The sequence below is a fragment of the Camelina sativa genome, chromosome 20 (genome assembly GCF_030686135.1).
Source record: "Camelina sativa cultivar CO46 ecotype springtype chromosome 20, ASM3068613v1".
Taxonomy (NCBI): Eukaryota; Viridiplantae; Streptophyta; class Magnoliopsida; order Brassicales; family Brassicaceae; genus Camelina; species Camelina sativa.
In genome coordinates, this window is record NC_141899.1 from 25,727,981 (window position 1) to 25,872,159 (window position 144,179).

At 37.0% G+C, this 144,179-nt stretch overlaps 9 protein-coding genes, 2 long non-coding RNA genes, 1 other non-coding gene and 5 pseudogenes across 14 annotated transcripts; 12 read left to right on the forward strand and 5 right to left on the reverse strand.

Annotated features, from left to right (window-relative positions):
* Positions 1-4,728: 4,728 nt before the first annotated feature.
* LOC147919356 (uncharacterized) lies at positions 4,729-22,626 on the reverse strand. Its single transcript, XM_087503940.1, has 9 exons — positions 22,402-22,626; positions 22,189-22,285; positions 9,014-9,161; positions 8,825-8,917; positions 8,630-8,717; positions 6,437-8,100; positions 6,318-6,327; positions 6,029-6,139; positions 4,729-5,085 (listed from the first exon to the last, which is right to left on the reverse strand). The coding sequence occupies exons 1-9, from the start codon at positions 22,624-22,626 to the stop codon at positions 4,729-4,731; spliced, it is 2,793 nt and encodes a 930-aa protein (XP_087360066.1).
* A 589-nt stretch (positions 22,627-23,215) lies between these two features.
* On the forward strand, positions 23,216-24,815 carry LOC104771304 (uncharacterized). 2 transcript variants are annotated; one of them, XR_764785.3, is made up of 4 exons: positions 23,281-23,807; positions 23,892-24,021; positions 24,090-24,214; positions 24,405-24,815. It is a non-coding gene; the product is annotated as an uncharacterized LOC104771304 (long non-coding RNA). The 2 variants fall into 2 exon arrangements; XR_764784.3 differs by lacking the exon at positions 24,405-24,815 and having other exon boundaries at positions 23,216-23,807; positions 24,090-24,343.
* Positions 24,816-26,227: 1,412 nt separating this feature from the next.
* On the forward strand, positions 26,228-28,706 carry LOC104771305 (uncharacterized). Its single transcript, XM_010495810.3, has 4 exons — positions 26,228-27,327; positions 27,441-27,635; positions 27,917-28,098; positions 28,196-28,706. The coding sequence occupies exons 1-4, from the start codon at positions 27,039-27,041 to the stop codon at positions 28,520-28,522; spliced, it is 993 nt and encodes a 330-aa protein (XP_010494112.2). The 5' UTR covers positions 26,228-27,038; the 3' UTR covers positions 28,523-28,706.
* On the reverse strand, positions 26,798-28,285 carry LOC147919357 (uncharacterized). Its single transcript, XR_015592505.1, has 2 exons — positions 28,151-28,285; positions 26,798-27,726 (listed from the first exon to the last, which is right to left on the reverse strand). It is a non-coding gene; the product is annotated as an uncharacterized LOC147919357 (long non-coding RNA).
* A 483-nt stretch (positions 28,707-29,189) lies between the features above and the next one.
* LOC104771306 (GDP-mannose 3,5-epimerase) lies at positions 29,190-31,520 on the reverse strand. Of its 2 annotated transcripts, none has more exons than XM_010495812.2 (7): positions 31,299-31,520; positions 30,561-30,971; positions 30,386-30,482; positions 30,169-30,298; positions 29,942-30,074; positions 29,644-29,851; positions 29,190-29,552 (listed from the first exon to the last, which is right to left on the reverse strand). In XM_010495812.2, exons 2-7 carry the CDS (start codon positions 30,968-30,970, stop codon positions 29,397-29,399), a joined length of 1,134 nt encoding a protein of 377 aa, XP_010494114.1. In that variant the 5' UTR covers position 30,971; positions 31,299-31,520; the 3' UTR covers positions 29,190-29,396. The 2 variants fall into 2 exon arrangements, with proteins under 2 accessions (XP_010494114.1, XP_010494113.1); XM_010495811.2 differs by having other exon boundaries at positions 29,644-29,866; positions 31,299-31,481.
* Positions 31,521-31,756: 236 nt separating this feature from the next.
* Positions 31,757-37,323, forward strand: LOC147919358 (uncharacterized; annotated as a pseudogene).
* A 1,259-nt stretch (positions 37,324-38,582) lies between these two features.
* LOC104772695 (uncharacterized) lies at positions 38,583-54,146 on the forward strand (annotated as a pseudogene).
* On the forward strand, positions 47,595-47,701 carry LOC147919359 (small nucleolar RNA R71). Its single transcript, XR_015594310.1, has one exon. It is a non-coding gene; the product is annotated as a small nucleolar RNA R71 (small nucleolar RNA).
* A 1,911-nt stretch (positions 54,147-56,057) lies between the features above and the next one.
* Positions 56,058-57,778, forward strand: LOC147919360 (uncharacterized). Its single transcript, XM_087506466.1, has 5 exons — positions 56,058-56,251; positions 56,329-56,367; positions 56,455-56,754; positions 56,862-57,250; positions 57,344-57,778. Exons 3-5 carry the CDS (start codon positions 56,551-56,553, stop codon positions 57,459-57,461), a joined length of 711 nt encoding a protein of 236 aa, XP_087362592.1. The 5' UTR covers positions 56,058-56,251; positions 56,329-56,367; positions 56,455-56,550; the 3' UTR covers positions 57,462-57,778.
* A 7,042-nt stretch (positions 57,779-64,820) lies between these two features.
* Positions 64,821-68,551, forward strand: LOC147919361 (uncharacterized). The gene is made up of 5 exons (XM_087503941.1): positions 64,821-64,974; positions 65,095-65,826; positions 65,911-66,005; positions 67,448-67,631; positions 67,791-68,551. Exons 1-5 carry the CDS (start codon positions 64,821-64,823, stop codon positions 68,549-68,551), a joined length of 1,926 nt encoding a protein of 641 aa, XP_087360067.1.
* A 9,901-nt stretch (positions 68,552-78,452) lies between these two features.
* Positions 78,453-79,946, reverse strand: LOC104772696 (serine/threonine-protein phosphatase PP1 isozyme 5 pseudogene; annotated as a pseudogene).
* A 2,340-nt stretch (positions 79,947-82,286) lies between these two features.
* LOC147919362 (uncharacterized) lies at positions 82,287-83,532 on the forward strand. The gene is made up of 6 exons (XM_087503942.1): positions 82,287-82,421; positions 82,523-82,789; positions 82,911-82,993; positions 83,098-83,243; positions 83,311-83,395; positions 83,481-83,532. The coding sequence occupies exons 1-6, from the start codon at positions 82,287-82,289 to the stop codon at positions 83,530-83,532; spliced, it is 768 nt and encodes a 255-aa protein (XP_087360068.1).
* An 11,832-nt stretch (positions 83,533-95,364) lies between these two features.
* On the forward strand, positions 95,365-98,766 carry LOC147919363 (uncharacterized; annotated as a pseudogene).
* Positions 98,767-98,906: 140 nt separating this feature from the next.
* Positions 98,907-99,416, forward strand: LOC147919364 (uncharacterized). The gene has a single exon (XM_087504944.1). The coding sequence runs from the start codon at positions 98,907-98,909 to the stop codon at positions 99,414-99,416; it is 510 nt and encodes a 169-aa protein (XP_087361070.1).
* Positions 99,417-109,654: 10,238 nt separating this feature from the next.
* On the forward strand, positions 109,655-113,895 carry LOC104771310 (serine/threonine protein phosphatase 2A regulatory subunit B''beta). Its single transcript, XM_010495813.3, has 12 exons — positions 109,655-110,174; positions 110,663-110,899; positions 111,006-111,111; positions 111,194-111,293; positions 111,452-111,557; positions 111,665-111,755; positions 112,079-112,220; positions 112,318-112,465; positions 112,629-112,738; positions 112,824-112,980; positions 113,148-113,273; positions 113,359-113,895. The coding sequence occupies exons 1-12, from the start codon at positions 110,022-110,024 to the stop codon at positions 113,500-113,502; spliced, it is 1,620 nt and encodes a 539-aa protein (XP_010494115.2). The 5' UTR covers positions 109,655-110,021; the 3' UTR covers positions 113,503-113,895.
* Positions 113,896-120,114: 6,219 nt separating this feature from the next.
* Positions 120,115-122,262, reverse strand: LOC104772697 (uncharacterized; annotated as a pseudogene).
* A 7,702-nt stretch (positions 122,263-129,964) lies between these two features.
* Positions 129,965-131,814, forward strand: LOC147919365 (uncharacterized). The gene is made up of 5 exons (XM_087503943.1): positions 129,965-130,239; positions 130,314-130,419; positions 131,116-131,307; positions 131,368-131,530; positions 131,651-131,814. Exons 1-5 carry the CDS (start codon positions 129,965-129,967, stop codon positions 131,812-131,814), a joined length of 900 nt encoding a protein of 299 aa, XP_087360069.1.
* The last annotated feature ends 12,365 nt before the right edge of the window (positions 131,815-144,179 follow it).

The window sequence follows — 144,179 nt, forward strand, 5'->3', positions numbered from 1 at the left end:
GGGAGGTCCTACACAATTAAAGTAAATACAAGTTAATGATATATTGATTAGAGAGAAAACAGAAACATACCTCCCAATAAGACAACTTGAAAAATATAGACATTTTCTTCCATCTGGATAACTCCTCGTCTTTTTCCTCTTCCTCAGACTCAGTGTCATCAGACTCATCAGACGAGGATGACTCAGTAGCAGCAGTCTGCTTTCTCTTCTTCCCACTCTCTTTCTTGTTCCCAAAATTATTTTTGAAATTTTTTCCTGCCCTTCCTCACATATTCAGCTTTTCCGTCAAACCAAGTCTTTTTCCCCCAATAACTGTGTGTTGGTGATAGACCTTTGCGATGGCACATATAGACATGTTTCCTACTATTACTCAACCACATACTGTCAGTGTCTTTTCCACATAAAGGACAACCATCTTACCTTTACCTTTGCATCCAACAAGATTTCCATATGCAGGGAAATCACTGATAGTCCATAAGAGCATTGCTTTTAGTGTGAAAGTGCTCTTACTAAAAGCATCATAAGCTATCTCTCCTTTACTCCACAAATGGTTTAGATCCTCTATTAGAGGTTCTAAGTAAACATCAATGCTATTACCAGGTTGCTGCGGCCCAGGAATCAATAAGCTAAGCATGATGTTCTCCTTCTTCATACATAGTCAGGAGCCATATTATAATTCACTAGCAAAACTGGCCAACTACTGTATCTGCTGTTCTTCATGTTGAAAGGGTTAAATCCATCAGTCGAAAGTCCCAGACGGATGTTCCTTGGTTCAGCAGCAAACGCAGGGTATTTGGCATTCATCTGATCCCATGTAACAGAATCTACAGGGTGACGCAGTTTTCCATCACTACTCTTGTTCGAAAAATGCCACTGTAGGTCCTTGGAAAGTTGCTCAGACCTATACATCCTCTTCAGGCGCGGTATAATTGGAAAGTACCTTAAAACTTTCTGGGGGACACCTTTCTTTATCTGACTAGTGTGCATGTTTACCTTCCATCTTGACGCCTTGCACTTAGGACAATTGTCAAGCTTCTTCAATTTCTTCCTGAATAGACAACAGTCATTAACACAAGCATGAATCTTCTGATAACCCATATCAAAAGACTTGAGAAACTTCTTCACTTCATACATTGATGTATGTAGAACATTCTCCTCCGGTAACATGTCTGGCAAAGTCCCTAGAAGATCGTTGAAGTTTTTGTCTGACCAGCCATTTTGCGTCTTGATTCTATACAGTGAAATAATGGCTGATAATTTGCTATGATTTGCACACGTAGGGTATAAAGGAGTTTCAGCATCTGCTAGTTTTGCAAGGAACTCTTCCTCTTTCTTGTCATCCGCCTCACCCTCAGCATCATCCACTAATTGACCCTGAGCAGCTAACTCTTCATCTAAGTATTCAGCAGCTCTGTATAACCCTAAAACCTCTTTATTCCACTGACTAACATTGCTGTCTACTGAAACCACTTCTCCATGATGATACCACTCCCTCTGTATCTTGTAAGCCTCATCCATTCCCTTACTTACTAGGTGATCTACTACTACACTGCCTAAATGTCGATCATGGGAATATTACCAACTGATCAGATCCTCCTATAGCATCAGTAACCTCTTTAACAAAATTTAAAGCACCAATCTCATAAGCAGGATCAGTCCTTCAGTACATGCCATTGAAAACAAAACAAACTAAATTAGACATGTACAAATTAACAACTTACCATATAATTTATTTATGAAAAAAGTAATTACCTGCATAGATGAACCCATCTCTTCTCCACCATTTTATATGCTACCCTTATTGAGAACCGTCCATTCAGTAATTAAAACCAACATGATTCAGGCAGAAACATAGTACATGTGCAATCCACAAAACAATCAAATTCACAATAAAGTTTTGTCTAACTAAATACAAAACTTATCAAGCTCTAAAGGGGGACTAACCTATTCAAATTGGGTGAAATCCAGAAAGAAATTCCTCCAAACCGCGAGTACCAAAACCTGCAAATAGAGAACCTAAATTACTGACAAATCTCGATATAAGACAGATCTAAACTTCAAATCTCTAAATAATACAGAACCCTAACTATGGAATCTCTAAATAAAACAGATATAAACTTGAAATCAGAAGAACCCTAATTGAGAAAACACTGAATCAAAAAATCTAATGAAACAAACCGACTGAAATGCGATTCGTCAGCGGAGAAGATTGTTAACAGAGGAGCTTCGTCGGCGGATAAGATCTCACTGACAAAGGAGCTTCGTCGGCAAAGAAGATTGTGGAGATTTTCCGGTGAACTGGGGTAAGATGGACCATCGTCGACTCGTTGGCGGAGAGCTCAAAGAAGTGAGAGATGAAGTGAGACTAAAGGGTTTTTTTTTCATTCTATGTTTTAACTAAAATTTTATTAAGTCTCGCGGGTGGAGAGGGAAAAGAGTCACTTTTACTAAAATTTTACTATGTCTTTGGTGGAAATACTGATTTTTGGTTCGCGCTTACATATTTTAATATTTGGCGTTTTAAAAGTGCCATTATAGAGCTCCATTTTAAAAAATTTATTAACGATAACACTTACGAAAATTGCGCTATGCTTTTCTGCTATCAATGCCCATATTTCTTATAGTACAAGTTGAGAAATAGCCAGGGATCTAACATAAACTATGTATATCCAAAAAAAACTCTAGGTCAATGGAGTCTTCGAACAAAGAGATTGACCAATGACCATAGGAAGTATTTCTCACATAACAAGAAAATAGATAGAGGTAACCTCGATTTTGGAGATTTGGGCAGTAAAACTTGGGATGCTTGCAGACCGAAAGTAGATTTTGGGTTCATCCATACAGATCCTACAGATACTGTGAGAGACCCAGGTGATTGAAAAGCACGGTGGCTGCCTGAAGAGAGTGAAAGGAGCTTCAACTTCTCTGTTGAAAGCATGCACGGTTCTACCAAGTTCAACAGGTGATTTGTGTGTCAGGCGGGAGTCGAGTAACGAAGAAGATTTGTATCTTTGAAGAAATCATCGTTATCCCTCGGCGCCGTCTCCGTCTCGCAAGACTCAGGTGGCAAAGAAGAAGAGGGTTCTACAAAGACGACATACATTCCAGATCGAAAGTTGAAAGGGAAGTTGGACTTTGGTGCCGCCGACAGAGAGGCTGAGACATAGAATCAAGGAGAGGATCTAGCCAAACTCTGACTCCTTTAGAAACAGATGCTAAACAAGCTTTTACTGCGATTTGGGTTAATTAAGAAGGGTTGGAAACGATTCAAAAGGGGAAACAAAAATGGGAAAAAATGAGACTTTGCTCTAAGATAGTACATGGAGCTAGAAAGAGGGTTAAGGGACGGGATTTCCCGACGCCGGTAGTCAGAAACCCCACCGGCGTCAGAAGATGGTGGTGGTAGTGGTGTCTCGATATTCATGTCTAGGAGAGAAATTAGGGCGAACTTCTATCCACCAAATTCGTCATATAATATATAACATAGGCCATATATGTTAACTTTACTCCAAGATGAGCCAAATTAAGAGATTACATAAAGTAAGCATAGAGAAACTTATCAAATATGGACTGAGCTCCCTCCCTTGGAGAGCAAGCAGTATGTTTTATCAATCTGCAAAAATCATCATCATCCATTAGAATCATAACAAACATGCAATAAGAAAATGTAGAATCTCAACTCTGGATAGAAACAAACAAAACAAATTGCTTCGATTAGCCAAAACAAACAAAACAAATTGCTTCGATTAGTCAAACATGAAACATACATAAAACTAATGATAAGTAGCTTAAAATTAATCAAAATCATCTAAACTGCTTCAGATCTACAGACTACGATAAATATAGGAAAAAGATGCTTAGCTACATGAAATATGGGAGAATGCATGATAACACATGCCAAGTATACTATTGTATAATTAACTACACGAATTATATGTATTACATGACCACATGCATGAACTATATGACATTATGCGGTCAACACCATAAACATATAATCTAGTACATCGGTTGACTAACTCCGGCTCAGACCGACGTTGACTTTGGCGTTGACCAACACTGACAAAAAAAAATATTTTAAATTTTAAAAAATTAAAATTAAAAATAATAAATTATTATACTAAATAAATTATGGTTTTTCATGATTCATATTTTTTATATATCTCTAATATATTCATTCTTATAATTAGTCACTAGTATTTTTCAACCTAAAGTAAATAGTTAAATAAAAATCATTTATAATTATTTTCAAGATAGAAAAATTCATTTATAATTATTTTCAAGATAGAGAATCATTTATAATTATTTTCAAGGTATATATATATATATATATATATATATATATATATATATATATCTCTGATAATCAGATTATTTAAATACTACAAAATCAATAAAATCAAATTCAACTACTTTCATTAGAAAATAATATGCAAAAGATTGAGTATATCACTCTTTACTCTAAATTTTGCATGGTAAATGTTATACAAAATTTTAGATACTCTTTACTTTAAAATTTACATACTCAAAATAACATATAAACAACAACAATAAAATTCACAACATTTACTTTTAATATATAAAAGATAAAAATACAAAAAAATTCATTTTAGCAAATTTGATTTAAGGGTATGTTTGCAAAAAGGTATAGAATAAGAGTATTTTTGCAAATGCCTTTATATTATATCTCTTTTTTTTTTATCAAAGAGATGTTTTTATATTAAGATACTAAAGCCCAATACAAGAGGATATCAAAGCGTTTCTAGCAAGCCCATCGGCCAATTGGTTCGACTCTCTGGAAATAAAAGTGAAATTGCAACTACAGAAATTCCTTGAAAGAACGGAGATATCATGGAGAATCCTGTGAAGATCCTTGTGTTGGAGCTTCAAATTAACAGCCTTGACTAGCAATTGCGAATCTGAGGCGAAAGATTGATGGGTGAAATCCAATTCGATTGCAACTTCAATCGCGGTTAAAGTTGCCAACGCTTCGACCATCATGGAAGAACGGACTTCAATGACTATGCACAAGCCCTGGAGGATTGTTTGATCTAGATGGTTCCTGAAGTTCCAACCAAGCCCCGCCTTTATATTATATCTTGAAAATAATTATTAGTGATTTTTATTTAACTATTAGTTTAGCTTTAAAATTGAAAATTAACTAAATATAAGAATATTAATTTAATTTTTAGAATTTTTTTTTAAATGTTTGGATTCACTATTTTACATTTAGGATATAGTTTTGAGGAGTTAGGATTTAGTATTTGGAGTTTAAGGCTTAGAATTTAGTTATTTTATATATAGAAAAGGAGTATTTTTGAAAATGGACAACATAAAAGGGTATTTTTGAAAAATGATATAGGGAAAGAGGTATTTTTGTAAATCCTCCAAGAATGAATACATTAAAAATATATATAAAATATTTAGATATTGAATATAATATTTTTAATTAATAAAAACCATAAATGATTAAATGTAGTAATTTCATAGTTTTTATTTTTAATTTTAGAATTTTTTTTCTGTCAACGCCGGAGTCAACACCAATCTTCACCGGAATTAATCAATCAGTGTAGCAGATTGTATGTTTATGATGTTGACCACATGACGTCATATAGTTCATACATGTGACCATGTAATATATATACTTCGTGTAGTTGAGTATACATAGGGTTGTAAATTGGTCTGTCCATGTCCAAATGGGCATGTCCATTTGGACACATACAATTTATGGTCATTTATGGTCAAGGCCCAAATACACCCACACCCAAATATGTCCGAACCAAATAGGACCATGACCAATTGGTCTGTCCATTGGTTGCAGATTGAAGCAAAATTCATAATCTCATAAACTCATAATTATAAAGCTAAAGATTTATAAACTCATAATTATAAAGCTAAAGGTTTATAAATTCATAATCTCATAATCTCATAAACTCATAATACACTCATAATCTCATAATACACTCATAAGTCATAATCTCATAAACTCATAAAATCATAAATTCATAATACAGTAATACACTAGTACTCGATAGCTGAAGTAATCACTGGCTTTTTCTTCCCTCCATCTGATCTCCCCCTCATCTCCAATCAGGCAATCACTAATACCAAGAGTTTCTACGAAAACAAACATAAGATCCTGATCAATGATATTAACAAATCGACAATCTATAAAGACAATATCGACAAGTTATAAAAAGTACCTTCTAAAGTTCTAAGTAACTCTGATCCTCTTTCTTACATCTTCTCCTTCCTCCCCTTCTTCTTCTCTTTCTTCTCCTTCTTCTTCTTTTTCTTCTTCATCTTCCTCAAGAAACTCGGATCCACCTATCAAATGAAAACATAACAAAACTATCACTGAACCATCACTTCAATCATAGATAACAAAACAAAATCAAGTTATAAGAGTTAGTATACTTACTAATTTCCTCAAAACCTCTTAACCAATTTCTTGCACAGATAAGTGCTTGCACATTGGATGGAAGTAGACGGTTCCTGTACTTGTTTATAAACTCCATACAGCTTTTCTATCTTCTTGCGGATGTGATCAACCTTAGACTTGCTAGTTGATGGATCTAAAGTGCTAAAGCAGTATTCTAAACAAGTCAAATTCAACCTTGGATCCAAAACAACAGCAATCACAAGTATATCACTGTAGTCTTTCCAATATTTGTCAAACTTCAGCTTCATGGTATCCACCATTTCACAAATGGTCTCATCCTCAGATGTTGCATGAACTCTAAGCCAACTTTCAATTTTCCAAACTTGCATAAAGTACAGATTCGTTGTAGAATATTTAGAGCCTGAAAGAATTTTTGTTATTTCATCAAATGGCCTCAAGAACTCGCATATAATCTCTGCTCTAGACCACTCCAATTCAGACGGAAACCACTTATAACTCGGCTCTACTTCAGCAAGATTACACAGCACATCTTTAAACTGGATCGCTCTAGACAACATTAGATGGATTGAGTTCCAACGTGTTCTCATGTCCATAACAAGACCAGCTTTAGTATGAATCCCAACAGTTTCAACACACCCTTGGAACATCTGTTCTCGAGACTCTAAAATCCTCACAAACTTGACACTTTCCCTAATTTTATCTAAAGCTTTCTCTATCAGATCTAACCCATCTTGATCTATAAGATTCAAAATATGAGCTACACACCTTACATGAAAAAACTCTCCACCACAGACCAAATCCTTTCTAAGTTGCCTTTTTACAACTCCTTGCATATTATCATTCGATGAAGCATTGTCTACAGTAATAAAAAATACTTTCTTATCTAACCCCCAAGCTTTCAACAACTCAATCAACTTCATACCCAATGCAACACCAGAATGTGGTGGAGGAAAAGCACAAAAAGATATTATTTTGGCTTGCAAGTTCCAATTTGCATCAATGTAATGTGCAGTTAAACACATATAACCTTCCACGGTTATAGCTCTCCACAAATCAGTTGTAAAACAAACTCTACCCGGAATTTCACTCAAAATCTGCTTAAGTTTTTTTTTCTCCTTCTCAAAAATTTTCATAACATCAGCAACTGCAGTATACCTACTCCAAAACTCAATACTCGGATTGACATATGCAAAAGCTTCCCTAATCCTTATATATTCAACAAATGAGTAAGGAAGATCATGCTCTATAATGGCAACAACAATCAACTCACGGAACACCATCATATCAATCTTTCGACTATGAGTACTAGGAGTACTACCAGGAGTTTTGGAACAAGTTTTCATATGCCTAAGCAAAGTAGTTGTTCCATTCTTATCCAGATTCAAGTGATAATTATGCTTGCAGTGGTTGCATATAATATGATATTTATCATCTTTATCTTTCTCTCCAATTATAGTTAAATTTTTCCAACACCTTGAATGTCTACGTTTACCTCTTTTCCCTTGAGCATGAGATGATTCACCCATGAGAGATTCATCGTCCACCGGATTGTTTTCATCTTCCAGTGGATTGTTTTCATCTTCCACCGGATTGTTTTCATCTTCCACCAGATCGTTTTCTTCTTCCAGCATATGTCGATCCCATTCATTATCACTCACGATGTAGTTATCATCACACAAGCTCAGTGTTTTGTCCATCTGTTCAAAAATATACAAACAATGAACATAAAAAAACGTGAGACAATGAACACCTTTAATATTATATACACATTATATTACACATACACATAAACAATGAACTCAAACACATAAAAAGCTCATCAACACAAACACATAACAAGCTCATCATAATTGAATACTGACACTACTTGTAACAGGTTTGTGTAGTGATTATCAAGTCATCATTATCGAATACATACAACTATACAAGCAGCTTGTAACAAGCTCATCAAGTCATCATTATCGAATACATACAACTATACAAGAAGCTTGTAACAAGCTCATCAAGTCATCATTATCGAATACATACAACTATACAAGCAGCTTGTAACAAGCTCATCAAGTCATCATTATCGAATACATACAACTATACAAGCAGCTTGTAACAAGCACACATAACACATAACAAGCTCATCATTATCGAATACAAGCACACATAACACATAACAAACTCATCAAGTCATCATAACAAGCTCATCATAATCGAATACTGACACTACAACAATACCTTGACAGAATTTTGGTCAGGAGCCTTGAAGCAGTGTATCAACCGTGAACCGTAGCAGTGATCAGGACCTGAAACCAATACACACAAACTTGTAAGGAGTGTAACCAAAACAATCAAAAACTCAGAAGTAAAACCACCACAAACCCTTAGTAGAAACTAAACTCAAATCTAAAACCTTTCGAATCAAAATCTGACTAGAGCAAAGTATCAAAATCAAAATCAAATCTGTACGTTTGTGTTAGAGTAAACCCAGAAACTGAAAAATCAAAATCAAACCCAGTATCGAAACTGAAAAACCCACAAACCCAGTAACTAGAGTAAACCCAGAAACTGAAAAATCAAAATCAACTCAAATCTGTACGTTTACAACCCTAGTGTTATTACCTTATACAAATCGAGATGACGATATCACGAGAAGCAGAGCCGCAGAGGAGATGCTTGATGACGATTGACGAGATGAATGATGATTTGAAGTAATCGAAATCGATTATCGCCTGAGAGAGAAACTTAGAATCGATTATCGCCTGAGAGGCTGAGAGTGAAAGAGGAGAAAGAGAGAAGCGGCAAAATGAAAAAAAAAAGTTTCCCTCAAATTGTAAAAACCCTAATTTTTTAGGGTTATTGGATAGCCCATGTCCAAATTAGTTTGGACCATATATCAATGGGCTTATTTGGTTTTAGGCTCATTTGACCGTTTTAAATTTGGTAATGACCAAAAGCCCATGGTTTTAGAGACCAATTGACAACTCTAAGTATACAATAGTATACTTGGTATGTGTGACCATGTATTCACCTATACTTCATGTAGCTAGCTATCTTTTTTCCACAAATATAACGAAACACACATGCCTCTAATCACCTCGATATCAAACCATATGATATCAGTTACCGACAAAAATAATTTGATATAAAGAGTAGAACAATCTCCCGATGTATAACCAAAATAAAATCGCAAAAACCCTAAGGTTCAGGTTCATAATTCGAAGATCTAAGTAAATTTGGAACATATTAGGCTTGAGGCATCTTTTTATGTTATTGTTATGTTCTTTGGACAAATAATACATCCAAGATACAAGATAGAGGAAAAAAAATGTGTTATTTATTAGTACGACGCTCTAACCAACTGACCTAATAGGCCAATTGTCCTATAGGCTCTACTTTTGTTTATAATTTATATTTGTTTAACTATCTCTGCTTCACACTACACCAACTGACCCAGATTGATAACGGCCGTTACTTGTGGTTATGGATGCTTTGATTGTGGAAACTTTTGCTGTAGAAACTTAAACTGTAAAAGGTTTATTTTTTAAAATACGATTGGTAACAAAAACTATAGAAACTGTGACTATTATTTTTATTTTATGTTTTTCATAAATATAAATTTTACTAAGAATAAATTTATGTGGCAACATAATGAATTTATAAAAATAAAGTTTACAAAAATACAAGAAAAAAAACATAAAAACAGCTTTAAAGCAAAATCAAGATTATGCAAAAATTAGTTTTCATAAAAATTAGGGAATCCAGATTTTATTGGTTTTTGTCAATTTTCAAAGAAAAATCAAAATCTATGTTTTACTAGTTTTTCATTTTTGATTGTGACTCGAATTCTTTTTTCTATTTTTCTTTTTAAAATAAAATTTCAAAGTACAATGTATAAAAGTGAGCAGTTAAACTTTATAAGCTTTAAAAAAAAATAAAGTTCTAAAAGCAGGATTGGTAAATTCTTTTCTTTTATGATCCCCTATATATTAATAGAGAAGCACTCTCACAAAAAAACTGAGGTGTCGCGCTTATAGAGCTCTTGTCCTTTTTTAATCAGTGCATTTACTTCTCATTGTTATTTACATAAATATGTCACTGAAATATTATGAGTCAATGTTTTTTGAGAAATACCCTAAAATAGCACTAAACCAAGTTCTATGGACAACTGTAACACATATTTCATAAATTTTCAAAAATAACACTATTTAACACATTAAAATATTTAAAATTAATTTTTAGAATTTTTTTTAGGTTTGGGTTCTCAATTTCATATTTAGGGTATAGTTTTGAGGGGTAGGGTTTAGTTTTTTGAATTTAGGATTTAATTTTGAAAGATTAATTGGTGCTATTTTTGAAATTTTAGAGATGTTGTGCTAAATTTGGAAAAACTTATTTTAGTGTTATTTTTGAGAATCTCCCATGTTTTTTTCTATTAGTTTTTTAAAATGAAAGATTTAATCAACTGTTAAATTCAAAAATATACTTAATTATCATTTTTATAACCTATTTATTTATTAAAGGTAAATTACATTTCACAAACAAGAAAAAAACTATTAATTTAATTCTCACTTTTATGATTTTTCTCATTGTATTTTTAAACTTAGGATTAGTTTAAAGTAATTCAGTTAGTTAAAAATATTGCTTTATCTATTTAATGGTATAGTGATATAGATAATAATGTGAAACATAAAATATGTGAATTTGACTTTTAGAAACACAAAAAGATATCAAAATTTTCTACACCACCTTAAAATTTGTAACATCCGTGAACCGAAATCCCAGTTTAGGGGATTGCATCGGTCGATGCAAGAGGTGCATCGGTCGATGCATGTTCAATTCTCTGCGTTTTGACTTAAGTCAAACGCTGCGTTTTGGTCAGAAGAGAAAGGGAAAACCCTTAGGTCGTGTCTTTTGTCTCATTAGACGCGTGTAGCCGTTTTTGAGAGAAAAGAGAAGGGAGAAAGAGTTCCTGAAAGTTCTTGGTGTTTTCTGGAGATTTGAGGCGTTTCTTGGTGAGATCTGTAGCTGGGATTGTTGTAAGAGCTTCCTAGAAGCGTGTCTTGCTTGTTTGTTGTTCAGATTCGTCTTGGCACAGGTAAGTGCATGACCATGGCTTATCTAAGCTAGAGGAACCTTTAACTTGCTTGTTTGGTGTTGATAGACTTGTTAGATTGTTGGTATGGGCGTTAGGAAGCTTTCTTGTGGCTTGGGAATGAGTTTCTGTGGTTGTAGGAACGAAATCCGGCGAGAAGCTTCGGGGAAATCACGGTGCTTGACGTTGCGTCGATCGATGCATATCATGCATCGGTCGATGCAAGTGCGAGGACGGCGCGTAAAACTCTAGGGTTTTCGTGTTGCGTCGAGCATGCGTCGGTCGATGCAGACTGGGTATCGGTCGATGCAAGTTACACTTGCATCGGTCGATGCAGCTTCTGTGTCGATCGATGCTTCCCCATTTGGCATCGGTCGATGCATGTGTGGTGTCGGTCGATGCTAAGTCCTGGTTTGTTATGGTCGTTTATTGATTGTTGTGTGTTGGTTATTGATACTCTATCGCTTGTGTGTATAGCCCAGTAGATGGGAGGATTGCCTTACTGAGTGTTTATAAAATACTCATGCATTGCAATATGTGTTTGTGGTGCAGGTAAAGGCAAAGTGTGATCGTGGAATCCAGGCAATGAAGAGGAGGATGTTCTAGGGACTCGGTTTTATGTTGTCTGGCTTTGCTAGGTTGCTAGAGTTGAGTCATTAGAACATTGCTAGGTTGCTGGTTCTATGATTTCTGTTATTTGATTATTGGATATTGTTGATGTTCTGGATATTGGTTATTTATATTTATTGGATTATTATTTATTGGATGTTGGTATTGTATTTCCGCTGATGGTTGTGTTTGTGGTTAGGTGGCTAGTGGGTATGGGACCACTAGTTGTAGTTTATTTTATTATATTATATTTATTAATAATTTATTAAAAAAAAAAGAGTCGGTCGTTTCATTTTGGTATCAGAGCCCTTACGGTTCTAGGTTTGGGTTCACTAGGTTTCTGTTGTAGATGTTTGGGATTTGCATGCTTGATTGATTATGTGAGTTAGTCAATTGTGGGTGGCATGGAGTCCTAGAACATCCTCTTCGAGCCGAGTGTGTGATTCCACGGTGAGTTTATGTTTCTGTGTTATAATAGAAATTGTTTGCTTAGCCTTCTGTTCATGGTAGTGCAGATGGTTAGAGAGGATGCTGTGGCTGGTCGAGGTCGTGGACGCGGACGTGGTCGCGGACGTGGTCGTGGTAGGGGCAGAGCCCCAGTGGTTAGTGAGACCGAAGACCAGAGTGTGACAGCTGAGGGTGTTCGTGAGTCGCAGGGTGTTCCGGGGGATTCCGTGAGTGTGGCAGGAGGGGGCGGTGTTGATGCTCCAGTGGCCGGTGATGCTAGGGTCCCGGGTGTGGGGGTCCCGGCGGGTGGAGTCCCTGGTGTTGACGTTGCGGCTTTGCTAGCACAGTTGTTAGAGCGGTTACCACCAGTGGTACCGGCTCAGGCTCAGGTAGTGCCACCAGTGGTGGCGGAGGAGCGGCAGCCAGTGGCTGCGGATGCGGGGGTCCATGCTCGTTATCTCAGCATTTTGACAGAGATGGGTCGGTTGCGTACCGAGCAGTTTTCGGGAGGTGTAGATCCTACTGCTGCGGATGCGTGGAGGACGAGAGTGGAACGTAACTTCCATACTCTGAGATGTCCTGAGGAGTTCTGGGTGGACATAGGGGTCTACTTTTTGAGTGGTGATGCTGAGTTGTGGTGGAGATCTGTGGCTGCTAGGAGGGTGCAGCGGGAGATGACTTGGGCTGACTTCGTTTTGGAGTTCAACCGCAAGTATTTTCCTAGAGAGGCATTGGATCGTTTGGAGGTGCAGTTCCTTCAGTTGTCTCAGGGGACACGGTCAGTGCGGGAGCTGGACTTGGAGTTCAGTCGACTTCTATGTTATGGGGGTCGGGCCATGGAGTCTGAGGAGGCTCAGGTCAGGAGGTTTATGAGGGCTCTACGGGATGATTTGAGAGTTCACTATAGAGGGAGGTATTATGCTACGCGTGCAGAGCTGGTTGAGACTGCAGCAGAGATTGAGGAGGATATCCGGGCACAGTCAGTGTCGGTTACTCCAGCAGTTCAGCCTAGTAAGGCTCAGCAGCAGGGTGGTTCTAGCAGGGGCGGTAGGCATGCTCAGGGAACCAAGAGAAAGTGGGAGGCTACGCAGAAGCCGAGTGGAGCAGGTTGCTTCGGTTGTGGGAGCAGAGATCACAGGGTTGCTAGTTGTCCCAAGAGGAGTGTTCCGTCGACAGGACCACGGGTATGTTATCACTGTAGGGAGACAGGGCACATCAGGCCTTTTTGTCCCAAGTTGCAGCCGGCAGCAGTGGCAGCGTTGCAGCAGGTGCAGCCTGGAGGTCAGCAGGTGGCACGGATTGAGCAGGCGCCACGGGTTTACACGACAGCTGAGACTGGTGGAACCAGTGCCGGGGCGATCACAGGTATATTTTCTGGTACTTTAACTTGGTGAATTTTAGTAGGTTCAGATTGTATATGTTTCCTGTGATAAAGTGTTAGGTTCTCAACACATGAGGTTTGTGTAGGGACCTTGTTGGTGGGCGGGTTTAAGTCCCACGTTATGTTTGATTCTGGAGCTTCGCATAGCTTCATTACTCCAGAGTGTGCAGAGTGTGCGGGGATCAGCGGGGATCCTGGAGAGCGTGCAGGAGTTGTCAGGGTTGCGGGAGGTGAGTTCCTGAGAGTGATTGGACGGGTTAGAGGAATTGATATTCAGATCGCAGGAGAGTCCTGGCCAGCAGATTTGCTTATCAGTCCAGTGGAGCTGTATGACGTTATTCTCGGGATGGATTGGTTGCATCGGTATAGGGTGCATTTGGATTGCCATCGGGGTAGAGTGGAGTTTGAGCGTTCATGAGGGAAGTTGGTATTCCAGGGTATTAGACCGACTTCGGGGAGTCTCGTGATCGAGAAGGGCCGTGAGGCTTATTTGGTTACTATATCTATGCCAGAGTCAGTGGGAAAGTCTACGGTTAGCGGTATTCCGGTAGTGGAGGAGTTTGAGGATGTGTTTCAGTCTTTGCAGGAATTACCACCATCTCGGTCGGATCCTTTCACCATTGAACTAGAACCAGGGACGATGCCGTTATCCAAGGCTCCTTACAGGATGGCTCCAGCAGAGATGGCAGAGCTGAAGAAGCAGCTAGAGGATTTGTTGAGTAAGGGATTCATCCGTCCTAGTGTATCACCGTGGGGAGCGCCAGTGTTGTTTGTGAAGAAGAAGGATGGAAGTTTCAGGTTGTGTATTGATTATCGGGGTTTGAACCGGGTCATTGTGAAGAACAAGTATCCTCTTCCTAGGATCGATGAGTTGTTGGATCAGTTGAGGGGTGCTACTTGGTTCTCCAAGGTAGATCTGGCATCGGGTTATCATCAGATACCGATAGATGAGGCAGATGTGAGGAAGATTGCTTTCAGGACTAGGTATGGGCATTATGAGTTTGTGGTGATGCCTTTTGGACTGACTAATGCACCAGCAGCGTTTATGAGATTGATGAACAGTGTGTTTCAGGAGTTTCTGGATATATCTGTCATCATTTTCATCGACGATATCCTGGTTTATTCTAAGAGTCCTGAGGAGCATGCAGTGCATTTGAGGGCAGTTATCGAGAAGCTGCGGGAGCAGAAGTTGTTTGCTAAGTTGAGCAAGTGTAGTTTTTGGCAGCGTGAGATGGGCTTTCTGGGTCACATTGTTTCTGCAGAGGGGGTTTCTGTAGATCCAGAGAAGATTCAGGCTATCAGGGATTGGCCTAGACCGCAGAATGCCACAGAGATCAGGAGTTTCCTTGGTTTGGCAGGATACTACAGGAGATTTGTGCAGGGGTTTGCAAGCAGAGCACGTCCTATGACTAAGTTGACAGGGAAGGATGTTCCTTTTGTCTGGTCAGAAGAGTGTGAGGAAGGCTTTGCAAGCCTGAAGGAGATGTTGACTACTGCGCCAGTGTTGGCTTTGCCTGAGCAGGGAGAACCCTATGTGGTTTATACAGATGCATCTAGAGTTGGTTTGGGGTGTGTTCTGATGCAGCATGGGAAGCTGATTGCCTATGCTTCTCGGCAGTTGCGGGTGCATGAAGGCAACTATCCTACTCATGACTTGGAGATGGGTGCTGTAGTTTTTGCCCTGAAGATTTGGAGATCTTATCTTTATGGTGCAAAGGTACAGGTGTTTACAGATCATAAGAGCCTGAAGTATATATTCACTCAGCCTGAGCTGAATTTGAGACAGAGGCGGTGGATGGAGCTTGTGGCAGATTATGATTTGGAGATAGCCTATCATCCTGGTAAGGCAAACACGGTTGCAGATGCTCTGAGTCGGAAGAGGGTAGCTTCGGATCAGGAGCAGGAGTTGGAGTCTCTGGTAAGGGAGATTAGTGCTTTGAGCTTGTGTGCTGTTGCACAGGAACCGTTGGGTTTGGAAGCAGTAGATAGAGCAGATCTTCTGAGTAGAGTGCGGTTGGCTCAGGAGAAGGATTTGGGGCTTTTGAATGCCTCTAAGGATGTGGATTCCGAGTATCAGGTCTCAGATAATGGTACTATCTTGGTGCACGGTCGGGTTTCTGTGCCCAAGGATGAGGAGTTGAGACAGGAGATTCTGAGAGAGGCTCATGCGAGCAAGTTATATATTCATCCAGGAGCGACTAAGATGTACCGTGATCTCAAGAGGTACTATCATTGGGTCGGGATGAAGAAGGATGTAGCGAGTTGGGTTTCGAGGTGTGATGTGTGTCAGCTAGTGAAGGCTGAGCATCAGGTTCCTGGCGGGTTACTGAAGAGTTTACCCATTCCTGAGTGGAAGTGGGATATGATCACCATGGATTTTGTGGTAGGATTGCCAGTGTCACGGACTTTTGATGCTATTTGGGTCATTGTGGACTGGTTGACTAAGTCAGCACATTTTCTGGCCATTAAGAAGACTGATGGAGCAGCGGTCTTGACTAAGAAGTATGTGAGGGAGATAGTCAGATTGCATGGGGTGCCAGCGAGCATTGTGTCTGACAGAGATTCCAAGTTCAATTCGGTGTTCTGGAAGGCATTTCAGGCAGAGATGGGCACTAAGGTGCATATGAGTACAGCTTATCATCCCCAGACAGATGGACAGTCTGAGAGGACGATCCAGACGCTGGAGGATTTGCTGAGGATGTGTGTGTTGGATTGGGGTGGCCATTGGGCAGATCACCTGAACCTGGTAGAGTTTGCTTACAACAACAGTTATCAGGCGAGTATTAAGATGGTTCCTTATGAGGCTTTGTATAGGAGGCCATGTCGTACACCATTATGCTGGACTCAGGTGGGGGGAGAGGAGCATGTTTGGTGCTAGTTTTGTTCAGGAGACCTCAGAGAAGATTCGGGTTCTCAAGCTGAACATGAAAGAGGCTCAGGATAGACAAAGGAGTTATGCTGATAGGAGGAGGAGAGATCTTGAGTTTCAGGTAGGAGACAGAGTGTACCTCAAGATGGCCATGTTGCGGGGTCCGAACAGGTCATTGTCAGAGACTAAGTTGAGTCCAAGGTATATGGGTCCATTCAGAGTGATTGAGCGGGTTGGACCAGTAGCATATAGATTGGAGTTACCTGAGGTTATGCGTGCATTCCATAAGGTTTTCCATGTGTCTATGTTGCGGAAGTGTCTCCGTGAGGGTGAGCAGGTGTTGGCTAAGATTCGTGAGGATCTTCAGCCTAACATGACTGTGGAGGCGAGACCAGTGAGGGTTCTCGAGAGGAGGATCAAGGAACTTCGGAAGAAGAAGATTCCTTTGATGAGAGTCCTGTGGGACTGTGATGGTGTTGAGGAGCAGACTTGGGAGCCTGAGGCAAAGATGAAGGCAAGGTTCAAGAAGTGGTATGAGAAGCAAGCCGCGACTTGAGCTTGTTTAGCCTGGTCCCATCTGTAATCCGTGGCTGGAGCGGGAATGGAGTATTCCAGCCCATCTCTCTTGTTACTCGGTCGCTTGGGGTGGTTGGTTGTGCGACTCAGTAACAAGATGAGGTGGTGTTTGGGGTACAAAGTTTCCGTGAGGCGGGGTTGTGAAGAGAAGTTTCCAAAAGTGGAAAGTTTCAAAAAATGGAAAGTGCTAAATATGGAAAGTTTTGCGGGAGTCAGAATTTGTCCATTTTAGCGGTGGGAAGCCTTGGAGGGGCTTTTGTGCCTTTGTGGCGGACTTTCGAGTCAGAGTGCCTGTGTGTGGCGGTCTTGTTAGAAATTGTGTGGCCTTTGTGGCGGACTTTCGAGTCAGAGTGCCTGTGTGTGGCGGTCTTGTTAGACATTGTGTAGCCTTTGTGGCGAGCTTTTAGCCAAATTGTGTGGCCTTTGTGGCGGGCTTTTAGCCATTTGTTGGCCTTTGTGGCGGGCTGTTTAGCCAGAGTGTCTTTGTGACGGTCCTTCGGGACAGATGGTCTTTGTGACGGTCCTTCGGGACAGATGGTCTTTGTGACGGTCCTTCGGGACAGATGGTCTTTGTGACGGTCCTTCGGGACAGATGGTCTTTGTGACGGTCCTTCGGGACAGATGGTCTTTGTGACGGTCCTTTGGGACGAGTGGCCTTGGTGGCGGTCCTTTTTAGGACATTTGTTTGGCCTTGGTGGCGGTCCTCGTGAGGACATTTTGTTGGCCTTTGTGGCGGCCCTTGTGGCGTGTATATGATCCTTGTGTGGTCATGGGGTATCCCGGTGAGGGGATATGTGGTTGGTAGGACATTGAGATGTTTTACGCGAGCCACGGGAAGGAAACCTGGATAGGGATAGGACTCAGACGTGTTCAGAATTGTTTGCTCGCGACTCTTGGGGGACTTAGGTTCTCCTAGTACTGCCATATTCAGAGACTTTGTGGCTTGGGAATATGGTTGGTATATCGACTTCGGATGACGATCCGGGGGCGCGCTGTAGGGCGGCAATCCGAGAGACGAGTTTGGACTTTTCCTTATATCTTTTGGCATGCAGACTTAGGTCTGATGAGGAGCCAATAAAAACTCAAGGTTTAGGCCTATGAGTAAAGGAAGGTCCAAAAAGTCAAGAGCAAATGACGCCTGGAGCGTGAGTCTATCGCCTAGAGGTGACCTTCTGTAGATCAGTCGGAGGAGTGCGGGCCGTGGAGATGGTCGCACAAGAGTCCTTGGCTGATGGTTGTTCGGGATTCGAGGACGAATCCAGTTTGGTGGGGGAGAATTGTAACATCCGTGAACCGAAATCCCGGTTTAGGGGATTGCATCGGTCGATGCAAGAGGTGCATCGGTCGATGCATGTTCAATTCTCTGCGTTTTGACTTAAGTCAAACGCTGCGTTTTGGTCAGAAGAGAAAGGGAAAACCCTTAGGTCGTGTCTTTAGTCTCATTAGACGCGTGTAGCCGTTTTTGAGAGAAAAGAGAAGGGAGAAAGAGTTCCTGAAAGTTCTTGGTGTTTTCTGGAGATTTGAGGCGTTTCTTGGTGAGATCTGTAGCTGGGATTGTTGTAAGAGCTTCCTAGAAGCGTGTCTTGCTTGTTTGTTGTTCAGATTCGTCTTGGCACAGGTAAGTGCATGACCATGGCTTATCTAAGCTAGAGGAACCTTTAACTTGCTTGTTTGGTGTTGATAGACTTGTTAGATTGTTGGTATGGGCGTTAGGAAGCTTTCTTGTGGCTTGGGAATGAGTTTCTGTGGTTGTAGGAACGAAATCCGGCGAGAAGCTTTGGGGAAATCACGGTGCTCGACGTTGCGTCGATCGATGCATATCATGCATCGGTCGATGCAAGTGCGAGCACGGCGCGTAAAACTCTAGGGTTTTCGTGTTGCGTCGAGCATGCGTCGGTCGATGCAGACTGGGTATCGGTCGATGCAAGTTACACTTGCATCGGTCGATGCAGCTTCTGTGTCGATCGATGCTTCCCCATTTGGCATCGGTCGATGCATGTGTGGTGTCGGTCGATGCTAAGTCCTGGTTTGTTATGGTCGTTTATTGATTGTTGTGTGTTGGTTATTGATACTCTATTGCTTGTGTGTATAGCCCAGTAGATGGAAGGATTGCCTTACTGAGTGTTTATAAAATACTCATGCATTGCAATATGTGTTTGTGGTGCAGGTAAAGGCAAAGTGTGATCGTGGAATCCAGGCAATGAAGAGGAGGATGTTTTAGGGACTCGGTTTTATGTTGTCTGGCTTTGCTAGGTTGCTAGAGTTGAGTCATTAGAACATTGCTAGGTTGCTGGTTCTATGATTTCTGTTATTTGATTATTGGATATTGTTGACGTTCTAGATATTGGTTATTTATATTTATTGGATTATTATTTATTGGATGTTGGTATTGTATTTCCGCTGATGGTTGTGTTTGTGGTTAGGTGGCTAGTGGGTATGGGACCACTAGTTGTAGTTTATTTTATTATATTATATTTATTATTTATTTATTATAAAAAAAAGAGTCGGTCGTTTCAAAATTCCTTTTTAAGTTCAAATATTTCACAGGTGAAATGTATTTTACAGAAAATAAACACAAATTTGAATAAACAAAAAAACCTTCACTTACATATTTTGTTTTATACAAACTACAAAGGAATCTTAAATCTCAAATAATAGTTTTACTCATAATATTTTATTTAAATCGATTTATCCTGCACATAATGCGGGTTGGTACCTAGTTTTAAATTAAATTTAAAACTTTTAGAACCTCTCCCAATCGGAGTCCTAATCTCTCACGTCCCCTATATATTAATAGATAAGCATTCACAAGAAAATGCTGATGTGTCATTGTTAGAGAGCTCGAGACACCAATGAATTTATTGCTCTCATTTTTATGGATAATTACATATAATTACCATTGAATGATTAAGGAATATTCCTTTTAAATAATTTAAAAAATCAAACATCTAACAAAATATTTCAATTTTCAAATATATATGAATCGTTCTTATAACATATTTAATTATTAAAATATATAATTATTAGATTGAAAACATTTTTAGAACCAGAAATTATTCACCTATTAAAAATCTGATTACTATCCACATATTTAAAATTCAAAAATTAAATTATCACGATAATAATTAGTATAAGGGATTGACTAATTAAATATTATTGGTATAATATTTCACGGGTGAAACATATTCAAAATAAAAGTAAATTTAAACAAAATAAAAAACTTAGTTATATATTTTGCTTTTACACAAATGAATTTTAGATCCCAGAAAATAATTTTACTCATAACTCTAATTTATTTGTATAGATTTTTTTCTTTCAACTATTGGGCCACAACTAGCCGGCCCATTAACCAAATTCCTACATTCGTAGGAGCCGGGACTCGATCCCGGGTGTGATGGTGCCTTCTACAAATGGACTTACCTCCTGCCACTGCACTAAGGTCACTTCACTTATTTGTATAGATTTATCCTGCATATTGTGTGGGTTGTTACCTAGTTCTCTCGTTAACAGCAAAAAAAAAAATTAAATAAATAACATGTCTTTTCACTCCCGATGGCACCCGACAAAAAAATCAAACAGTATTTCTTCTCCTCCACCACTAGCCTTTATCATCCTTCTCCACCACCATCCTTCCTCATACTCCATCTGTTAGATCTATGATGGCTTTTAGCCCTTTACGTTATCTTCCTCCTATTTGGCTGTCACAATGATGCGTAAACTTTAAAAGAAGAGATCCTGAAGATTTGGGGGTCTTAGCATTTTTTTTTTATCAACCAAACATATAACTAGAAAATGAATCCGAGGTTGGTTGCCCAAACCGGAGGATAAGAGTTTACAAAAGAAGTTTCAGAAATTAAAGAACGTGAAAAACGAGCAAGACAATCAGCCCTCACATTTGACGTACGCGCAATTCTGATGAGCGAGAAGGAAGGGAAAGAAGATATGAGCAAGCTGAATTAATCCAGAAGATTGGAAAAGCCCGGCCATTCGTCATGGGATTGTACCATCGCGACTAACTCAGCACAATCCGTCTCAAAATGTTGACAGTCAAAACCCTCTTGAAGAATAGACTCCATCGCCCAAATCAAAGCTTGTAACTCCGAGTGAAGGGGGGAAGGGCTCCGTCGATGACATCGTGCTCCCAGGGAAATCGTCTTATCCTCACTATCAAAAAACCACCAACCGAGGCCCACAAAAGGATCTGAAGCTTTCCATGACCCATCAACTTGGCACCGGGGTAGAGAATCCCGAGCCTCCAAGGGCAACGAACCCTGAGAATCCGCTGAGAAAGACTTAACTTCATCCCAAAATAATTTATCGATAGCCGCCTGATTAATGACCTAGGATGGCTCAGCCTCTGTCCCCTGGAAATTTTTTTTTATTCCTATCTTTCCAAATCAACCATAAAATCCACGATAAATGAGAACCACAATCCGAAGCCCCCGATTGGGAAGAACTCCTCCAGAAAATAATATCTAAATTCGAATATACAGAATCATAGGGAAAGCCATCTGGTATAAGCGACACCGGAGACAAATCCCATATTCTACGTGATCGAGGGCATGCAAAGAGTGCATGATTGATTGATTCCACCGCCGACTCACAACGTTTACACCTAGTAACACACCATACACCCCGATGAGTGAGCCGCTCCAGTACATGGAGAGTACCAGAAGCAATCTGCCAGAAAAAATGCTGAACCTTAGGGGGAACATCAAGATTCCAAGCCTAAGCCTTAAGCGCCATAAATGTCGGACCAAGTTCAACCTCCTTTATTAGTTCGCGCGCTAACCGATAACCTGTTTTGACAGAGTACCTACCTGATTTAGTGTAATGCCAAATCAAGCGATCGGGTTTGAAAGACTTACTAACGACCATACTCTGAATAATCGGAATATCCTCTGGATCCATGAATTCCTGAAGGATAGGCAAATGCCAATTCTTAGTAATTGGATTAATCAAATGATTTACCATTAAGTTGGGATGTAATAATTCCCTCGACCATTAGCTGGTCTAGGTTGGTGATCCGGTACCCAAGGATCTCTCCGAACCGAGACAATACAACCAGAGCCTATCGCCCACCGTGCCCCTTGTTCCACTAAACCTTTAGTTGAAAAGATACTCCTCCAAGCAAACGAGGGAGAATATGGTTTTTTGGCCTTTAAAGGATGTTGATTCCTAAAATATCTGCTTCTCATCACTTGTGCTATTAATGATGTCGGATACTGAATCAGACGCCAATACTGCTTAGCCAACATCGCGTCATTAAATTGGGGGTCTTAGCGTTTTTTTTTCTGGAGAGAACAGTGGAAAAAAAAGTATATTGGATCTCAATATCCAAGATATCCAAATTTTTTCACAAGTATCTGGATATCCGATCCATTAAGGAACTTTATCTATCAGGCCTTAAACTATTATGTATAATCTTTCTGTATTAAAAAATAATAAATGATGCATTATTGTTAATTACTTTCATTTTCTACTCTTTTTGATATATTTTTTTTTTGTCAAGAAATCAGCTCAAAAGAGTCTTTTTGATATTCATTTAGTTGTTATTTTCTATATTTATCATTTAATTATATGCATATATTGAATTATGTATTGTAAAAAAAGAAATTATTTTTCTTTTTGACATAAGTAAAAACATTAATTAGTTATCTGATTTTGAAAATAAAATATCTATTAAAATCTATATATATAAAGTTACCTTTCCTCACTCCTGGTGCTGCCACATCATCACTCTTATTTTAACAAATATTAATGGGCTAAAAAATTTAACTTTTTAATATATAGACTATTATATTTGGCCTCTTTTAAGATAAAATATTTTCCAACCCATAACTTTTTCGGCCCAATCTACTTCAGAATAGCTAATGATAATTTATTATGTTCCACCCTAATAATCAGCTTCTATCGCTATCGTTCTCCGCCTTATGTCATGATGGTCCGTTTACCTATCTTCTTCTCTACCGTTTATGTCTTTCTCATCTTCACTACTATGGGGTTTCACCATCTCACCTTCATATGCATTCATTGCTATTCCAATAACTTCACTCCTCTATTATGTGCTTTTACTTAGAGTTCGTCGATTAAAATCTTCATTGTAACGGCGAGGATTCCAAATGGTAAGGATTGTTCTTCAATTCCCTTTTATTTAAGTCTTAGCCCACTACTACACCTTCTTATTGTCGTAATTCAGTCATTTGCATATAATACATCATCTCACTAATTCAATTTCTCACTTCCCAATCTGCCAAAAAAATCCATTGTGGCGATCATGGATCCGGCCGAGCAACAATTACTAGGTAGATTGCTCAGTTTCAAGCCTGTACGTAATGTTAAAAATCCGGCCGACTTCTGCCTTCGAAACTTCCATCACGCTGTTAACAGCTTGCATTTGTACCTGAGATCGATGAATCGGGAACCATGTCTTGCGAAGGTCTCTCTTTTCCTCAATTTTCTATATGTTTCTTCATAGTTAATTTGATGATCGTTGATCGTACTGAATTGTTTATTGATCTAGCTATCAAGTATTCTGTGTGATCGAGCTTTGTACTCATGGGGAGGTAGAGACATTATGAGGAAAGTTGTTGTACTGAGTGAGTTCTTGCTTCCATGAAGATATGGATTCTGAAGCTACAAGCACACTTATGGTGAGTCAAATGTGTTATATGTGTTACTGCTTTAGCTGTTTTCTCAGTGCTGAATCTTTTTGCTTCAGGCTGCAGCAGATAAATGTGTGTCGGTTGACCTTCTTTTGTTTGAGAACCAGTCATCTAAGCCCAGGAGAAGACCTCAGATGCTTATCGGATCTTAACAATTGTTCAATTCAAAAAAGCTTTCCTGGTAGTATCCATATTACTAGCTGCTTTTTATATTCTTTTTCATACAAGTAACTAAATCTCTCAGATTTTGATGACTGGTTCCTGCTATTTTAATTATTTGATTCTATTATAATTTATCTTTAAAGAGGTATTGATTCAAGTACAAGGTAATACAAGAATAGTTCTGAAACTGATCTGATCTATGTATTCAGATGGAAAATCACTTCTTAGCCTTGAAAAGAAATGGCTTCAGGAGCTAAAGGATGACACTGAAGAATCACTGCTGGCCAGCAGATGCAGTGTCTGGTGAAGAAGAAGGCACGCCAGCATCTTCTACTGTGCACCTAACCAACGAACTACCAAGAAAAACCCCCCAACCAACGCTGAAACGGAGGGGCAAAAAAACACAGCAAGAAACTAAAAAATCTAACCAAAAAAAGCCCTATACCTAAATAATAAAATCAAAGAAGCTACCCGAGAAAAATCACATCGGAAACACAAATCAACTGTGGAAAAGTTCAATTGCGGTAGCAGAAGTCTATTAGACGAATCTAAAAAAAATTGGCAAAAACAAACAACATTATTTGACTCAGAAAAAAAGAGTATCTGAAAAACGAAAGAAATCCACAGCCGTACACAAAAAAAAAAGAAGAAGTGGGTAACCCACCTTAGGAGGCCAACGACAATATGCTTTTAGACTCCTATGGGCCTAAGTTTAACGATTAAAAGAAAAAGAAAAAAACCAAATATATAGTACAACTAAGAAAACAAACTATAGGAAATAAAATTTGGCAATGTAGACAACAAAACCGAAAAAAAATATATTCATAAAAAAAAAATAAAAAAAGCAAAAACAAACTCTCGCTAGAAAGATATCAAAAAGGTGTTACACAGAGTCAATGTACAAAGTCTACCATGATACTACACTACTTTGGCAGCAATCGGACCAACTATCAACTGCACCGTCAATGACATGGAAAATAGATTCGCACACTGCTACTACTACAAACAAATGCTCAAGTTTGTCTTTTTCATTTAGCCTAAGGAACAACAATATGGTTTACCAATGTTATCAACCTTAAATCAATTCCATAATTCGAAAAAGAAATCTCTATTTTTCTCTTTTTTAAACAATAGCGATGCCTCCAACTGAATTAGAACAAAAGAAACAAGGAACAAACCTGAAAGTATAGCAAGTAAACAAAAAATGGAAAAAAAAAAATCTAAAGTCCGCCGCTTACCATCACATCAAAATCAGAACATAGAAGATCAAAATATGATGAAGAAACTTCCAACAATCGATCTCAAGAAAAAATTCTCCAAGTATTACGACGAACAGGACATAGATATATGCAAAGAGGTCTTTACCTTCAAAATCAAAAAGAGATGTTATGGTAAGCCTTACATAGAAGACAAACAAAGATTCATAAATCAATTAAAAATTTTTGGCAGCACTTCACAAATCCATCACCAAAGACAAAGAAGCAAAGAGATGAACACACCTTTAATAAACTAAAGAGATTCAAAAATACGAATGCCACAATCAGTTAACCGTAACACTAAATTATATGAAAAAGAAAACCGAGCCAACAAAAAAACAACCCGGACTGTATAAAATTACAGCAAGATTAACAAGAAAATTAATTTTTCTCAAAACACAACTCACATCGAATTGAAAAAATCACTCAGAGGACAAACGGGAAAAAAAATTACAACTAAGAACACAAAAACAACTCACAACTTAATTAGGAAATCTAATGAAGCCAACACATTTTCATATAAACAAATTTACAACCTAATTCACATTTACCTTTGACGAAATCCACAGGGAGATAACCAAATATCCCCTACAGATGCGAAGCGAGCAGGGAATCAACTAAATACGCAAACCCCCAAAAAAAAAAGAAAAGAATATTCAAGGGAAGACGATTACGAAAGGGATGACTGAAGAAACGATTAAGAGCATCAAAGACATAAGTTCAATCCTCATACTGTCCTCTAGATCACAAACATTGCTCTTCTCCTATCCATTCATGAGGACATCGAATTTTGAAAAGAACAAATTCATTCCCAACTGAATAACATACAAATAATGATCCAATACACCAACACATTATAAGCTTTACAAAGAAATTAGGCCCGACTAAAACAATCAAAAATAACCCCAAAAAAGAAATGTAAGTTATTGATTTTATTTATTTTTCTTAATAAAATCCAGTACCTTTTTCACTAAAAAAACTAAAACATTGACAAAAAAAACTACTTCAACAGTTTACAAAATACATATGAAAATATTAAATAACAATCCAACCACAAAATGACAAATAATAATAAATTAATCAAAACTAACAACTACAGCCAAACAACAACTTCAACTACATAATGTTATCTTTTAATAATATTTTTTAAAAAAAGCATTAAAAAACGCAGAAGATGATCTCAATTTTAAAAAAATAAACAGCAAACTAAATTATACTTACTGCAAACTCTATTTTTATAAAAAAAACATCCAACAAAACAACATAAGCAACCAAAATCAAATACAAAAACAAACGTAAATATGAATTTACATAACCAAAAAAATAATATACACAACAAAATCCGGAATACATCTTAATCCAATTACCGCGCGTAGCGCGGGTCAATTGCTAGTATATTAAAAAATCATCTTTTATGATAACAATAAAATTCTAAAACATCATCATTTTGTGATAAAAATTACAATAAAAATATGGGAAGCGAGGCAACGTTTTCCCTTGACTACCGTTGACTAAAATAAACGAAACTTTCAAAAACGGTCTTTCTCCTTCACTTCACCAAAATCTCTCTTTCTCGATCTCTTAGAAATGTCGAACACGGGATTAACGATCTTCGACGGTGATGTGCTCAGATCCATCGATCTCAGCCTACCGGAACTCCAACACGGCGTAACCGGAGCTCAGCTTCTCGAAATTTCCGAATCTAAGGTTTCTGAATCTCTCTCGGGACTCTCACTACCGCCAAATCTCAAAGACGCGGCGATCTCTCGAGTCTCCGATGGAGATGACGTCAGTTTCCGACTTACGGAGTTCAATCAACAACAAGCTTCTGAGAAAATCGGAGTTTTCATCTCCGCCGTTGCCGATGCTCTTGGAGGTAATAGGATCAATATAAATTTGATGCATAGATGGATCTGTGTGTGAACGATAGGTTTAGTTTATGGATTTCATTGATGATGCTGATGATACTTTGTTTATGTGATTATGTAGATGCTCCAATTGTGGTGTCGGTTCTTGATGGGAGTATGTTAAAGATGTTTTTGGAGGATGAAGATGATTTTGCAATGTTGGCAGAGAACTTGTTCACTGATTTGGATGAAGAAGATAACGGAAAGATTTGTAAAAGCGAGATACGAAATGCTCTTGTGCATATGGGTGTCGAGATGGGTGTTCCTTCACTCTCAGGTTCTGTTCTTTCTTTTTCAAGTTTCAGTCTTGTTCGTTGTCACGGAATTGTAACCGTTGCGCTAGTCTGTGGATTGATGTTTTGTGAGCCCTGAAATCAACAATTTTGAAATCATTTAAGCAGAAGCTTTCTAGTAGTTAACATATTATTATACTGTGTCATGTATTTCTCTGCTTGTGGTATTTGTGGTTTAGGATTCAATATTCTTCAATAGCTATGTTTCCTTTGGGTCATTTCATTCTCATTGTTGTTTTAACATAGTGGGGATTTTTTGGAACAGAATTTCCCATCTTAGATGATATCATTAAGAAGCATGATGCTGATGGTGATGAAGAACTTGGACAAGCACAATTTGCACAACTATTGCAGCCAGTTCTACAAGGAATAGCAGATGTCCTTCATGAGAAACCAATAACCATTGTCCAGAACGTTGAGATTTTTACTGGATCAAGGCTGCGTAAGGTGGTTAATTCACACTACTTAATAAAATTTAAAGTTTGTAAGGAACACTTACAGAATAAAAGCATGGATCTCTTATTTGATCAATCATTTTTCTCAGATTCTTGCTGACGAGAAGACACTCAAGTGTCTCATAGAGAAAACGATTGTGGAAGTGTCGAACTGGAAAGACAGCCAAGGATGGCCAGATCTTATCAAGACTTTCATAATAAAGAATGGAAAAGAGTTGGGGTTGCCTCCGTTATCTTCAGACAACGAACCAGTGGCTCTTTTGTATACGACAATATTTGCTCAATTGAATAACAGAGACAAACAAACCGCAGATGCTTCAACAGAAGATGGGTTTATGGATGCTCTAAAGGATATACTCAGGAAATTTGCCGATTTACTTGAAACCACACCGGTTTATTCAGCTAACAATCTCTAGAGCAAGCCACTATTCTCTGTAAATTGAGCATTATTGAAGAGAGGGAGAGAGAGCTTTACATGAACGTCCCCGAGACATATTAATGTATATCTGAGAATTTCAGTCACACCCATTATTATCTCTGCCATTTGGATAGGCACATTACAGATTTTAAAGTATAAATGATATATTTATGTTATTATTATCGGAAGTTACAACACGAGTTGGCATGAACCGTTCTAGAGTAAGGATGAAGAGATAACATTCCAATTTCCAATTATTCGGAATTTTAATATATCTGGAAATTGAAATATTAGAATATCCCGGATCAAGAGATATATATACATATATATCTAATACAGTATGTCTTGAGAAATTGGAGTATTAAATTATGTTCAAGAAATCTTTAGATATTTCTAGGTTGTGTGTATCCAGCTTTGAAGAACCAAGAGAAGATAATAACGTGTGACATTATAGGCCGAGGAATGGGGCAAAGAAGTGAAGGGCAGAGAAAGAAAGGTGAGTGATCCTTAAGCCCTAGAGATGTGTAAAGAAAGTGATAAGTTGAAAAAGATATCTCAAACCACTTGTTACATTGGTCCGTGACAGGACCACAACATCAAGTTGACGATGATGATGAACATGAACATCCATACCATGAAAAGGACCACAAGGATAGATAGTAAAATGGACTTAACGATGGAAATTTTTTCAACTAAAAATAAACAAGAAGTGAGGGGTTTACTGCAGAAATAATGAGAGATTAGCAGGAGAGAAAACCCAAATCCAAAACACTTATTTGAATTGCTTTTTTTCAGTAGGAAGCTACCTAAAGCGTATCTAAACATTTTGCTGAACTTAAAAGGCCATATTTTAGCTTGGTAAATCCATCCTTTCACTCTTTTCCATCAGCCGCACGGAGTGAGCCCAACTGAACCGGTGCTTGAGTTCCAACAACCTTTGATGACCCGTAAAGCGTAACGTCGCTTCCTTTTGCTTTCTCTTTCTCGATCTGTTCCTTTATCCAGAAGTAGGTTATTCTAAGCCCCTCCTGTTTAACGATTATGGTCAAAACAAAATCAGCAATCAAAACCCTCATAAAATTCTCTTTGAGATGCTACTTGAGTAAATAATGTCGGTACCTTCAATCTCATATTTGGAGCCCAACCAAGCTTTTCTTTGATGAGATTGTTGTCTGAGTTACGGCCACGGACACCTTCTGGGCCCGGAATGTGGTGAATTGGAAGCTTCTTCTCCTCAAAACTGAGAACCATCTCAGCCATCTCATTCATGCTGACCATCTCATCGCTTCCGATGTTGACTGGCTCACGGAAATCTGATTTTGTCAACCTAAAAAAACAAAAACTGAGTGACAAAATTCAGACAATTATGTGTAACGTAAAAATGTCATCATTTCTAATTTGGAGCTAATGCCCTCACCTGAGTACACCTTCAACGCACTCATCGATGAAGGTAAATGAGCGGGTTTGAAGCCCATCTCCCCACATCTCGAACCTATCAGTGGAGGTGAGAGCCTTTCTGCAGAAAGCAGCAGGAGCCTTCTCCCTTCCGCCTGAATTAACCAATTTGTACAGCAAATATAAATCCCAATGGTACACAATTAATCATTCTCGCAAAGTCTGAAAACAGTTTGTTAGTTTGGTTACCTTTCCATGTTCCAAAAGGACCATAAATGTTATGGAACCTTCCAATGCGGCACTCAATCCCAAAATCTTTGTTGTAATGCTTGCACAACTCCTCCGTTGCAAGTTTCTCCAAACCATAAGCATCTTGAGGCTATATTAACATTAGAAACCAAAGTATATATAGTCAAATAAGAAAGACTCAGAACATATAAACCATATTCATCAGGGTGACACAAACCTCTGCAGGCCAAGCATCTGACTCCTTCAGGCTCACGTTAGTAGTTTCCAGCTGCTTGAACTCGGGATAGATACACGCACTAGAAGCATAGAAGAACCTGAGACACAGAAAAAGTTGTTTATAAAAAAACAAAACACACCAGTAAGCTCGAAAAACCCAAGAAACACAATCAAACCTCTTAATCCCATTGATCCTAGCAGCCTCAATCATGTTGAAACTGATCATAGTGTTGTTATACATGATGACCGAGTGGTTGGACTGGATAAAACCCATACCACCCATATCAGCAGCCAAGTTAAAGACATGATCAACTCCTTGAGTAACCTTGAGACAATTCTCCATAACCCTGAGATCAACAAGGTGGAACTCATCACAGAACATATCTTCAGTCATATGCTCATTCTTCTTCCAGTCAGAAGCAATAACGTAATGCCCTTCGTGCTTCAAACGACGAGCAATGTGAGATGCAATGAAACCTCCAGCACCAGTAATTGATATCTTGAGCTTCTCAGATGGCCAATAAAGCTCTCTCTCAAGCTCCTTGTACGTGTAAGCACCATAGTCAGTTCCATTGGTAGTTCCCATTCTACATCAAAAAAACAAACACAAATCTATCAGAAAACAAATCTGTTCCAGCAAACTAAGTCAACTGAAAAAATTGTACAAGAACAAGATCTCATGCAAGAAGCTTAAGATAATTTGATACAAATCACTGTACAGATCATAAAATTGAGGTAAAACGAACACTGATTCCAGAATTAGCCGCATTGGATTCGACATGATAATTACCCAGATACAAAATTCGAAACGAATTGCTTAGGAATCCGAAATTGAAAAGAAAAGAAAAGAAAAAAAACCCTAGATTACAGGATCAGAGAAATAAGGATTTGGCGAGGAAAAAATGGATCTTTACCTGAGAAGCGAGTTGGAAGAGATAATGTAGAGAGACAAAGAGAGGTAGAAGGGTAAGAGATTTAGGGAGAGAAGAGTTTTGGTATCCTTGTATATATAGAGAGAGAAGGAGACAGGGGAAGATGAAGAGGAAGATGAACAGAGCAGCACCACTCGTTTTTTTTTTTTTTTTCCAACTCCTTTATTAGTATTGTATTGTGTGTGCCTATCTGTGTTTTAGTTTATTTTTTATTTTTTTATTTTAATTAGTAAACTAATAGTAATAATTATCCAAAAATAAAAATAAAAAACTAGTGGAAATTTAGTGTTAAAAAAAAAAAAAACTAGTGGAAATTTAATTTTGCCTAATTGATATTTTAATAGGGATGGGCATTACTTAATCGGTTTAGTTATTGATATGATTTTAGATAGAATAATTATAATATTAAAGAAAAATGTCGCTCTTCTCTGTGGGCGATTTTCTGGGTGACTGCCCTATACAATCACACCTGTTCAATTCTCCGTTTGTTTTTGCGATCCGGAGTGTTTTTTCTGACCATAAGAATCTCTTTTCCTTCGCTGGAGATTCATGTTGGTGGTTTTTTTCTGTCCTACCAATCCGACAGTTTTTTGTCTTCCTGTTTTTGGGGAAGTAACCGCTATCGAAAACCGCCATGGTTGCTCTATATATTCTCTTGCTTCCCTCGTTTTTCCGTTTACCCTCACTCAATTCCATCCCTATACTCTACGATTCTCCAAACAATGAGTGACAATCTTCGAAAGTCTATTCAAGATCTCGATCTTGGAATTGACGATCTCCCGGCAGTTCTTCCACCAGAGTTCACTTCTCGAGCGGCGGCTATCAATCGCTTCACGATTGTGGTAACACCGGTGAACCCTAGAAAACAGAATGTTCGGGCTATCGTCCGTTAGATGCCGCGTATTTGGGGTTTGGCTGATGAATGCGTGGGGCGTTTAATTGATGCCGGTCGGGTCCAATTTCGCTTCCAAACGGAGGAATCGATGAATCTGGTGTTGCGTCGGGGACCGTGGTCTTTTAACGACTGGATGCTATCCACTCACAAGTGGTACCCCAACATCGGTGTGAACGAGATGAACATCATTCCTTTCTGGGTCCATATACAAGGTATTCCTACTCTCTATTTGACGAACGCTATGGCTAGGTGGGTAGGGAAAAAACTAGGCTTTGTTACGGAAGTTGACTATGATGAAAATGTTGCCCAAGTAGGAGCAGTTCGTGTAAGAATAGATTGGAATTTAGAGAACCCTCTGCGGTTTCAAAAGAATATTCAATTCATTGTGGGTGAAAATACGATAATTAAGTATCATTATGAGAAGTTGAGAAACTTCTGTAAGAAATGCGGTTCACTAAAGCATGATGTAAAGGAATGTCCTTTACATTTTGATGCGGGAGATGATACGGATCCAGAGGAGTTTGATGATGATCAAGATGGAGATAACCATGATGGAGATAACCGCTTTGATGGAGAGAATAATATGTCTGAAACTCAGACTCTTGAAACTGTTGATCATGTGACTGTCATTCCAGGACTACATATGCCGCCTCCACCACCACCAAAAATGCATAATGCTAGTCACTCTGTTTCTATTTCTTCTCTACCGAGTCTCTTTGAGGATCCTGACCTAACTGCTAAGCGGATGCGATATCTCCATGCTAAGTATGTTGGAAAAGAGATTCAGAGCCAGAAACAAGGTCACATATTTGAAGAAAACTGTGACAACGCAATGTCTGAGTTTGTCTTCAGCAAATGCAAGCGAGTGAGATTTGAAGGTGAGTTTAATAAGGCAGAAGCGGCTGAGGAGATGGCGGTCCTGTGCCAACTCCGAAAGAAAAGCAAGGCTACGGTATCTGTGGGATCTTGTTCAGTCACCAATGGATTCGACGGAGGCGCGTGGGGCCCGGTACCCCCATTTGATCCAATATGAGAGTCCTTTCCTGGAACTACCAAGGCATAGGCCCTTCACTAACAAAATCTAGATTACGTCGTCTATGTCTTCTTACCAAATGTGATGTTATTTTCCTTTCTGAAACTTTAAACAAGTGTGATGTTTTATCTAGACTTATGTATGATTTAGGATTCTCAAACTTAATAAATGTACCCCCTCAAGGAAGGAGTCGTGGTCTTGCTTTGATGTGGAAAAGTCATGTGTCTCTCACCCTAATTTCAAAAGATGAGAGACTCATTGACACCTCTGTAATAATAAATAATACAAGTTTCCACTTGTCTTGTGTGTATGGTCATCCTTCACAGAGTGAACGCCACCATCTTTGGCATAGACCCAAAGAAATTTCTTTAACACGCTTAGACACTTGGATACTTATAGGGGACTTTAATGAGATAATCTCAAATGAAGAGAAGTTGGGAGGACCAGCTCGGGAGGAGTGGACTTTCAGAGATTTCAGAGAGATGATCTCCATTTGTGATATTTTGGATGTTCGTACTCAAGGTAATAGATTTTCCTGGACGGGAGAGAGACATACATATAGGATCCACTGTTGCCTTGATCGTGCGATGATTAATTCTTCTGGTCGAGCACACTTTCCAAATGCAGAACTTGAATTCCTAGACTATACTGGCTCAGATCATAAACCCATAGTTCTCCATCTAAATGAAAGACGGCCTCAACGTCGAAGAATTTTCCAGTTTGATAAAAGACTCTGTGATTTACCTTCTTTCAACACGGTTGTAAAACAAGGTTGGTCAATGGAGAATGATAACCTAGATATTCCTATAAACCAACGAATATCAAGCTGCAGACAAGCAATGGCTAAACTAAAACATCAATCCTGTCTAAATGCTGAGAGAAGAATTAAAAGCTTACAACAGAAATTAAACTTGGCGATGGAGAGTCTTGATAGAGGAATGCGACAACAAATACCTTTACTTCAGGATCTTCTAACAAAAGCTTATAGCGATGAGGAGAAACATTGGCAACAGAAAAGCCGCAATTAATGGATGGCTGAAGGTGATCGAAATACACAATTTTTTCATGCATCGGCGAAGTCGAGATATGCAAAAAACAATATAATTTCCATCTTGGACGATCAAGGTACTCAATATCGAGGGGATAAAGAGATTAGTGAGCACGCGCAAGAATTTTTTACCAAAGTTTTCTCTAGTAATGATCACCATGTCACACCAGAGGATTTTGCCAACTTCATTCCATCTGTAACCTCTGAGATTAATGCCAGTTTGACAAGGGATTTCAGTGATAGAGAAATATATGATGCAGTGTGCCTTATTGGTGATGATAGAGCCCCTGGTCCTGATGGACTAACTGCTAGATTTTACAAACAATCATGGGACACGGTTGGACAGCATGTAATTCAGGAAGTGAAATCTTTTTTCAGAACAGCAACGATGAAACCAAGTATCAACCATACAAATATCTGTATGATTCCGAAGATAGATAATCCAATAACACTTTCTGACTATCGACCAATTGCCCTATGTAACGTTCTGTATAAGATAATCTCTAAATGCTTGGTTCAACGATTAAAACCTCATCTCAATGGCATTGTTTCTGAATCTCAAGCTGCCTTTATCACGGGACGCATCATACAGGACAATGTGATGATCGCCCATGAATTGATGCATTCACTAAAAACAAGAAAACAAGTTTCACAGACTTACATGGCAGTTAAGACAGACGTAAGTAAGGCATACGATCGTGTCGAATGGAACTTTCTACAAACAACTATGCAGCTTTTTGGTTTCTCAGATCAATGGATCGCTTGGATAATGGCAACTGTTAAGTCAGTAAACTATTCTGTGTTGATAAATGGAGTTCCTTATGGTAATATTCGACCTCAGCGAGGAATAAGGCAGGGTGATCCCCTCTCGCCATATTTATTCATCCTCTGTTCTGACATTCTTAGTCATTTAATCACCTCAAGTGCAAAGGATGGTGATATAAAAGGAATCAAGATAGGCAATGGAGTCCCAAGGATCACACATTTACAGTTCGCGGATGATTCACTATTTTTTTGTCAAGCTAATAGGCGAAATTGTCAAGCGTTAAGAGACGTCTTTGATGTTTATGAATATTATTCAGGTCAGCAGATTAATCCATCGAAATCAACCATCACTTTTGGATCTCGTGTATATGGTGCAACTCAAGACAGATTAAAGAATTTACTAAACATACCAAACCATGGTGGAGGAGGAAAATACTTGGGCCTTCTTGAGCAATTTGGGAAAAAAAAGAAAGAAATGTTCTCCTATATTATTGACAGAGTACGAAGACGAACAGGACATTGGAGTGCAAAATCTTTATCTCCAGCAGGGAAAGAAATTATGATGAAATCAGTTGCTGTTTCTATGCCCGTGTACGCTATGTCATGCTTTAAATTACCAAAAGGGGTTACTTCTGAGATAGAAACACTTCTAATGAATTACTGGTGGGAACGGAAGGCCAATCAAAGAGGAATCCCCTGGATCTCTTGGAACAGACTGAAATACTCAAAGAAAGAAGGGGGTTTAGGATTTAGAGACCTTGAAAAGTTTAAAGATGCTCTGTTGGCCAAACAAGCATGGAGGCTTATAAAATTTCCTAATTCCCTCTTTGCTAGAGTTATGAAAGCACGATATTATTCAGATGGACTACTCTTGGATGCCAAAGATCGAAAGAACCAATCCTATGGATGGTCCTCTTTACTACATGGACTGAATTTGATTAAAAAAGGCACTCGTTTTTTGGTTAGAGATGGTAAAACTATTCGATTGGGTAAAGACAATGTCTTGGAGGGCACACCACCTCGTGAAGTAGGCACGATCGATCCAAATTGTAATATGACTCTGGACGTGTTGATAAAAAAAACCGAGAATTTTCATGAATGGGACAAAGAACAGATAAATAACACCGTAAAGCCGACTGATATTGAAGCTATCAAACAAGTGTACATATCTCAAGTTGAAGTAGAGGAGAAGTTGATTTGGAACTACACTATTTCTCGTGATTATACAGTTAAATCAGGTTATTGGTTCCTTACTCATAATCCGTTTGATCTCGCTCCAGCACCAAATATACCGCATGGCTCGATTAACTTAAAAAACATGATCTGGAAACTAAAAATATTACCAAAAATTAGGCATTTCTTATGGAGAGTCCTTTCTAGAGCTCTACCAACAACTACCCGTCTTCGTACTAGAGGTATGAATATCTCTGCTACTTGCGCAAGATGCAACCGTGAGGATGAAACAATCTTACACGCCCTGTTTACATGTTCTTTTGCACAAATGGTTTGGAGGATGTCAGGCATTTCGACACAACACACCAGCATGATGTTTACAGATGTTGAAGCTTCTATTCAAACGATACTTAATATACAGCCACAGGACGACAACTTTTATGATTCTCTATTGCCTCTCTAGATCTTGTGGCGGATATGGAAAGCTAGGAACTCTTTAGTTTTTGAAGGTTTCCGTGAAGGTCCTACGGTCACGATATTGAAAACTCAATCTGAAACAAAAAAGTGGATTAATAACCCTCTATTCGGAAACAATATTCGAACAAACCCATTACCACATACACTTTCCTGGTCGCCTCCTAGTTCCCCTATGCTGAAATGTAATTTTGATGCGGCTTTTGATGGTTCTACTCATGCTACAACAGGGGGATGGATAATTAGAAATCATCATGGTGACTCTCTAGTTTGGGGAGCATCAAAACTACCATATTCAGGCTCACCTCTAGAAGCAGAAGCTAGAGCTTTGTTACTAGCCCTCAAACATGCTTGGATAAAAGGATATACTAAGATAATCTTTGAAGGAGACTGTGAGACTCTTTCTAAGCTGGTCAATGGACAAGAAGTGAATGCTGCTCTATCCAACTTATTGAGAGATATTCAATTTTGGAGATCAAAATTTCTTTACTGTGATTGCACCTTTATAAGAAGATCATGTAATACAGCTGCTCATTCTTTAGCTAAATTTGGATGTCAAACTGTTGATTATTATGTGGAATCTGTCATCAAGCCTCCTTGGCTTATAACAACTTTGTAATGACTCAGTTTAAATCAATATAATTTCTTTTGCGTAAAAAAAAAAAATCGGTTTAGTTATTTTTGAGTGTGTTTTGGATTTTTTAAAAAAACAAGTTAATTTGAGATAGAATTTTGTTTTGATTTATTTTGGATTCTTGTGATTTTTGGCTCTTGTTTTAAATATTTCTAGGGAAAAACAAATTTATATTTAACTAATTTATTTTTTATTGTGTCTTTTTCAATTATTTTGATAAGTGTTGGCTGAATTTAGGAAATTTGTTATGCTTTGTAGTAAAATATTTTCAAACACCACTTTTAAACTTTGAGATTTTGATATTGTGTGTGTTATAAGTAAGAAAATCCTTGTAATCTCTTAAAATAGTTAATATTTTTTCATATCATTAAATAATTATATTAAAAGTGAAATGAGAGTTTGTCAAATAGACTCATAGCATTATACTAATGCTATGCCTAAAAATCAATAAGCGGGAACTAAAAACACCTGATTCTGCTTTAATTTTATGACCAAGCGCCAGCATTTAGAAAATAAAAATACATTTTGACGGTATATGAACAAAACCATTACATTTCACAGCACTAGGAAAAAAAGACAAAATAAAGAATGCAAAAAAAAAAGAAGACAAAACCTTCGAGTTCTCCGTTGACTCCTTTGCTAGCCATTTCCACGGACTTCTTTGCTCTCCGTCTCCGGAGATTCCATTGCTCGTCATCTCTGTCGAGTTCATCTTCTCCATCTCTCACCATCTTCGTCGATTTTATCTTCTCCATCTCTCACTATCTCCGTCGATTTCTTCCTCTAGATCTCTTGCCATCTCCGTCGATTTCATCTTTTACATCTCTCGCCATCTCCACCGACCCCATTGCTAACCATCTCGATTCGATCTCTCTCACTCCCTTAATTCGCATCAGCTCTCCTCAGATCTGATTTCAATCCAAGATTTTCAAGGTCTTCAGGTGAGTTGAAAGTGAGTCCATAGGTCTTCTGATTTCAATACACAGCAGTGTGTTTCGTTGGTTGTTGTATTTGGACAATAATTACAGCTTCTTGTTAACAGGTGTGGGTTCTCAGATTTCGGGGGAAGAATACAATCACTATAGAGGTTAGACACATCTATCGATTTCTTGGCCTTTTGTATCCTTTTGTAGTTGCAGTGTCTCTGTGATTGAGTGTAGAAAATATGTTTAACTTGTGGTCATTGTTGCTTGTATCCTATACCGTTTGAACTGTGTCAAGGGAAACTAAGATTGTTAAGAAAAATGTTGGATAACGCATGGGTGCATTTATGCAGGTAAGTATAATTGTTAAAAGTGTTTTGTTTATGCATTTGGACTAGTGTTGTGATACTTATGTCTTTTTCTTATACTTTTCTCTTACATGAACTCAAGAGTTGATTCTGCATATGAGAGTGGCGCTCAATGTTTTGTTAAAGCTGTTAGTGCCAAATTAGCAGTTAATGGAAAGATAATTTGTCCATGCGCCGAACGCTGCAATTTAGAGCGCCATACATGCAACGAGGTTGTGTCTCATTTAGTTATAAATGGAATGGATGAGGCTTACAAGAGACGTACTGATTGGTTTCACCATGGAGAAGATAACTTTGTTGGTTTAGTAGAAGGTAAAAATAGAGTGTGGAATGCTGAGATTCTCGGTTTATACGAAGCTGCTAAATGGTCTGATGAAGATTTAGCTTGTAAGGGTTCAGATTTATGTGAGGCTGCTGAGGGTGAGGATAGGCAAGAAGATGAGTTTTTAGCAAAACTTGCAGAAGCTGAAATGCCATTATATCCAACGTGTGTGAATCATAGCAAGCCATCAGCTACAGTTACACTGTTTCGGATTAAAACTCAGAATGGCTGGTCAGACAAGAGCTTCGATGATTTACTGGAAACTTTACCAAAATGTCACCTGAAGACAACATACTGCACATATCAACCTATGACGTCAAGAAGTTTCTGAAATCTTTTGATATGGATATCAAAAGATTCATCCTTGTGTGAACGACTGCTGCTTATTCAGAAAGAAGCTGAAGAAGGTTGATACTTGTCTAAAATGAAAGTCTTCAAGATGGAAGACCAACATGCACACTGGGGAAGTCAAGAAGGGTGTTCCACAGAAGGTTTTAAGGTACTTTCCAATAATCCCTCGTCTGAAAAGGATGTTCAGATCGGAGAAAGTGGCTGCGGATTTGAGATCGCATTTCAATAACAAGAGCACTGACGGGAAATTGCGCCATCCAGTAGACTCAGTGACATGGAAGTCAATGAATGACAAGTATCCTACTTTCGCAGCTGAGAAGAGGAACTTGCGACTTGGGCTCTCTACTGATGGGTTTAATCCCTTCAACATGAAGAACAGCCGATACAATAGTTGGCCTGTGTTGCTGGTTAATTATAACATGGCTCCTGACTTATGTATGAAGGAGGAAAACATCATGCTTAGTTTGTTGATTCCTGGACCGGACCAACCTTGTAATAGTATAGATGTTTACTTAGAACCTCTTGTAGAAGATTTAAATCATTTGTGGTCTAAAGGCAAGATAACTTACGATGCATTTAGTAAAACAACTTTTACATTGAGGGCGATGCTGCTTTGGACCATAAGTGATTTCCCAGCATATGGAAATCTTGTTGGTTGTAAAGTAAAGGGTAAGATGGGTTGTCCTATATGTGGGAAGCACACAGATAGTTTGTGGCTGAGTGATAGTAGGAAGCATGTATATATGTGCCACCGAAAAAGTTTGTCTCCGTTACATAGTTTTCGAGGAAAGAAGAGTTGGTTTGATGGTAAAGCAGAGCATGGAACAAAAGGGAGGATACTCACGGGTAGAAATAATTCCTTACTACTGAGAAAGTACGAGAATGATTTTGTTAATAGAAAAGAGACTGGGAAAAAGAGATCTAGAGCTGCTTGTGACATACCATCTGATAACGAAGATGAATACAGTGCATCTAATGATGTAGAAGAAAACTTAGCAGAAAAAGATGAAGAGGAGTTATCTAGATGGAAGAAAAGATCAATATTCTTCACATTGCCTTATTGGGAGGTATGTAAAAAACTTTTAGAGTTTCCATTGTGATCACTTGTATATGACTTTCAACTGATTGTTCTATTATATGCTTTGTATTGACATGGAGCTCCCGGTAAGACATAACATAGACGTGATGCATGTGGAGAGTCATGTGGCTGCAAGCTTGATTGCCACATTGTTACATTGTGGAAATTCAAAGGATGGATTAAAAGCTAGGAAGGACCTCGAAATTCTTGGTATCAAGAAATATTTGCATCCAAAAGCTCACGGTAAAAGGACACTACTTCCCGCAGGTCCTTGGTCTTTGTCAAAGTCAGAAAAAAAAATATTCTGTAAGCGGCTCTTTGACTTTAAAGGTCCGGATGGCTATTGCTCTAACATATCTACTTGTGTATCATTAGACTAATGTAAAGTGATGGGACTCAAATCTCATGATTACCACGTCCTGATGCAACAACTGCTACCAGTTGCTGTTAGAGGTTTACTACCTAAGGGTCCTAGAATAGCCATTTTCCGCCTATGTGCATTCTTCAAAGTATTGTGCCAAAGAGTGATTGATATGGAGCAACTACAAATAATGGAAATAGAGATTGTGGAGACTCTATGCATGTTTGAAAGATTTTGGCCATCTAGTTTCTTTGACATCATGGTGCACTTGTGTGTGCATCTAGGAAGAGACGCCCGACTAGCTGGTCATGTCAATTTCCGATGGATGTATCTATTTGAGAGGTACTTTTTTTTACTTTAGTTTTATCTTAAGAACTAAATAAGTGAATCTAATTGGACATATTGCTTACCTATTTGGTTTTCATTATAAATAGGTACATGAAAGTATTGAAAGACTATGTTAAAAACCCAGCAAAACCAGAGGGGTGTATAGCTGAGTCCTATCTTGCAGAAGAACGCATGAAGTTATGCTTTGATTTCTTGAAGACGACAACAAATGTAGAAGAAAAAGAGGAGAGGAACACTGATGTGAGCACGAGATCGGTCACTCGGCCATGAACACTCGCATCTCTCGGACACCTCTCGGTCACTTCTCGGCCACCTCTCGGACAACATCCGGACACCTCTCGGCCACTCGTACCACCCGCGGGACAACTTGGGACCGGCCTTCCTAGTGATGTGCGACACCAACCAGTCCCCAAGGATCATCAAGGAGGAGCAAGATAAGTCACCTACTGGGCATTTCAAGCCAAGCTCCAACCTTTACACCAAGGGCTCATGACTAGCATCACCAAAGAAGAGCCTAAGGTGCGACCAGCTTTGGGAAGCTTGATACACGTGTCTTCACCAACAAGCTAGTGTGAAGACATCCCTAAGTCATTAGAAGGAGGTGTACTCTTTTTCCTACTTTGGGTTTGTCCAAAGAGGTTTTAACGAGGAAGCGAACTCTAGTGCATCTCCACTTCGTTCCCGCTTGGCTCATGACTTGGAAACATTCATTGACATTCTTAGGATCCTAGAAAGTGAAGATCCTATCACCCACATCCCACAAATGACGTGGCAACCCTATCTCCTTCCTTCCTTTCTTTTATTTCTTTTGAACTCTCTCTTGACCGTTGAATTGGTCTTTGTTTTCTTTTGCTTTTGCTTTAACTTTATGGCCATGTGTATGGTTTAGATCATGGCCACGTTTTCTAGGGTTAAGTGTTCCCTTATGTAAGCCTCCCTATAAAAAGGCCTAAACCCTCATTGTAAAAGGCAGACTTGAATAGAAAATAATTTCCCAAAGAGTGAATCTTTGTTTCTTGTCTCAACCCTCTCCTTAGCCCAAGTCCGGGACTTGGTTCTTGAGAAACCCTAGGAGATTCACGAACCGGATTCATAATCTCATAGTTCGACCGTATCACGAGCCGAGCCATCTCTCGTGTGTCGTCGCATCGATCCACCCTTCCGTTCATCTCTACCATACGACGTTCAGTCTCGATCGTTCGTTGTGTTCCGCTTCGACTCCATCCTCTCTAGTGAACTAAGGTCAAGTTGCTTACTTGGTTCGATAGCCGCCATCTATCCGACCGTCTGTTGCATCCGATCATCTGTCCGAATCACCGGTCGTCGTCCGTACACAACATCCAGTCTTTCCGTCCATCCTACCCGGAGGTTGCCGAGTCGAGTTTCTCATCGGTCATCCTCCGTCCATCCGTCCCCGAGATTGCCGAGTCGAGTTACTCATCGGCTAATCTCGTCCCGCTTCCGTCCGAACCCACCGTCCCTTCGTCCGTGCCGCATCTGTTGATTTGTCCGCAGCGTCCGACCGTCCGTACGTCCGCAAACCGTGTCCGTGGTTCTGGGGTCACATCAGCTGGTATCAGAGCTAAAAGTTCCTACAAGGTTGTATCTTTCTGAAACTCCAAATCTTTTCCTTCTATCATTAAAGCTTTTATCTTTGTCATTGCGGTTCCTTAGTTTTTTCCTTAGCGTCGCATAGGTCCGTTAGCTTTCGATTTATGCATAGTTCTCTTGTTAGGTCATTTGTTTCTTCGTTTGTTCATTCTGTTTCTGTGTTTGTTCATCGTTGTTCTTGCCTAGAACTCGTTCGATCCATAAAGTAGCGTGTTTGCTTTTTATTTGTGTTGTGGTCCCAAAGTTTTTAGCACGTGTAGTTGCGTTTTGATAGTCTTAGGTTGTCGTGAGCATCATCAACATGCAACGCTTGATTCCACAATGATCAAGCATGGAATCTGATGGGAACGATTCCGAGTTGGGATCATGGTATGACGAAGACCATGGCCTAGACCCAGAGCAAGAGGCCACTGAGGACGAACAGTGGTACGACGAACACCATGGTACTGATCCGGAACAAGAGGCTACCAAGGACGCATCATGGTACGTGATATGCTCAAATTAATCCCTAGAGCTACTCTCTCAAATTAAGAGATCACTGCAGTACTTAGGGGTCGAATTCTACAAGGACTCAAGTCTACACAATAAATTATAGAGTTTTTTTATTATGCTAAACATATTAATTTAAATGGAAATAACAATGCAAAATATTAAATAAACCTGTAAAAATTCAATGGATCAAAAAGCTAGGCCTAGAGAATTTCTCAGGAAATTACAAATTATTAAATCAAGAAATAAATTAGGATTCAAGCAATTAAGAACAAATCTAGAACTCTAAACACTTATGTAAAATAAATCAGTTCTCACTGCAAATATTATCTAAATTTAAAACCTGAAAATCCAAATCTCTTTGTAAAATTCAAGGTTAAACATCAGCTTTATAAACAAGTTTAGAGTGTTCACAAAATCACTAAATCAAATCAATTAATAACCTAGGTATAATCTCATATCAATTTATTTACCTAGGTTATTAATTATAGGTGATCAATCAAGAATTAATATGAAGAACAACCTATGATGAAGATCTAGAAAGATAATGAATCCTAAATAAACAGATCTAACAATTTATAAAAACCCTATGAAAAACCCTGAACCTAACAAGCAAACTACTCAGACATCTTCAATGAAGAACAAAACATAATTCTGCATAACATGCAACAGATATTAAAAGAGTAAAGAAGGAGTTCAAGAATTCTTTTCTACAAAGCAGTTGAGATCTCTCTCTCCAAAAGCTCTCAAAATCTCACAGGGTTTCAGAAAATAAAACTAGAAAATAACTTCATGGTTTGTAAAACCTAAAAATACTATATATATGTCCTAAAACACGTTAGGGACTTGTGTTACAATTATGGAAAACTTTGGGTGAATTTGTAAAACTTCCAAATTGGCTTCTGTCATTGGTTAAACTGGGTGTCGATAGATGCTAAGGCAGTGTCGATCAACACTCCCTCTCTGTTCTAACTCCAAGTTCGTTTCGTCGGGATTAATGCTCCAAAACGATCCAAATGCTCCACTTTGCTCCTTCCATGCCAAAATCTTAGAAAACCTGTAAAGACTCTCAAAGAACCTAAAAACACATCAAAAGACTCTAAAAGACTCCTTATATCATGGTTAAAAACCACAAAAACTATGATATATCAACTCCCCCAGACTTAGCCTTTGCTTGCCCTCAAACAAAACATAAGCTTAGACCTGTGAAAGAGGTTTGAAAACTGGGAACTCACTCAACTGCTGAAGATTCTTATTCGCACTCTTCATTTACTTGACTCAAGAACTTACTTCTTATACTTAACCAGGATAAGCATCAACATTCCTTACTCAAATTCCACAATCCTTTGGAATCTTTGAAATCTCCATTGTCATCTCATTATATAAATTTAAGCAAATATAGGCGAGTTCTTACCTTAGGTGTATTGATCAGTGGCATATGGACTCCCTTCAGGCCAAGACATTCTTCTTACATCTCCTTTCCTCTCCCTTTTCTCACTTCCAAAGAGTTGATTTCTCCCAAATTGTTTTTTTTTTAAAATCAAAGGTGTAAGCGAATACCAGGGTCATCAGTAATTTATCTAACCCTCGCTTCCAAGCTTTGTGTGATCATTTGACTCAAGAGTAGAATAATGACGTCACAGGTAATTTACCTACCTCTCTTAACTGATCAAAATCATCTCATCTTTTATTCTTTTTTTTCTTTAAGCACTGAAGGGAAGAGAGAGGGGAAACATACTTTAAAAAATTGCACTGTCTTGTATGGCCCGAAGAAGAAGTCTAGTCCACTGATTTCCAACCCCAAAGTAAGAGATTAGGTCCGATTAAAATCCTGATAAAAGTTGAGACAACATTAGATCAATCAGATATCCATTGAATAAGGGCTTTCAGGATTGTTGATAAGGCTCATAGTCTTTCTAAGCTTCAGTTCTGAGATCAAGCATAAACAAATAATAATTAGAGTGTTAGCCAAATAAGAAAAATCATTAGTGAAGATCATAACTCCCAAAGACAAAAAGAAATTTTTTGAAAAATTTGACTCAAACTTTATGGTTTTGACTGACACAACTGAAACTCAAAAACAAAAACGTAGTTAGTAACTAACCTCCTCCAGACTTAAACAACACTGTCCCCAGTATTATCAAGCCTAAGATTGGCAAAAGAAAAATAAAATAAATATAAATAAAAATCAAACGAAAAAGAAAAACTTACCAGTGGGTTGCCTCCCACTAAGCGCTTGTTTTCAGTCATTAGCTTGACTTGGCTGGAGCTCAGGCATCCGATGGATCAGAACGTGGCATTGAATGCTTCCAAGAGAATGTCCTCTTCATCCAAGGTGGTGTATAAGCTTTAGGTGCATGAGGTCTGCCAAGGATGTGAGGAACAGGACCAGGGCGGGATTTAGGGATGGGTTTGCTTCTTATGTCCTGCAAAATAATCAACAGAAGAAACAAACGCTCTACGATAATCTCGTGGCTTGGTTAACTGCAAAACAGTTTTTCTATCTTGGAAAGTCTTATTGATGATAAGACGAGGTTTAGGTGCAGAAGAGGTGTACCTTTGCCTTACCTGAGGACTCTGGAGTGTGTGGGGATGTTTTGTTTAGGAACAGGTTTCTGACTTGGAGCATCAACTTTGGACAAGTTTTGTCTTGGTCGTGGAGGGGTGTCGACCGACACTAATGTTGTGTCGATCGACACTGAGCCTGATGCTCGTGTTGCAGCAACTTTCTCAATAGAAAAAGTCTGTCCATCAATAGTAGGAGCTCTCCTCAGCTTATCCATCTCAAAATTCATACTCAAACCATCCACATTTAGTGTTATTTGTCCCTTCTTTACATCAATGATGGCACCAGCTGTAGCCAAGAAAGATCTTCCTAAGATGAGAGGATCTTTAGGCTCTGTATCATACTTCAGCACTACAAAGTCAATGGGAATCATAAAGTTTCCAACCTTAATTGGAATATCCTCTAAAACACCTTCAGGAATTCTTCTAGACCGATCAGCCAAGATAAGAGAAATCTGAGTTGGCTTGAATTCTGTCATCCCAAGTCTCACAGCAACAGAATGTGGCATCAAATTGATGCTAGAGCCAAGATCACAAAGTAAGTGAGCAAATCGTCCTGCTGAGATTGAGCAATCTAACACAAAACTTCCAGGATCTGGTAACTTCTTTGCAATCCTACTCTAGATCACTGCACTCACTTTCTCAGACACTACCACTTCTTGCTTCCTCTCTTTCTTCCTTTGAACAGGCTGGTTAACCAGAATTGCACTAACATCCTTTGTAATTAGTGCTCCTTCCTCAGGGCTCAAACCATTTGATACCATTCTCTTCACATACCGCTTAAGTCCACGAGAAAACTTGACTGCATCAATCAAAGGCATCTCAATCATCACCTTTTTCCATCATTGCCTTGCATCTAGCTTCCTCCATCTACTGCTTGGACTTTCTTGGCTTAGGAAAAGGAATCTTAGGTTGGTATACCCTCTCAACTGCTGGAACCTGAGACTTTGCAGTTTCTGGTTGGGTCCGAGATGAGTGTCGACCGACACCCAGCTGGTGTCGATCGACACCATCATCTAAAGTCGAGAGATTTGTCAAATTCTCACCCTGTTCTGTAGAAGCAATTTCAACAGCATCTTCATCTCTCTCAGATATGGCATTAAAAGCATGCTTGGGGTTTGACTCAGTTCTTCCAGGAAGAAAACCCTCTTGTCATTTGACAGACCCAACAGTCTGAATAACTTGATTCTCTAGCTTCTTGACATGAATGTTCAATGCATCTATCTTCCCATTCAGCTTAGTGTAGACATTGTCAATCATCCCATTGAAAGTCACTGTTAATTGCTCTTGACCTTGAAGAAGCTGCTCAAGCATGGCCTCCATTCTACTCTCAGAAAGTGGAGGCGGAGACTGATAGGATGAGTTCCCATAAGTCCTTGTGAAGTTGCTCCCTTGTTGCTGCTTCTGATAATCCGGTTTGGGAGTGTAGCCTGAAGAGTTCCCACTGTAAGGCCTATAGCCTTGCTGATTACCGAATCTCTGACCTTGATTCCCATAGACAAAGTTGACATCTGCTTCTTCATTCCCTGTCTCAGGTTGTGGCTCAAATTTCTTAACTTCAGCAGCAGAGTGAACTGACTTCTTACCTACAAGAAGATTGTGCACTGAATCAAGCTTGGCATTAACAGAAGCAAGCTGGTTTGCATCAAATCCTCCATGCAGTCTCTTTCTTTCAGCATTGGCTCCCTTAGTGCTATTGCTAGAGGCCAAATTCTCAATCAAAACATCAGCATCTTCTAGAAATTTTGTTTTGAACTTCCCATGACTTGCAGCATCCAAAGCTAACTGATACTTCCAGTCACACACTCTGAAAAAGATACTCAGCAGTTGTACCTTTGAAAAACCATGGTGTGGACAGTCCCTCTGATAAGCTTTGAATCTCACCCAAGCTGCCTTGAAAGCTTCATCTTGTCCTTGCTTGAATGAAGAGATCTTAACTCTCAACTCATCAAACATAGCATCATCATAAAAATAATTAAGGAAAGCCACCTTAATTTGCTGCCAAGATGTCAAAGATCCAGCTGGCAACTGTTTTAACCATTGAGATGCTTCTCCTGCAAGTGAGTATGGGAAGAGCTTGCAGTAGATGTAGTCTTCAGTCACACCATTAGCCTTGATACTGGTCACAAGATCCTCAAAATGCTCAATGTGGTCCAAAGGCTTCTCATTGGGTAGGTTTGAGAAAGGTCTCTGCCCAACCAGCTGGAGGTAAGCAGGCTTCAGCTCACAATCATTCCTTTGGAATGGAGGAGGAACAATTGCAGATCGGTTCTGATAAACAAGGTCAGCTCTGTTGAAGTCAGCAATAGTCTTGATCAAGTCCCGGTCGTTCTCCTGTCTTCGAACCGGGTTATTAACGTGGTTTGCAGCTCCACGTCCGTCTGCAGGAAGGGGGTGTCGACCGACACCATCGACAACAACAGCCTGCTCGTCGCCAACACCAGCTTGCTCGTTGACAACAACAGGTTCATCAATCACATTGCCTTCTGCATCAAGCTTTTGGCCCTGCTCGTTGCACAAGTGGCCCTCTTGATCCCTCAAAGCACCATCATCATCACACATCATAATGATTGTGTTAACCATCTTCAAGGATTTGGCTGCTTTTCGGTTCTCACGCTCAAGTTTTCCCAACTATTGATTTGAAAGCTTCAAAGTTGGACCAGTCTTATTGTTTCTAGTGTTAGGCCTAGGAGGCATGCACCTGAAACACACAAGAGAAAAGAAAACAAAAGCTTGTAAGTTTCAAATAAAAATAACAATCTAGACAAATCAAAAACTCAAATCTAATGGTAGATCAAAGAGTCCCAGACAACGGCGCCAAAATTTGATATGCTCAAATTAATCCCTAGAGCTACTCTCTCAAATTAAGAGATCACTGCAGTACTTAGGGGTCAAATTCCACAAGGACTCAAGTCTACACAATAAATTATAGAGTTTTTTTTATTATGGTAAACATATTAATTTAAATGGAAATAACAATGCAAAATATTAAATAAAGCTGTGAAAATTCAATGGATCAAAAACCTAGGCCTAGGGAATTTCTCAGGAAATTACAAATTATTAAATCAAGAAATAAATTAGGATTTAAGCAATTAAGAACAGATCTAGAACTCTAAACACTTCTGTAAAATAAATCAGTTCTCACTGCAAATATTATCTAAATTTAAAACCTGAAAATCCAAATCTCTTTGTAAAATTCAAGGATAAAAATCAGCTTTAAAAACAAGTTTAGATTGTTCACAAAATCACTAAATCAAATCTCTTTGCAAGAAGTAATTTTGTTCATCAAAAGGTTTTATCAAGAAAATCAATTATATTCTCATATCAATTTATTTTCCTAGGTTATTAATTATAGGCCATGTTCTAAAAATCGGCCGATTTGCCCGATTACACGGCGTGGAATTGCTAGGCTGTGACCACCCGCCGCGATTATACCCAAATCAGGAAAACAAATCGGAAAAAAAAAGTTTCGATTTTGAGTTGATTTTTTCACTTAAATATGATATTATGTGTAGAGATTTAGTATTTTTATATCATTTCTAATTAAAAAATATGATCAAATGGGTAGAAATTAAGTTAAAAAAACGTTGGCGGCTTAGCGATTAGGGTTTTACAGTGTTTGAGTTGTGTGGGCAAGATGACAATTAAATTACCATTTTACCGTTTGTTAATAAAATCACAAAAATGGAAGAAACACACTTGTAGAGGATCGAACTCGTAACAACACCACTTCTTAAGGCACCTGAAACCAGCTGAGCTATCATAGATTTTTGTAATAACGCGGTAAAATATTTATATATCTATAATTATTTGATATTTTATTATTTATTATATATAATAATAAAAAACTATTAAACTATTCCCCGATTAATCCCCGATTTAAATCCGATTTTCCGATTAATCGCTAGGTCCTCTTTCACCGCCCGACTAACGCCTAGTGATTTTTAAAACAGGGATTATAGGTGATCAATCAAGAATTAATATGAAGAACAACCTATGATGAAGATCTAGAAAGATAATGAATCCTAAATAAACAGATCTAACAATTCATAAAAACTCTATGAAAAACCCTGAACCTAACAAGCAAACTACTCAGACATCTTCAATGAAGAACAAAACATAATTTTAAATAACATGCAATAGATATTAAAAGAGTAAAGAAGGAGTTCAAGAATTCTTCTCTACAAAGCAGTTCAGATTTCTCTCTCCAAAAGCTCTCAAAGTCTCACAGGATTTCAGAAAATAAAACTTGCTAGAAAATAACTTCATGGTTTGTAAAACCTAAAAATACTATATATATGTCCTAAAACACGTCAGGGACTTGTGTTGCAATTATGAAAAACTTTGGGTGAATTTGTAAAACTTCCAAATTGGCTTATGTCGTCGGTTAAACTGGGTGTCGATCGATGCTAAGGCAGTGTCGATCGACACTCCCTCTCTGTTCTGACTCCAAGTTCGTTTCTTCGGGATTAATGCTCCAAAACGATCCAAATTGCTACACTTTGCTCCTTCCATGCCAAAATCCTAGAAAACCTGTAAAGACTCTCAAAGAACCTAAAAACACATCAAAAGACTCTAAAAGACTCCTTATATCATGGTTTAAAACCACAAAAATCATGATATATCAGTACGCAGATGACTATGAAGAAGGGCCGGATCAAGTGGAACACGAGCATGGATCACCGGACTACTATTGGCCGTCTACTTCACAAGCTATGCGCCATAGCAAGCCCATGGTGAAACTCTACGAAGAGTCCGATAGTGATGACTTGGGTTCTTACTATACCGCGTCCACATATAACCGAGAGCCCAAGGAGAAGTTCCCAAGACACGGCCAAAGAATTTCGAGCTGGTCACCATGCGCATCACCGGTCAACAAGTCTAGCCGCGGCCGAGATAAAGCCAAGGCGAGCATTGTGGGATCTCGGACTAAGTCAAGGGAACAAGCCTCAAGGAAGACAGTGCATTCTCCCGGAGCACAAAGTTTCACGGACGAGTTGATCTCTATCCAATCTCAACTCCGACATCTTGGAGAAATGTTGGGCCAAGTAGAGTCAGCTTACACCCACGGAGAATCATCGCGGCACCAACACCTTGGATCACTACGGACACCAAATCCGCGAACAAGTTCCAATCCGGACCGAGGTGAGATACCAAATAGATGACATGTTTTGCCACTCCAGTTCCGCGAGCTGCTGACGTAGTACCAGGAACCAGCCCCAGAAGAAGTCCGTGCCAAGGTCTTACCGAGTCAAGCAATGTCAAGGACGCAACCAGACAGTGAACCAAGGTTAGGACTGGACTTCTATCAACAAATCGGTCCTGAGGAAGCTGTTGATCCGGGACGAATCATAGAGATGCCAGCCGAGCCTCCAGACCATCAAGCTCATATACTCGGAGGCACAAGTTCAGTCCATTACGTGGACCACGGTCAATTCTTTACCGCTCTTGATCGAGACCGAGCCGACTTTTGACCGCTATGTCCGGAACAGACCGGGCTACATGAATCCTCACCCGGGATGCGTACCGAGTCTACAAGCGAAGCCCAAAGAGATTCTGGCCGTGTGATTAGTTCCCTATCCGGTGTTCACTTGTTAATGGGGAGTTTCAAGCAAGTTCAGCCACCAGATCTAGCCATTGATGGAACCTTTCATTCGGTGTTATTCATGACTACTTCAAGTAGTATGCTCCAGCTGGGAGTTGCCAATGCCGTTCCACCCTTCTCCACCCATAGCGCCAACACCACTACCGCACAAGGTCCTATGGCGAGTCATCTTTACAAGGTTGTTGTGGACCAAACCTTTGTGTGGCATCCTGGAGAGTCTCAACAAGCAACCAAGGTTCATGAAGGGGTCGGAGCGACCAATGCCACTTGTCTTACCGGGGAAGTTTTATCCTTTTCCCTTAAGGCCTTACTTTTTCCTTTTGTTCCCAGTAAGTTAGACCGTGGAAGGACTATTGATGCTGCTGATTTGGGTTTCCTTTTTTATCCAGGTGATGAGCAAAGTTTTGGGGTAAAAAAATCTATAAGAGGGAGGGAATGATGTGAGCACGGGATCGGTCACTCGGCCATGAACACTCGCATCTCTCAGACACCTCTCGGTCACTTCTTGGCCACCTCTTGGACAACACCCGGACACCTCTCGGCCACTCGTACCACCCGCGGGACAACTTGTGACCGGCCTTCCTAGTGATGTGCGGCACCAACCAGTCCCAAAGGATCATCAAGGAGGAGCAAGACAAGTCACCTACTGGGCATTTCAAGCCTAGCTCCAACCTTTACACCAAGGGCTCATGACTAGCATCACCAAAGAAGAGCCTAGGGTGCAACCAGCTTTGGGAAGCTTGATACGCGTGTCTTCACCAACAAGCTAGTGTGAAGACATCCCTAAGTCATTAGAAGGAGCTGTACTCTTTTTCCTACTTTGGGTTTGTCCCAATGGGTTTACCAGAGAGGTTTTAACGAGACAGCGAACTCTAGTGCATCTCCACTTCGTTCCCGCTTCGCTCATGACTTGGAAACATTCATTGACATGCTTAGGAGCCAAGCAAGTGAAGATCCTATCACCCACGTCTCACCAATGACGTGGCAACCCTATCTCCTTCCTTCCTTTCTTTTATTTCTTTTGAACTCTCTCTTGACCGTTGGATTGGTCTTTGTTTTCTTTTGCTTTTGCTTTTACTTTATGGCCATGTGTAAGGTTTAGATCATGGCCACGTTTTCTAGGGTTAAGTGTTCTCTTATGTAAGCCTCCCTATAAAAAGACCTAAACCCTCATTGTAAAAGGCAGACTTGAATAGAAAATAATTTCCCAAAGAGTGAATCTTTGTTTCTTGTCTCAACCCTCTCCTTAGCCCAAGTCCGGGACTTGGCTCTTGAGAAATACTAGGAGATTCACGAACTGGGTTCGTAATCCCCTAGTCCAACCGTATCACGAGCCGAGCCATCTCTCGTGTGTCGTCGCATCGATCCACCCTTCCGTCTATCTCTACCGTACGGCGTTCGGTCCAGATCGTTCGTTGTGTTCCACTTCGACTCCATCCTCTCTAGTGAACCAAGGTCGAGTTTCTTACTTGGTTTGCTAGACGCCATCTATAGGACCGTCCGTTGCATCTGATCATCCGTCCAAATCACCGGTCGTCTGTCCGTACGCAACGTCCAGTCTTTCCGTCCATCCTACCCGGAGGTTGCCGAGTCGAGTTTCTCATCGCTCATCCTCCGTCCATCCGTCCCCGAGATTGCCGAGTCGAGTTACTCATCATCTAATCTTGTCCCGCTTCCGTACGTCCGTCCGCTGCGTCCGTTGATTTGTCCGCAGCGTCCAACTGTCCGTACGTCCGCGAACCGCGTTCGTGGTTCTGGGGTCACATCAAACAATGAGTATGAGAGCTACTCCATCATAGAAGGTCGTCCTATATCAGCTGGAACCTCATTTACTCTCACTGATATGGATAGAAAAATAGCTCATCTTGCTGTAATCCAGAACACGGCTATGGTGGAACCTTACATTGAGTAAGTTTTTCTTATTATGTTGTACATTATTTATTCTTACAGTAATTGTTTCTGATGAATTTTCTTGTTTTTTGTTTATATGCAAGTGCTCATTTACAGCATCTACAAGACTCAAATGATAGATGTAGACGTGATGCAAGTTATTTATGGAGTATGCACACTCACAATTTCCCAACGTGGCTAAAGCAACATGCATGATATACTATATTTGTCTTTTGTTGGTAGCTATTTAATTAGTAGTTTAGCTGACTTTTTTTTAAAAATAATTGTTAGATACCTCTTGATTCTGAAGATAAGGACGAGACACTTAAGTGGTTGGCTTATGGTCCTCGTAGTAAAGCAAGATCTTATACAGGCTACATTGTGAATGGCATGCGGTTTCATACAAAGTCAGTGCATAGGCTAAGTCAGAATGGTGCGGTTTACTATGAGGCGACAACAATGTGTAAATCTAGTGCAAGGGACACAGCACAAGTGGTAGATGTTGTATCATACTATGGCAGAATAGTTGATATTATCTTGTTAGAATACAATGTCTTCTATGTACTAATATTCTGGTGTCAGTGGGCTGTTAAAGGTAACGGTGTTTAGGTAGAAGATGGCTTTACGCTGGTTAATATGAATCAGAGCCAAATGTCATTTGCAAAAGACCCATACACTTTAGCCTCTCAAGCGAGACAAATATTTTACTCCAGGGAGAATGATCAATCTAATTGGTATGTAGTTTTGAAAGGTCCATCTAGAAGATACAGTGATGAGAATGTGGAAGATGGATAAGCAGATGTTGGACCATTACCTTTGAATATTGACATGACTCTAGAAGACGTAGCAGATGAGGCTCAAAATGTCATAGATGATTGTGAAGGAATTTTTCTGTGATTGCGTTCATTTTTTTTTTTTTTTTCAAAAGGGGATAGTGATTGGTTTCTTAGGACTAAATGTTTATTTTTGTTATTGGATACTTGGTCTATCTTTGAGTCTATTTTTTTTTTTAATGTAATATTAAATTATATTCAAAATAAAAATAGCGTTGTTACAACTTGTGCATCATGCGGTTGAAAACGACTACTAAAAGGTTAATATTACAAAGAGAATTGGAAATACAGTATCAGGTTCATGTGTGGAACCACACCTGAAGCCCCTCATCGAACCGCCGATCCCCTAAGCGCTGGATGGCCAATAGTTGATCACGAACCTGTCGGTCTATCCATTTGATTAATTGCCCTACCGTGTTGGGCTGCTGATCATGTCACCGTCCATTCCGTTCCTGCCAGATTGTATAGACTGTGAGTTGAAAGGTATATCTTGTGAGGAAACCTCCCATGCGGTACAGGTGATTGTCCGCAAGTTAAACACAAAGCTGGTTCCAGTAAGTGGTATACCGAGTTTTGAGGATTCCCTTTGCCGTAGTTCTCCATACTGCCGACGCAAAACTACAAGCAAAGAAAAGGTGAGACTTGGTTTCAGTACATTGCTGGCAGAGGACACAAGTCCCTGTAGCTCCAATGTCTTTGAGTCTATATTTGAGTTTCCCTTTGAGTTTTACAGAAGGATTGCGATGGGGGGTAAGGGAAAAAAAGGTGCAAGGAAAAGGAAGACCAACGTACAAGAAGAAGACCCTGAATTCGTTGGCACCATATATCCACATGACACGCAGCCTCAAGGCACACAGTTTGATGAATCACAACCTCAGACTGTTCTCTATAGCCATATGGTTGGGTCTGAAGCTGATAAGGACGATACAGAACAAGGAGCCGAGAAAGAGTCCGCTGCTGTCCCTGACGAGGCTACTGATACGGTTCTGCCCCAGCCTAAAAAACACAGAGGACAAGCAAAGATGAAAGATATTGCCAAGGATCCTAATACACGAATAAGAGTACAGTTCACTGAATTTGGAGAACCGTGTGGAGAAGGATCGGTTAAGTTGTCTTCCTACTTAGGTCCCTGTGTAAGAGAACATGTTCCTGTTGTGATAGATGATTGGAGAAAAATTGGTGAGGAGCTGAAGACAGTTCTATGGAAATCTGTTAAGGTAATTTAATTTTAGTCACATTCACAATTAATTTGCTCTATGTACTCTTATCTTTTTTTTTTTTTACGTTATTGTAGATACGATTTGAATTAGATGGAGAATATGAGAAAGCGGCTGTTATTAAGCAGATGAGATATTTATGGAGGGCCTCTAAGTCACGTTTGGTTAATCAGGTTAGGAAAGCTCAGAACAACATAGAAAGAATGAAGCTGTGGCCAGACAATATTCCTACGACAGATTGGAGGAAGTTTGTCAAAGAGAAGACTAGTCAAGAGTTTAAGGTACTAGCTTGTAATTAATTTATTTTTCACATTTACTGTGCTAATACTTTTATATAGGCTGTTAGTGATTCATACAAGGAAAGAAGACGCAAGCAGATTTCTCACACATGTAGCCGCAAAGGAATGGTTAGATTGGCTGAAGATTTAGTAAATGTCAGTCAGTGATTATCAATATATTTTGGACACCAGTTCTGACAATGGTTTCTTAATGTTACTGTATGTGTGCTATAATTATGCAGAGAAAAGAGAGCTCAGATGAAGTGACTAGACTGAATGTGTGGGTTAAGTCACAAACTAAAAAGGATGGAACAGCAGTGAACACGGATGCTGCTGCAAAGATTGTAAGTCATTCTTTTATGATCCTCTCTTCTATGTTTTTCATTATAATTTACCTCTATAGACATAAGTCCGAAATTTACTAAGAAATGGCAAATGAGTTTGTCCTGTCTGATGCTCCATCATCATCAAACCCAAAAGAAGACACTCTTGCTCAGATCTTGGGACCTGACAATCCTAGACGCCTGAGGGCAATGGGTAGAGGAATGAGTATGACCAAACTTTCTTGTTTCCAGATGAAAAGCAAGTATGTGACTCAAATGTAACATACCCAAATTTAGTTGCAGCAGCAGGTCAATGAATTACAAGATGCTCTTGCGAAACTGAATAGTCCTGTAAGTTTGTAAGTTTGTGTCATTAGATTAATGGTCTAAGAAAATGAAAACTAATTATATTTCTTCTCATTTTACAGCGTCAATTTTTGGAAGTTGGTGAACATTCAGCACCAAGAGTAAGTGTTAATGTATAATGAGATTTGTTGTTGTTTGGTATTGAAAAGTTAACGGATTCTAACTACTATTTTCCATAATATTTGTAGAGTGTAAACCAAAAACCGCAGCCTAAGTGCATTCTGTATGATTGGTCTGGCTCTAAATTCAAAGTAGCCGAGGGTCGTATTTTGTCTTTTGATCACATGGACTTCATCAACAATGTGCCGTTGGGCCCTAATTCAGTGAAGGTGTTGGTTGAGACAGCTTTTGAAGAAGATGCATTTCTTTGGAGACCTGCGGCAAATATGTTTAGTATTGGTCAAGCTGTAGGAGAAACTATTGCGTGGCCTCAGGATTGTGTTGATGCTATTGAGCAGGAGTTAGGACCAGAAGACATTCCGCCTAAGGTAATGTTTTCTTAATCTGATTGATTGTACTTAGGATTTGATCTCTACATTTTAGTGTTCTTAAATCTAGTAATATTTTTCTATATTGGACTTATTTTATTTAACAGAGCCCAAATACAACTTCCATGAACAAGTGCAAACTTCTACATTGGCTATCAAATGATGATAAACCTGTTGGTGAAGGCTGTTGGCAGACTCATGATCCTAAAGCTTTGGTGAATGGCCTTCCTCTTGGACCAAATGCCATTGAAGTTTTTGTGGATGCGGTTAATGAACCTGAGACATTTCTTTGGCGGTCAACAGAAGAAATCTCAAATCTTCATGACTCTTTGAAGTCTTTTGTAGCATGGCCATTCAACAGAGTTTTAATCGAATATTTAAGTACAGAAGCACCAACTACAACATCTCCTCGTATGCAGTCACAAGTACTCACTCCAGCAGCTCCTTTGAAGAGTTTAAACCACTTTCACAATCTCCTTCAAGTTCATCTTAGCAGGTAAATTTCAATGTTTTTGTTACTCATAAAATATGTTATGATCGTTAGCAGTGATGCCTTTGGTCAACCTTACATATTATTTATACTGTGTAGCATACTTCTCCAAAACGGATTGTCAAGGACGATCAGAAGTGCAGACTGCTGGACATTACCGGTCAGAATAGGGTTGTTGCAGAAGGACGCTGGTCTTCAAACAACCCATAGCAGTTAGTGCATTTTATTCCCTTGGGTCATAATGCAGTCCGTGTGTGGATTGATGTAGTGAAAGTGGCTGATGCAAAGGTTTGGAGACCTAATTCTGCTATTGAGTGTATGGAGGATACTATTGGTACCACTATAGCATGGCCTGAAAAAAAGTTGTCATCATTTGATGTCGAGTAAGAACCATATGATATTCTACTTTCGTTGTTTTGGCAAATGAGACTTGTGTTCTTTGTTTGGGATTTATGGAAATGGATCGTATGCTCATTGTTGGGAAATAACAATATTTGATATTTTCTATTATGGAATACAATTTCAGCTTTATCATAGGTTTCTATACTTTTAAATTGTAACTTCATGTGAATATGCTGTATAGGGAACGGTTTATAGTAATCAGAAGACCAACCTAATTGGTCGTTATAGCAGGAAAATGAAGTCATTGTACACTCACTTAGTAGCACATAATAAAAGCTACAACTCAGATACAAATAGCTCAACACCAATGGTAAGATAAATAATCATATGGCATTAACATAGAGCTACTACAAATTAAATCATAGCAAGAAAAGATAGCTATGTTTAACGTACATATAGCAAGAAATAGTACTATTATATAATTAAATATAACACGATATATGTGTTGTTAATCATTGTAATATAGCACTTTAAATATGTTATTATAGGATACCCTACGATAGCATCTGCCCATAAACGCTATTGTATATAGCCCCTCTATTATAGCGTCTCTTTTAATAGCATTCATGAAAAAGCTATAATAACCATATCATAGCATTAATCGTATGCTATTAATACTCATATTTGTTGTAATGTAAACATCCTAAAATATTTATCTGAAAGAAAATAACTTACAAACCACGAATAACTGATTGTGAATTTCATTAACTCACAAACTTGTCTGTTTCATTATGTATTACTTCATTTGTTTCATAAAAAGTGTCATTTTGACACATTTCACACGGAAAACATTAAGATATACATACATGTCTTTATTTAATAAATGGTTAGTGGGGTAATTAAGTTAGAGATTCATGGTAAAATTAGGAAATCTAATGTAAAAAATATATTGGAAATGTAAAATATTATATTGAATATTAAATAACACTCTTTGTAAAACAAAAATAAAAATCTAAAATGACACTCTTTGTGAAGCAGAGAAAGTATAAATTTTTATACCCATAATAAAATTTTGAGTTTATTATCTTTTATCTTTGTTCTTCGATAAGAGAAAAAGCAAAGGCAATTGAGTGTCTTAGTCTGATGGTAACATCTACATTGTAAAATTTTTGCACCGGGTTCAAATTCTACATATAACAAGCTTTTTTCTATAAGCAGAAAGTCGATTGAATTTATTAGAAAATAGAAAGTCGAATCCTAAATGAAACTAATTTTAGTATATTTGATAAGAATGGAAAACCTTTTTTTGTTTTATTATTTTTATAGAAACGTGATACGTTTTGGTTTTCATTCGCATTGGCATTCTCATAAAGCTCCTATAGTAAGTAATCTTTTCAAGTTAGACGTCTAGTATTTTAGGTCATGTAACTTACTTCAGTTTTCAGAAAAAAGAAACCGAGAATGATTTATACTTCTACTAGAATTTGTAAACGTACATACGCTGGATTAATTTAAAATATTTTCTATCAGTATAAATTTTTGAGGTCAAATATAATCATTCAAACTTTGAAGTATATATTTATATAAACACTAAACTTACTTTACTTAGTGATACACACCATATAACCACACTAAAAAAATCGGCAATCTTCTGATCTTTTACCCCTAGAAGAGTTCATTCCATATTTGTATCACATGAAAACATATTTTAAAAGTTCTAAAGTCGAATGTCGATAGTTGGCCTAATTATAGAGATCATTTAAACATATTAATATCTCATATTAAATGTAAAAATACAAAGTTTCATGAACATTTTTAGTACTATGTCGCTACAATGGGGTTGTTCACATCACCTGCCATAGTAGAATTTTCGACTAAGTTAAGAATTTTTAGATGGTGAAACGGTTACACCCAACAAAGAATATTCCTTCACTAATCCAATTTACGTATTTATCTAAAACTTCATATATTATTTTTAGATGTTAATTTTGTGATGCAATCTCAGCTTTGTCTTTTAAAAAAAAAACATAGTGTACTTTAAATATGTTGTTTCTTCCAATGTTTTGGGTTAAAAGCATTTGATAAAATTGATGAAATCTCAAGCTTGTTTTTATTTTTTGTTTTTTTTTGTCAACAAAAGAATCAGCTCAGACGAGCCAATTTGGGGGGGGGGGGAATGTTGTTTACAAACAGAACATGATGCGGAGATAAGCGCGCATAGTGTGCCAGAGAATCCGCATTTACATTTGTCTTTCGAGAAACATAAAATAAAGAAAAAGAAGAAAACTCCTCCCTATCTGTCTTGATGCCATCTAAATAAGTGGCGAAGGCCGGCCAGTCGTGAGGAGAAGACACCATCTTCACCAAGTCCGAACTGTCTGTAAAGAAAGCCACATCCCGGATGTCGAGGCCAATCATGCATCTCATCGCCCAAACGAAAGCTTCAACCTCTGCATGTAACAGAGATAGACTGCGCCAGTAGTTAGTAGCTCCGAATTATGGTGGCGATCCCTGTAAAGAAGTAGAAAACCATCATGCACATGCAAAAGTATCAGTCTCTTTCCAGGAGCCATCAACAAAACACCGATGTCCGGAATAAACCGGAGAAAGGGGAGGTAAACTCCCTCGTGACTGAAGAGAAGGAACCATAGGGGAGGAGGGAACCTCCTCAACATCGATTCCACCTAAGCTTGCAGCCATGAGGCCGCTTCCCCTTGCGCTACGCGCACTATGTCAGCCAGATCTTCAGTCTGGTTCTCAAACACATGAGTATTTTGTGCTTTCCAAATATACCACATTAGCCAAGGAAACACCTCTACTTGGGACCCCGTATTCGTAAAACCTAGAAAGTGATCGACATTAGCATAGATGGACTCCGTGGGAAACTGAAGTGGTCCCACGGATACATAGTCCTAGGCCCATACCTGACAGGCTGGCGGGCACCTAAAAATAGTGTGATTAGTAGTCTTCACATCCGCCCCACACCTAAAAGAGAAGGAACTGTCTGTAAATGCCCCGCTTGCTCAAATTAGCCGAAACCGAAATACAGCCCGTCAAAACTTGCCACATGAAATGTTTTAGTTTTGGTGGACAATGGACCTGCCAAACCTTGGGAAGAATAGGAGTAATCTCTGGCCCAAACCCAAGATCCTGAAAGGGAAGAGAAGAAACCAGACGTGCCGTATTGTATTCTGATTTAACCGTATGTTTACCTAATTTTGTGAAATGCCACCCTAAAGAATCTGCCAACGGGACGTTACTGAAAGGAATAGCCTCTATCAAAGCAACATCCACAGGATCAAAATACTCATCTAACCGATCTCGACGCCAAGTATTCGTTTGAGTATCCATGAACTAAGACAGAGAGTTGAGTCCTTAAAAGGACCGTTGCTTAAAGCAGATCATGGGAATTGAGCTGGAACCTAGGGATCAGTCCATATAGAAATGGTGTCTCATGAGCCAACCCTTTTAATAAGTCCTTTGTTTACCAAAGATCGAGCTGATACGATGCTTCTCCATCCATAGGAAGGAGTCCATCCATAGGAAGGAGAATAAGACCGTATCGGGTCCATGGGATTGGAATTCTGGTAGTATCTACTTTTGAAAATCCTGGCAAACAGTGAGTCTGAAACCTCAATCAGTTACCATAACTGTTTAGCCAACAATACCGTATTAAAATCATCAACATTCCTGAAATTCAAGCCACCCATCTGCTTTCTGCAACAGAGCTTCTCCCAAGCCATCCGGTGCATACCCCCGGTCTTGTTAGTTTAAGCGGAAGTAAAGAGAAGAATTTGAGATGGAGAGAATGAAGTCGACAAAGAGAATAAGAGAAACATAAGATTCTATTAGTGTATCGGTTACAATGTAGGTCAAAGCCTTTAAATAGGTACACAAACTAGACCTATTCCCTTTACACTTGACAATAAGATGATAGGGACATAAAGAGAGAGAGAAGAGCGGATCCCAATACTGATAGCGACTGGTCATGGTCTCCTACGAGGAAGCTAACCCGTGACTTGATCTTGCTTATCCTCTAACGGCTATAAGAAACATTCTAGATCCTTCTATGGGCCTTTAGACAACTCGGCCTCTTCTCTCTTCATATATCTTAATTAGACTCGGCCTTATTTGATACTTATACGGATGACCGTACGGACATGACCAAGTCTCGAGTGGCTCTTTTAGTTTGTGACTTGTATATTCTCCCCCATTGTCTAAGTACCTTAATGTTAGCATTGAAATGATTAGTATCATAATTTTGAAATTTAACAAAGGCATCATAAACTCTATCTTTAGAGGGTAACAAAGTAAGCCAAGTATACTTAGATTTTTCATCAATAAAGGTCACAAAATACTTGTTATTATCTCTAGAAAGACAGGGAGATGTCCACACATCAGAATGCACTAGATCAAAACAATTCTCACAACTGGTATTAGATTTAGGGAAAATAGACTTGCAATGTTTTCCAAGAATACAAGGTTCACAACTAGAGTTAACAAAGGAAACATTGGGCAACATTAATTCAAGAGCACGAGAGTGTGGGTGGCCTAGCCTAGCATGCCATACATCACTCGATATATTACTAAGATTCGACATAAGTGAAAGCAAATTAGAAGACTGTGGTGAAGTTTTCTCTAAGACATAGAGTTCTCCTCTAGCATCTCCTTCTCCAAGAATCTATCCAGTTTCAATATCCTGAAAATGTACACTATTAGGCCCAAAAAAAGTATAACAATTTAAATCAGTAGTTGCTCTCTTAACTGATAAAAGATTAGATGTAAAAGTAGGCATAAAGAAAGCTTTTGAGTTCTTATCAAATAATTTCAAGTCTCCTACTCCTTTAACAGGTATACGGTCACCATTAGCAATGATAACACTACCAGCAGCTGGTTTTATGTTGTTTATGAGACTCGGGTTACTTATCATGTGATTAGAAGCTCTCGAGTCTACAACAAGAGATTTACTAGGTTTTGAAGCAAAGAAGGTGGTATCGGAGTCCTTTAATGCGGTAATGGACTTGATGAGAGCCTCCAAGTCCGATTTCCTCACAAGGTCTCCATAGGACGGTGCCATGGCTGTGGTCGCCGCCCCTCCTTGGTTCACCACACCGGTGCCTTGGCCGCTTGGCCCTTCTTGCGAGAGATTGGCCTTGAACTTAGCCGGCTTGAGGTGAGGGTGAAGAATACAGCACTTGTCCTTCACATGACCTCTCTTCTTGCAATGGTCGCATACCACCACTTTCCGGTCCTCATGCCTGTAAACTCCCTTGATGGCCGTGGCCAAGTCTTCCTTCCCACAAAAGAGACCAAGGGAACCTTGTTCCTTTTGTACTTGAGAGCACACGTCTTCAAGGGTAGGTAGCTTATCTCCACGAAGGATATGTTTGATGAGATCATTGAAAGCCGGGTTGAGAGTGAGTAGGAGGCCAAAGACCTTGTCTTGCTCCTTTCTCTCGTTGAGGATGGCCGGGTCGATGGTGCTTGGTTGAAGCATCTTAAGTTCTGCCCAAAGTGACCTAAACTTCCCAAAATGTTTGGTGAACTCCAAGTCTTCTTGGTGGAGGCAGTTGATGGCCTTCTTGACTTCAAATACTCGGGTCAAGTTGGTCACATTACCATACACATTCGCAAGCGTCTCCCATAGCTCCTTGGCCGTCTCGCAATACGAGTATGCCTCAAGGATTGGTGCGTCAAGCGATTTCTGGAGATTGGCAAGCACGGTCTGATCTTCTTGGAACCACTTGATTTCCTTTTTGAGTTCAGCCTCCTTGTCTTCTTCCTTTCCTTCTTTACCGTCGTCTTTAATGGCTTTCTTGGGAAGTTGGTCTGTTTCAATGTGGATCCATAGTCCCCGGCCACTAAGCGCGGTCTTTGTGGTTCTCTTCCACAGCAAGTAGTTGGCCCCTTTTAGGACCACCGGTGTAACAATCGGTTTGGAGTTGTCCATGAGCACGGTTTGCGATAGAGATGAGTTTAAAATGGTTTAAATTGGGTAGTGAGTCTAGTAGCAAGAATATAGTAACAAGAGTAGAGAGTAAGGAGAGTATAGAGAATCAAAGAGTGAGTTTAGAGAGTCAAGACTCGAGAAACTTGCTCTGATACCATGTTAGTTTAAGCGGAAGTAAAGAGAAGAATTTGAGATGGAGAGAATGTAGTCGGCAAAGAGAATAAGAGAAACATAAGATTCTATTAGTATATCGGTTACAATGTAGGTCAAAGCCTTTAAATAGGTACACAAACTAGGGCTATTCCCTTTACATTCGACAATAAGATGATAGGGACATAAAGAGAGAGAGAAGAGCGGATCCCAATACTGATAGCGACTGGTCATGGTCTCCTACGTGGAAGCTAACCCGTGACTTGCTCTCGCTTATCCTCTAACGGCTATAAGAAGCATTCTAGATCCTTCTATGGGCCTTTAGACAACTTGGCCTCTTCTCTCTTCATATGTCTTAATTAGACTCGGCCTTATTTGATATTTGTACGGATGACCGTACGGACATGACCAAGTCTCGAGTGGCTCATGGTCAATAGGTCTGACCATTAGAACTCCACCAAAACTTTTTAACTGCACTAGTAAGCTTGGATGTAATCGTTTTTGGGAGGCGAAAGCAAGACATCACAAAGGTAGGGACAACCATCACAACAGACTTAATCATCACCTCCTTGCTATTGACCAAGATCACCCTGTCCGTACAACTATGAGGCCGTCCGTACAACTATGTGACAAGGCCGACTCATCTATGAGAATAAGGAGGCCTTATTGGTGTAAGCCCATGAGAAGGTTCGAGATCCTCCTTGTAGCCGTTAGAGAAGAAGAGAGAGTGGAGTCACGGGTTGTGCTTCGTTTAAGGAAACAAGGAGGGGTCAATTTCAATCTTGGGAAGAACCAATTCTCTTTCCTTATCTCTTATGCGATTTATTGTAAAGGGTGTAGCCCTAGTTCTCTTAGTATATATAGTCTTTTGTAAACCTTTGTAAGATATACTTATGGAATATAACTTTCTCTCATTCTTCTTGCTGACAATTCTCTTCTTCTCAACCTCTTCCGCTTAAATCCCAACATGGTATCATAGCAGTTTTTCGATCTTTGATTCTCTAAACCTACTCATATTCTCCCTCATATTCTATCCTCTTCAATCTTTCTCTCTATTCTCGGTTACTTTCATTCCATACTCGCTACTCGACATTCTTAGTTATCATTTCTCTCTATCTTTCACGAATCTCGCTCATGGACACTACCAAACCTATTGTTACACCGGTGGTCTTAAAGGGGGCCAACTATTTGTTGTGGAAAAAAACCACAAAGACCGCGTTGAGTGGCCGGGGACTATGGATTCACGTTGAAACGGACCAGTTTCCCAAGAAAGTCACTAAGAACGACGGTAAAGAAGGAAAGGAAGAAGACAAGGAGGCTGAACTCAAGAAGGAAATCAAATGGTTTCAAGAAGATCAGACCGTGCTTGCCATTCTTCAGAATTCGCTTGATGCACCAATCCTTGAAGCATACTCTTACTGTGAGACGGCCAAGGATTTATGGGAGACACTTGCGAACGTGTATGAAAACGTGACCAACTTGACTAGGGTGTTTGAAGTCAAAAAGGCTATCAACTGTCTTCACCAAGAAGACTTGGAGTTCACAAAGCATTTTGGCAAGTTTAGGTCTCTTTGGGCCGAACTAGAGATGCTTCAGCCGAGCACCATAGATCCGGCCATCCTTAACGAAAGAAAGGAACAAGACAAGGTCTTCGGTCTCCTTCTCACTCTGAATCCGGCGTTCAACAACCTTATCAAGCACATTCTTCATGGTGACAAGCTTCCGACTCTTGAAGATGTGTGTTCTCAAGTTCAAAAAGAGCAAGGGTCGCTAGGCTTGTTTAGCGGTAAGGAGGACTTGGCTACGGCTAACAAGGGAGTTTACAAGCATGAGGACCGGAAAGCAATGGTATGCAACCATTGTAAGAAGAGGGGTCATCTGAAAGACAAATGTTGGATCCTTCACCCGCATCTCAAGCCGGCAAAGTTCAAGGCCAACCTATCGCAAGGAGGACCAAGTGGTAAAGGCACCGGAGCAGCAAATCAAGGAGACGCAGCAGCCACGGCCATGGTAGCTTCCCTTGGAGACCTGGTGAGAAAGTCGGACCTAGAGGCCCTCATCAAGTCCATTGCCGCACTAAAGGACTCCGCTACCACTTTCTTTGCTTCAAAATCTAGTACCTCACTTGTTGTAGACTCGGGTGCTTCTCTCCATATGATTAGTAACCCTAGTCTTATACACAACATAAAACCGGCACTAGGTAATGTTATCATTGCTAATGCAGATAGAGTACAGGTGAAAGGAATAGGAGAACTAAAATTGTTTGATAAAAGTTCTAAAGCCTTCTTTATGCCTTCATTTACTTCGAATCTCTTATCGGTAAAGAAAGCTACTACATATTTGAATTGTTATGCGATTTTTGGGCCTTACAGTGTACATTTTCAGGATATTGAGAGTGGAAAGGTTCTTGGAGAAGGAGATGGTAGAGGAGATCTCTATGTCCTAGAGAAAGCTTCAAGTCCTTCTAATTCGTTTTCTTTTGCTTCGAATCTTAGTAGTAGTTTAAGTGATGTGTGGCATGCTAGATTAGGCCATCCTCATTCTCGTGCATTTTAATTAATGTTGCCCAATGTTTTGTTTGATAAATCCACTTGTGAGTCTTGTATTCTTGGTAAACATTGCAAGACTATTTTCCCTAAATTAAGTACTATCTATGAACATTGCTTTGATTTAGTACATTCTGATGTGTGGACATCTCCTTGCCTATCTAGGGATAATAACAAGTTTTTTGTGACCTTTATTGATGAGAAATCTAAATATACTTGGCTCACCTTGTTACCATCTAAAGATAGAGTCTATGATGCCTTTGTTAATTTTCAGAATTATGTTACTAATCAATTTAATGCAAAAATAAAGGTACTAAGATTGGATAATGGAGATGAATATACAAGCCACAAACTCAAAGAGCACCTAGCTAAGCATGGAATCCTCCAACATACCAGCTGTCCATACACGCCTCAACAAAGTGGAGTGGTCGAGAGGAAAAATCGACACTTAATGGAGGTGGCTCGGTCAATGATGTTTCATTCGAATGTCACTAAGCGGTTTTGGGGTGATGCGGTCATGATGGCGTGCTACTTGATCAATCGGACACCAACAAAAGTCTTAAATGACATATCACCCTATGAGGCACTAAACAAAGTTAAACCTTCTCTTGATCACTTACGCGTGTTCGGGTGTGTTTGTTTTGTTTTAGTGCCCGGAGAACAAAGGAATAAACTTGAGGCCAAAAGCACTATAAGTATGTTCATTGGCTACTCAACAAGTCAGAAGGGGTACAAGTGTTACGATCCGATCACTGGCCGCACACTAGTCTCTAGAGATGTGAAGTTTCTTGAACAACAAGGGTACTATGATAAGAAGGACTAGGAAGGCCTCAAAGACTTATCTCAACCCAATACTGACCGGGCGGCAAACTTGCGGTTCCTCCTTGACCATTTGGGCGTCACCAAACCATCATATCCCGAGGCGTCTCTACCAAAACCACCCTCCGATGGGCCTACAATATTATCGGAACCTCCGGGAACTCATGATGCTTCTCCTTCCCATACGGAGAACAATATTCTAGAGCCAAGAGAGACACAATCCGAAGAAGCCTTGACAACACCACCTGATCTATCACCTGACGATAGTACAGCTGAGACAGGCCACCCCACACCATCTCCACCACCACTTCGGCGCAGTGAACGTTTAAAACAACCGCGGCGTAGTGAAAGGTTAAAGTCTACTACAACAATCAGGCTGTCGCCCACCCTATTCAGGCCGTGTGTTTCCTTGACCTTATCTCCTCGGATCACTCTGCCTTCCTTGGTAAGCTTGATGAGCTCTTTGTTCCTCAAACCTACGAGGAAGCTAAGCAAAATAAGGAGTGGCTTGATGCGGTGGACTATGAAACGGCGGCTATGATCCGGAATCGAACTTGGGACGAGGCTGATCTCCCTAAAGGTAAAAAGGCTGTCAGCTCCAAGTGGGTGTTCACTATTAAATATCTGAGCACTGGAGAGATCAAGCGCTACAAAGCCCGCTTGGTCGCACACGGCTTCACTCAAACCTATGGACTTGACTATACGGACACCTTTGCTCCGGTGGCCAAACTCCATACAGTCTGGGTCGTCTTGTCCTTGGCCACTAACCTCTCTTGGGAGCTTTGTCAAATGGAGGTCAAGAATGCCTTTCTTCAGGGGAAGCTGACCGAGGAAGTTTACATGCATCCTCCATCGGGTTTAGAGCACATTGTTGCTCCGGGTAAAGTTCTCCGGCTTCACAAGGCGATCTATGGTCTTAAACAGTCTCCGCGGGCGTGGTACCACAAGCTAAGCTCTACACTCCGCATGAATGGTTTCAAGCACTCTGAAGCTGATCATACGCTGTTCACTCTCCGGACTGACTGTGGCCGCGTCGTCGTTCTCGTCTATGTTGATGACATCATTATCACCAGTGATGATAATGACGGTATTTGTGCCACTAAGGCTCTTCTTAACTCTACCTTTGATATTAAGGATTTAGGTGAACTTAAATACTTCCTTGGAATAGAAATCTCTTGCTCTCCGGAGGGATTGTTTCTTTCTCAAAGGAAGTATACACTTGACCTTTTACATGAGACAGGTAAGATAGGAGCTAAACCGGTGTCCACGCTGCTTGAGGAAGGTTACCAGGTCAAGCGAAAGGGGGAGAAGCCAACACCCGATGCTCCAGTTAACAAGTCGCACAAACCATACAAAGATGTGGGACGCTACCGTAGGCTGGTGGGCAAGCTTATCTATCTTACGATCACGAGGCCGGACATATGCTATGCGGTGAACCAAGTCAGCCAACACATGAAGGCTCCAACAAATTTTGACTGGCAGACGCTCGAGAGGATCTGATGTTATCTCAAGGGTAGTCCAGGACAAGGCATTTGGATGGGAAAGAACAACAACACAAAACTCGTCGGCTACTGTGATGCGGACTACACTGGTGATACAATAGATAGGAGGTCCACGACAGGGTATTACACATTCGTTGGAGGGAACCTAGTGACCTGGAAGTCAAAGAAACAGAAAGTTGTGTCTCAATCAAGTGCCGAGTCGGAATATAGGGCTATGAAGAAGCTAACCAATGAGCTCACATGGCTCAAAGGCCTCCTCAAGGACCTTGGAGTGGAGTCTGATCAACCAATCACCATGCATTGTGACAATAAGGCGGCGATACACATAGCAACCAACTCGGTCTTCCATGAAAGGACTAAGCATATTGAGGTAGATTGCCATAAAGTGCGAGAAAAGATTGAAGAATGTGTAGTCTTGCAGTGTTACACTCCAAGCAAAGACCAACTGGCGGACATCTTCACCAAAGCAACGAGTCCTCAGATTTGCGAATACATTTCCAGCAAGCTTGGACTAGTAGATCCAACACATCCGTGAAGAAACTCCTCTAACCTGTGAAGATCATACTCTTTTCCCTAACATGGTTTTGTCCCATGTGGTTTTCTATGTTAAGGTTTTTAATGAGGTGATCTTACGCGGGTTCCAAGCTTAGCCGTCTCCCTTGGCTAACCTTGAGGGGGAGTATTGACCAAGATCACCCTGTCCGTACAACTATGAGGCCGTCCGTACAACTATGTGACAAGGCCGAGTCATCTATGAGAATAAGGAGGCCTTATTGGTGTAAGCCCATGAGAAGGTTCGAGATCCTCCTTGTAGCCGTTAGAGAAGAAGAGAGAGTGGAGTCACGGGTTGTGCTTCGTTTAAGGAAACAAGGAGGGGTCGCTTTCAATCTTGGGAAGAACCAATTCTCTTTCCTTATCTCTTATGCGATTTATTGTAAAGGGTGTAGCCCTAGTTCTCTTAGTATATATAGTCTTTTGTAAACCTTTGTAAGATATACTTATGGAATATAACTTTTTCTCATTTTTCTTGCCGACAATTCTCTTCTTCTCAACCTCTTCCGCTTAAATCCCAACACTTACCCCCTTTAGAAAAAAAATTTAGCCGACCAACCCGTTGTCTGGCCCTGGAGCCAATCCGTGACATAAGAGAAAATCTTTGTTTTGGACCCCCCCCCCCAAAACTTTCAGGGATCCCTAAATTCGATCCCATTCCACCCAAGTTTGTTATACCTAGGACCCCCTGCAGTTCCGACCTGACCAACTCATCCACTGTATGACCAAACTGAACCAACGATTTCGCAAAGTTTATTTGTTGGCCCGAGACAGCATCATATTGCCTGAGGATATCCAAAATCACACCACATTGATCCTTGTCCCACTTGCAGAAAAAAGACTATCATCCGCAAATAACAAATGTGTTATACGTGGCACTTTTTTGCCACCTTAATTCTAGTAATCCGCTTATCAGCCTCCGCTTTCTGTATATTGGCAATCAAAACCTCCGTACATAAAATAAACAAGTAAGGTGAAAGAGGATCACCCTACCGTAAACACCTCTCCGGGACTATCTGACCATTAGGTTGGCAGTTAATGAGAACCTTGTACTCCACCGATGAGACAATAAACATAATCCATGAAATCCAAATCTCCGAAAACCCCATTTTGTGCAGTAATGCCGCAACAAAATCCCACTCAACCCTATCATACGCCTTACTCATATCCGTCTTAATGGCCATAAACTTCCCTTTACATGAATTATTCGTTTGCAACCCATGAAACATCTCTGGAGCAATGAGGATGTTGTCTGAGATCAAACGTCTTGGCACAAACGTGGATTGAGTTTCCGAGATTAAACCAGGTAATATCAACTTAAGCCGGTTACACAAAACTTTAGACAAGACCTTGTATCCCACATTGCACAAACTAATAGGACGCAGATCCGAGCAGATCCGTCATCCGGGTCGGTTTTGCGACCTTCGGGATAAGGCAAATATGGGTTTGATTTAAACTTTTATCAAAAACCCCTTCCTCAAAAAATTGATTAACCAAAGAAACCAGATATTCCTTTACAACTCGCCATGCCTTCTTAAAAAACAAGGCTGTCATCCCGTCAGAGCCTGGAGCTTTATCCGGGTGCATCATAAATAAAGCCCGCTTTACCTCTACTTCCGTGGCAGGAGCCGTTAAGCGGGCATTATCCGCCTCCGTGATGACCGTGTTAACTTCCCGTAAAGGATCCTTAAAATTACCCAGGTGTATCGAAGAAAACAACTCCTCAAAATATGTTACCGCCATATCCGAATTGCCGCATCCTCTGTAGACCTTACATCATGTTTATCAAAAAGACCAACAATCTGATTACGGGCCCGTCTCTTCTTGGTTTGGGCCTGGTACTTAGTGTTCTTGTCCCCCGCCCGCATCCACCGATTCCTACTCTTCAAGTACCAATGGACCTCTTCATCCCGGTAAGCCTCTCGTAGACGGGCATTGAGATCTGATATAACCTCCGGAGTGGACGCATCATTGGCTTGAGCCCTCTCCAATTTCCGTTTTAGATCCTCAATCAAATCTATACCATACGTAACTTGCAATTTCCGCCATCGAGATATCGCCCGTCGACAGCTAATAACTTTGTCCACAAAATCAGGCGTATCCTGATCCAGATTTCCACACCAACCCGATGAGATCGCCTCCATTAAACCATCCTTACCGACCCAGCGACGATCAAACATAAAATTACGGCGCCCCCGCGACCTCTTCGCCCCAACACTAACCACAAGAGGCTTGTGATCATAAGCAAGCATAGGTAAATATTCTGTAACCGTGTCCGGAAATAAATCATGTCAATCCTCATTTCCTAAAGCCCTATCCAAACGGCATCGTATTGGTTTTTTATCTCACCAACCCCGCACAGGAAATCCCCCAGGTATGGAAATTCCAAAAAACCACAATCATGAATCATACCATTAAATGAGAGAAGGAAGATGCAGAACGTAACTTCCCTCCTCTTTTTCCATGGTTACCTGTTAATTCATTTAAATCTCCAACAATAAACCAAGGAGTTGACCGAGTTGAACTAATCCATAACAACCGCTCCCAAACCAATTTCCGGTTTTTGGGAACCGGGTCACCATAAACAAATGTTAAATTAATTACACGTCCCTTGTAAACTGCTTCAACATCAATCATTCTATTAGACTCCATTAATATTGAAACATTGAGAAACTCTTTATTATAAAACAAAGCCAAACCACCACTGCAACCAACAGGTTCAACTGTTTATAAATTATTATAGCCAAAATGGCCTACAAATTTTTCCAGAAAAAAAAATGATTGTTTTGTTTCCATAAGAAATAAAACATCTGGCTTATGCTTATTCCAGAGATCCCTAAGGTTCCCTATAGTGGCCTTATTACCAAGACCCTGACAAATCCAACTTACAACATTCATTTAACAGGTTTCAGTTTTGGTGGCTTTCCCCCACCTGGGCCTCCCTTCACCCCTTTCTGGGCCTTTGAGACCTGTCCAGACTCTCCTGTCCCCAGCCCATGAGGAGGGCGCTTCCGTGGGGACAAAAGCATCTATGCATTTCTCTTCCTCGCACTGACCCCACGCAGCACGAGACCTCTCCCCCTTCAGCTTTTGTCACCCGGAGCCAGCTTGATAGATTCCTCAAGTCTACCCTCACCAAGATCTCCATCATCGCATCCCATGTTTTCCTCCGAAACATCACCATCCGCCTGATCCCCAACCAACTCCCCACCGTCACCCTTTTTTCTTACATCCTGCCCAGCCACCTCATCTAATCCCATCGGATCCATGACCCCACCCAAACACTCCTCAACCAGCAAAAGCGTATTTGAACCTCAGGAGACAACCAAAGAGGCGACATCCTTTAGATATTCATCCCCCTGCTGCTCAATACCAGACCCCTGCCGCTCAACCTGTTGTTTCTCCTGCAAGGAACATCGGTCCACATCCTGCATTATAGACTCCGTACCCTGAAACCTAGTACTCCCCGTTGGAACAACACCCACCGTGCCTGGAGCCAAGGGCAAAGGCTCATCCGCTGTTCTCTCCTGAGGACTAACCAAGATTTGTCCCTCCTCAGCAACATCATCGTCGCCTGAAATCGCCACCGTGGAGCCAGCTCCACCACTACCATCCTGAAACAACGTCTTCTTAGCCCCCTTTTGCTGCCTATGATGCGGCTCAGATTGCCGTGTCTCGGCAGGGACAGGACCCATAGCTGCCGTTGCAGGGGCACGAGAAGTAGTAGGACGTTGCCTCATATGATCCTTAGGAGCACCTTGTCTACTATGAGCTGCCAGAGAAGTCCCCGAACCAGAACTCCCCTTACTATGAGCAAACTGCTCTTGTCGGGTGATAACATCATTATTTTACCCATTTTAGCTATAGTTTTAGTATGCATTTAGGATGAGTTTAGTACGATTTCAAGGCTTTCATGTCTATTATCAAGTATTTTAGGGTTCAAGAAGATTTTACAGGTTTTATAGCAAAAAGGACCAAAAGACAAGGAAAATACGTTTTAGGAAAGATTCAGAGCTTTAACGTACGGGAAACGTTTGAAGAACTTTCAGAACTCACATTTCAACTTTCTTGGTTTCTTTTGAAATCTGGAAGAGTCATCTTTCTCGTCGAAGTGAAATCAAGTCAATTCGTTCACTCATCAGGAAGTTATGCCCGATTTACCAAGACGTGTTATAAACCGACGTAAGGGGAACCAACAAGCCAAGTGGACTTTAATGACGGCCCGATTAGAAACCATCACGGCGGCCCGGCCCGGAGGAGTCACCACGTTCTAGAAGCTTTCTACGCCACCCCTTGCCATGCACTTAACAAGAGAAGATGTTTCTACCCTTACAAAACCCTAAACCTAGACAAAACCCTATAAATACTCTTCTAAGCCCTAGGGTTTAGAGTGTGCAATCATTGGAGCAGCCAGGAGACACAACCAGAGGAGCAGCCTATGTCCAGAAGCTCTCTCTCTCTCGTCTCTCTCTCGAAGCTTTGAGATCCACCAACTCTTTTCTATTCTATTTGCTTTGTTCTTTGTTTCAAAAGGAAGAAGATCCTACACTTTGTTTGACAATCATTAATGTAATATCTAAATTATTTTTCTCTATTTATTCTTTTATGTTTATGAATTTATTAAAACATGCTTTGATGATTCCCTTAAACATGCTAGAGTAGTTTTCTAGTTGGGTTGAAAGGGATAATCAAAGGGGGAAAATGATCTTAGTTTAGGTGGCAATTTTTAGGGTTTGTTAGATTTAATTTATGTTTATTTTATGTTTTAACTCTAAGTCTTTGCTTACTGTTTTAAGTTAGCCTTATCAACTAACTATGATCTAAAGTGTGTATGCTTTGACAAAAACTTTCATGTGTGCTTGACCTAGCTTAGATGTGTGAGGAGTCATAGGAAGCACATAGTTAAACAACAACTCTCTCTCTGTGGGATCGATCCTTGAATACTACTACCGATTAGTTGTGCACTTGCAGCCGTTGTGTGGTGTTTTTAAGGTAAAAGATTTTGAAGCGAAATAAACCATGCATCACAAGCTTTTTGGCGCCGTTGCCGGGGAGAGATTGTAGTTTACAAGAGTCTAGGAACTAGAGTAATGTCAAGGACACCTTGCTTTTAAAATTTTCTTTTTGATTTTCACTTGTTTCAGGAGACCTTGAGGATGAACCTCGACGCTCTCCCAGGAGATTTTTAGAACCTTACTATTGTTGAGCTCATGTCACACTACCGAGCCACGGACGGAGACATATCCGGTCCGCAAGACAGCTCGATGCACGGTTCTTGCATTGGTCACTCTCGACCAGCCGATGTACCACCACTTAGGCGTTCTTATTGCCGCTCACTTACTCGACCATCTGAAGGCCGAGAACCTATGGGAACAGCTTACTACCCAGCTGACCACTCATACACGCCGTACCACACGGACGTGCCATGCTTTGCAACAGACCAATACCTTGATCCGCAAGAAGTCATGAATGTCGATGATGTGACCCGCGGACGCGGCTACGGATCGATGGAGAAGTAATATCCCAAAACGTGCCTTAAGTATATCTTCACAAATCTTCAAAACCAAGACATACAGACAAAATCTGCAGGCCTCTGATGCTCTTTTGTAGGACAGAGGCTTGAGCATACATCAGGTGTCTGTGCCGAGACAGAAGCTTTTGCAGATATATTTTGTACAGCTTCTTGAACTTCATCTTCAACTTGAGCTTGCCCACATACACTTACATATTCGATAATCTATATTGTACCAAAAGCTAATTAAAAAAAAATCAATACAAGTAAAACTAAGTTACAAAAGTACATATATATTTCTAAAATCTAAATTATATACCTATTAAGCTTTAACGTACAACAAGATAATTTTTTTCACGTATCCCAAACAAACTACAGGGTTTTCTGTTGTTTCAAAATGAAGATTTTTTTAATCTATTTTAACATATTTTAAAAACAAAACAAAGCAAACTTCAAATAATATTTCAATGTAACCTAGATTCGAAACAAATTAATATTTCGTTTTGTTCCACAAAATGTGTCATTTTAGAAAGAAAAAAAAAATTGTTTTATAAAGAGTGTCATTCTACATCTAATATATTAAAGGAGAAGTCGAGAGGGCTCACAGCCAATCTCACAAAATTTGACCTCTCTTGCCCTTAATGAAAAATACCCCTGAAAAATTTTCGGACAAGCTTTTGTTCTCTATTTAGGTTGCTGAAACGCACCACATTCATCATCAGACTTAAGATTACTAATTTGCCATTAATAAGAATCCAATCTGGACGTTTTTACCCTTCAAATTAATTTAGAAAATTATTAAAAGTCTAAATTATTAAATATCTAATCTATATAATCGTCAAAACGTGATTTTATAAGTTTTAAAACGCTAAAACCTAAAATAATAGGCTTTATAAAAAACCCAACCAAAATATACCGACTTATTCGAAACCCTAAAATTATAGGTTGTAAACATATATATATATATAGGTACAACCCTAATCATTCTCCATAATCCGAAATCTTTAAAACAGAGAAAACCCTAATTTTCTCTCATGTTCTTCAAATTATATATGTATTATAGTTTTGATAATCCCTTATATGGTTCTTTGTATTTGTGTTCGTGTTCTAATGATTCATGTCCTCTTTCTGTAGTATTTGTTTGGAACACAGGTTCGAGCATTACCAAAACTTTGAGTATGGTTTCATTACTTCTTATATTATTTTGTATAGGTTTCTTGATTTATTTAACGTTTTGAAAAAACGATTATACTAATTCTTATGTTTCATGTGAGTTAGTACATGGTCGTGATCTTAGTTCTATGTTCCCGCACAAGAAATCTAGGTCTTTTATTTTTGAATACTTTAAACTTTATTCTTTATAGTTTGATGATGCTAAATAGAAAGGCTTATTTCTATAGTTGCAGGAAAGCTTTTGAAGATGATCATAGTAATGAGAGATGTTTGGTAATTTTAATAGTAAAGTACTCTATCATCGTTATAAAATTTTATTCATGTGTTTGTGGCTATAATAAATAAATATAAATGAATAGGTGGAGGTGGCGAGGACTATCGAAATTTCTTATTTGAAATCTGCATCTTCATCCATGCTAAAAGGTATGTTGCTAAATTTAAGATTCCTTTTATAAATACGTTTCTAATGATTTTATTAAATTTAAACATTGTTTAGATGAATCTACCAATGATCGTATGGTGCAAAACAGGTATTGTTTTACATTTTAAAGGAAATTTATTTTTATATATATATATATATATATATATATTTGATTCAGAAAATCATATTAACATTTGTAGTTACTGAATATTATTGCAGAAAGACTGTGAATGGTGCTAATAATATCCCAGAAGTTATGGTATATTTTTAAATAAATTATTAGTTATTGTTTTAAATTAATAACTCTTATTTTCACGGATATAACATCATTTAGTGTGATTAATCAACAGATTAGAGATGCAGAGTCAGCAATACAACGTCTTTCGGCTATTGTTCGGTAGTAATTCTATGTTAAAAGGCGGTTTTGACACTAATTATTTGTTTGGATCATCTTCTAACGTTTGTTAATAATTTGTTTATTTGGTATTATTACCGAAATCATATGTGTTTTAAAGTCATCCTGATACTAAAATTTAATGAAACATTTTACTAGCATTTTTCCGTAAATTTTGATCGTAATCCTATTTTCGTGAATATCTGCAGAGAAGCTATTGATCGCAAAAAATCAGAGTCGTTTCCTTTCCTTTTAAACTACAAGGTAATTATCTTCAAATATTCGCAATCAAATTCCGTTAGATATAATTTATAACATTGTTATTATTTAAAAAATAGACAGCGTATGGAGGAAGATATGATTGGTGTCGTTGCAAAAATTCAGGCGTGAAGAAAGGAGGAAGACGAATTTTAGAGAATAGTAGGATGAATGTTATGCGATCTTATAATCGTATTTTTATTGATATTGTTTTAGATGGATGAATATTTTATGAAATATAAATAGTCCAATGATTATTTATTTTAATAATAAAAAATTTTACTTTATTAATGACGATCAAATATAATAATCGTGAAATACAATTATAAACAATACAAACGACCGGATACCATGGTTCTTGATGATTATATAAGAACTAAATAAAACAATGAAATGCTATATTCATAACTATTATTAAGAAAAAAAAGTGTTAAAAATTATGTTTAAATTTTTGAATAATATTGTTAATTAATGAAAACAATCTGCATATGGAAGAATAATCCTTGGTGTCGTAGCTCATATTCAGGCGTGAGGAGAAGATAAGCATGATATTTAGAGAATAGTATGATGAATATTATGATATCTAATCGATCAGTTACTAAAGTTCTTGATTATTATTTCAATTTTGAAAAAAATAATGAAATGACATAATGATAGCTAATATTCTTTAAAATGTGATAATTATTATGTTCAAAATTTTGAAGATTATTGTTAGGGAAATCTAATGTTGTTATTTTACCTTATGTAAAGTAGGGTGGATAATCTTAAGAGATATTCTATATTTAAAACAGAATAGAATATAGTGTAAGATCATGATTTATTTAAAAATAGAAAATGTAAATATGCATTAAAAGCCGTAATGATAAACATTAAGAAGATTACTATTTATCTCTAAAATAAATGGAAATATAAATATATATCAATGTTTGGAGATCTATACAGAATAGTAAAATGATTTGCTAAACAAAAATTTAAAAATATCACTTCCGATAAAAAAATGTAAATTGTGAATATATAAAATTGCATATATATACGTCTATTCGACTCTTTTGATTTTAACCTAAATCAAAGAAGAAATCCAAAGAACAAAAAAAAAAAAAAGCAAAAAACTATGGTTAGGTATAGCCTTTTCGATGATGTTTCGCGTTTGAACTCTTCAAGATATGAATGAAAAATTCGTGTGAAGGTCTTGTGTCTGTGGGAAGAGAAAGGTCAAAGTTTGGAGATGGTTTTAACTGATATTAATAGGGGGTATTCAATTGATATTTTAAAAGATTCTAGAGTATTCTTAAAATCACTTGTTATTCAATTGATGATTTTCAAGAATCTTTTAAAATCCTATGTTATTCAACTTGGATTTATATAAAATCATTTAGAATAGTCTAAAATCTCTTGTTATTCAATCAGTTATTTATAAAACTTACTTGAAATATACTGTTATTCAAAATATCACAACTTTTTAAAAAGTGAGATTTTGATTGATTCTACTAGACTTATTTTTTGTTTTCTAGTTAAAAAATACCATCTCAAAATCATACCTTTTGAGGTAGAATTTTAAAGGATTTCATATATAAAAAAAAAAATCTACGTTATCTCAGATCCCAAGACCAAAGAAGGTCACAAAGCAAACCAGAGTCTGGAATATCACTTGGACGCTCTATGTTCTTAATCTGTTCCACATTGGTCAAATCGGGAGACAGTCCACCGTGCATACAAAGTATCTTTTCGTCTATGACAGCTGCCACAGGGAGACAGTTAAAAGTGTATGTAAATAGTTTCCAGAGCTTCATGTTGAATCTTCGTTTACACTCGTCATAGAATCCGTAGATTCTGTTAATAGAAGCACACTCATGGTTTCCTCTTAGAAGAAAAAAGTTTTCAGGGTATTTGATCTTGTAGGCAAGCAGAAGAAAAATAGTCTCCAGACTCTGCTTCCCACGGTCAACGTAATCTCCTAAGAATAAGTAGTTTGCTGCAGGAGGGAAACCTCCATACTCGAAAAGCCTCAATAAATCTGAGTACTGACCGTGAATATCACTTGAAACAATACAAAAAAAAAACAAAAGCTACAGATCAACCTAAGCATTCACTGGAACCATAACAAAAGATATCTCAGTTGAAAAAGAAAAAAAAATGAAGATAGCAGCACACGGGTTTGCTTTTGTTAAAATGAACTTGCTTTCTCATACAATCAACGATGTTTGAAGAAAAGCACAGAAACCAATGCATTTTGGCCAGCAAAGATCACGATGAACTTGCCTCCTCTACATCATGACCGTACATAATAATGAATAACCAGCTCAAGCAGGTTCCAAGACTCCAAGAACAGGGTAAAGCCAAACAAAAACACATCCATCATCAAGTGACATCAATTGGTATAAAGCTAGATTGCTCCTTAAGCTTCAATAACTAATTTATCCCCCACTTAACAACATTATTCAACCTCATGACGTCCAATTTAATGAGCTTATTAATCTCGTCTACTTTTCTTTCTTACAAAATTAGCCGCTGCATTCAGACCATTCTAAACATCTCCTCTATGACTCATTCTACGTTCTACATTCCCACATAACTTCAGTTCTATCTGTTTCTATTCCCACAAAAACTAAACTCATAATCATGAAATATCTCAGATCCCAAGATTCATAAAGTGGTGATGCATCCATAATCCTTAATCTATAACTTTTCTATCTGATTATGAACTTAAGTTACCTTCTACGATTAGTGCCCCTTCTGCTATTGCTAGAATTAACGGACTTATTATTTGCAATACAAGAACGAGGCTCGGAAGAAACTGCCACTGCCGACACAACATTTTCACCCTCAATCTCGCCTGCAACATTGGATGAAAGATAGACTCCCTAAGAACAAAAAAAAATCAGAAATTTACACAATCTAGCTTAAAACGAACCTCTAGAAGTAAAATTAACTAAAGAACAACCTTTGCAACAATTTGAACAATATTGGAAGACAAAATAACAATTGTCTCCACAATCTTCCCACTTGCAATAATCGTGAACCAGGGTTTGTGACAATATGTTAAAATCACCCAAAGTTTAACAATCAAATCTCATAGAATCCATTTCATTTCCTTTTTAAAAAATATAAAAACTCTAAAACACAACAAGTTCTCCTAAAAACTCACATAAATCTTCCAAAGTCCTAAAATGTTAAAATGCTACCAAATCCTTTAAAATATAAGTTGAATACCCCCCCCCCCCCTCTAAGGTATTTATTTTATTTTAATTATAAGCTCATTATATATTTCAAACAACAAGTTTATATGCAATTATACCTGAAAGTTACAAATTACAAGGTTTTTAAAATATTGTTAAGACATGTAATAAAATCGTATTATGTGATAATTAATAATACTATGTTTTACTAGAGTGTAAAGGTCCAATGCTCCTTTCCTGGAGATGTTTATGATCGTTTTGTCTCAAAGTTCAAGGTTGGTGATTGGCTTGATTTCGAAGACTTTAAGGTTGTTGAACAGAATGGTTCATGTTTAGCTACTACACATTGTTACAAAATTGTTATTTTGTACAATACCAAGATCAGAGAGAATTCAATTGTTGGAGGGGAAGATTTCTATGATTTCATCGATTTCAAACTCATCCATGATGGTACCCAATGTGAAGATTACTTAATCGGTGAGGGATTAATTAAGTTATTTTAAATTTAATTTCAAATATTATTTGAGATTCTTTATATTTGAACTAATTTAAATTTTATACAGACATTATTGGTGAGGTTGTAAATGTTGGCGAATTCAAATGTAATTTCGGAGAATTACAACAAAAAGAGGAAATCAAAGGGGTGGAAAATAATGAAAAACATGTGGATGTCACACAAAGTGATAATATCCGTATGTTATTTAAGTACTGTACTCGATATGGTTCAGATTAAAAGAAAAACATTACTTTTCATGATCAATCTGAAACAGATTGCACAATCTTTGAAGACTCTGATGATGACAGTGATGTTGGAGATCAGGAAGATGATGATTATAAGGAAGATTTTATTTACAATGATACAACGGATGAAGAAGAGGATGATACTGAGGAAGAAACTGATGATGATGGCGAATACCAATCAGATAACAGTGGTAACGATGATCAAGATGACGAACATTATGTCCAAGATTTAGAAGAGGATGAAAAAGATGATGAGCTGCAACGTACTGAAGATAATCTTCAAATTAAAAAAAAGAGGAGAGGATATCTCAATTAACCACAAAATCTCATTTGATCTTCGTGATTTCAGGTAAATTATAAAATTCATATATATATTTATATATTATACATAATCATACTCTTTAGCCATTATTTTGAAACATACAAATTTTAATTTTTTAATTTTAGTGGAACCCTACTAAGGTGTGAATTATTCGAAAAAACGGCTGCGAAATTCTACGATGCTTTAAAATCATTCCAGGGTGAACGTTTAATTTGTGTTATTCGTTGGGGTGTTATTGAAGATTTCCAAGGTATACAATTAATTTAATTATAATTATTGCATATTTTTGTTGATACTGTATTACAAGGAATAAATTATGTTATAACTTTGCAGGAAAAAGAAGTATATCTTCTACAGTTTGTACGCGAATAACACTCAATCCTCGCAATTCTGAGGTTGCGAAAATGATGGAATTGTAAGAATAACATATTTGTTCATGCTATAAAATAGATGAAAACGAATTTCGTTTATAGACTTCTTACATGTTCTACTTAATTGAATTATAGGAGATCGAGGAAGAGGACACGCGGATAGAAGACTGACTTCCACATTTTTTGATGGCTTTCTAGGGATTTTGTGGGATTTTAATTATTTTATATTTAATTAGTAGTTGGATTTTTTAAAATTCTTGCTTTGATATAAAATGAAAGATTTAATTTATTTACATATAATGCGCTAATTTAATTATTTACATATAACGAATTATGGTTTAAATAACCATTAATTTTTCCTTTAAACAAAAATATAAAAATTAACTACATATAAATTACTTATAAAGAAATATGAAGAGGAAGACTTTTAGGTTTCCAATTAAGTTTCAACAAAAATCTTAACAAAAAAACGATAGCCCAATGCATCATAATTAAAAGATGTCAGCATGCAAGTTGAAAAAAAAAAGGAAGGCATGTAGTCTGAAATTTAGAGTTTCAACCGTCCAGTTTATATTTTTAAAAATAAAGTATTCTGAAAATACGAAAACATTGATTACTCATATCGAACAGAGACTCATGCAGCTTTCCCTCTGTAGAGCACGGGTTTTAATATAATCTACACAAATATTTTACTGTAATTGTTATAATCCTTATCTTCTTTTGTCTATGAATATCTGAAGTACAACAAATTGTAAGTTCTCTCTGAAACTTTTTCGTGCTTCTAAATACACGCAAAAAAAAAGTCCAATCGGGATGGTGCTGTACTTGAAAGATCTGAATCCTACTTTACGAAACCCGAAAGTTGCTGTGAAAATACTTCGAGAATGGCCACCGCATTTTATTCAAGGACAACCTTTTTATCAAAGTTTGATTTTGGTAGACGAAAGGGTAAATTTTCTTCCTCATCCCACTTAGCAGTTTTTGCAAATATCAAACGAGATATACAACAAAATAAATCAGTGGAATGCTAAATTATGTTTATATTTTAGGGAACTAGGATTGATGCCAAGATAGATGCGGAACTTTATGTAGACTGTTACTATGGAAAGCTCAATGAAGGAGACTGGTACGAGATTTCTGGATTTATGGTGATTGAAGGTCAACAATCATTCCGAAATTCAAACCATCCGTTTGAGATCCTGATCCAGGAAAAAACAAAAATGGTTCCAATAAATCCCCGAAGTACTGACAATTTTATTCTTATGTATGATGCACCAAGAATGCAAAATGCGACGCCTGACGAGAAGAACTGTTGTGTAGGTAAGTTATTATACTCAATTCATGTTCATACATCCATCTTATTTTTACTATATTTTTTTAACATTAAAATTAATTTTTATATTAGATGTCTTAGGAATGGTGATACATGTAAACTAGTCGCAGATGATTGATTTCCTCAATCATCAAAATGGCTACATTTCAGAGAATGAAGTTGTGACCTTCACTATCCTTGAACACAAGTAAGAGATTTTTAAAAACTTTCTATAACATTGTAAATACATAGAAATTTTATTTTAAACAGTTTTTGATAAAATTATATACAATCATTTTTTTTTTCTGAAAGTGGCCAAGAGATTGAATGTGTTGCTGTTGATTCAGTTTGTACTGCATTTCTTGAGAAACGGATAAAAATTATGTCTTCGCCTACCTATACTACTAATCAACCAATAATGTGTACTCTTCTGTTTTGGAGGATCTCTGTTTACGAAGGTACTGTTCAATATTTAGTCTCATATACCACCCAAAATATCATTTTACTTAAATTCTACTTTGCTAGGTATGCAATGTTTGATGTCTCAGTTGCGATGCTCAAAGGTCGTTCTTGAAGATGAAGTGGATGGAATTAATACTGGCGATATGCTGTAATTTCATTAATTTAATAAATTGAAAAATAGTATAAACAAAATTATGTGGGAAGTTTAATCCTGAATTGTTTTATTTTTACAGACGCTGGCTAGACGTTGATTCCAGTGATGAAGACAATGAAGATGATGAATAATTTTGTCATACGAGCAGCAATCTATAGTTTGTTGAAACTTTGGGCATGAATAATTATTTTTATTTATTTAATTATGTTTCGGAATGATTATTTAACTTTTATTAAGTATTTTTCTAAAATAATAAATATTTTTACAAGTAGTCTCACGTGATTTAAATTAAATTAAAATCTAAAATTTGACAGAGAGGATCGAAGGTTTTTCTTGGTTAACCTATATGGGCCTGGCCTTAATAGACGCCAATTAGAGAACCTTCGCGACTCTTAGAACTAATATTTAAGCATTCTAAGTCTTTATATTATTATCGTGACCTTTTGTTTTCCCCTGTCAAGAAAGAAAGAGTAAAATAAAAGCTTATTATCATCCATAACCTTGTGGTAAGATCCCAAACGATATTAAATAAATTTTTTCGTCTCAGCAGTTCTTAGTTTGAAAGTTTAAAGACTTTATATTTTTTTTTTTCAGAATCATAGATGGAAGGTGAAAGTTCTAGGAAACGGAAAGAGCCCATGTTAGATTTCGGATGGGAAGATGGAGCAATCGACATGGTTAAACAAGCGTTCCAAAAATCGAGAGACGTGGTTCTAAAGGAAACGACGAAACATTTCAAACTGCGATTATTGATATGTCGGCTTGAAACAATCGATGCTCAGATCAACAAAAAAGAAGAATCTGTCGGCTTAAACTGTCAGCTTGAAACAATCGATGCTCAGATCTCGCTAATAGACGATATCTTGGAGGGGCGAATCGACTTGGTTGAAGAGCAAAACAGGCTAGAAGATGTTAGGGTTGTTATTGAGAAAGATGAAAAAGAATGTGTTGCTCCTAATATTGATTGGGATAAACTTCATGTTCCCTTTATTAGTGGTTAACAATGTCAAGAATTTTATCTTAATCGTTTGCTGTTCTTGAATTTTAAATTTTTATTATCTGACATAAAATATAATCGATTTTTTATTTTATTATTCTAAAACCCGAAAATTCGTTAAAGCGATAATATAAAGTAGATATATTGACCTAATTACGAAATCTAAAATTAGTTTAAAGTTATTCTCATAAATCATAAATAAAACATAATTTAGTCTTGGACTTTAATATTTCCATAGATGTTCATGATATATAGTTCCTATATTCATTGAATGATATATTTATACAAATATTTAAAACTTTTAAAAATCGTAAGATCTTAAAGGATTAGGTAAATATTTAAGTTTATGTAAATATACAAATATATTGGTGATTACTGAGAATGAATATATACCATCGAATTTATCTAATGATAAGGAATATTGAGTTTCGACAATAACGTCAAAATACTGAGGAAGTTTGAGGTCTGCCATCCTAATTTTAAATCATCAGACTTGATTGTAGTCGATGATAAGGTAATTTCACAGTATGTATCCCGTATGATAAATTTCAAAAAAAAAAATATTATGTTGCTTATATATTTTTTAATAATGTAGGGTAAAAAAAATTCAAGTGATGATGCATCCTCCTTATCGTGACATCTTTTTAAACGATCTGGAAGAAGGTGACTGGATAACGTTATCAAGATTCTCACTAACCATTGTTGATGGGGTTTTAAAGTTAACTGATCATCGTTTTATGATACATTGGGGAGACAAAACATGGTTTAAAAAAATTCATCCTTTGTCTTCCAAGTAGTTTTATTCTTTTGTATCATTTAATGATATTAAAAGAGGGAAATTAGACCCTGATCATTGTGTAGGTGAGATTAAAATAATTGTATTAAAAAAAAATTAAAAAAAACCTGTAAAATAATTTCTAATGCAATTTTTATGAACATATATTATTGGAAGAGTGTACACTGTTGAAAATCGTTTTGATGAAGGTCCTCCATATAAAGAACAGGATGAGTTGTATGTTGTTTTGGAAAATATTGAGTAAGTCGTTCTATTAACGAAATTTGATTTAATAATACAATCGTGTTCATTAATGTCTCTAATTCTACATAACGTATAATTGTAGGTTTGAACGATTATCATGTCGCTTACCAAAAGACTACGCGAATGTCTTTTTCAATAACTGGATACATTGTGATTTTGATATCATATGTGTGTTACGTTTTGCCAAACTTGAGACTATCAAAGGTTTGAATTATTTATAAACGTTGAAAATATTATTGTTTATAATTGAAAATATGTAAATTAATTATTTATTGTTAATGTAGATACATGGATGGCAACAACGGTACACAATTGTAAAATGGTCATGATCAATCCTGGATGTTCTCAAGTCACGCAGATGTTTGAGGATTTTGCCTTAATGGAGAACTGATATAGATAATAATTAAAGTTTAATTTGATATATCATAAAATATCTATTATATTTGAGCTCGGCCTTTAAAATGATTTTTAAATTTACGAAATAACCGTTTTGGTGATTATCATATAAAGAACTTATTTTGAAGAAATTCTTAGCGAGTTTTGTATTAATATTAATAGATTAATTGACTTTAAGATTGATTGAATTTAATTTAAATAATTTGAAACTAAGCAATATAATTATAGTATGATCTAATCAAAGAATTCTATTGTATTACATATATATATATATATATATATATGAATATCTAATTATGGTATATACGGATAACTAATTATGGTAATTACATAAAAATATGAAGATAATATAAAATATAACTATGAAATTAAAAATATTTTGTTAATAAGCTTTGCAATCATTATAAAATAAAGAAAATTTTAATTTTTATTATCCGGAAATGTTTGTGGTGATAACATAATTTGGAATGTAGATATTTAAAAAATATTGAATACTTATACAAAACAGAAATTTTATAAAAATGACGGGAAACATGTCAATAATGATTTACTAATTTATGATTGTTTTACAAATACCATTAAAGTTTTGACTATGATAAATATAGTGAATATTTGACAATATATTTAGATGTAAATATTTCAAAACAAATTTCTGTATTATGTATATATAAATACGTTTAAAAGACAAATCTCTCTGAGAATTCTTTGAAAAAAAGATTATTATGGCTAACCTCCTATCCAATGCTATAAAAAAAAGTTCGGGAAGAGAGACTATTTTTCAATGTGGATGACCTAAACCCCTTCGTTCATGAGTGGAAAATTAACGTAAAAATTCTGAGGAAATTTGAGTGTCGTCATCCTCTTTTCAAATCAATAGACTTAATCGTAGTAGATGAGAAGGTATATTTATATTATATAATGTTTTATAAGATTTAATTTAGTTCTATGTACTTATGTATAACGTTTACGTAGGGTACAAAAATCCATGTATTGATGGGTTCTCCTTATCGTGACATCTTTCTAAACGATTTGGAAGAAGGTGAATGGATTATGTTATCAAGTTTCTCATTAAGCAATGTTGATGGCGGTTTTAGGCCAACTGACCATCGTTTCAGAATACATTGGAGAGATGGGACATGGTTTAAGAAAATACTTCCTTTGTCTTCAGATCAATTTTACTCTTTCGTATCATTCAGTGATATTAAAAGTGGATATTTTGATTCTGAATATTGTGTTGGTAAGGGTACCAATTTATTATTATATTATATGTTAATTTTGAAGTGCTTGATTAGTTAAATTATTGAATAAATTTTCATAGATCTTATCGGAAGAGTCTTTAGTGTTGGAAATAGCATGGAACAAGGTCCACCATACAAAGAATGGAATGAGTTATTTGTTGTTCTTAAAAATATTGAGTAAGTTGTTCTAAATTATTGAGCTTTCTATTTTAAATTTCAATGATTTGAGAAGTATTCAATGATGATAATTTGTAGGGGTGAACGTTTCTCATGTCGTTTACCAAAAGACTACGCAAACAGCTTCTATGACCATTGGATATATCGTGACAATGATATTATCATATGTGTATTACATTTTGCCAAGCTCGAAAGTAATAAAGGTTCGGACCATTTCTTGCTGATATATTTATAATTGCTTTCTTTATAAAAAGATAACTAATTATCAAATTTTATTAATGTAGATACATGGATGGCTACCACAGTGCACAATTGTACCAGTGTCATGATCAATCCTCCATGTCCTCAAGTCACAGATGTTGGATGCCTTTGCTGATATGGAAATTTGAATTTAATTTTAAAGTGTATGACTTTTATACTTCATATTTATAAAAAAGAAATGATACTTTAATCCCCTATGATAATGTGATTGGATTTTAGATTGATTTATAATATTATTCAATTATTATATAATTCATAAAACGAAATCTATATTATATTAATTCCCTTTTGTATTCAAAATAGTCATCCTCTCTGATATCTACATATTCATGAACCTTTCAATTATGTACTTAAAAGATGTGAGTGGTAACATCCCTTCGAGTCGATACTTTTTATGCAACTGTTAAGACCTTATAAATTGTTATAGTCGAGTTTTAAAACTTAAAACTAAACTATTGTCTTTTCAACTTCTATATTTCACTCTCTTTCTAAACTTCTCTCTAACTCAAATACTTTTGTTTTATAAGACAAAAAAAAATGGCGAGATTTGTGATGCTCGACAAATTGTGTCTTTGGACAATGGGATGGATGATTCGTGTCAAGGTTTTCCGTTCATGGAGAGTGAGAGATCGTTCGAATGATGTGTCGACAGAACTAATCTTGGTAGACGAAGAGGTATGTTATACAGATTTATTTCGTTGTTTCTTCATATGTATTTGTGTGTGTAAATACTTTGGATAATCATACTCTGAATTAGGGTACATTTGGACATGCTACTATCCCGGCATCACTCAATGGTGTTCCGGAATTTAATTTTTCGGAGGATCGAACTTATGTTATAGAGAAGTTCGAAGTCAAGGATGACAGAGAACAGATCCAGAAAACTAGAAACGGTTATCGGATCTTCTTCACAGACAAAACTATAATCAGTTTTGCAAGAGATCCTATCCTTTGCAAATCTTTTAATAATCTAGATTTTAAACGTGTTTATGATAATGCGTTTCATGGAAGATGGCCTTACGGTAAAGCAGACTTTATAATGGATTGTTTTAGAAAACATTAATTTGTTATTTTTAATACATATTAATCGTTTTTATGGCAATTAATCTGATTGGATGCATCACCAATATGGGTGAAATCAAGAGTTTCAAAAAAGAAGATGGTGTCTATCGTTGGAGCTTGATGGATCGCTACATAAAATTCACTATCGAGTCGATTGAATAAGTTTATATATGAATAGTAATATTTTTATAAATTGTTTAAAGTACTTGATAAAATACGTTGGTTGACATTATTATATCAATAAACCTTTTTCCAAAGGGGATATGTACTTGACTGCTTCGCAACAGGAGTCTATGCCAATCATATGTTCAAAACTTTCAAACTGCGTAACAGGAAGAGGGTCTGTCTGTTCAAGATGTGGAAAGCAGTAAGATTCGGAGGTGATTACATTTGTTAATAGAATATTAGTTTAGAAGTTCAATACAGTTTATTATGATAATGAATAATTTATTTATTTAAAATCGGTGATGCTAGATGATAATGTTCTCCTAACCAACGGTGATGGATGCTTGGAGATTGTCGAGGACCCAAAGAGTGCAGAATTTGCAGACTACATGTTCATGTAAGTCAGAGTTTTACTTTGGATCATCTTTCGATTATATATTTTAAAAATATGTGGATGTATCTGACTAACTTTAAATATTTAGGTACAATTATGTTGATCATGGTGAGTCAAGAATCAAAGATTTGGATGATACCGACTATAGGTTCGTTATAGACCTAAGGTAATAATAAAATCTAACTTTATTTGATTAATGATTAATTGATATGAAAAATTACTTATTAGAATTTATCCTTCTGCAAAATACAGAGATTCACTTGACTCCTATAATCATCTTGCTGTTGAGGACTCCTTTGAGAAGCATCGAAATCCTTATTGATAACTATGCTCAAATCCAAACTTCGATGTTCCGTATTTTTTGAATATTATTGATAAACACTTTTGTTAATTTGTATTTGAAGATTTTTTGGGATTTTATAAATTAATTAAAATATTATTTTTCCAGATTATTTATAAATTTAAATAGTTGCAAATTATAACATATAGAGATCTGTTTAATTAAAAATCTTAAAGACTATTATTATAATTTACAAAATAACATTTATTTTAAGATCGATATATGGTAATTTACAACTGCTTGATGAATTTCATTAAATCTGAAAGAGTAAAAAAATGTTAAATTTACTATTTGAATAATGATATTAAGCATATTGAGAATATTCATAAATGATATGTTTACATTCCTCATCATTATCGTTTTAACAAAATAAAGTAAGAAAATATTCTAAAAAAAAAAAAATCAAGTCGGTTGTATAACATCTCTACAAATATTGATCCGCTAATGTGTTTAAGAGTTGTATGCTCAACTCAATATGACTTCTAAAAAGATGAACGTTCGACCTTTTGTTCAGTTAGACAATCTCAACCCTGCTTTAGACCATCAAAAGATAAGAGTCCGTATCATAAGACTTTGGAAGTCATTCAAGTCCCTTCAGATGGTCTTCGTTGATAGGGATGTAAGTTCTAATTTAAAATTGAAACGTCATGTTTATTTGAATTATCTATGAAATTTTTAGTGAATCTGGATAATAGTTTTTTAACTTCAAATCGTTATATATAGGATACACGGATACATGCATCTATTGAAGATGGTTTGGTCAGCAGGTTTCAAAACCAATTTGCTGTCGGAGAGTCTAAAATAGTCAATACGTTCAGCTTAGTGGATTATGATAGTAGTTATAAGACAAGTTCTTTGGGATTTAAAATCGTCTTTTATAGAACCACTGTTGTGAAACCATGTGATGAATTCCCAGTTCGAGTTCTAGAAAAATATTTCCAGGCGTTTACTTCTATCTTAGCTGGAGAATTAGATAAGAATGTATTGTTTGGTGAGTTGTTAAATTCGTTTTAAAAAGTTAAATTTTCGTGAAAAAAATCAAAATATTAATTCAAATGTTTTTTTTGTAGATGTAATCGGCCAGATTGTTAGTGTCGGAAATCTTGATAGCGTCAAAATGAAAGGGAAGGATAATGTCAAATTGAGCTTCGATTTGCAAGATTTAACGTATGAAACTTTAGAAAATATTTTTGAAAATTAATTTAATTTAAAATAAAATAACTAAATTTTATTCTTATTTCATGCATTCGTAATATAGTGGAACCCGGTTAAATTGCACGGTCTGGGGTGATCTTGCAAAGGACTTTGATACACAAATAAAAGAACATCAAGATACTGTTGTCGTTTGTGTAATACGATTTGCATGCCTGAAGGAATGGAAAGGTAATATCTTACTTTCAGAAAAAAAAAAACTTAAAGCTTATGATTGTCAAATCTAACGTTGCCAATTAAATCCATGTTACAGGGAATTATAGTATTTCCAATGCGTTCAACTCTACCAATATTCTGATAAATCCAGTTATGTCTGAAGTAGACGCGTTTCGAAATAAGTAAGTATATATATATATATATGTATATATATGAATATATATATCCCTTCCATATTATTCTGCAAGACATGCTTTATTCATAAACATATTCTTATTATTATCATAACTATATAGGTTGCCTACTGATGCTGTTGATTTAATACAACTTGATGATGATCCAAGCCCTCAGAAACCCAAAGTGACATTATATGAGGAGTTTTTCATTGTGAACAAAAGAGTACTATGGACCAAATCGTTTATGCACTTGAGGTAATGTTTCTAACGTAAAATTGATATCGTGATCTTATTTTTTTCGGAATTATAAATGGGAGAATAAATGTTTGATTAATTCTTTATAGGCGCGAACATGTGTGACAATCGCGACAATTCACTCTGTTGAAGTGTTGCCCAAATGGTATTATATTGCCTGTAAAGTTTGCAATAAGAAGGTGCAGCCATATCCACCAGAATCTCAAGCTGGAAAGGATTTACTTTATAGTTGTGGAGTTTGTGATTCTGATGTTATGGAAGTTGATTACAAGTAAGTTTCAATTAGTCTCTTAAATTTTTTTAAGAATTGTGGATTATAACTATACGCACATTTAAGTCATACCAAACTGTTTTTAAGGTATAAACTCATACTTCATGTTGGGTACGGAAGTTCACAAAAGATTAAACTGCTCTTCTTTGACGGTCTTGCCCAACTATTTATTGGAAAAAAGCAAAAGAACTAGCTTTGGAAAAACCTAAAGTAAGTATAATATCATTTGAATTCCTTTTGGTTTTAAGTTATAAAAACAAGTATTTAATCAAGATTTGACCTTTGTTCAGGACAATACTGCACCTATTCTTGGAAGTCTCTCTGCCTTGGTAGGGAGGACTATGTTGTTTAAAATTTCGATTACAATCGAGAATTTAAAAAGCGACAAGTCTGCTTATGTTGTCGAAAAGTTTTGGGAAAAGGAAGACATGGTTGTGTAATTTGGAAAGGTACTAAAGTAAGCAAAAAAAAGAACAGATATCCATAATACAATTATGAATTATATATCTTTTAAGTCTCAATGTATATAATTAAATGTAGGAACTATATGGAAGGAATGAACTTTCGAATAATTCTTTGGATCTCGACGACCATAAGTTGCAAATCGCACCAGCTGAAATGAGTTTGACTTCATCTAAGAGAGATCATACAGACAACAATGTTGGATCGACCGGGGGTCATAGCATGATGACAAGGAAAAAAATCAAAACCGAACCTCGAGATTGAAAAAGTTGCGTCATTTCAAAACATGATATTGGTTCATTTTTATTTTCAACTTTTTTGTTTTAATTTTTGAATTGAAAGTTTAAATTATTTTGGACAATTAAGAACGCTTTCAAACATCTTAGCGTGTTTGTATTGGTCAAACTTTAATTCTATCAATTACTATAATTATGTTACAATAAACGAATATTAAAAGTATATATAATATAATTTAAATAGGATCATACTATATAATCATTTGGGAAATAATAATAGTTAGGATATCTCTAAACCCCAACCTAAATCTTTTAAAACATAAATCAAAACTCCATAAATAACGATAATATGTTAAAAATAAAAGGCCTAATTTAATAATTTGAATATTCAATATGAGAATCTAAGAAAGTGACCATTAACGAATATGTTAACAATACTTTTTATATTAAAAACTTAATGGTAATCCTGAATATTTTGCTTATCCAATACGAAATTTTAGGAAATATAATATTATCAAATGTGAAAACTTATCTTCTACATGTTATATGTATATATATATATATAAGTCTTATTAATTTACCATGTCAACTAGAAAAAAAAAAAATCTGAACCAATTCTTAAGTTCTTGCTGTTTGACGTATAAGGTAAAGCAAAAATCAAGCTTTTCATTATTTTGTATGATTGCAATTACATTCACATGTTTCAAATGTATACGTGCAGAAACATAATGAAACGTTTATCTAGAGTTCGTCGAACCACCAAAAAAAGATCAGGACCTGATGAAGATGCGCTCCGTTTGCAAATTCAACCAGAACAATTTGTTTTCTATGTGAGGATTGCATTCCAGAACCAGTTAAAAAAAAGTCAGGAAAACCAGAAAAGAATCAAATTCTTCTGAAGATAACTCATTGGCGCATCTTGACGTTCAAAATACCATTGTTTACGGTGAAAATAGTATTTTGAAATCAACGAACAAGAAATCTCAATTTCAATCCTGGATGGAATACAATGTCATGCCTAACAATGAGCCAATTAACACATATGATAAGGATGTTACTGGATATTTCTGGTGTGAGAAGAACAAGAGATATGTACGCAAAGATCTAACATGAAAAAGGATAGACTTTAGAATGTCGTTTTTGAATTTTAATTTTAGATTTTAATATTCAATAATAATAACTATTTTTATTTATTATTAACGTCACGATGTTAGTATAATTCGTTATGTTTTAAAAAGGGATATTATCACTTTTTAATGTTTATCAAATGTTAGTTTTATAACACAATGAAATTATCTTCCTAATTAATTATAATTATGATATGACAATTCGGCGGAAAGTTCGATAATAGTATAATGTTAATAATGGAAAAAAATAAAATATAGTTTGACATGTTTTTAAATTTTGTTATAATAATTAATTATGATATAAAATTTGAAAAATATTTAGATTAAACTAATTGTACAGTAATGACCCGATAATGATTTACAAAATTATGGAAATATAACAAAAAAAATAAAAAAATATTGACAAAGACCAATAAATTAAATTTCAAAAATACGTATTACATATCCCCATACATAATAGAAAGATAAATAACATATTTTTAAAAAAATATTCAAAAAAGTTAAGAGGATATATAGATACATATGTCAATATTCGTATATATCAATAATTAGTACATTTTAGTTTGCATCATATATACGGCACCGTCTTCCAATATAAACAAACCTAACAGCGAAATTTAGAATAAAATGGTCAGGATTACTCGATTATATGAATTCTTGATCGTACTTTGAAATTCATTTTGCAGATTGCTACACTTGACGTATTATAATGAGACCTTCGAAGATTCCATATCGGAGGAAGAATGTAACGACACATGCCGTCTCTAGAAAACGTACAGACATTTTCTATTCTTTACATTAAAAGATATGTTTCATTCGAAACTAATAGATTGCACGTAACAACATTATTAAACTACAGGTGTTAGTTCTACGATAAATCTTCCTGCTTTTACAAATGCACTGAATTTTCAGTATCATGATCCACATAAGACGGCAAGGTTGAAAAGAATGCAAATACTGAAGTCTAAACGGGCACAAAGGAAGAAAAAAGATAATATGTTCGGGAAGGGATTTCAAAATGAATATATATATATAAATACATATAAATGCTAATAACTAATCCAATTGTTACCTATGCAGAAAATTTCCTTCTTCCCGGATTACAGGAAGATTTCGCATGTTTCGTCACAACTGATTCGGATACAAACGATGAAAGTGAATCAAACAGCTCTATTGACGGGATTTCATTCGATACTAATGAAAACGATGCGACATCTGAGACGTTTCTTGGCTTTCCTCCCGTAAAAGTTAAGTTATTAAATAATGGTATATCTCGATGCATATCTGATTCGTTATACAACTGTTTTGTAAATAAGTATGTATCTAACATATATTTATAATAAATTTATTTAAAAAATTTATATGTAGGTTATTATGATGATGGAGATCCTTATTTTTTATGTGATAATTGTGGAGCATATATGTGGTATGGAGAACGGGTGAACAAACGGACCAAAAAGGCAAAGCCGGATTTTTCACTGTGTTGCCATCGCGGCAAAGTAATACTTCCTACTTTGAAGACTGCACCTAAAACATTATTATCGTTATTTTATAATAATGACGATAGGGGTAAAAACTTCCGCGATAACATACGAGCGTACAACATGATGTTTTCGTTCACATCATTAAGTGGGAAAATTAACCATTCAATAAATAATGGTAGAGGGCCGTATTTATTTCAGATGTGTGGAGAAAACTATCATCGTATCGGTGATATCTTGCCAGAACCTGGAAAGGAACCAATGTTTTTGCAATTGTATATACATGACGTATGTAACGAGATAACTAATAGAATTTCTGCGTTTAGGTAATTATAAATATTGATAAATATGTATTTAAATATTTTCCATATCTTAATTATTTGTTAAATATCTTTAATATAATTTGATGTATCTACTAATCATGATTATTGTAAATTTTTTTGTTTTGTTTCGAATGATATAGATCATCAGGATCTTCTGGAGATTTAAGACATGAGATTGTTGGACTATTAAAAAAGATGCTTGATAGTCATAATCCGCATGTTAAGGCGTTTAGATCGGCACGTGAAAGATTTAATATGGAAGAAGGTAGCGAAGGTTTGCGATTAATCTTACCTTCAGAAAGAACTACTGATGCAAGAACTCATAATCTTCCTACCAGTAAAGAGGTCGCTGCTTTAATACCCGGAGATTTTACGGCTGGTGTGAATAAACGTGACATGGTTATAGAAAGTCGTTCGGGCAATTTACAGAGAATAAGTGAGCTACATCCCGCATACTTGCCTTTACAGTACCCATTGTTGTTCCCTTATGGTGAAGATGGATTCATATTAGGCATTGATATAGGTTTCATGGATACCCGTGGACGTAAAAGGAAAACAGTGAACATGAGGGAATTCTATGCGTATAGAATATTTGAAAGATATGAAGAGTCTTCGACTATTGTTATGGCAGGCAAATTATTCCAGCAGTTTTTAGTCGATGCATTCACTACCATCGAGTCAAACAGGTTGAACTACATATGAATGAACCAAAGCAAACTCCAAACTGAAAGAGTCGATAAGATAATTGAAGCTGCTGAAAAAGGACATGAAGAGCTTGCACAACATGGTAAAAGAATATTTATTCCGTCATCCTTTACGGGTGGAAAGAGATATATGATGCAACATTATCTTGACGCCATGTCTACTTGCAAGTATTTTGGATTTCCTGATCTTTTCATAACTTTTACGTGCAACCCAATGTGGCCTGAAATAGATCGGTATCTAGCAAGGCATCGTCTTACTAAAGAAGATAGACCTGATATATGTAGTTGAGTTTTCAAGATGAAACTTGATAGATTAATGAACCAAGTGAGAAAGGAAAAAACTTTTGGTATCGTAAATTCTGGTATGTATTAAATAAATTTTTATTATTATTATTTATATTAGTTTTGGAAAAATATAACTTATTAATGTTTTTTTTTAAATGTTTATTTGTTTAAAAATTTTCAGCGATGTATACAATAGAATTCCAGAAGAGGGGTCTGCCTCATGCGCACATGATTCTGTTTTTACACCCAGACAATAAGATGCGTACATCAGCCGACATTGATAAATACATAAGCGCTGAGATTCCTGATAAAGAGGTTGTTTCTGATGTGATGATCCATGGTCCGTGTGGTCACATGAACAGAGATAGTGTCTGCATGAATAATGGGCAATGCACAAAATTCTTCCCAAAATCATTTATGGATAATACTGTTGTCGACGATGCTGGCTATCCAATATATAGACGACGGAACGATGGGAGAATCGTGGAGAAAAGAGGTTTTCAATACGATAATAGTTACGTTATTCCCTATAATCGTGATTTATCACTCCGTTTTCGTGCTCATATAAATGTTGAGTGGTGCAACCAGACACGTTCAGTAAAGTATTTGTACAAGTACATCACTAAAGGTCCGGACTATGTTAGAGCCGAAGTAGGAGAAGAAGATCAGGAAAATGAAATTAAAAATTTTTTAATTGCAGGTAACAACTTATTAGGATTGTCAAATATTCTCATATTAAATTATACGTGACAAACTAATCCAAGTTTTTTTAGGTATGTATCTGCATGTGAGGCTTCTTGGCGAATTTTTGCTTTCCCGATTTGTTATCGTATTACAGCCGTAGAAAAGCTCCTGTTTCATCTTCTAGGACAAGAATTGGCTATTTACAACCAGGATGATCCAATAGAAGATGTTTTGCACCGTACAACAAATAGAACTTCTAAATTTTTGGGCTGGATGGAAAGCAACAAGATTTATCCCCAGACCAAAAAACTTACGTAAGCTGAATTTCCATCTAAATTTGTGTGGAATAAGAGAGAAAAACTTTGGTTGCCAAGGTCAGAGAAACGGAAAAGTTTTGCAATAGGCAGAATTACGTATGTACCGCCTTCTGTAGGAGAAGTCTATTACTTGCAAGTTCTGCTTAATAAAATTCCAAGACCAACAAGCTTTGACTATTTAAAAACAGTTAATGGTGTACTTTATAATGATTTCCAAGAAGCTTGCTAGGCATTGGGATTATTGGATAATGATAAGGAGTACATTGCAGCTATAAACGAAGCACGTGAATGGTGTTTTGGGGAATTTTTAAGAAAGTTATTTGCGATCCTACTGCATACAAAAAGTTTAACTGTTCCTCTTGAAGTTTGGAATAAAACGAAAGACATCTTGTGTGAGGATATTTTGTTTAAAGAAAGGTGAAACAGGAACGATCCAGGTATTTCAAAAACTTATTTTATTTCATGCAAATATTTCGTTTTCGAAGGAAAAAATTATAATAATGTGTTTTAAATGTTTTGTGGTAGGTCTAATGTTGTCATGGACTCAGATAGAAAATATATGTTTAACTGAAATAGAACTTATGTTACGATCGAATGGGACGTCTTTTACGGCCTTCGAGAGAATGCCTAGACCAGATGATAGTATAATGAACACATGAGTAAATAGGCTTATCGCAGATGAGAGAATATATAAGCCTCATAAACAACAGGAGTTGTACGATAAGTTGTTACCTATGCTAACTGATGAGCAGATACGTGTTTATGAAGAAATTATTCACTCTGTGAATCACAACAAAGGTGGTATGTTTTTTGTCCATGGTTTCGGTGGTACTGGAAAAACTTTTATGTGGACTATTCTTGGTGCTGATATAAGGTCTAAAGGTAATATTGTTCTTAATGTTGCTTCAAGTGGTATAACTGCTTTGTTTTTGGAAGGTGGTAGAACGGCTCATTCAAGATTTGGTATTCCAATCAATCTTAATGAATATTCTGGGTGTTTGATAGATGTCGAATCTGATCTTGCTGATTTAATTAGAGAAGCAAAGCTCATAATATGGTACGAGGCTCCAATGATGAACAAGCTTTGTTACAAAACTTTAGATTGGAGTTTGCGAGATATCATGAAGTGTGACCAGATTTTTGGAGGTAAAGTTGTTGTGTTATGAGGTGATTTTAGACAGATTTTGCCAGTTATTACGGAAGGAGGAAGGGTAGCGACAGTTTTAGCATCTATCAACTCATCTGTTCTTTGGAATAGTTGTAAAGTTCTTAAACTTACCGAAAATTTGAGACTTCGCAAAGCATGTAATAGTATGGATGCGGGTGCTCTTGCTACTTTTTCTAAGTGGCTTCTTGATATTGGGGATGGCAAAATTAACGAGTCAGATAGTGGGGATGTGGAGATAGAAATTCCGGATGATTTATTAATTAATACAAGTGGAAATCCTATTGAAGCAATAGTTAAAGAGATCTACGGAGAACAATTTACAAGGAGGACTGACCCAAAATTCTTTAGTGAAAGAGCTATTCTAAGTACAAGAAATGACGATGTTGATAAGATAAATCAGGTTATGCTTACTAAGCTTCCAGGTATGCAAATTAAATAGGGTATAGAAATTTACTTTTTTAAAAATATTCTAATATTCAAAACATATACAAATTTGTAAATTTTTTATTTACAGGTGAGGAGAGACGATATCTTAGCTCTGATAGTATTGAAACGTCGGATACAAGCGGACTTGATGATATGATCTACACTCAGGAATTCCTAAACAATATTCAAGTTTCTGGACTGCCAAGCCATGTTTTGACTTTGAGAATTGGAGCACCTGTCATGTTGCTAAGGAATATAGATCCTAAGGGAGGTTTATGTAACGGTACGAGGCTAATTATTACTCAGATGGCCAAACATGTAATCGAAGCAAGGATCGTGACAGGAAAAAAGGTTGGTGATCGAGTACTTATCCCTAGAATGTATGTTAGTCCACCTGATGCAAAGTTTCCCTTTCGTATGAGACGACGACAGTTTCCTATTACCGTGGCGTTTGCAATTACTATAAACAAGAGTCAGGGTCAGACGCTAGAACATGTTGGATTGTTTCTTCCGAAACCGGTTTTCACACATAGACAGCTTTATGTTGCCTTCTCTCGAGTCACAACCAGGAAAGGATTGAAGGTGTTAATTACAGATAAAGATGGAAAATGCCAGAATAAAACACTTAATGTTGTTTTCAAAGAGGTTTTTGAAACTGTTTAATTATTATGTTTGTAATTGAAAATTGTTTTGGATTTTAGATTAAATTTTATTTTATATAATTAGTTAATCAAGTTTTTCTGATCTTTAAAATACAATGTGTCTCATAATATTCATTACAATTATTTGTAATATAACTAAAATGGTGGTATTGCTATGTAATTAGATATAAAATATATTTACGTAATGGTAAAAATAATTGTTGACTGTATGATAAAGTCTAAATTTTAACAATTAAATCTCAAACACATTTAACTTAGAATCTTGCATCATGTCTATTAAAAACAAATTTTGTCTTTCATTTGTTATCACAATTTAAATAATAATATATAATAGTGAAAAAAAAAGTGGAATGCTACAACGTTAATACGCAACGTTTAATCGTGACTCTTTGTTTTCTTACAGTTCCGAAATCCCCTTTTCCTCTCCGACAACTGAGAGAAAACAGAAAAACCCTAATTCGATAGAATCATGAATATCGATTATATTTCTGATCTTCATCGGGGAAGAACCAACTAGTGTATCCAAGCCAAGATCTTGAATTCTTGGTATGTCTACAAATTCTTCATCAAACGAGTTCTTCTACTTGTGGACGAAAGGGTTAGAGAATTTCCCAAATGATAAATTCTACTTAAATTTGTTATTTTAAAAGTCTTATATATTAGATTACTAACACAATTTTATCAAATTTTGAAGGGTGACACAATTGAGGTGGCCTTTGTTCCAACAACACTAAAAAAGCTCGGGAAGTATATTTATGAGGGTAAATGGTATGAGATTAGGACTTTCAAAATCATCAATCCAACCCTTAGGGAGAGGAATACTCATCATCCTTTCCAAATCAAGTTTACGGATGAATCAACCATGACTCAGTTGGAATCAGCAAATTCGAAAAATTACTTCCGATTCAAAGATTTGGGTGATATATATCGTTCAAGAATCCATCATCCCATCTCTTTTGGTACGTTTTTAATATACGGTTTATAATAATTTCAATTATACCCTCTGGATAAAGATTTTTGCTATCTTTGTGTTGGTTAATCTTTAGACTTTTAAGAATTTTGGAACTTTGTGAATTGGTCCCTTCCATATAAAGTACAAATAGAACTTTTACATAAGTAGTTTTATGTGGATGATAGATTTAGAAACAATTATTCTTAGATATTGCTATCTTTGTGTTGGTGAATTTTTATACTTTTCATAATTTTGGAACTTTGTGAATTGGTCCCTCCCATTTAAAGTACAAATGGTACTTTTACCTAAGTAATTTTATGTGGATGATAGATTTAGAATCAATTATTCATAGATATTGCTATCTTTGTGTTGGTAAATCATTATACTTTCAGAATTTTGGAACTTTGTGAATTGGTTCCTCCCATATAAAAGTACAAATAGAACTTTTAAACTAAATAGTTTTATGTAGATGATAGATTTGGAAACAATTACTCATCTTTTTGGAATTAAAAAATGACTTTTTTGGCAAAAAAATAGATGTTTGCGGATGTGTAGTAGCTGTAACGTACAACAGAGAACATGCTGGTGAAGTAGTTTTCACGCTATTAAATGGCAGGTAAGACACATTTATTCCACATATCATGTTGTTAAGAGTTTTAAGTCTCACTCTTTATAAAATGTTTCTACTATCTTCATCTGTAGGAATGAATCTATCAAGTTCCATGCAGTAAACAACTATGCTACCCTTTTCATGTATTCATGGGAGTCGTCACGATGCCATCTCACATATCGTAACGAATCGGTGTTTTGTGTACTGCGTTTCTGGAGGGTTGGAGAGTATGAAGGTATGACTGTTAATAGCACTTACAAGTTTTAATAAATGTTAATGACTAACTACTTTGTATACTCATTTACTAAACTTTTATAACACTTTAAACATCTCTAGGTAAACCGTGTATTGAAAACACATTGGCCTCCTCCAAGATCTTTATAAAACCGGATTTCGAAGGACTTGAGCATCACAAGGCTATGTAAGTTTAAATGTTTATTAATACCATGTAGTATATCATGCTAGGGTTTAACTTATGAATGTGCTTTCTATATATTAGCTCCGAATTTGCTGGATGCTATTACATAAATAGTATAATGGAGCATGAAGAATAATCATATAAGGGGCTTAAGATGAAGGCAATTTATTTTTAAAAAAACTTTTATGAATATGTAAACTTTATAACTATTTGTAATGTTTGTATGACCTCGAATTTATATTACTTTCAAAAATAATTTCTATTGTCTAAACGTAGTAAATTATTTAGACGCAAATCCTTATCCATCATGATTTAATTAACCATACTGAATGTATTGGGCTCATCGAATTCATGAATATTGTAATTGGGCTTCAAAAAATTATATAAAAGTTTACATAAATAGGAGAATAATATAAATCTTAATAACTAAGTCCATTTTTTAAAAGTGAAATTAAATACTTAAAGTATAAATTAACTGCTAAATTTGTATATTTCTAAAAATAACAACCCTTAAATTTATTAGTTTAGTTATTGATCAGAATTCGACTTTTATCTCTTTAAGATACAAAAATTTAAAAGGTTTGAAACAATTTTTCTATATTGGTAAGAACATTACTTCTTAAAAAAGTGTTATAAACCTATTATATGGAAGACAAAATTAAACAGAAGACAATTTCCATCACCATACAATATTCTTAACTAAACTAAGTAAGACTTCTAATTAATTGTCATCTATTTTGAAATATGAATATTTCCCATATTTTTATTGCAGTAGGAATTGAGATCGTTGAAATAATTGATGGTACATGCGATTAGTAACAACATTAATTCAAGCAGATTGTATAATTGAATATAGTACATTATAAATATGAATTAATCAATTATGCATTATAGTTTCGATTAAATAATTTTATTATATTCTCAAATTTAACCAATGCATGTATGGATGCAAGTACAAACAAAAAAGATTTTTGTTATTTTCAAAGTCTTCGCATTGATTAAATCAATTTCGAACTGACATTACAAAATTATCATAAATTTTTACGTAACTTCCAATCACTCTTCATATTCCTCATTTGTAGATATATCCAAGATAAAACATTCACTATAATTTTCCTATATATCTATTATCTAAAATATTCTAGCCTCTCACCTTTCATCGTCTTTCTTCTTTCTAGAAAATAACATAGTACCAAACAAAAAGATGGTTGCATACATAGTGGATTTGAATCCATCAACAGATAGGTTGGTATTGCTGTAAAAGTACTGAGGCCGTGGATACCTGAAATCTTTATAATGCAGCCTACCTACATTTGTTTGATCTTGGTTGATGAAAAGGTAACAATCGATTTATATCCATCATCACCTTAAATTTAAATCTGAAATTATTTTTTTCATAAATTTTAGGGAAAAAGAATTCAAGCTAAACTCAGAAGTCAGCTTTACTTTGCTGAGTACATAGACGTGTTGCAGGAAGGACAATGGTTTCTTCTTTACAAGTTCTAAGTTATTGAAAATCAGAATATTTACAGGAATTGTAACAATTCTAACGAAATATTGATCACTCTCCAAACTCGCATCACTCCAATCCCTCCTAGATGTCCAGACAATTTTTTTCATCTAATAGATGCTAAATAAATTTAAATATACTGTTTAACTTACAGTTTTTATAAAACATTATTTCCTTAGATTCATAGTTTTTTTATTTTTTTGCTCTTTTCAATCAATTTCAGATTTTTGTGGAACGGTGGTGAGAGTAAGGCAAGGTCGTCAAATTGTTTTTCTAGAAAATGAAGTTGGATTCAATTGTCCGAAAGAGGTTCTTCCCTTTACTGTAATTGACATCAAGTAAGTAAATAGTTTTTAAATTTTTAAAAGAAGTACTACCTCATTTGATTTATTTATGCCAATGAAAATAATACATAATTATTAAGACTGAAGTTGTCCATTGTTGATTTTTTACTTCAAAGTAACGAACAGATTGAATGTATTGCCGTCGGTGATACATGTTCGGAATTTCGTGAAAAATGGGAACAACATGTTGCAAGTCCTTCCTATGCCAGTGAACCAGTATTGTGTCTGCTTACGTTTTGGAGAATCTCTGTCTTTGAAGGTATTAAGCAATATATAAGCATTTGTTTTAGATAAGCCAATATATCAAATTTAAGATTTGGAACTTACTTTTTAAAAAAAAAGGTCGGCGTTGTCTAATGTCTCAAATAAGATGTTCTAAACTTTTACTTGGTAACGAAGCAAGACCGTTCACTACAGATCCGACACTGTAAGTTCATAAATTTCCTATACTATGACGGATTATTAATTTGGAGTCATTACTATAAGATGTTTTAGCTCTTATGTTCCTTTATCTTTCGCAGTCTTTGTTTTCATGATACATCAGACGATGAAGATTACAACGGCTCAGAAGAAGATGAGAGTGATTCTAATGATTCGATGTAATGTTAAGATTTGTTATTATTTGAATAAGTTCAGCTGTTTGTTGTTTTAATCTTGGACCTATATTTTCGCGTATTATGCCAATAACTCTTATCGAATCTTTTATTTATGTTCAATAATATATTTTAAACAATTTATGCATAATATCAAATTTTAAAGATACTTTTGACAGAGTATCTTTCATGAATGACAGATGCATGCCATTTAAAATTTAATTTAAACATAATCGACTAAAAATCTAAGACCAAAGCATACCATTTATAAAACAGTAAGATTTTGATTCCCATAGTTAAGATTTTTTGTTTTCCCTACCAAAATGATTACATCAAGTTAAAATTTCCAAAGATGGTATATGAATATTGACGAAAGATATCAGATAATATATGCGGTAATTAAATATTATGCAATATAATTATTTAATTTTAATTATCAAATAGTCGTAATTATTAATATATTAACAACGTCTTAGCATATTAACTACTATTAAAAATTTAAAGATCATAGATGTTTTCAAAATATATCAAAAGAATAAATTTAACATTGCAATTTAGCCATTATCCTCATCGTTATTTTTTTGCTGCATGTAACATATCACAAATCATAAGATTTCTATGAAATTAGGATATATAAATTCATATTGAAGAAAATCGTTTTGTTATTGTTATCAACAATGTTATATGAAATTAAATAATTGTTTTCTGTATCATAATGTCTATATATAAACTACTATGAGGACTGTTACAAATTTCTTTAGTGAAAGCGCTATTCTAAGACCAAGAAATGACGATATTGATAAGATAAATTAGTTACAAAAATGTTTTTTGCAAATGAATATTTTTGCTGTATCATAAAATATATTTTTTAATTATATAAATGCTTAGACCATTGTAAAAATAAATTAACATCAAATATACCGACTATAAAAAATACTACGAATCTGTAATTATAATCATAATTATACATATTAAAATTATAAATATTAAAAAAAAGGACACTAAAACGATTAAGACGCAACGCTATGTTTAATCGTGACTGTTTGTATTCTTACAAATCCGAAATCCCATTTTCGTCTTCGATAACAGTGAAGGAAGAGTAAGAAACCCTAATTTGGTAAAATCATGAGAATCGATTACATTTCTGATCTTCATCGAGGAAGAACGAACTGGTGTATTCACGCTAAAGTCTTGAATTCTTGGCATGTCACCGAGTTCTTCACAAAACGTGTTCTTCTTGTGGATACGAAGGTTAGAGCAGTTAATCGAAAATCGATTTTACATAAATCTTTATTTTAGTAGTGTTTATATACTAGATTACTTACACGATTTTTAACAAACTTTGAAGGGTGACACGATTGAGGTCGCCTTTGTCCCAACTATACTTAAAAAGCTCCGGAAGTATATTTAAGAGGGCGAATGGTATCAAATTCGGAATTTCCAAATCATCAATCCAACCCTCAGGGAGAGGAATACTCATCATCCTTTTCAGATCAAGTTTACGGATGATTCAACCATGTTCCTGCTCGAATCAATCAACTCCAAAAATTACTTCCGATTCGATGATTTGGATGATATATATCGTGGAAGGATCAATCATCACATATCTTTCGGTGCGTTTTTCTAAATTTAATTGTAATTTATTTAGGTTATCATAGTATAACTAAATTGGATTGGGTTGTTTACTAGCTTTGTGTTGAGTTATCTAGAAACTCTAAAAGAATTTTGGAACTTTGTGTATTGGTCCCTCCAATAGAAAAGAACAAATTGAACTTTTACCAAAATAGTTTCATGTGAATGTTAAAAAGCTTTGGAGACATACATTGTAAAGAAAATTCTTGACTTTTTCCAAAAATAGATGTTTGCGGATGTGTAGTAGCTGTGGAGGACAGAAGAAATCATGGAAATGGTGTTTATGAAGTTGTTTTGACACTATTAAATGGCAGGTAAGTCACATTTATTCCATCTTTACTATTAAGATTTATAAGTCTGTCTTTATTTTGTAGAGTGTAACAAGTATATTCATCTGTAGGAATGAAACTGTAAAGTATCATGCAATGAATTTCTATGCTAACCTTTTCATGTCTTCATGGGAGTCATCTGGATGCCATCTCACATATCAAACTGAACCGGTGTTTTGTGTACTGCGCTTCTGGAGGGTTCGAGAGTATGAAGGTATGTACTATTAATAGAACTTGCTAGATTGATCAAACTCTGAAGACTAGGTTGTATACTCATTTAGCAATCTTTTTAACACTTAAAACATCCCTAGGTGAAATGTGTATTGTAAACACATTGGCTTCCTCCAAGATCTTTATAAATCCGGAGTTTGAAGGACTTGAGAATCACAAGGCTATGTAAGTTTTTAATGTTCATAAATATCAAGTGGTGTATCATGTTAGGGTCTAACTTATGAATGTGTTTTCTAATTTTTTAGCTCGGAATTTGCTGGACGTTATTACATTAAGCACATAATGCATCATGAAGGGTAAACTGGAGGAGATTAAGCTGAAGGCACATTAGTTAACAAGCTTTTTGTATATGCTAACTTTATAATTATCTTGAAAGTTTGTATGATCAAGTACTATAAACCCTTTTATGGGTTTCTTTCTAAATTTTCTTAATGATCTTAACGAAATTATAAATTATTTTGACCCAAATTATACCTAATTTAAATTAACCACACAATATATATTGAAGACTTTAATTAAGATTTTATTAAATACTCTTTTTAATTGTCCATTTAGAAATGTGAGATTACAAGTTTAAAATACAAAATTAATTACAATTTTGAAACATATTTAAAAAGAACACAAATCTAATTTGAAAATAAGATATTTTTTTGACATTTGTTTTTTATTTAATTCTTGCCCGCACAAGCGTGCGGGTAACTCTCCTAGTTTCCAATATTTTTAAATGCTAAATTTTCCAATTTACCCCTAAACCCAAAGTTTATTTGATTGAATTGAAACCATTAATTACTTATTAAATAGGGGTAGACAACATGTACTTCCTCTGTTTCAAAATATAAGATTCTTTAGATAAAAACACGCATAATAAGAAATACCTACTTTTATAAAGTTTAACCAATCATAAACAAGATTGCATAAAATAAATAATACAGTAATAAAACATAAAATTTATCTAAAAGTTCTCTAGAAAGTTGAAAACATTATATACTTCCTCCGTTTCAAAATATAGGATGTTTTAACTAAAAACACACATATTAAGAAGTATTTACTTTAACAAAGTTCGACCAAGTGGAAACAATACTGCATAACAGAAAATATTAAATTAATCTAAAAGTTGTATACAAACTTGAAAACATCTTATATTATGAAATAAAATCTCTTCTCTAAAACATTCTATATTATGAAACGGAGGGATTATTATGAAACAAAATAAAACTTCTAAAATATCCTACATTATGAAATATCCTAAATTTTGTTTCATAAAGAGTGTCATTCTATATTTCCAATATGTTTTAAATGCTAAATTTTCCAATTTACCCCTAAACCCAAAGTTTATTTGATTGAATTGAAACTGTTAATTACTTATTAAATAGGGGTAGACGACATGTACTTCCTTTGTTTCAAAATATAAGATTCTTTAGATAAAAACACGCATAATAAAAAATATATACTTTTATAAAATTTAACCAATCATAAACAAGACTGCATAAAATAAATAATACAGTAGTAAAACATAAAATTTATCTAAAAGTTCTCTAGAAAGTTGAAAACATTATATTATTCCTCCGTTTCAAAATATAAGATGTTTTAACTAAAAATACACATATTAAGAAGTATTTACTTTAACAAAGTTCGACCTAGTAGAAACAATACTGCATACTAGAAAATATTAAATTAATCTAAAAGTTGCATAAAAACTTGAAAACATCTTATATTATGAAATAAAAGATCTTCTCTAAAACATTATATATTATGAAACGGAGGGATTATTATGAAACAAAAAAACCTCTAAAATATCCTACATTATGAAACGAAAGGAGTATAATTCAAGTTTTTTTTTTTTTTAATTTGTGTGAAATATGTTAAAACGACACTATTTATGAAATAAAGGAAGATGGGAAAACGTCCTATTTCCCCATGAGAACTATTATATCGTACTAGATAGAGCCTTCACTTCGTCCCTGACATCTTTCTACAAATGCTTCCCCATAATTATGGGTTTAATTGATTTACTGTTGGTTTACTATTTATCTAACCAACTAACTAAAATCATAAACCGATTTCGACCCGAGTTCGACCCCATTTCAACCAAATTACATAATAAAACCACCAATTTTTTTTTTTTTAAATATCTTTTTCCCCATCCGAACACTATATCATACTTCCATTAAAGTTAAACCATCATCCACATCAAATAAGCTAAATAGAAAAAGAAATAAACAAATCTATTTAAACAAAGATGACCAAGCTCGATACAAACCAAGATAAAGCAACAATGGAGAAACATTGTAGATTGCTTTATGGTAATGGATAGAGGAAGTACGATGTGAATATCTCGCTGCCGATTTGAAGTTTTGAACGACGAAGAGAACATGATGGTGGGCAAATGGGCGTTTTAGATGAATTAACTTGATTCGGGATTTTAACATGAGTCGGGTTTGAATTTTGGTTTCGTATTTGGTATGATGGGCTTTCTATTGGGTTTACTCTGTAAACCAATAACATCCAGATTTATTGGTAAATAGGTGATAACTATCAATTTGGAGATATATAGGATGAGAAGCATTTGTAGAAAGACATCTAGCACGAAGTTATAGTTTGGGCTCTATCTTAGGCCTGGGCATTTGGGTATTCGGGTCGTGTTCAGGTTCGGGTAATTCGGGTTCGGGTTTTTTGGGTTTACTAATATAGGATCCGAACATGTGTTCATATAATTTCGGGTCGGGTTCAGGTTCGGTTCTTATCGGGTTCGGGTTATTTGGGTACTGACTTTAAGAAACCTGTAATGTATCCAAATTATATTCGGTTATGAATAGTACCTACTCGAACATATCCAAAGTACCCACAAAAACCTGAAATGTACCCACAAAACCCAAAAAACCTTAAATATAATTGTACAAACAGTTGTATAATCTAACAAATTTAACAAGAAACAATGAACTAAACCTTAAACAACTGAAACTGAGCATACCATGAAATCTTAAACAAATGAAATTGAGCATACCATGTCTCGCAAAACAATTCACAAGGATTCGAAGAGGGAGATTAAGGCAAACGGTTTTATGAAATCAAATCATATGTGATAGTATGATATCATGTATAATTGTTCTCGGGTATAAACAGGTATCTTCGGTTCCTCGGGTTTGGTTCGGGTAATACCCGATACCCATGGTTATTTGAAAACGAAAACCTATTGGTTATTTAGAAAGAATTGGTTCGGGTTGGGTTCAGGTATTTTTGGGTCGGATTTGGGGCGGTTCGTCGGGTTCGGTTTATTTGCCCAGACCTAGTCTATCTTATAGGATGTAATAGTTTTTATGTTGAAATAAAAGTTTCCGGAGAATTATTATAGAAGTATTGTATTTTTTAAAAAGTTATTAAATGAAGTATAATTGTATATTTAGGTTAATTAAAAAAAATACTCCTTCTGTTTCATATTAAGTGTCATTTTAGACTGATTATTTTGTTACAAAATAAGTGTTACTTTATATTTCCAATGTAGATGTTTGGTAAATTTTCCAATTTTATCCCTACTAATTTAATGTATACACCAATAGAAAAAATTAATTAATATATTAATAATGGGTAAAATAGAAAATTTAATGATTTTCTTAATATGTGTGAGAAACTCTAAAATGACACTTAACCAAACAGAGGGAGTAAAAATCGAAGGGCGGAAACCCCAAAAGATCTAAAGATCAAATAGAATACAACCACATCTTGAAGAATACTCTACTTTTACTATAACACTTACTTATTCTTTTGTCAACGAAATATTATTTTATTTATTTTTCGGTAATTCAGATCGAACAAGAAAAAGGATAAAAAAGTGTATACGGGAATCGGAGAAGGAGAAGAGAAGCTGATGATTCGTTCAATGTGTTAATAAAGATCTCGACTTTGTTAAATCATAGATCCTTTATCATCTTAATTGTTATTCCGTGTGGTGTTGTTGACGCGATTGGATCATCTGAAACAAGATTGAGTATGGTGGATGCGATTGTTCCCGGAGACATGGCTTGTTTGGATGCAGATTTATTACAGCTTCAAGAGATGTCTTCGTTTGTACTAACTTCGAAACCTGGATTCACTCAGAAGCTCTTTGACCAGTGGCTTTCTCTTGCTGAAGCTCATCGACAGGTATCTGAGCTCTGTTTCTGCTTTATTTGGCTTTACAATTGCTCAAGGTTGGTGTAAAGTTCAAATCTTTTGATCGTGTTAATTATGCAGCAGTGAGTGTTACAATGATATGCTTATGTTCTGCTTTATAGTGTTAGTTATGCAGTAGTGAGAGTTGCAATGATGCTTAGGTTGCCTAATTACTCTGTGCTGTTAAAGATTGCTGTAAAGTTCGAATCTTTGATAGTGTGAGTTATGAGTTATTTCCTTATTCTGTGATGTGAGTTTTACAATGATGCTTAGGTTACTCTGTGATGTTAAAGATTGGTGTAAAGTTTGATTTTTGTTGTTGTTGTTCGTTATGCAGTATGTTCTTGTTTGATTGTGTGAGTATTACAATGATGCTTAGATTACTGTGATTTGGTTTCTAAATTACTCTATTCACTGCAATCTGAAATCTAAAGCTTTGGTTTTTTTCTTCTCGTTGCCTAATCGGTTTTTATATATAGATTGCATCACTGCTCAAGGATGTTATTGCTGGAGGTCCTATAAATGTAACTGGAAGTTCATCTGGTTCAAGTTCTGCCACCAGTAATTCTATACCATCTATGTTTCCTGCGGGAAGTGCTCCTCCGCTTTCGCCAAGGAGTTGTGGTTCACCGCGTACAGCGAAACAAAGAGGCCCTTCTAACTTAGGTTCTTCGCTGAAAGTCGTCAGTGAGCCTGTTAGAGAGCCAATGCCTCAGGTTTTGAACTTAGGTTCCTCTGCAAGTTTTGATAAGTGCATTCTTTTTTCCTCCTTTCTATACTAATGGAGTAAGAACACTTTCTTTAAACTTGAAATTACTGTAGTTTTATTTCCAAAATGGTCGCCCACCACCAAGCGAGATAAAAGAGCAATGCATGTTTAGAATCAATCACTTTTTCTATGGTCACATGGATGGACTACAGATACAAGGTAATAAGTCATAAGTTTTTTAATATTTATAGTGACACTGATATGGGGATTCTCACTAACTTTTACCCTTTTTAATACACAGAATTCAAATTAGTCACCAGAGAAATCTGCAAGCTCCCATCATTCTTCTCCACTTCACTTTTCAGGAAGATCGATGTCAATAATTCAGGTTTTGTTACTAGGTGTGTGATACCATGCTTTTTGTTTTGTGGATTCTCATGTGTGCATAGTTTTCAACGCACTTCAAGCTTCCTGCTCATTTTATATTCACTCTGTCACGTGTTTGACGATCACTGTATTGAAAAACCGGTATAACATTTTTGAGCCTTTGATTATGCAGAGAAGCATTTATTGATTATTGGGTAAACGGGAACATGTTGATAAAGGATACAACGACCCAAATCTTCAAGATATTAAAGCAGAGAGATCAGAGTTATATTGTCAAGGTAATTTTCTTTTTGTTTGCATATTCAGTCATGAGAACTGAGTTAATTTCCTAATCTACTTGCTCGTGTGTTTGCACTATTAATTCGCCACATTTTTTTCCTGGCAGGATGATTTCAAACCACTACTTAAAGAACTGTTGGCGACACATCCTGGGCTAGAGTTCCTGCAGACGACACCTGAATTCCAAGAAAGATATGGTGAGGTTTTACCTTCATGTAGAGTTTAGTCAGTATCCTATTTTCTTCTCCCTCTTGAAATTTTTTGAGTAATAATGTTTAGTAGCTTAGCGGGGAGTGGTTATGACATCAGTTGTATTACTGCATAACTATTTAATAAGCTAAGATTTCCTTGTTCTGTTAGACATCTTTTTATAATTTGCAATTACTTAACATTGCAAGAACAACATGATGGTAATTTGTGTAAACACATTTATTGTTTGCTATGTGAATCATGTGGCAGTTAGATATTGAAATTAAGGTAAACAATTTTGTTTGATACAATTTTTATTTTGATGAGTCAGCTGAAACTGTCACCTACCGAATATTTTACTACATAAATAGATCTGGGAATGGTCGACTTACATTTAGGGAGCTTAGACGGGGAAACTTAATTGATGCAATGCGACATGCTGACGAAGAAGAAGATATCAACAAAGTGTTGAGGTACTTACTAACAAACAGAGTTCATCCTGTTGGTTGTATATATGGTTTTGTTTCTCGTTATCTGACGTCAACATTTTCTATTTACTTTGGAAACTAGATACTTCTCATATGAGCATTTCTATGTCATATACTGCAAGTTCTGGGAGCTGGATACGGATCACGATTTCCTGATTGACAAAGAAAATCTTATGAGATATGGAAACCATGCACTTACTTACCGGATTGTCGACAGAATATTCTCCCAGGTTCTGTCTAAAAAGTCTTGATCTCTTAGAATGATTTATAATGCTTACTACTTAAAGATTATATTTATATTACATCCTTTTGAGAATTACTGCTGTCATCTTTTCAAAGTTTTTATTGCTCTTAAGATGACTGTCATCATAAAAGTAAAGCATTGGTTCTCAGGTTGCTAGGAAGTTCACTAGCAAAGTTGAAGGGAAGATGGGGTATGAGGACTTTGCGTATTTCATACTTGCAGAAGAAGATAAATCGTCAGAGCCTAGCCTAGAATTTTGGTAAGCTGTGTTATAAGGATCCACAGTTGCAGACAGATAGAGCGTTTTGAGTGTTTTTGTCTGACTTTAGTATATTTTGGACTAGGTTTAAGTGCATAGACTTGGATGCAAATGAGATTATTACGCGAAATGAGATGCAATTCTTTTATGAAGAGCAGTTGCATCGAATGGAGTGCATGGCGCAAGAGGCTGTTCTTTTTGAGGATATCTTATGTCAGATGATTGATATGATCGGACCAGAGGTTCCAACATGATAACTCATTGTTTCTTGTGGTTATTATATGCTTAAGCTATTCTCTATTTAAAGAAGTTATAGGACGGTCACGGAAGTAGTTAGTGTTCCCAGTTTTTTGTCTGTAACCTCTGCAATTTTGTTTTGTGTTTGATTGTTTCTTGTTTCCTTCCACAGAACGAAAGCCATATAACGCTGCATGACCTGAAGGGCTCAAAGCTCTCTGGAAACGTCTTCAACATCCTTTTTAATCTCAACAAATTTATGGCATTTGAAACACGGGATCCGTTCCTCATACGTCAGGTACTTCATATTTGATTTTCAACCTTACTGTTTTCTAGACAGCACAGGCCTCTTATAACATTTCGAGTTGTCAAAACGGAAACAGGAGCGTGAGAACCCTACATTGACCGAGTGGGACCGTTTTGCACATAGAGAATATATTAGGCTTTCAATGGAAGAAGACGTTGAAGATGCATCCAATGGAAGTGCTGAGGTTTGGGATGAGTCGTCACTGGAGGCTCCCTTCTGAGTTCATAGAGATAAGTCAATGGAAAATCGCAATCTCACTAGAAGATGAAACCAGTGGAATTGATAAGAAAAAAAACTAAGAAGTTGAAGGTTGTGTCAATGTTGTTATCTCATGATATTAGTTAATCATGCAGTCCCTGAGAAGAATCTTTGGAGGGAATTGAAAACCAAGCAAAGTATCCTCTTTGAATACCATACACTTAGCTTGGATTATTATTATTTTTAGCTGATTATAGTAGAGTTATATTTATCAATAATTGTCGTCTAGGTCATCGCTTTACGCCTTCTTCACCTGTATTGCTTTCACTTTGTTCCATCTCTGGGTTTTTGTATGTACTTTGTAGATGTGTTACTTCATTATCTCCAGCTGTTGAAAAATTGTTATAGTTCTTCATTGCCGTTTTTTCTAGTGTCTTATTTTTGTTAGGAATCATTAAATCTCATCTATACTATTAAAAAGGAAGCATTTTTAATAAAAAGACATAGAGTTAGACATTATTATAGTGAAATGTCACCGTATATCATGTATCTAAACAAATTGATATTAATAGGAGTCAAATAGATTGATAACCAAAAAAATCATATAACCCTTCCAAATTGGGTGCAATTAAGATGGGTTCTAAATCCGTTTCCAAACAGATCACAGTCCAATAATAACAAGGGACAATTGCATTTTGTAGACCTTTATTTGGCCTTCAATGCAATAGTAGACCCCATATTCGATATTTGAGAACATAACCACTAAGGGTACTAAAATTACATTTGACTCCTTTACGACTAAACAAAAAACAGAAGCCGAAATGACAGATGTAGCCCGGAGAAAGTCTGCCATAGATTTCTTTCAAGTCGATTACAAATTGATGTCACCAAGAAGACATAAAAAGATGTCTACTCCTTAATTATAGTTTAAATTTTAATTAAAAAATTATAAAAACCTATTTTAATTTTATAAACCTATTGATCAAATAATAACCACATCGACTTCCTGCATTGATCTAAAATAAATTTACATATAAACCAGTAAAATTAAGGGAGTAAAGGTTGATTAGGCTAAAATTATTTGATTTAGGGTTTGCTTAAGTACACTTCTCTGTAGACTATTGGTGGTCGACTTTGTTATGTCATCAACCATTAATATTATATTATCTTAATTTCACCGTTAATTTAACCAAACCGATAGCTGAACCTCACCGAATGCATACCGATTCCTTGATTTTAACCTAACCGGATAATTTAACCATATATATACTTCTTCTGTAAGTCAACCCTAGTTTTTTTATGTGATCTCTCTCTCTCTCCAAGTTTCTCTCTCAAAAATTCTGATATTATTGCTCTCGAAAATTCAGATTGTATTCTCATCATTTATCGTCTTCGAAACTCAAGGACATCTCAGATAAGTATTCCCATCATTTCTCGTTGGCGATTTGCTTTTGCTTTAGCTAATTTTGTTCGAAAATATATATGTTCTCATCGTTTTTTATTCATTTTGCACACATATATGGGGTTACACAGCTACACTCAGCCATCTTGTAGTTCTTTGCAAGTATGGAGTGAAGGTCCACCCGAAATAAACTTTCTTGGCCTGACAGTTGGAATTCCTGACAAATGTTTATGCGGAAGGGAAACCGTTATGAAATGTTCCACTACAGCCGACAATCCTGGAAGGATTTTCTTTGGATGCAATAACCATGAGGTTGTTAGACTGTGTGGTGGTTTATTTGTTTGGTATAATTATTATTTGAGTATAAATAATATTCTTATGGGTATATTTATTTCTTTTTATAGGATGGAGAGGACCATATTATGAAATGGTGGGATGAGACTATTATGCAAGAACTTCAAGCAATAAGAGGTGGGCTTGCTGACCAAAGGGATTCTATTACAGCCATCCATGAAAATGAAGATATGCTATGCGTTCAGCAGGAGCTAGACAAGGTGAAAGATCAAGTGAAAGAATTACGTATGTCAGTTCGTCGTGTACACGGGGTGGTCGAGAATGTGTTAATCGCCGGTATAATCCTCATAGTTGTATTAATCACTTGGGTTTCGAAGATCTTTCAATTAAGTTCTAAAATCTGTGAAACTTTCTTTATTGTGTCCGTTTGTTTGAATGGCATATTTATGTCTTTAATTTGTGAACTTGCTTAAGTTTCTGTAATATTTGGACGACTTCGTTGACTTCAATAGTTGACTTATTTAGTAGACTTCAACCGTTTACATAAAGACGTAAAACTTAGATTATGAAGTCAATCGTACAATGTGAGTAAGGAAGTCAGGCGATGAAGTCTGCGTGTGAAGTCTACTCGTTAATGATTTACGACGTGATGGTTTGCGTTATTAATTAATTATATGTAACTGTTCATTGTAGCCGCTTCGTCTCATATATATAAACCTAGTCCTAGGCTTACTAATTATTTTAAAACTTCAACCGAAAAAGTAATAAGCAAATCATTTCATTTCTCTAAAAAAAAAATAGTCCATGGTTCATCTTCACGACGGAATTGGAGATTGAAAGTCTTTCAGTACCTGTATCGATCAATCTAAATCATCACATCCACGAAGAATTGGAGACTGAAATCATTCACGGTACCATAATTCTTAGAAATTTTCTATATCACTTCACTTCAAACGTATAAGTGTAGAAGTTTCTATATCACTTCACTTCATACTTATAAGTGTAGAATTCTATGTTCACCCGCAACTTTTGTCCCTATATCATAGAAACTCGTTTATTCGTCGTTAACGATGTATTAATTTGGTTAATTAGATTGATTTGCATTTTAAGGATCGGTTTAGTTTCCCAGGAAGAAGTCTTCCTGATAAGTCTTCAGCATAATCAGTACAAATATTAATTTGATTTTATTGATTTGCAGACGGTTCAGTTTCCCATGGAGAAGTCTGCAAAAGAAGTCAGCAACATAATCATTACAAGGTTTAAATTGATTTGACGTTAGTTGGCGGTAATATATATGTTTAACTTACCGATAAGCGGAAATTGGTTTACCGATAAACGGGATCCGGTTTTAATCGGTTTTTTATAATTTTCTGGTACTGTTTCGAATAACCCGGAATTGGTTTTCTAAAATCGGATTATTATAATTTTTATAATTTTACACAACAAAAACCATGATAACAACTATAGTTATATCTAATTCCGTCTTGCTCATATTCTTGTCAACTTTTCTCCTCTGCTTATCTCTTCCGCCCATCACTAACGTTGATTTTCCCATTATTTTTCGTGTTAAACTTAAATCTCCATCTTTTGGATTGTCTTTTTGCTTACTTCGCTTAACGTTTATATACCAGATCTCGCCCAACTCTGTATTCTTCAATCCCGCCGCTTCATCTTTGCTACAACGTCTTCGCCACTTCATCTTCGCCGCAACGTCTTTGCCGCCGTTTCCTCTTCAATTAAACTAAAGGTTGACTTCTATTTCAATTCGATTGTAGACTTATTGTATTTGTCTTCTTCCATCTCAATCTCTCGTGTTCTAATTCTGGAGGCGAACAATCCAGAATTTCCTCGGAAGTTTTACACGAAGGGTGAGGAGCCGTTTCTGTGTAAAATCATCGGCTATTACAGCAACGATACGAAGTTGTTTGATGAACTGTACAAAGCTCTCGAACCGGATGAATGGGATGAGATTCATGACTCTCGATTGGGTGTCTTCTTACAGTTCAACCGTCTCCAATTCGAATGGGCTTCCAGACTGGTTCACTATATGATCAGCTTTCAGATAGTCTGCAACAAAAAGTAAAAGATATGGAGTCTGGTTGGATCTAACCTATTAAGATTTTCTTTGAATGAGTTTGAAGCCATCACTGGACTTAACTGTGAAGATGTCGAGTCCTTGGAGCAGCCACAGGTTGAACTTACATACGAGATGGAAGAGTTTTGGGAGAAGCTTGGAGTCAGTTTACACAGCGGTCTGAGTGTTGAGCAACTCGTCGCAGCATGTAAGAACACTTACGATTGGGATAGAGTAGATCATATTAGGTTGGGTTATTTAGCCATCTACGCTGGTTTTATAGAAGCTAAGAAACCCTCAACGCCCACCCGTATAAATATGGCTAGGCTAGTCATGGATTTAGATGCATTTCTTGATTATCCTAGGGGAAGAGTTGCTTTCAAGCACCTCATCCAGTCTGTGAAGGAGAAGGACATAAACAAGAGTTACACCATAGACGGATTTTTTGAACCTCTACAGATTTGGGCATACGAATTTATGCCGGATCTTGGCAAGGAATTTGGTGACCCATTGCCTAATAAGCCAACTCCACCGTCGCTTGCTTACCGCGGTTCCCACGGTAGAAAATATGTCAAAGAGGGCATTCTAAAACAGGTACGCATATCAGTTTATCTACTATCTTAGATTTGTCTATTAACAACACTGTTAACCACTATCATGTTAGATTTGAACAACTATACTATTTTATATCAATTGTAGACTCGTTTCAATCACTTCAAAACCATTGGTGGCATGATTAGCCCTGTTTGGGAAGAGGAGGAAGCAGATGACAGAATTGATAACATTTTGAGAGCATTCAATGGGGATTTTGGTCCATGGAAGTGGGAGAGAGGTGTGTGATTTTGGTTCATAGGGGATTTTGGTCAATGGGCATTCAATGGGGATTCTAGAAAACTTCTTCTAAGATTTACTTTGACAGTCTTCAATTTTATTTTAACTTCTTTTTCAAACCCATGTGATTATCCAGCACATGGATGTTGGTTTGAATCTATTGAGACATTGATACACACAACATCCAGAGTGGTTTAAAAACGAGTAGAGTTGTCTTCCTCGACGCAATATTCACTCATTTGTGGACATCGAAGTACTTTGATTTTGTCAAATCTGAGCCAAACTCTAATGGATCTGGAAAACTTTTGCCGGCCGGTGCCTTCAGCTACCACGCAGGGGAGTATCCACGGTATGCTCAGACTAACATACATGGTCTGGAAGTGGACGACTTATACGTGACGTTGAACGTCAAGTCGACGCACTGGGTTGCTTTGTGGATCTCGATTCCAATGAGACACATCATCGTCTGGGACAGCATCCCAAGTGTTACCAATGACAAAGAGCTTGCATCTGCCATTGAGCCTATTGCCGTGATGGTTCATTACGTGTTGTGGGAGTTAGCCAGCCATGACCACAAGCAAATGTACTCGTACGAGAAGTTCACTCATGAGCGGGCTATAAAGGGAGTGCCTCCGAACAGGAAGCCAGGTGATTGTGGTGTTTATACTTTGAAGTATTTAGAATGCCATGCCCAGAGAATTACCTTCCCTTCTGCTTTGTGCGATGCAAACATCACATGGATAAGGGAGAAGCTGGCTTGTGACTTATTTCACGAGATTGAATGTCGTGGACCAAATGAGCAGAACTACACCGAAGACTTTGGGCTCTATGATCCTCGCCCAATCCGGGACTAACTAAGAACTTTGTTTCAATAACTTAAACTCTTTTTTAATTATGTACTTATTTATGACTATATTAGGATGATGTTTTGTTTTTGTCGGGGGATCTTGATATTTTGTGGGTGGGATACTCCTTATTAAAATTTGATGATGGGGGGATTTGATATTTTTTGTGGGATCCTCCTTATTAAACTCTAATGTGTTAGGATGATTGTTCTTGTTGTCTTCTAGTTTTATGTGGGATATTGGTATTTTTTGGCAGTTCTCGTTAGATTCTTCTGACTTCAAACGTTAAGCTTAAAACAGGGTGAAATAGCGTAGAAGACCTAAAAAACAAAAAGGAAGAAAAAAGAAAAAAAAAATACAAGTAGCGTACAGCGAAAGCTTAGTAAACATCTGATTGAAGTTAACTCAGAGACTTCTACTGCAACCTACTTCATACACATCCCAAGAATCATGGCAATGACAACAATGAAACCTATCAAAGACAATACCTCTCATTAGCTGCCATAACATCAGATTCCAACTTCTTCTTAGCTTCCTCATATTTGTTAACCAACTCGGAGTTTTCCAAACCATTAACAACTTGTTTACTCATTGCCCTTATAGATTCTTTAAGTACCTTGATTTCTTCTTTCTGCCGACGAATCTCATCCCTCGCCTCCAATAAGCTCCGCTTTTGCCAACCACGTGATGGTTCTTCGTCTGACCAATTGGAAAACCCATGAATAGTGCATCTGAAGAAATTTCTTCCCGGATTTGCATCTGTCCATGATTTCACAAGTATCGTCGATCTACCGCAGTAGTTGTAGATTGGACCAAGAATTTGTATTTGCAAATTTGACCCCGAAATTTGACTCATCATTCTCTATCTCACGCTAGTTAACGAAGAAGAGAAAAAAATGAAATCCCTTTAGGAGAAAATGACAGGCAAAAAGTGTCTTTAATAATGTCGACTTGAACACGTGGAATAATCCCAAAAATATTACAAAGACAAATTACTGCTAAGGAAATTCTCATAAGAAGACTTCACGAGGAAGTTAACTTCTATTCTCCATCTTCAGCAACCTGAACAAATACTTGTTAGTATAACCGACGATCAGCCACAAAACATTAAAAATAGTCAAGTGAATGTTACTCACACAATGAGGTCGAGTATGTCCAGGCTGCCTGCATTTTGAACAAGCATATGGCTTATGAGCCTTTCGGCTTGCTCCCTTTTTTACGTGACAGTTCTTGCCATGTAAGCCAACAAGACTTCTTTTGCCTACCAGGCCGACACTTCGGTACGGGAGGTATACATCGGATATCTGTCCCAATTGGATCGTGCTCGACATTGGGCATGATATTAGCCGCGTACGACGCATACACAAAATCTTTTCTATAGTAAGGATGATCAGTCATGGTAGACATATGCCAACCACTTGACTTGGTAGCCTTAATTGCATGTGAACAAGGTATTTTCTCAACATCAAACACCCCACATGAACAAGATTTTGCTTCCAAGTCAACCATACAGTCATGTTGCCCTCCCCTAACTTGGAAACGCCAACCATCTATGCGTTCGACCGTCATCATATCTGCGTAATGCTCCCTTACGGCCAATAAGTACTCAACACCCCGACTAAAAGTAGTTGTCAGATTCAGTGCATCCTCTCGTCTTTTCCAATACCACCTACCTAACTTTTTCGTAATAAACTCAATGAGATATGTGATGGGATAACCTTTGGCTTTCTTTAGCATGGATTTGATAGATTCCGCAATGTTACTAGTCTTGATGTTGTATCTATCTCCTGGACAATAAACTCGAGACCATAAAGCCGGATCTACCTCATTCACCTACGCTGCAAGGGCCGGATTTACGTTGTGTAAGTGAGGCCATGTAGCGGTTGTAATCATCATGCGTATGTGCATATGCTGCCCCTTTCACCAAGTACATCAGTTGCTTCCCATTGAAATTAGAAATTATGTTTTGTTGGAGATGGTAGTAACATATCCCTCGTGTTGCCCATGGCATAACATTGTGACATGCTTTAGCAATAGAAATGAGCCTATCCGAAACCACTACCAATGGATATTCATCCGAGATACACTCACTTAATTTGGTGAAAAACCACTCCCATCAAGCATCATACTCCGAGTCAAGAATTCCAAAAGCCAACGGAAAGATCTGAAAGTTACCATCTTGTGCGCAAGCGACTAGCAATACACCTTCATACTTGCCATTGAGATGGATCCCATCAACCACAATAACGCGCCTCACGTAATAGAAACAACGGATTGAAGCATCGAAAGATATGAAAAGGTACTTAAACCTATGGTCGTCATCAACAACAACGTCAACGACACTTCTAGGGTTTGACTGCTCTATTTTCCTAAGACTTCTAGGCAACTTCGCATATCCGGATTCGGTGCTTCCTCTCATATATTCTTGGGCATATTGTAAAGACCTTTACGAAGTTTTATTATCCAAAGTCATACCGAACATTTTCCTCATTGAATCTTTGATATGTTATGGGAAAACACCATCTACTATTCCTTTCCGGTCTATAAAAAGCCTCCCAATATATTTAGGAGTGCAACGCTTACGGTTGGTGTTGCGATCCACAATATAACATTTATGCACGTTCAGATATTTGGTGACCCAAAAAGTGTTTGGGTCATTCTTCATAGTAGCCACGACCCTCCATGTGCATCCTGACACAGAGCATATTGCCACCAACCGAGACTTTGTGGACTTCTTATTTTTGAAAGAGAATTTTAACATTACTGCATTCAAACGCACCTCAGTTATGACATCATCTTTGCATGGAAAGCATTGACCTACTTTCAGTTGGTCTATCCAAAGATTATTAACTGTCCATGAATACCACCAAAAAAATGTTTCCCTTCTTCAGCATCTACATCTAGGTCATCTCCATCTCCATCGTCATCTTCATCTTCAAATTTCTCGTACTCACTGTAATTGAAATCCATGTCATCAACATCTTTCGGCTTCTCATCTGCATGGTCATCATCATGGAAAGCTTCTGCACATTCTTTGGCACCTGGATCTACATCGTTACCAAATTCATCTGTTGGCTCTCCATCGTCAGCAGAACACAAGTTGTTTATATCATTAACACATTCTTTAACCGGCTGTTCATCCATGCATCGCGTAGAAACGCAAAGGTGAACAACATTCCTACTACTAAAATCTAACAAGTTCTGAACTAATCTATCATTTGTGACATAGACAGGAGGGGTATCTTGGAGCAATTGCTGAAGCATCATCTCTGTTAAGGGATATGATAACTGAACCATCTCGGTTTCCTCGTCAATCAGATAATCTTCTACAGTCATTTCAACAAGCTCAGAGTATGTACAACGTGTCGCAAAAAAAACATTCTCCCACCTTTGCGTCCATCCATGTCAAAATGCCAAGACCCATTTCTCGTCACCCATACTCCGAAAACAACATGTATTTGCGCCATTTACCTGAAAGAGTAAGCAGCAAGTTAAATACTCGTTATATGGTTGACTATCCGTAGAAGTCTTAAATCAATAACCTAATTGCCTAAGAAAACCAAAAACATGATTGATCCAAAAGTATAATATATTATCATGAAAAAAATATACAGAGGCAAATACATAACCGATATAAAACAAACAAACTAAAAAATCAAAAAAATTCTTTATATATTTTCAATTAAAGACAATTTCAATTATACAGACTTCACAAGTAACTCCAACATATTGACTTCCAAAATAAGTCTAATTTAATGACTTAACTGCCTATGATTACCAAAATCTTGATTTCTCCCTATGTATAATATGTAATCATGTCAAAAACATAGAGAGGCAAGTACATAACATATAACAAATAATACAACAAGAAAGTCTTAAAAATTATTCACCAATTTGCAATAAATTGGTTTCAAATTTTACTGACTTCATGTTGATGTCAAACAAGTAGATATCAAATAGCCTCTACGCAGAGACAAAAACATGAAGTCTATTTTGTGGTCTATTTTTGTAATTACAATTTAACAAAGCAAACTGCAGAAGAAGTCTACTAGGGAAATTGACTTCTTATATGGTCTTCCTTTGTTAATGTTTTGGTCAGTTTTGCAATTAAATTCATAGAACTGAGTTGACTTAAAGGGGAAGTTCAATAGGTTAACTTCGAGGTCAGTCTACTCTGGTTATTTTTGCAATTAATCCTACCATTGACTTTGTAGTAGACTTCTAGTTAACTAGTAGACTTCATCTACCCGTCAACTAGAAAAAGTAGACTTTGTCGTGGTTAGTTTTGCAATTGATCAAGTTTGACTTTCCCAAAGTAGACTGCAAACGAAGTCTCCAGACGCGTTGACTTTGTTTGCAGTCTGCCGTGGTCATATTTGGGGTTGACCAACATTATAATTTATTTAATTAGTAGACTTTTTTTGCAGTCAACTAATTAATTTTAAATCAATAAAATTCCGGTCAATGTTTTTATATTTTGGTCAACCCCAAAAATAGCCAAGATAGAAGTCTACTCTTTATTATCGTAAGAAGACTTCGTGTGGCAGTCGTAACTAAAAAGTCAAGAATTTGGTCAATTGCAAAAATACACCTTAGCAGACTGCAAACGAAGAATCCGACGGAAAGATTATAATGCAGTCTAAACCATATTTTTTTTGTTTTCAAATGAAATTAAGGAGACTGAAATTTTGGTCTACGGGCTCGAAACTCGATAAATTTTAAATTGCAAAATTGACCACATAGTAGACTTTACATGATATTATGACGGTTGGACTAACAAATGAAGTCTAATTTCAATAAAAAATAAATGAAAAGCACGAAATCTACCGGAAAATAATGTTATCGGTGGTTGTTTCGCAATGTGAAGCACCGAGGACGTCGTATTTAGTCACCACGGAAGAAACCCAGCACCGATTTAATCGATCACGACATATAACAAGATGAACGCAATTGCAAATTTTTTTGGATTAAAATGGAGAGGAGATGGAGAAAAATGAAGTTCTCATAGCATTGGGTGTTATTTAAGCTCACAAATTTGGGTTGTTGAAGCATTAAAAGCTTAAATCGGTGCTACTAAATGTCATCGATTATGGTGTGAATTAATTGAAAAATGTAGGCTCTTTTATATTGATTTCAAACTGATTAATAAGAAGAAAATATTTAAATTATTATATGTAATATATATATATATATATATATATATATATATATATCCGAAAATTATTATTTTAAAACTTATGAAAGTATTTTAATGTTCTTAAATAGCAGAGCTACTAAATTTAAATTTTGTCTAAAATCTATTTTTTTTTAAAGTATTATATTTCATTAAAATAAATAACGATTAATAGTATAAATTAAAATCTATAATAAAATGTCATCGATTATGGTGTGAATTAATTAAAGATAATTGAAGTAATTAGTAATTTTAGTCATGAAACAAATATTCAAACAAAATATGGGCGATATGATGGCAAATTTTGTGTAAACTATCAACGAACAATTAGGAAATTTAAGCAATATATTTGGCAAACAATATCTTAATAATAAATGAAAAATCATAAACATATATTGAACTTTTTCTATACCATTTTCCTATATATATAACGAAATATTTTTCTTTAAGCTTAGGATATCTTTTTTTCGTTTTTCAATTTTAATAGCACATAATTTTTTTTGTTCTTTTTGCTAATTGAAGATCTAATTTGAGTTTTATATTCTTGATTTCAGCGTTCAAATAGAGCATGGAATGGTTGTTTCTCCACCTTGTGTGTCACTGTTTCTTCAAGCCAATGGTACTTTGTTCTATTTATTCTTTAAGTTTACTTAGTTTATTGACTTTGTGGATTTTATATTATGTTAAAGTTTGATCTTTATTTTCATGACACACCCTTTGATTGAAAGAACTTAAAAATCGAGTTCTTATTAAATACTAATCAGGATATGGATAAGAGAAGGAAGAGCAGTTGATAGAACATGGATCCTCAAATCGACTCATCGAGCTAGATGGTATTAAGCATGACTACGTCATTCTGGCTTTTTTATTTTGTTTAAAGGTTATTTTTGTGTATTATTAATTTGTTTGTTTTGTTTTTTTAGATGGCAAACTTTGGTTTGATATTTTGGACTTGGGAATCAAACACATTAAAAAATTTAATTGTTTGGTACTTAAATTAGCTGATAATTAGGGTGTGTTTATACAGGGTTTTAGCCATGAAGAATGTTGGATCACATAAGAAACAAGTACGAAACCATTCTAACATGGAGTAGTACAATTAAACACAATTAGACACTTTATCTGTGAGGTGAAGACTATACTACTTGTGATTGATTTTATTATGTTTAGACTTTTATATAGGAAAACATGTAATCGTATTAAGGAGCAAGTGCATCCATCCACACAAATTGTGTAAGATATATATGTGTGATACATAAAAGATAATTTGTTTATTAATATATATTTTATAAAACTATTTGAAATACAGACTCCTGGTATATCAACAATTTCATAGCCAATATTTATGAAAATTATTTTAAGAAACTTCCATTACAAATCAGGTATTTAAATCGATATTATTTCTTATTTCCAAAAGCGACCATCTAGTTTAATATTATTCAATGAAAATCATCATTTATTTTTGATTTAATTTTTTTTAAAAAGAAACTATAATAATTAATTTGGAATATAACAAAACAGAAAAAAGCAAATTAAAAAAAATAATTTTTAGATTATATTGATTTTTTCAATTATGAAAACAATTATTATGTCTGTAATATATAATCTAATGAAAATTTACTTTATCAGATTCATCAGTATCTTAAAAATTCAAATATTATCAGTTTTCAAAAATATTAATTTAAAATATATACTAAGTTGAAATTCTCCAAATATTGGTTCATAAGTGAAAAAATCAATTTTTATCTATTAAAAATAGTTTTAATAGATACATGCCATAACTGTTAAGATTCTAATAAAATTTATATTTTGTTATTAATCATCATCAATTTCAGTTATGTAATTAAGATTTACATCTTTTGGTAAAGTTTGAATCAACGGAAACCTAATTTCGTATACAACTTAATTACAGAATTACTAGAGTGTCAGAACCAGCAATTTTATACAAATCTATATCTTTTAATATTATCGATTTATAATAAAATTGTTAAATAAACTTTTGTTAAACAAGTTATTTTCAAAATTTTAAATATATATCACTAATCTATAAATTATAAATATATAAAATAAAATATAAACATATTAGAAATAATTATTATCTTGCAATATTTGAGCCAAATAAACTATTTTATTCATCAAATATTTTTTAATCTAACTATTATGTAATGGTGTCCTAAATTCTGGGAACATAATTTTGAGAAATATGAATTACTGGATGAAACGGGATGAAAGGAGATAAAACGGGAAAATAACATAAATTTCCAATATTCTATGTAACATATTTTCAATTATCTAACATAAAAATGTTCAAAAAAAGACATTAAACTATGTTCTATAATAGTTAAAATTTTTTAACAATAAATAAATGTAATCCAATATAAATTAACCATATGTCAAAGTATAAGAATAAAGAAGTCAACTAATTTTGTAAGTATTTATATGATATGATATGATATACAAATATATTAATTTAAACAAAAACTTGAAAAATACAAATAAGCTGAATAATCCATACTACAAACATTACCTCTCCAAAATGTAATTAACAATATGTTTACTACTATCCTATAAAAGTACTTTAAAAAAATCCTTTCGACAAACCCACACAAAAAAAGAAATATTTCTATTAACAACAACATAACTATATGTATATGTTACAAGAGATCAAATATTACTTATGAAAACAACACCGTACGTACGTGCGCGTATCTAGTTAGAGGTTTAATATCAGGTTTGTTAGTTTTATACTTCTACGGTTTCATAATATATGATGTTTTAGAGAAGTTATTTTGTTTCATAATATTATAATATTGGATGTCTTCAACTTTCTATGCAACTTTTAGATTAGTTTAATATTTTATATGATTTTATATTATGCAGTCTTGTTTATGATTGGTTGAAATTTTTTTAATCAGCATATTGTTACTTTAAAACATTCTGAAGTGATCTTAGTGCAGTGGCAGGAGGTAAGTCCATTTGTAGAAGGCACCATCACACCCGGGATCGAGTCTCGGCTCCTACGAATGTAGAAATTTGGTTAATGGGCCGGCCAGTTGTGGCTCAATGGTTGACCAAAAAAAAACATTCTATATTTTGATGTCATTCTCAAAGCAAAGGTCAGAGTGTCCATTTTCAAAAATCTGCTATTACTTTTGGAAAAGGTTTGGATTCAGAAAAGAGAACGGTAATTAGCAAAATTTTGAAAATCCAAAAAACTCAAGGTTTTGGCAGATACCTAGGATTACCTGAATTTATTGGTAAGAATAAAACTAATGCTTTTTCCTACCTGCCCCAGAGGATAGACCAAAAAATGGCCAACTGGTGCACTAAGCTTCTATCTCCTGCTGGCAAAGAAGTGCTTCTTAGATCAGTTATTACGGCCATCCCCTCTTATAGTATGTCATGTTTCCTTTTACCCTCAAAAATTATTAATCAAATTACTCTTGCTATGAGACAGTTTTGGTGGTCAAGTACTAAAGAAAAGCATAAGATTTCTTGGGTAGCATGGCGCAAAATCACTGATCCCAAAAAGGTTGGAGGACTTGCGATAAGAGACTTAAAAGATTTCAATATAGCCCTTTTAGCTAAACAAAGCTAGAGGATCCTTCAACAACCTTCTTCACTCATGGCTAGAGTTTTCAAGGCTAAATATTTTCAAAAATCAAGTCTCTTAACCTCCACTTACAAGAAGAACTCAAGCTATGCTTGGAAAAGTATCTCCCAAGGTACAAATCTCATATCTCAAGGAATTAAATATATGGTGGGTAATGGTAAACAAATTCAAGTTTGGTATGATCAGTGGCTTCCATTAGACCCACCCAGACCACCTAGAGGGTTAGAAATTCATTTATATCCACAGTTAAAAGTTAGTGATTTATTATCTCAAGGTTGTTGGAATGAAAGCTTATTGCATAGCATCATTGACTCTGTAGATATTCCTCATATAAAAAAAATTCGGCCATCTATAACAGGAGCAAATGATGTAATCACTTGGATTCATACCAAAGAGGGGCGATAATCAGTGAAGTCTGGCTACCACCTTCAGCGTAAGCTTTTTCAAACCAATTCTTCAAATGATAATAATGTTACCTATTCTACTCAGCCTTTTGTAAAGTTGTGGTCTTCTAAGATGCCTCAGAAAATTAAACATTTTTGGTGGAGATGTCTTCATGATTCCTTACCAACTGCAGAAAATCTGAAGAAGAGAAAGATATTAACAGATGACACATGTCAGAGATGTGGTGAAGAAGTGGAAACCGTTAATCATCTCCTCTTCGAGTGCAGAATAAGTAAAGAGATCTGGAACCTTACAACAAATCCACATCGCACAGGTTCTCATTTTTCTTCAAACTTAATAAGCCGAAACATTGATGTGTTATTGAGCCTAAATAAAACCAATAGAAAGGATGTAAGCTTATTCCCTTTCATTGGTTGGCGTATCTGGAAAATGAGGAATCATCTTCTATTTAATAATAAAAATTGGTCTATAAACAAGGCTCTAATTGATTTTCAGCAATGGAAGGAAAGCTCAAGTTCAAAAGAAGTGATGCAAAATCCTCAAGCTTCAGAACATAGGAGTCAACAAGCTTTGACACATGTGAACCCCATCAACTTTATCACACAGCAAACTAACGACTACTGTTGTTTTGTTGATGGATCATGGGTCTCTCCAAGTGAATGTGCTGGAATTGGATGGGTCTTATATAACAAAAATGTGCGGTTTATACTCTGAGGTATGACATCCATTACTCCTATGAATACACCAATTGAAGTAGAAGTTGAAGCTCTAAGATTGGCGGTTCTTCATGTTAACCAATTAGGTTACAGCAATGTTGAGTTTTGTGGAGATGCAGAGGTTCTATACAAAAAGATAGGCCAGCTCTCCATTAATCATCAGCATCATTATCAAAGTGAGCATTCTCCTATAGCTACTCAAGTGCAGGACATTAAAAACATTGCCAAATCCTATGAAGGGATAGCTTTCGTCAAGATACCTCATAGCTTAAATGTTGTAGCTGATAGTCTAGCTAAAAGTGCTAGAATAGCAAAATCAAAGTTTGTAATATCATGGAACAATGTACCCTAATCTTTGTGAATACAAAGTTATTTTGCCAAAAAAAAAAGCTACAGATTTGTATAGAAATCTGAACAAAACAAGAAAAAGAGAAGCAACAAACGTCAAATGCATGATGGAGGTCTGATTTCCAAAAATAAGAGGATTGATAGAAATGAGCAACATTCAGAGGTTAGTGGCTGTTTTATCTCTGATTTAAAATGTGTTGTTGAAGTTATATTCTGACATTTGTTGAAAAATGTGTACTGGAATATGGAGAAACCAAGAAAGCCGTGGTTGGATTTTTAACGATGATGGAACAAATGAAAAATACCATGGATACAATGGAAAAGAAAGTTGATACGCTTGATGCAAAGATCCATTTAGTAAATGGGACATTTAAAACCCAGATAAGTACACTGGTGGGAGATATCAAACAACTGCAATAGCAAATAGTGCAGGATGAAGCAGAGAAATATGATGAAGCGAATAGTAAAACACCGGTTAGTTATTATATATTTATATTGTCAGCTTCAAAGTTATATTTCCTTCACCGTAAATTTAATGTGTCAGTTTTACAAATTTGCAGTCGTGGATGATAGTGGAGAAGAAGGGAACATCACAAGATGAGTTTATTATTAAACAAGTTGTTAAGAATGTTGCTGCGAGTAAGAAAGAAAAAAAAAACGAAAGTTGTTGTGAAGAAAGAAAAGCATAATGAGAGAAAGCATCAGAAGGCTAAAACACCATGCAGTGGATTAGGAAGTGATCTTGAAGATATAACTGACAAATGTTATAGAGACGTCAATAAAATGGCATCAAGTTCTGAACAAGATACGAATGACACTGCTAGTAGATCAATTGGAAATGCATTGAGTATCTTGCAGCAGAAACTCAAGGATGACATCACACCAGTGCCGAAACGAGTTCCACAGTTAGCTTGTTCTCAGAAGTTACCATACATTGCAAACTCAACTGTCAAACACATCATCCCAGGTGTTGTTACTTCAACACACGACTACGATCCTATGGAGATTTTTGAAGAAAGAAAATTGCGCAGACTGTTGGACTTCATCGATGACGATGAGTATGTTTTGCATTTCTATTTGATAATCAACATGGCTTTTAAATTTTATTTTGATCATGTACTTTTCTTCAAAGGTCACAACCTCTCAGAAGCTTCAATTTGAATGTGCAGTTCTACAAGATGACTATTACTCCTAGGGATCAATGGACTGATGAACATTTTGGATGGTTGTCTGATTCGGTAAGTTCTCACAATTTTGTGGTTTGACTACATACTTGTTTAGGTGTTACTACAGACTTGTTTAGGTGTTATTACATACTTGTTTAGGTGTTTCCACAGATTTGTTTTGGTTTGACTACATATTTTTTTAGTATTACAATAGATCTTTTTTAGTGACTACATACTTGTTTAGGTGTTACAACAAATTTGTTTAGATTTTTCTCGCAATTGCTTTGGTTTGACGACATACTTGTTTAGGTGTTATTATAGATTTGTTTTGGTTTGACCACAGACTTGTTTAGGTGTTTCCACAGATTTGTTTTGGTTTGACTACAGACCTGTTTATGTTTTACTACAGATTTGTTTTGGTTTGACTACAGACTTGTTTAGGTGTTACTATAGACTTGTTTAGATGTTTCCACATATTTGTTTGGTTTGACTACAGACTTTTTTTAGTGTTACAACAGATTTTTTTAGGTGTTACTACAAACTTGTTTAGGTGTTACAACATATTTGTTTAGGTTTTTCTCGCAATTGCTTTGGTTTAAGTACAGACTTGTTTAGGTGTTACTACAGATTTGAGTTTGACCATAAACTTGTTTAGGTGTTTCCACATATTTGTTTTGGTTTGACTACAGACTTGTTTACGTGTTACTACAAATTTGTTTTGGTCTTTGTTTGAGTTCTCACAGATTAATGTTTTCTTTGTTTTTCCAGCATATGGATGCAATGACCATGTTTCGCATTAGCTCTATGCATAATTCATCACCTTTCCTACCTAGGGTAGGCTTTCTGGATCAATGGTTTCTTAGCATGTTGCTTACAGATTACAACTTTTACAAGCCAAAGACGTTCTTGTTTAATGAATCGTATATGAAGCATTATAATGGGGAGGATCCTACTGGCTCGGCAACAAAGAAGAGATGGGCATAGATATAAGCTAACTTGTACGCATGTCTCAATGTTAAGAATAACCATTGGGTTTCTCTAGACATTAACTTCCCGAAGAGGAAGATCTACGTATATGACAGCATCCCTTCATATGCCGAAGACAAAGATATCATTAAGGCTTGTGAAGATTTGGGGAAAATGCCGCCTGCGTTGTTGAATGTCATGTTACTTCATAATCCAGGTCTCAAGAAGAGCAATGCTCAATACGAAATTTACAGTTTCATAAACAATGTTCCTATAAATGAGGATCCATGAGATTGTGCTGTATACACTCTAAAGTACATTGAGTGTCTTGCCTTAGGATGGAAAGTTGATGGCCTTAATGATAGTAACATCCAGGTCTTGCAGGAGAGGCTAGCAGCTGAGCTTTTTGATGATGTTCCAAAATCAAGACCTGCAATGTTTAACCCATTGTCTCGTCATGTAGAGATAGAGGTCCCATACCTCAAAGATCAATCCTTATAATGCAGACTTATTTTTCTAGGATTTCTTTAGACTGCAGGCTTATTTTTCTAGGATTTGTTTACACTGCAGACTTATTTTTCTCGGATTTGTTTAGACTGCAGACTTGTTTTCCACGGATTTGTTTAGACTGCAGACTTATTTTTCACGGAGTTGTTTAGACTGCAGACTTTTTCCTCGGATTTGTATAAACTGCAGACTTATTTTGCTTAGATTTTTTACACTGCAGACTTATTTTGCTTGGATTTGCTTACACTGCAGACTTATTTTAGTACAACCATACAAAATACAACATACTACATATGTATAGTACAACAATACAAAATGCAACATAAGGTCACAAACCACGGGTAAGCGAAGTTGGAAATTTCATGGCATCAGTCCTTCTTTCTGAAAACCATCTTGTCATCATGGCTCTCACAACTTCCAACAGTTGGACGATAGGCAAACTCCTAACTTTAAATAGAACATTATTCATGGATTCAGCAATGTTGCTTGTAAGAAGATTATATCTATCTCCAGGAAAATGCACACGTGTTCACAGGCGTGCATCAACTCTTTGGAGATAACTATGACGTTGAGGATGTAACTGTTGGATCTGATCAAATATGACTTGAAAATCAACAAGTCTATAAGCATTTGCTGTCTTCTTCACTAAACCAAACGCCTCTCGACCTCTAAAACGGACCAATATATTCTTATACAAATAATATGTGCATATCCCACGACTAGACTTCGGATATACCATCGACATAATCTTTGCAATTGATTGGTGCCTATCAGAAATAATTGCAATGATTTCATCACCAGGAATCACACAACTGAGTTGTTTGAAAAACCATTCCCACGATTCATCATTTTCAGTATCAACCACTACAAAAGCAATATGAAAATTACCATCTTGAGTTGTGGCAGTAAGTGTCCCTTTGTATTTTCCTTGCAAAAATGTACCATCAACAACCACCACTTTCCGCATGTATAGAAATCCATTGATGCTTGCATTAAATGCTAGAAACAAATACTTGAATCTCTGAGCGTCATCAACTTCAAGTGATGTATATGTTCCAATATTTGCTCTCTTTATCATGTATAAGTATGCAAGAAGTAATTCATATCCACTTTCAGGAGTGCCTCTGAGTAGAATTCTAGCATGTCTTACTGTCCTATAGGCCTTCCAATATTCAATCTACAACACAACAACATAAAAGAGTCTGCATTAATACTCATATATAGCAAACAAATCTGCGATGAAAACTTAGATATAGCAAAAAAATGCGATGAATACTCATAGATAACCAACAAATCTGCGATGGATACTCAGATATAGCAAACAAATATGCGATTAATACTCAGATATAGCAAACAAATCTGCGAGGAATACTTATACATAACAAATAAATCTGTGGTTACAGACATAACCTTAATTTGAAATCGTTTCCTCAAAGCCTCAGCAACATGCATTGGTAATACGGTTGGTCCAACTCCTCCAACAAAATCCTTGTATAACACTCCAAGTATCTCATGAGTTTCTTGTCGGGATCTCGTAGAACAATCTGTAACTGAACATGTATGTCCACTTACATACTTTCAGACATGAAATTTTGGATAATCTCCAATTGGTGTAGCTCTTACTTTCTAAGTACATCCTTACATCCAACACTTGACAATTAATAGGATTAGACTTGATTTGTATACATTGAAATCAAATTTCCGTACCACAAAAAGAATCTTCAATCTTGTCTCAAGATGCTCTTTTGTCTCATAACATTGACCCACCGCTACATCCACAGAAGCCATTTCTAACTTTGAATATTCATCGATTTGAGTTCCTTCACTTACAAATGTTGATGAACCTCTCATAACAGGAGCTTTTTCATTTATTTGAGTTCCTTCACTTACAAATGTTGATGAGCCTATCATTATAGGAGCTTTTTCTTACAAATGTGTTGCAAAAAATTTCGTCACCAGAATCTGTTCCATCAGAATCATCACAATAATCGATTCTGGATCCATCGTCGTCTTCATCGTCATCTTCATCTGACTTCTTCAAATCTTCTTCATCCCTTTCAGCTTTTCTACTGCAACCAACAAAATCGCCCTAAAATTTCTGTTTGAAATGAGTTGATGCTTTGTCTTTCACTTCCACAAAAAGTCGAACCAGATCTGATTTCGATTGCTCCAAAAAACTTTGAAATTGTCTACAATTCACAATATACACTGGAGGCAGTGTATCTTGAGGTAATTTCTGCATAATCTTCTTAGGAAACATGTAGCTCAATTCAACATCAGAACATCTCCTATCCAAAGCATAATCTTCATAGACAATTTCAATGAAATCTTCATAAAGCATGTTAGCATCAGCTGATAACATTCGAGATCCTCTCTTGCTGTCAACAGCAAACAACCATCTTCCTCTGTCAAACATCCATTTTCCACATACAAGAATAATCTTCTTCATCTTCAAAGAGTAGATGATTAAGAAGATGAATTCGAAGAGAAGTTTGAAGAGTTGATCATTAGAATGATTAGAAGATGAATTGAAAGAGAAATCAGGAGTTGAGTAAAAGAAGATAGAGAAGAAGCGAGAAAGAGAGGAGGTAGAAATCGACTAATTTCAATGAAAATGAGGAAAGGGTCAAAACCTAAATTAGACTGCTCAGATTCGTTAATCTTGATATTGGGCAATAAATCTGTGACATAACCATAAATAAATCTGTATTAACAAATCTGCCACCACTATTTTCTGAATATAAATCTGTAACAAAAAATCTGTAAACAAAAGATTTGAACAAGTCTGTAAGATTAAGTCTGCCACCACTAAAAAGTTAGTTTAGTCAGGAAGAAGTCGGCAATCACTTATACCAAACAAATCAGCAGTCAATAAAAACAAGTCTGTGACCAAAATAAGTCTTGTGTAATGTAACATCCGTGAACCGGAATCCCGGTTTGGGAGTTGCATCGGTCGATGCAGATGGTGCATCGGTCGATGCATGTTCAATTCTGTGCGTTTTGACTTAAGTCAAACGCTGCATTTTGGGTTAAGGAAAACCCTTAGATGCGAGTTTTTGTCTCATTCGTGGTTGTGTGGCCGTTTTTGAGTAAAGAGAAAGAGAGAAAAGTTGTTCCTGAGTGTTCTTTAGAATTCTGGGAGATTGGAGGCGTTCCTGTAGAGATCTGTAGCTGGGATCGTTGTAGGAGCTTCCTAGAGGCTTGTTCTTGTTTTTTTAAGGTTCAGATTCTTCTATGGCAAAGGTAAGTGCATGACCATGGCTTATCTAAGCTAGAGATCTCTCTGATTTGCTTGTTATGTATTGGCTGGTTAGATTGTTATTTGGGACGTTGGGAAGCTTTCTTGTGGCTTGGGATCGAGTTTCGTGGTTGCAAGAACGAAGATCCGGCGAGAAGCTTCGGAGGAAAACGATGCTCGGCATTGCATCGGTCGATGCACTTTGTGCGTCGGTCGATGCAGATGCGAGGACGGCGCGTAAACTCTAGGGTTTTCGTGTTATGTCGAGCATGCGTCGGTCGATGCATATCTTGCATCGGTCGATGCAAGTTAACCTTGCATCGGTCGACGCAGATCTTGCGTCGGTTGACGCAACCTCCACCTCGTGTCGGTCGATGCATGTTGGTATCGGTCGATGCAGAGTCCTGGTTTGTTATTGTTGATTGTTGAATGTTGTTTGATGGTTAGAGATGTCTCTATTGCTTGTGTGTATAGCCCAGTAGATGGGAGGATTGCCTTACTGAGTGTTTATAAAATACTCATGCATTGCAATATGTGTTTGTGGTGCAGGTAAAGGCAAAGTGTGATCGTGGAAACAAGGCAATGAAGAGGAGGATGTTCTAGGGACTCCGTTTTATGTTGTCTGGCATTGCTAGGTTGCTAGAGTTGGGTCATTAGAACATTGCTAGGTTGCTGATTCTATGATTCCTATTGTTTTGGATATTGATTATGTTGGAATATGGTTATATTTTATTATTGGATTATTATTAAATATTGGTTGGTTATTTCCGCTGTTGAATGTGTTTGTGGTTAGGTGGTTAGTGGGTATGGGACCACTAGTTGTAGTTTATTTTATTATATTATATCATATTTATTATTTATTATTTTTTTTTTTAAAAGAAAAAGGTCCGTCGTTTTATTTTGGTATCAGAGCCCTTACGGTTCTAGGTTTGGGTTCACTAGGTTTCTGTTGTAGATGTTTGGGATTGCATGTCTTGATTGATTATGTGAGTTAGTCAATTGCGTGTGGCATGGATTCCTAGAACATCCTCTTCGAGCCGAGTGTGTGATTCCACGGTGAGTTTATGTTTCTGTGTTATAATAGAAATTGTTTGCTTAGCCTTCTGTTTATGGTAGTGCAGATGGTTAGAGAGGATGCTGTGGCTGGTCAAGGTCGTGGACGCGGACGTGGTCGTGGACGCGGACGTGGTCGTGGTAGGGGCAGAGTCCCAGTGGTTAGTGAGACCGAGGACCAGAGTGTGACAGCTGAGGGTGTTGGCGAGTCGCAGGGTGTTCCGAGGGATTCTGTGAGTGTGGCAGGAGGGGGCGGTGTTGATGCTCCATTGGCCGGTGATGCTCGGGTTCCGGGTGTGGGAGTCCGAACGGGTGGAGTACCTGGTACTAACTTTGCGGCTATGCTAGCACAGGTGTTAGAGCGGTTACCACCAGTGGTACCGGCTCAGGCTCAGGTAGTGCTACCAGTGGTGGCGGAGGAGCGGCAGCCAGTGGTTGCGGATGTGGGAACACATAGACATTATTTGTCTATGCTCAAGGAGATGAAGGATGGGTTCACTGAGAGGTTTTCGGGTGGTACAGATCCTACTGTTGCGGATGCGTGGAGGATGAGTGTGGAATGTAACTTCCATATTCTGAGATGTCCTGAGGAGTTTTGGGTGGACATAGGGGTCTACTATTTGAGTGGTGATGCTGAGTTGTGGTGGAGATCAGTGGCTGCTAGGAGAGTGCAGCGGGAGATGACTTGGGCTGACTTCGTCTTGGAGTTCAACCGCAAGTATTTTCCTAAAGAGGCATTGGATCGGTTGGAGGTGCAGTTCCTTCAGTTGGTTCAGGGGACACGATCAGTGCGGGAGCTGGACTTGGATTTCAGTCGACTTCTTCGTTATGGGGGTCGGGCTTTGGAGTCTGAGGAGGCTCAGATCAGGAGGTTTTTGAGGCCTCTACGTGATGAGTTGAGAGTTCACTGTAGAGGGCGGAGTTATGCTACGCGTGCAGAGCTGGTTGAGACTGCAGCAGAGATTGAGGAGGATATCCGGGCACAGTCAGTGGCGATAGCTCCAGCAGTTCAGCCTAGTAAGGCTCAGCAGCAGGGTGGTTCTAGCAGGGGCGGTAGGCATGCTCAGGGAACCAAGAGGAAGTGGGAGGCTACGCAGAAACCGAGTGGTGCGGGTTGCTTCGGTTGTGGGAGCAAGGATCATCAGGGTTGCTAGTTGTCCCAAGAGGAGTGTACCGACGACAGGACCTCGGGTATGTTATCATTGTAGGGAGACAGGGCACATCAGGGCTTTTTGTCCTAAGTTGCAGCCGGCAGCAGTGGCAGCGTTGCAGCAGGTGCAGCCTGGAGGTCAGCAGGTGGCACGGATTGAGCAGACGCCACGTGCTTACACGACAGTAGAGACTGGTGGAACCAGTGCACGGATTGTGAATTTAGTACGGTCAGATTTTATGTTTTCCTGTGATAAAGTGTTAGGTTCTCAACACATGAGGTTTGTGTAGGGACCTTATTGGTGGGCGGGTTTAAGTCCCATGTTATGTCTGATTCTGGAGCTTCTCATAGCTTCATTACTCCGGAGTGTGCAGAGTGTGCGGGGATCAGCGGGGATCCTGGAGAGCGTGCAGGAGTTGTCAGGGTTGTGGGAGGTGAGTTCCTGAGAGTGATTGGACGGGCTAGAGGAATTGATATTCAGATCGCAGGAGAGTCGTGGCCAGCGGATTTGCTTATCAGTCCAGTGGAGCTATATGATGTTATTCTCGGGATGGATTGCTATCGGGATAGAGTGGAGTTTGAGCGTTCAGGAGGGAAGTTGGTTTTTCAGGGTATTAGACCGACTTCGAGGAGTCTCGTGATCTTAGCCATTCAGGCTGGGAAGATGATCGAGAAGGGCCGTGAGGCTTATCTGGTTACTATATCTATGCCAGAGTCAGTGGGGAAGTCTACGGTTAGCGGTATTCCAGTAGTGGAGGAGTTTGAGTATGTGTTTCAGTCTTTGCAGGGATTACCACCATCTTGGTCGGATCCTTTTACCATTGAACTGGAACCGGGGACGACACCGTTATCCAAGGCTCCTTACAGAATGGCTCCAGCAGAGATGGCAGAGCTGAAGAAGCAGCTAGAGAATTTGTTGAGTAAGGGATTCATCCGTCCTAGTGTATCACCGTGGGGAGCGCTGGTGTTGTTTGTGAAGAAGAAGGATGGGAGTTTCAGGTTGTGTATAGATTATCGGGGTTTGAACCGGGTCACTGTGAAGAACAAGTACCCCCTTCCTAGGATCGATGAGTTGTTGAATCAGTTGAGGGGTGCTACTTGGTTCTCTAAGGTAGATCTGGCGTCAGGTTATCATCAGATACCTATAGATGAGGCAGATGTGAGGAAGACTGCTTTTAGGACGAGGTATGGGCACTATGAGTTTGTGGTTATGCCTTTCGGGTTGACTAACGCGCCAGCAGCGTTTATGAGATTGATGAACAGTGTGTTTCAGGAGTTTCTGGATGTGTCTGTCATCATTTTCATCGACGATATCCTGGTTTATTCTAAGAGTTCTGAAGAGCATGCAGTGCATTTGAGGGCAGTTATGGAGAAGCTGCGGGAGCAGAAGTTGTTTGCTAAGTTGAGGAAGTGCAGTTTTTGGCAGCATGATGGGCTTCCTAGGTCACATTGTTTCTGCTGAGGGGGTTTCAGTAGATCCAGAGAAGATTCAGGCTATCAGGGATTGGCCTAGACCGCAGAATGCCACAGAGATCAGGAGTTTTCTTGGATTGGCAGGTTACTACAGGAGATTTGTGCAGGGAAGGATGTTCCTTTTGTCTGGTCAGAAGAGTGTGAGGAAGGCTTTGCAAGCCTGAAGGAGATGTTGACTACTGCGCCAGTGTTGCCTTTGCCTGAGCAGGGAGAACCCTATGTGGTTTATACAGATGCATCTAGAGTTGGTTTGGGGTGTGTTCTGATGCAGCATGGGAAGATGATTGCCTATGCTTCGCGGCAGTTGCGGGTGCATGAAGGCAACTATCCTACTCATGATTTGGAGATGGGTGCTGTAGTTTTTGCCCTGAAGATTTGGAGATCTTATCTTTATGGTGCAAAAGTACAGGTGTTCACAGATCATAAGAGCCTCAAGTATATATTCACTCAGCCTGAGTTGAATTTGAGACAGAGGCGGTTGATGAAGCTTGTGGCGGATTATGATTTGGAGATAGCCTATCATCCTGGTAAGGCTAACACGGTTGCAGATGCTCTGAGTCGGAAGAGGGTGGCTTTGGCTCAGGAGCAGGAGATGGAGTCTCTGATTGGGGAGATCAGTGCTTTGAGCTTATGTGCTGTTTCACAGGAACCGTTGGGCTTGGAAGCAGTAGATAGAGCAGATCTTCTAAGTAGGGTGCGGTTGGGTCAGGAGAAGGAATTGGGGCTGGTGAATGCCTCTAAGGATGTGGATTCAGAGTATCAGGTCTCAGATAATAGTACTATCTTGGTGCACGGTCGGGTTTGTGTGCCCAAGGATGAGGAGTTGAGGCAGGAGATTCTGAAAGAGGCTCATGCGAGCAAGTTGTCCATTCATCCAGGAGCGACTAAGATGTACCGTGACCTCAAGAGGTACTATCATTGGGTCGGGATGAAGAAGGACGTGGCTAGTTGGGTTTCGAGGTGTGATGTGTGCCAGCTAGTGAAGGCCGAGCATCAGGTTCCTGGCGGTTTACTGAAAAGTTTACCCATTCCTGAGTGGAAGTGGGATATGATCACCATGGATTTTGTGGTAGGATTGCTAGTGTCACGGACCTTTGATGCTATTTGGGTCATTGTGGACCGGTTGACTAAGTCAGCAAATTTTCTGGCCATTAAGAAGACTGATGGAGCAGCGGTCTTGGCTAAGAAGTATGTGAGAGAGATAGTCAGATTGCATGGGGTGCCAGCGAGCATTGTGTCTGACAGGGATTCTAAGTTCACTTCGGTGTTCTGGAAGGCATTTCAGGCAGAGATGGGCACTAAGGTGCATATGAGTACAGCTTATCATCCCTAGACAGATGGACAGTCTGAGAGGACGATCCAGACGCTGGAGGATTTGCTGAGGATGTGTGTGTTGGATTGGGGTGGCCATTGGGCAGATCACCTGAACCTGGTAGAGTTTGCTTACAACAACAGTTATCAGGCGAGTATTAAGATGGCTCCTTATGAGGCTTTGTATGGGAGACCATGTCGTACACCATTATGCTGGACTCAGGTGGGGGAGAGGAGCATGTTTGGTGCTAGTTTTGTTCAGGAGACCTCAGAGAAGATTCGAATTCTCAAGCTGAACATGAAGGAGACTCAGGATAGGCAGAGGAGTTATGCTGATAAGAGGAGGAGAGATCTTGAGTTTCAGGTAGGAGACAGAGTGTACTTCAAGATGGCCATGTTGCAGGGTCCGAACAGGTCATTGTCAGAGACTAAGTTGAGTCCGAGGTATATGGGTCCATTCAGAGTGATTGAGCGGGTTGGACCAGTAGCATATAGATTGGAGTTACCTGAAGTGATGCGTGCATTCCATAAGGTTTTCCATGTGTCTATGTTGCGGAAGTGTCTCCGTGAGGGTGAGCAGGTGTTGGCTAAGATTCCTGAGGATCTTCAGCCTAACATGACTTTGGAGGCGAGACCAGTGAGGGTTCTCGAGGGGAGGATCAAGGAACTTTGGAAGAAGAAGATTCCTTTGATGAGAGTCTTGTGGGACTGTGATGGTGTTGAGGAGCAGACTTGGGAGCCTGAGGCAAAGATGAAGGCAAGGTTCAAGAAGTGGTATGAGAAGCAAGCTGCGACTTGAGCTTGTTTAGCCTGGTCCCAACTGTAATCCGTGGCTGGAGTGGGAATGGAGTATTCCAGCCCATCTCTCTTGTTACTCGGTCGCTTGGGGTGGTTGGTTGTGCGACTCAGTAACAAGATGAGGTGGTGTTCGGGGTACAAAGTTTCCGTGAGGCGGGGTTTTGGAGGAAAGTTTCCTGAAATAGAAGTTTCCAAAAGTGGAAAGTTTCCAAAAATGGAAAGTGCTAAATATTGAAACTTTTACGGGAGTTGGAATTTGTCCATTTTAGCGGTAGAGAGCCTTGGAGGGGCTTGTGTGTGGTCTTAGTAGCGGACTTTTGAGTCAGTGTGCCGTGTGTGGCAGTCTTTTTAGACATTGTGTTGTCTTTGTGACGGGCTTTTTAGCCAGAGTGTCTTTGTGACGGTCCTCTTTAGGACATTTGTTTGGCCTTGGTGGCGGTCCTCTTTAGGACATTTGTTTGGCCTTGGTGGCGGTCCTCTTTAGGTCATTTGTTTGGCCTTGGTGGCGGTCCTCTTTAGAACATTTGTTTGGCCTTTGTGGCGGGCTGTTTAGCCAGAGTGTCTTTGTGATGGTCCTTCGGGACAGATGGTCTTTGTGACGGTCCTTCGGGACATATGGTCTTTGTGACGGTCCTTCGGGACAGATGGTCTTTGTGACGGGCTTTTTAGCCAGAGTGTCTTTGTGACGGTCCTCTTTAGGACATTTGTTTGGCCTTGGTGGCGGTCCTCTTTAGGACATTTGTTTGGCCTTGGTGGCGGTCCTCTTTAGGACATTTGTTTGGCCTTAGTGGCGGTCCTCTTTAGGACATTTGTTTGGCCTTGGTGGCGGTCCTCTTTAGGACATTTGTCTGGCCTTTGTGGCGGCCTTTGTGGCGACCTTTGTGGCATGTATATGATACTTGTCTGGTCATGTGGTATTCCAGTGAGGGGATATGTGGTTGGTAGGATATTGAGATGTTTTACGCGAGCCACGAGAAGGAAACCTGGATAGGGATAGGACTCAGACGTGTTCAGAATCGTTTGCTCGCGACTCTTGGGGAACTTAGGTTCTCCTAGTACTGCCATATACAGAGACTTTGTGACTTGGGAATATGGTTGGTATATCGACTTCGGATGACGATCCGGGGGCGCGCTGTAGGGTGGCAACCCGAGAGACGAGTTGGATTTTCCTTATATATTATGGCATGCGGGTCTAGGCCCGATGAGGAGCCAACATTATGGCATGCAGACTTAGGTCTGATGAGGAGCCAATAAAAACTCAAGGTTTAGGCCTATGAGTAAAGGAAAGTCCAAAAGTCGAGAGCAAATGACGCCTGGAGCGTGAGTCTATCGCCTAGAGGTGACCTTCTGTGGATCAGTCGGAGGAGTGCGGGCCTTGGAGACGGTTGCACGAGAGTCCTTGGCTGATGGTTGTTCGAGATTCGAGGACGAATCTAGTTTGGTGGGGGAGAATTGTAACATCTGTGAACCGGAATCCCGGTTTGGGAGTTGTATCGGTCGATGCAGATGGTGCATCGGTCGATGCATGTTCAATTATGTGCGTTTTGACTTAAGTCAAACGATGCGTTTTGGGTTAAGGAAAACCCTTAGATGCGAGCTTTTGTCTCATTCGTGGTTGTGTGGCCGTTTTTGAGAAAAGAGAAAGAGAGAAAAGTTGTTCCTGAGTGTTCTTGAGAATTCTGGGAGATTGGAGGCGTTCCTGTAGAGATCTGTAGCTGGGATCGTTGTACGAGCTTCCTAGAGGCTTGTTCTCGTTTGTTTAAGGTTCAGATTCTTCTGTGACAAAGGTAAGTGCATGACCATGGCTTATCTAAGCTAGAGATCTCTCTGATTTGCTTGTTATGTGTTGTTAGGCTGGTTAGATTGTTATTTGGGACGTTGGGAAGCTTTCTTGTGGCTTGGGATCGAGTTTCGTGGTTGCAGGAACAAAGATCCGACGAGAAGCTTTGGAGGAAAACGATGCTCGGCATTGCATCGGTCGATGCACTTTGTGCGTCGATCGATGCAGATGCGAGGACGGTGCGTAAACTCTAGTGTTTTCGTGTTATGTCAAGCATGCGTCGGTCGATGCGTATCTTGCATCGGTCGATGCATATCTTGCATCGGTCGATGCAAGTTAACCTTGCATCGGTCGACGCAGATCTTGCGTCGGTCGACGCAACCTCCACCTAGTGTCGGTCGATGCATGTTAGTATCGGTCGATGCAGAGTCCTGGTTTGTTATTGTTGATTGTTGAATGTTGTTTGATGGTTAGAGATGTCTCTATTGCTTGTGTGTATAGCCCAGTAGATGGGAGGACTGCCTTACTGAGTGTTTATAAAATACTCATGCATTGCAATATGTGTTTGTGGTGCAGGTAAAGGCAAAGTGTGATCGTGGAATCAAGCCAATGAAGAGGAGGATGTTCTAGGGACTCGGTTTTATGTTGTCTGGCATTGCTAGGTTGCTAGAGTTGGGTCATTAGAACATTGCTAGGTTGCTGATTCTATGTTTCCTGTTGTTTTGGATATTGATTATGTTGGAATATGGTTATATTTTATTATTGGATTATTATTAAATATTGGTTGGTTATTTCCATTGTTGAATGTGTTTGTGGTTAGGTGGCTAGTGGGTATGGGACCACTAGTTGTAGTTTATTATATTATATTATATTATATTTATTATTTATTATTATTTTTTATAAAAAAAAAGGTCGGTCGTTTCATGTAACATTGAATAAAATTGTGATCATTACAAGTCAATCTAGCAATTATCTTTCCTCGATACATCTCTGCAACCACTTGCAGACTTATTATAAGTTTGTAGTTACTGTAAATATATCCATAGCTACTTTACATAAAAAGTATGTACATTAAGTCTGTGGTTAGAAAATAAATCTGTAAGCCATAACAAGTTTGCAAAAACAAATCTGTCGGACAAAGAAGGTGTCGTCATAAAATTCTATAAGATATGTCTATGGTAGACAAAAAGTCTGCGACAGCCTATAAATCTGCGACAACGTAATAACAAATCTGTGGCGAAAACAAATCTATCGCAGAGTTGTTAAAAAAACTGTGGCATAATTAAATCTGTAGAACAAATCTGCAAAAAAACAAATCTACGATAACTTTGCCGTAAAATCTGTCACAGATTTTTCTTACAGATTTATTTGAAATTCGGGTTTTTCCATAAATAACAACAACTTATTACGAGGTTTTCCGTACTAACTTTTTTACAACAAAGCTTATAAAAGATATTATTGAGATTAAAAAAACGAAAAACATTCTAGTTATTTTTAAAAAATATAGATTACTCTAATTATTAATTTCAATATATAAGTCATTCTAGTTATTTTCC

Bases quoted from the DNA above. Each gene is read 5' to 3' on its own strand.
- LOC147919356 (XM_087503940.1), bottom strand. From the start codon at position 22,626: ATGTTGGCTAAGCAGTATTGGCGTCTGATTCAGTATCCGACATCATTA. The intron at 22,286-22,401 runs GTACCGGATCAC...CCTATCCTTCAG, and splicing joins CGGTTCGGAGAGATCCTTGG to GAATTCATGGATCCAGAGGA. The intron at 5,086-6,028 runs GTACTAGTGTAT...TATAATATAAAG, and splicing joins GTGATTACTTCAGCTATCGA to GCGGGGCTTGGTTGGAACTT.
- LOC104771305 (XM_010495810.3), top strand. From the start codon at position 27,039: ATGTCGAACACGGGATTAACGATCTTCGACGGTGATGTGCTCAGATCC. The intron at 27,328-27,440 runs GTAATAGGATCA...GTGATTATGTAG, and splicing joins CGTTGCCGATGCTCTTGGAG to ATGCTCCAATTGTGGTGTCG. The intron at 28,099-28,195 runs GTGGTTAATTCA...CATTTTTCTCAG, and splicing joins CTGGATCAAGGCTGCGTAAG to ATTCTTGCTGACGAGAAGAC.
- LOC104771306 (XM_010495811.2), bottom strand. From the start codon at position 30,970: ATGGGAACTACCAATGGAACTGACTATGGTGCTTACACGTACAAGGAG. The intron at 30,075-30,168 runs GTAACCAAACTA...TGGTTAATTCAG, and splicing joins TCCTTTTGGAACATGGAAAG to GCGGAAGGGAGAAGGCTCCT. The intron at 29,867-29,941 runs GTGAGGGCATTA...TTTGTCACTCAG, and splicing joins TGCGTTGAAGGTGTACTCAG to TTTTTGTTTTTTTAGGTTGA.
- LOC147919360 (XM_087506466.1), top strand. From the start codon at position 56,551: ATGGACTTCATCAACAATGTGCCGTTGGGCCCTAATTCAGTGAAGGTG. The intron at 56,755-56,861 runs GTAATGTTTTCT...TTTATTTAACAG, and splicing joins CAGAAGACATTCCGCCTAAG to AGCCCAAATACAACTTCCAT. The intron at 57,251-57,343 runs GTAAATTTCAAT...TATACTGTGTAG, and splicing joins CTTCAAGTTCATCTTAGCAG to CATACTTCTCCAAAACGGAT.
- LOC147919361 (XM_087503941.1), top strand. From the start codon at position 64,821: ATGGACACTACCAAACCTATTGTTACACCGGTGGTCTTAAAGGGGGCC. The intron at 66,006-67,447 runs GTAAAGAAAGCT...CACCCTATTCAG, and splicing joins TTACTTCGAATCTCTTATCG to GCCGTGTGTTTCCTTGACCT. The intron at 67,632-67,790 runs GTAAAAAGGCTG...AACTCCATACAG, and splicing joins CGAGGCTGATCTCCCTAAAG to TCTGGGTCGTCTTGTCCTTG.
- LOC147919362 (XM_087503942.1), top strand. From the start codon at position 82,287: ATGGTGCTGTACTTGAAAGATCTGAATCCTACTTTACGAAACCCGAAA. The intron at 82,422-82,522 runs GTAAATTTTCTT...TTTATATTTTAG, and splicing joins TGATTTTGGTAGACGAAAGG to GGAACTAGGATTGATGCCAA. The intron at 82,994-83,097 runs GTAAGAGATTTT...TTTTTCTGAAAG, and splicing joins TTCACTATCCTTGAACACAA to TGGCCAAGAGATTGAATGTG.
- LOC147919364 (XM_087504944.1), top strand. From the start codon at position 98,907: ATGATCTACACTCAGGAATTCCTAAACAATATTCAAGTTTCTGGACTG.
- LOC104771310 (XM_010495813.3), top strand. From the start codon at position 110,022: ATGGTGGATGCGATTGTTCCCGGAGACATGGCTTGTTTGGATGCAGAT. The intron at 110,175-110,662 runs GTATCTGAGCTC...TTTTATATATAG, and splicing joins TTGCTGAAGCTCATCGACAG to ATTGCATCACTGCTCAAGGA. The intron at 110,900-111,005 runs GTTTTGAACTTA...AAATTACTGTAG, and splicing joins TTAGAGAGCCAATGCCTCAG to TTTTATTTCCAAAATGGTCG.
- LOC147919365 (XM_087503943.1), top strand. From the start codon at position 129,965: ATGGCATCAAGTTCTGAACAAGATACGAATGACACTGCTAGTAGATCA. The intron at 131,308-131,367 runs GCAACAAAGAAG...CTCAATGTTAAG, and splicing joins GGGAGGATCCTACTGGCTCG to AATAACCATTGGGTTTCTCT. The intron at 131,531-131,650 runs GTCTCAAGAAGA...GTCTTGCCTTAG, and splicing joins CATGTTACTTCATAATCCAG to GATGGAAAGTTGATGGCCTT.